This window comes from Heterodontus francisci, chromosome 48 (genome assembly GCF_036365525.1).
Source record: "Heterodontus francisci isolate sHetFra1 chromosome 48, sHetFra1.hap1, whole genome shotgun sequence".
NCBI lineage: Eukaryota > Metazoa > Chordata > Chondrichthyes > Heterodontiformes > Heterodontidae > Heterodontus > Heterodontus francisci.
In genome coordinates this window covers 11,346,882-11,488,317 of record NC_090418.1, presented here as the reverse complement: position 1 = coordinate 11,488,317, position 141,436 = coordinate 11,346,882, and the positions used below count along the sequence as shown (strand labels likewise).

Here is a 141,436-nt window from a genome sequence, read left to right as displayed (position 1 = left end):
CCTGGCCAGCGATGCCCAAATCCCATGAATGAATAAAAAACATTGGTGCTCGATCTCCCTCTACTGGCGTTGAAGGGAAATGAACAACAGCACCCTGTCCTTTGACAGTGAGCAAAACAGCCTTTCGAGTATAGCACAAACCAGAAAACTGAGCTCCCGTTTATATATGTGACAGTGCTCTCGCCTGTGAGCCAGAAGGTTGTGAGTTCAAATCCCACCTGAAAATCTTAAACTGACACTTCCAGTGCAGTGCTGAGGGAGTGCGATGCTGTCGGAGGTGTGGAATTTTCAGATGTAACAACTCCTTGCATTTATATAGCACCTGACCATCCCGAGGTGCTTCACAGGAGTGTTATAAAGCAAAATAAGGAGATATTAGGGACAGGTGGCCAAAAGCTAGGTCAAAGATGTGGGTTTTGAGGAGAGAGAGAGAGAGAGGCAGAGAGGTTTAGGGAGGGAATTCCAGAGCTTGGGGCCCAGACAGCTGAAGGCACGGCCACCAATGGTGGAGTGATGGAAATCGGGGGATGGTCAAGAGGCGAGAATGAAGAGCGCAGAGATCTCGGAGAGTCGTAGGTTTGGAAAAGATTACAGAGGTAGGGAGGGGCGAGGGAGGGATTTGAGAACAAGGGTGAGAGATTTAAAACGGAGGTGTTGCTTGACCGAAAGCCAACGTAGGTCAGTGAGCACAGGGGGTGATGGGTGAACGGGACGTGGTGAGAGTAAGGAAACCAGGCGAGTTCTGTCCGGTGACCTGAGACAATACTTAGCTCTCAGTCAACAACTCTTCAAAAATAAATCCCCAAGAACTTGGAATTGGCCACGCAGCCCCTCGGGCCTGCTCCTCTGTTGTATAAGATCCCGGATAATCTTCTCCCTCAACCCTGCTTTCACGCCCCGTCCCCGTAAAACGGATGGTTTACCTCGCTATTTTTTTTTTTGTGGGATCTTGCTGTGCGCAGCCTGGCTGCTGGGGCTCCGCCTCCAATGGGGCCGCACATACAACGCCACGAGGGGAGGTGGTGGCGAAGTGGTGATGTCACTGGGCTAGCGGTCCAGAGCCCAGGCTGATTGTCTGGAGACCTGGGGACAGATCCCACCACGGGAGATGCTGAAATTTTAATTCAATAAATCCCCAATTCAAAAGCTAGTCTAATGATGACCATGAAACCATTGGTGATTGCTGTAAAAAAAAAACATTTGGTTCACCAATGTCCTTTAGGGAAGGAAATCCGTTGTCCCTAACATCTTCCTGATGAACAACACGTGACTGCTCTCTGTAAACTATTCATTCAGCGAGGCAGGGAATTACAGCAGGGTCATTCCTTTCGAAAACTGAGAGGCACGAAGGCACCTTGATAACTGCCAGGGCCAAGGTTAGCAAGGTCAGGGGTCAAGGATGGGGGAGCAGAGGAGGAAGCGAGGGGGAGGTGAAGGTTCAATTGCCACCAGATTCTCCAACGATAATCCAATTCTTCAGAGGGAAGGAAAATTCTGCTTAAACTTGACCTCTGACCCAGGGCCTAGCAAAGATAGTGGTCCACAGGATGGGTGCGGCCCAGCGGGGCCGGCCAGGGGGTGAGGGGTTGCTCTGGCTCTTGACCTCCCGTGGTCTTGTCCGGGTTTCGGTGGCCCTGGAGACGGAGCTTATTTTAGTTTAATTAGAGTTGATGTTTAAATATATTGACGGTTGCCACCTCAAATTTGAGAGGCAGTTGCCTCTCTTGTTGGTGGCACTGAGACAAACTGACATCACCCTTGATTGGTTGACTTAAAATAGGCCAAGACTGAACCAATTCCCCTCAGCCAATCAGCTTCCTTACCTCAACAGAACTCTGCAAATTGTATTAGGCGGTGGGTGAGTTTCTCCCATTTAGATCTGGATCCAATCTCACTCTGAACTTTTCTCCAATCTTTTTAGGGCCTTGGACACCAAGGGTTGTGAAACAAGCAAGGTGCAGCTTTAAAACATAACAACAACAACCTGTATTTATATAGCACCTTTAACAAAGTAGAATGACGCCAAGGTGCTTCACAGCAGCTTTCCCAAACAAAATGTGACACCGATCCTACTCCTGCTTCGTATTTCCTACGTTCCACATAAGGAGGTGTTGGAAACAGCTGACCGAAAGCTCGGTCAAAGAGGTCAGTTTTAAGGATCGTCTTAAAGGAGGAGAGGGAGAGGCGGAGAGGTTTCGGGAGGGAATTCCAGAGCTGAAGGCACGGCCGCCAATGGCGGAGCGATGGGAATCGGGGAATGCTCAAGGAGGCCGGAATTGGAGAAGCGCAGAGATCTCGGAGGGTTGTAGGGCTGGAGGAGGTGATAGGAATAGGGAAGGTACGCCAGACACCAACATCACCCTTGTCAGCAGGTTTGACCACAACGTTGGGGTTAGACCTGAGAGAACAGGATCATAGAGTCATGTAGTCACAGAGTGTAGCAAGTTCAGAGGAAGACAGGTTAGAGTGAGCGAGGGGAGAGGAGAAATTGAGACGGGCAATGTCACACGGACAGTTCTCAATGAAAAGATCAAGAGCAGGTAAGAGGCCAGAGGGAGGGTTCCAGGTGGTTGGACAATACTGGAGATGTGTAAAAGGGTTCAATGTGTGGGGTGGGGGCAAGATTCCTGGCCAAAGGACTAAGCACGGAGGTGAAAGTGATAGAAGAAGAGCTTAGCGTCATGCCGAGATCAGAATTCATTGAGGTGGGAATGTAAGGGGGATGAAGCGGAGACCTTTGCTAAGGAGAGATTGTTCTGGGTCAGAGAGGGTAAAGGTCAGAGTGCATCGTGAATAGACAGCAAGGGTTGAGATCGGAGGAAAGGATGGGGATCAGAGGGAAGTGAAAGGGAAGAAGGATCCAGAAAGGGGGTTGGTACTTATGAGTTGACATTTGCAATCCTCCACACCTGAAAAGAAAGAAAAAAAGGTTTTTGTAAAAGTGCCAGATGAGACAGAAGATAAAATAAAACTGCAAAACAGGACAACTCTGAGACCGAGTCAAAGATAGAGTCTGTTCTGAACCTATTAGATTTCTAACTTTTCCCAGTTCTGATGAATGGTCACAGACCTGAAACATTAACTCTGTTTCTCTCTCCACAGATACTGCCAGACCTGCTGAGTATTTCCAGCATTTTCTGTTTTGATATCCAGCACCTGCAGTATTTTGCTTTCCAATCAGGAAGATTGTGTGATGGAATTGATGTCATGAGGCTAGTTTATTGGTTTAGTTTAATCACACCTGGTCCAGTTTGTTTCAGCTGACTGCAGACTGTGTGTATAAAAGGAGAGCAGTGGGTTCTATCCTAGATCACAGTATAGTTGTTGGTATGATGGGGCAATTAGTGAAGTGGTTGCTTTCTTTGTTGGTTTTGGTTGGAGCTGTTTGTGGTTCTGATACTCGGCAGTTTAGAAACTGGAATTTCCCATGGAGCATTGTGAAGGCCACTCATGTCCCTCCAACTGGGCCTCCCTTTGGTTCCCATTTCCGTGTGTCTGAGGGCCGAAGTGTGTCTCCACTGCAGACTGTGACGGTGCAGTGTGGAGAGCAGAACCTGCTGGTCAGGGTCCAGATGGATTTATTTGGAACCAGGCACCTGATTAAAGCTGCTGACCTGACCCTGGGGACAGCAGGTTGTCGGCCGACCAGGATCTACTCTCAGAACCACACTGTCCTCTTTGACTATGGGCTCCATGAGTGTGGCAGCAGATTGCAGGTAATGTGAGTCCTTGACTCTTGCTCCAAGTTTCAGGTGTAAATTGTTCCCTACTCTTTGCAACAGTTTCTCTAATGTCATTGATATTTGAGATATGTCTCCCAGTTTATAAAACCTCAAACTACTTTTCAATAGTGAATTGTACTTTGCATTATCTCCTTGTCCAGTCTCTCCAACCTTGTGATCTCAACCCCATTGGACTTGAAACTTCTCAGTTTCTTCAAATTCTTTATACATCCTTGTCTTGTGGATTTTCAGCTTTCTTGCCACTCATTCAGATTGTCTAGCTTGACTGAAGATTAAATGTTCATTTTTATCTAGTCTAGTTTAGATTTGTGGGGGAGAGAAAGGAGTATAAATTGATTTACAGTTTGCTACAAGAAAACTCCACCTCTTAATTCACAGGGTGTGAAATTAAAACCAATCTGTTTATGCCAAACGCTAGCAGTTTATGGTTCACTTTTTTTAATGGTTAAAATGAAGCTGTAATTTCATTGAATCACTTGTTTCTATTGGTGCTCTCCTTACATTAAATGAGGTGACATGATTTCCAAATACGTAAACATCAGCAGAAGTGGATTTGGTCTCTGGACCCTACTTGGCTGTTGAATAATACCACGGATGATCATCAACTGCTTTCCCACCCACTCTGTCTCTTTTGGATTTTGGGCACAAAAGGAATATTCTGTCCTGAATGTAGTCAACAACTGGGCTAGAGAGGTCAGAAGATCCTCACTCCCCTGAGTGGAGAACTTTCTGCCCTCCAGCCTCTCCGCATCTACCCTGTGGAGCCCTGTAGGAATTATTTCAGTAAGATTGTCTTTCATTCTGAACTGAGCAGAATATCTTCCAATTCAGACTAACTCCTCTATCCTTTACCTGATGTCTTTCAGATGGCTGGAGATTTCCTGGTCTACACCACCCACCTGAACCACACCCCCCAGTATCATGGATCTGTCATTGTGAGAACGAATGGAGCTGTCATTCCCATTGAGTGTCATTATTTTAGGTAACAGTTGAGTGAATTTAATATGAATTTTTCAGTGTAATGCAAGTTGTCCTAAAATGTCTCTTCCTTCCAGGAAGGGGAATGTGAGCAGTAACCCCATCAAGCCCACCTGGATCCCATTCAGCTCCACCAAGTCTGGAGAAGGGCATCTGTCATTCTCACTGCGCCTAATGAATGGTATGTGATGGGTGGATGGGGAGTGATTTCCTGTACTCACCCACTGGGAGTTGTACCCACTGTCTCTAACCCTTGTCGTCTTGTACTTCAGATGACTGGCTTACAGAGCGCACCTCGACTGTCTACTACCTGGGTGACCTCATTCACATTGAGGCCTCTGTTTCAATGACCAACCACATGCCCCTGAAGCTCTACATTGACCACTGTGTAGCTACATTGAGCCCAGACAAGGATTCCACCCCGAGTTACAGCATCATTGACTACAATGGGTAAGGAGCTCTCTGCTTTCTCCAGCTGCTCCCATCTCAATGGCTTCACTTGATTCACTTCATGTCCCTTTTTGAATCTTTCTCCAGTTGCCTCCTGGACAGCAAAGCTGAGGACTCCTTTTCAACCTTCGTGTTGCCAAGAGACGAGCGTGAGCTGGACAAGCTCCGGTTTGACCTGGATGCTTTCCGCTTCTTTGGAGATGACCGTTCCTTGGTAAGAGGAAGCTGATCATTGGGCCCTCCATGTTTGGAGGGAGTCACTAAATAATTTGTGTTGAAATTTATCCCACAGATTTTCATTACTTGTCACCTGAAAGTTGCTCCAGTGGATTGGAGAGATTCCATGAACAAAGCTTGTACTTTCCAGAAGATGCAGAATGTGTAAGTTCCCTTTCCCTCCTTCAGGGGTGTGTTGTATGGGAATGTGATGGACAACCTGGTTGATCAACTGTTTCTTGTTTAGCTGGACCCCATTGGAGCAATCCAACAATGACATTTGTGCCTGTTGCCATGTGGGTAACTGTGGTGCCACAAGGGAGTTGCGATTTTCTTCCAGAGGAAGGAGGGATCTTGTACCTGAAGCTGGTAGGACATTGATTCTCTAGATGTGGGAGATCTCCCTTTACCCCCTCTAACTGGCATGTTTGATATTGCAGAGAGTGAAGCTGGATTGAAGTGGGAGGGTGAGGCCTCACTTGGACCCCTGGTCATTCTGGATACTGAGGTGACTGACTTGGCAATGGAGTCCCTGAATGAGGTTGAGCGAAGGCTGCAGGAGAGATCTCCAGGTGGTGAGTTGGCTGACTGCTAGTTTCCATTTTCCCCTCAGTGTTTCCTTCACTAACCATTGGTTTCTCATTGCTTTGTAGGTGTGGAGTCTGAGGTGGTTCTGATTGTGGCCCTGACTGTGACAGCTGTCTGTCTGATCTCTGCTTCATTGATCGCCTTGTTCCTGTACAGGAAACACAAGCAAACTCTGATCAACTAGTTATCAAATGATCAATAAAAGTGATTACTTGTATCTTGTGTGGTAGTTCATTGACCACTGGAGCATGTTAGTTGAATCGGTTTCCCCCCCCCCCTCCCCCTATCTAACAACTAGGGTGAACTTCCATAAGTGCAGAACTAGACCTCCTGAACCACTACTGACAGAGGCTGGTTTAGTTAAGTAGGTAGAACAAGAAATGGTGCCCCTTCTCTATTTTGAACTGGTTGCTCCTCAATTGCTAACTGCATTTCAGTCACAGGCTCCTTTTTTTATTCTCCACCCTGTTCAGAACAGGTCTGAACCTCCTCATGGAACTGCTCCTCGATTTTGGCCAGTTGGGATTTACTCTGGCTGCTTCCTTCTGTCCCATGGCAATGCTCAGCCCCTAGAGAGGGCACATTCTAATTGAGGTTTACTGCAGCCAGTGGGTACCAAGGTGCAGCTGATTTTTGGTTTTATTTGTGCACATTTTTGAGCCGTTAAATTGATAGATTAATCCTGTAACCAGCCAGTTAACTAAGGCCTGTCTATTGTGGGAATAGCAAATATCTGTTCTAGCAGGGGATCTGGAAGCAAGCTTGGCTTAAGCATATGGGACTAAACTCAATGGAGGTCACCAGTAAGTTTGGTCTGAATGACTGCTTCCTGGAAGGGCATAGTCAACCAACAAGAGTTGGGTGGGCGGTGAGTACATCATCTGACTGGCATAATCCAGTTCTCCAGAATCTGATCAGGTGCCTGAGCTTATCTGAATTGGATAGACAACTCCTCCTTTGCCCAAGTTTGCAGGTGACATCACTTTTTCAGATGGAAGAAGGAAGTTGCAAAGGGACATTGAGGGAGTGGGCAAAACTATAGCAGATATTCAATGCAGGAAGTGACAAACTTTGGATCCAGGCAAGGAAAATAATATCTAGTAAAAGAACAAAGATTTGAGTCAGAACAATCCAAGATAGTGGAATGTTAGCTCCTCACTGAGGGATGTGATGCTTCAGTTTTGAAGAATATTGGTTGTGCACATCTGGATGAGTTTTGGGTAACAAACCTCCTGGATACATTTACTCTGATGAGGTTATGATATGGATTGACTATACTGGGGTTAGAAGTAAAATTGAAAATCCTCAATTAAAAAAATTTGAGGGGTAATCTGAGCAAGGTGCTTAACATGAGAAAAATTTGGTAGAGTAGGTAAGGGGAAATGATTTCCTGTAGTATGGAATTGAGAACAAAAAAACCTGAACTTAAATTGAACAGTACAGCACAGAAACAGGCCATTCGGCCCTCCAAATCTACGCCAATCTTGATGGCTGTCCAAACTAAAATCCTCTGCACTTCCAGGGACCGTATCCCTCTATTCCCATCCTATTCATGGATTTGTCAAGATGCCTTTTAAACGTCTCTCTATGGCACCTGCTTCCACCAACTCCCCCGGCAGCAAGTTCCAGGCACTCACTACCCTCTGTGTAAAGAACTTGCCTCGCACATCCCCTCTAAACTTTGCCCCTCGCACCTTAAACCTATGTCCCCTAGTAACTGACTCTTCCACCCTGGGGGGAAAAATATTCTGACTATCCACTCTGTCCATGCTGCTCATAACTTTGTAAACCTCTATCATGTCGCCCCCTCCACCTCCGTCATTCCAGTGAAAACAATCCGGGTTTATCCAACCTCTCCTCCCAGCTAATGCCCTCCAGACCAGGCAACATCCTGGTAAACCTCTTCTGTACCCTCTCCAAAGCCTCCACATCCTTCTGCCAGTGTGGCGACCAGAATTATACACAATATTCCAAGTGTGGCCTAACTAAGGTTCTGTACAGCTGCAACATGACTTGCCAATTTTTATACTCTAAGCCCCGACCGATGAAGGCAAGCATGCCGTATGCCTTCTTGACTACCTTATCTATCTGCGTTGCCACTTTCAGCGACCTGTGGACCTGTACGCCCAGATCTCTCTGCTTGTCAATATTCCTAAGGGTTCTGCTATTTACTGTATACATCCCATCTGTTCGATCTTCCAAAATGCATTACCTCACATTTGTCCGGATTAAATTCCATCTGCCATTTCTCTGCCCAAGACGCCAACCGATCTATATCCTGCTGCATCCTCTGACAATCCTCATCACTATCCGCAACTCCACTAACCTTTGTGTCGTCCGCAAACTTAGTAATCAGACCGGCTACATTTTCCTCCAAATCATTATAAAAACTACAAACAGCAAAGGTCCCAGCACTGATCCCTGTGGAACACCACTGGTCACTGCCCTCCATTCAGAAAAGCACCCATCCACTGCTACCCTCTGTCTTCTATGACCGAGCCAGTTCTGTATCCATCTTGCCAGCTCACCTCTGATCCCGTGTGACACAGGACATTGAGAGAAATCAGGGACACTTGATCACACCATGTAGGACAAGTCTCAATCTCTCTCTCTCCCTCCTTCTCATGCCTTTTCATCGAGTAACATTAACAAATATCTAACAAATGGTGTTCAGGTGCAGATCATTGATTGTCCATCTGAATATGCAAATTGGAGGGGCCGAATGGCCAACTCTGCTACCCAGGTTACTCCCTGGTGCTGTGTGGCCATTGAGTCCCAAAAGGCTTCAGTTAAACTTTCCAGTTGGGAGACCATTGTCCAAAAACTAATGGGGTTAAAATTGGGTGGATTTGAGGGACATTCTCTCACTATGGTCTGAAGATTCTTTATACCGGGAAGAAATAAATGTTTTCTAGTCAGTTGTATTATCAGTCTAGTTTAGCCTCATCGTGGCCAGGGAACAGGACTGTGTCCCCCTGTTCTAGATTCCACAGCCAGGTGAAACCACCTCAGTGTCTACTGTTAGACCCCTTCAGAATCTTGTATGTTTCAATGAGATCGCCTCACATTCTGTAAACGCCAGAGAGTTGGGAGGTGGAGTAAACGGGGAGGAAGAGGGTTAATGGGACATGTAAGCCACAGTTGCAGGGGAGGGCCTTTCTGAAGGCAGTGAAGGAGGTGACAGAAGCAGAGGTGCTGAGGGAGGCAAGTTCCAGAGCAGTGGCCTCCAATGCTGCACTGGACAAGAAGACCAGCTGTGCTGTGGGCGAGGAGGTTGTGTGAGTGGGGAAACGAGTATGGGGCAGGGGGCATGCTCAATGAAAGGTGATGATGACCAGCTCCTCTGGTTTTAGTGATGTTGGTTGAGGGATAAATATTGGCCACCAGGGAGAATTCCCCGCTGATCTAATTCCAAGAGTGGCCGTGGGATCTTTTACGTCCACCTGAGAGAGCAGACAGGGTCCTCAATTTAATGCCTCATCTGAAAGATGGCACCTCCGACAGTGCAGCACCCCCTCAGTACTGGCGCTGGAGTGTCAGCCTGGGTTATGGGTTTGAGACTCTGGAGTGGGGCCTCGAACCCATGATGTTCTGTCTCAGTGGTGAGAGTACTACCCGATGAGCCATGCTTGACACTCGAGGGGGAAAGGACGATTGGCCCAGAAGAGCTGGAACTGCCCCTCACAGTTCGCCTCTTTCTTGTTTTGACCCTTCACTCATTCTGAGGAAGTTCAGTTTTCCAGCACAGTATTTCTACTGAATGAAAAGGGACTGAGAGACTCGCTAATGTGCATACGGTTTCAGATTGAGTTAGATACAGCAAGACCGGGACCCGGACAACATCCAGGCTTGAGCTGATAAGTGGCAAGTAACATTCGCACCAGGCAATGACCATCTCCAACGAGAGAGAATCTAACCATCTCCCCTAGATGTTCAGTGACATTATCATCGCTGAATTCCCCCACTATCAACATCCTGGGGGTCATCATTGACCAGAAACTTAACTGGACCATCTGTATAAACACCATGGCTACAAGAGCAGGTCAGAGGCTGAGAATCCTGCGGTGAGTAACTCACCTCCTAACTCACCTCCTGACTCCCCAAAGCCTGTCCACCATCTACGAGGCACAAGTCAGGAGTGTGATGGAATACTCTCCACTTGCCTGGATGGGTGCAGCTCCAACAACACTCAAGAAGCTCGACACCATCCAGGACAAAGCAGCCCACTTGATTGGCACCCCATCTACAAACATTCACTCCCTCCACCACCGACGCACAGTGGCAGCAGTGTGTACCATCTACAAGATGCACTGCAGCAACGCACCAAGGCTCCTTCGACAGCACCTTCCAAACCCGCGACCTCTACCAACTAGAAGGACAAGGACAGCAGATGCATGGGAACACCACTACCTGCAAGTTCCCCTCCAAGTCACACACCATCCTGACTTGGAACTATATCGCTGTTCCTTCACTGTCGCTGGGTCAAAATCCAGGAACTCCCTCCCTAACAGCACTGTGGGTGGACCTACCCCACATGGACTGCAGCGGTTCAAGAAGGCAGCTCACCACCACCTTCTCAAGGGCAGTTAGGGATGGGCAACAAATCCCGGCCTGGCCAGCGATGCCCAAATCCCATGAATGAATAAAAAACATTGGTGCTCGATCTCCCTCTACTGGCGTTGAAGGGAAATGAACAACAGCACCCTGTCCTTTGACAGTGAGCAAAACAGCCTTTCTAGTATAGCACAAACCAGAAAACTGAGCTCCCGTTTATATATGTGACAGTGCTCTCGCCTGTGAGCCAGAAGGTTGTGAGTTCAAATCCCACCTGAAAATCTTGAACTGACACTTCCAGTGCAGTGCTGAGGGAGTGCGATGCTGTCGGAGGTGTGGAATTTTCAGATGTAACAACTCCTTGCATTTATATAGCACCTGACCATCCCGAGGTGCTTCACAGGAGTGTTATAAAGCAAAATAAGGAGATATTAGGGACAGGTGGCCAAAAGCTAGGTCAAAGATGTGGGTTTTGAGGAGAGAGAGAGAGAGAGAGAGGCGGAGAGGTTTAGGGAGGGAATTCCAGAGCTTGGGGCCCAGACAGCTGAAGGCACGGCCACCAATGGTGGAGTGATGGAAATCGGGGGATGGTCAAGAGGCGAGAATGAAGAGCGCCGAGATCTCGGGGAGTCGTAGGTTTGGAAAAGATTACAGAGGTAGGGAGGGGCGAGGGAGGGATTTGAGAACAAGGGTGAGAGATTTAAAACGGAGGTGTTGCTTGACCGAAAGCCAACGTAGGTCAGTGAGCACAGGGGGTGATGGGTGAACGGGACGTGGTGAGAGTAAGGAAACCAGGCGAGTTCTGTCCGGTGACCTGAGACAATACTTAGCTCTCAGTCAACAATAAATCCCCAAGAACTTGGAATGGGCCTGCTCCTCTGTTGTATAAAATCACGGATAATCTTCTCCCTCAACCCTGCTTTCACGCCCCGTCCCCGTAAAACGGATGGTTTAAATCGCCATTTTTTTTTTGTGGGATCTTGCTGTGCGCAGCCTGGCTGCTGGGGCTCCGCCTCCAATGGGGCCGCACATACAACGCCACGAGGGGAGGTGGTGGCGAAGTGGTGATGTCACTGGGCTAGTGATCCAGAGCCCAGGCTAATTGTCTGGAGACCTGGGGACAGATCCCACCACGGGAGATGGTGAAATTTTAATTCAATAAATCCCCAATTCAAAAGCTAGTCTAATGATGACCATGAAACCATTGGTGATTGCTGTAAAAAAAAACATTTGGTTCACCAATGTCCTTCAGGGAAGGAAATCCGTTGTCCCTAACATCTTCCTGATGAACAACACGTGACTGCTCTCTGTAAACTATTCATTCAGCGAGGCAGGGAATTACAGCAGGGTCATTCCTTTCGAAAACTGAGAGGCACGAAGGCACCTTGATAACTGCCAGGGCCAAGGTTAGCAAGGTCAGGGGTCAAGGATGGGGGAGCAGAGGAGGAAGCGAGGGGGAGGTGAAGGTTCAATTGCCACCAGATTCTCCAACGATAATCCAATTCTTCAGAGGGAAGGAAAATTCTGCTTAAACTTGACCTCTGACCCAGGGCCTAGCGAAGATAGTGGTCCACAGGATGGGTGCGGCCCAGCGGGGCCGGCCAGGGGGTGAGGGGTTGCTCTGGCTCTTGACCTCCCGTGGTCTTGTCCGGGTTTCGGTGGCCCTGGAGACGGAGCTTATTTTAGTTTAATTAGAGTTGATGTTTAAATATATTGACGGTTGCCACCTCAAATTTGAGAGGCAGCTGCCTCTCTTGTTGGTGGCACTGAGACAAACTGACATCACCCTTGATTGGTTTACTTAAAATAGGCCAAGACTGAACCAATTCCCCTCAGCCAATCAGCTTCCTTACCTCAACAGAAACTCTGCAAATTGTATTAGGCGGTGGGTGAGTTTCTCCCATTTAGATCTGGATCCAATCTCACTCTGAACTTTTCTCCAATCTTTTTAGGGCCTTGGACACCAAGGGTTGTGAAACAAGCAAGGTGCAGCTTTAAACCATAACAACAACAACTTGTATTTATATAGCACCTTTAACAAAGTAGAATGACGCCAAGGTGCTTCACAGCAGCTTTCCCAAACAAAATGTGACACCGATCCTACTCCTGCTTCGTATTTCCTACGTTCCACATAAGGAGGTATTGGAAACAGCTGACCGAAAGCTCGGTCAAAGAGGTCAGTTTTAAGGATCGTCTTAAAGGAGGAGAGGGAGAGGCGGAGAGGTTTAGGGAGGGAATTCCAGAGCTGAAGGCACGGCCGCCAATGGCGGAGCGATGGGAATCGGGGAATGCTCAAGGAGGCCGGAATTGGAGAAGCGCAGACATCTCGGAGGGTTGTAGGGCTGGAGGAGGTGATAGGAATAGGGAAGGGGCGAGGCCACTTCCCTGCACTATCCCCATATCCCTTGATATCTTTAATATCTAGAAATCTATCGAACTCAGTCTTGAATATACTCAATGATTGAGCTTCCACAGCTCTCTGGGGTAGAGAATTCCACAGATTCACCAGCCTCTGAGTGAAGAAATTCCTCCTCATCTCAGTCCTAAATGGCCTGGTCCTTATTCTGAGACTGTGTCCCCTGGTTCTAGGATCCCCCAGCCAGGGGAAACATCCTTCCGATATCAACCTTGTCGAGCCCTGTCAGAATTTTGGAACTTTCAATGAGATCACCTTTCGTTCTTCGAAACGCGAGAGAATACAGGCCCAGTCTCCACAATCTCTCCTCATTGGACAATCCCACCATCCCAGGGATCAGTCTGGTGAACCTCCGTTGCACTCCCTCTTCTTTGTTCTTCTTCTTCTTCTTTGGGCCTCCTTATCTCGAGGGACAATGGATACGCGCCTGGAGGTGGTCAGTGGTTTGTGAAGCAGCGCCTGGAGTGGCTATAAAGGCCAATTCTGGAGTGACAGGCTCTTCCACAGGTGCTGCAGAGAAATTTGTTTGTTGGGGCTGTTGCACAGTTGGCTCTCCCCTTGCGCCTCTGTCTTTTTTCCTGCCAACTACTAAGTCTCTTCGACAAGTCTCATTGGACAATCCCACCATCCCAGGGATCAGTCTGGTGAACCTCCGTTGCACTCCCTCTATGGCAAGTATATCCTTCCTTAGGCAAGGAGACCAAAACTGTACACAATAGTCCAGGTGCAGTCTCACCAAGGCTCGATACAATTGCAGCAAGACCTCTTTACTCCTGGACTCAAATCCTCTTGCAATAAAGGCCAACATCCCATTTGCCTTCCTAATTGCTTACTGTACCTGCATGTTAGCTTTCAGTGACTTGTGAACAAGGACACCCAGGTCCCCTTGTACATCAACACTTCCCAAACTCTCACTATTTAAGAAATATTCTGCATTTCTGTTTTGCTTACCAAAATGGATAACTTCACATTTTTCCACATTATATTCCATCTGCCTTGTTCTTGCCCACTCACTTAGTCTGTCTAAATCCCCCTGAAGCCTCTTTGCATCCTTCTCACAACTCACAGTCCCACCTAGTTCTGTGTCAGCAGCAAACTTGGAAAGGTTACATTTGGTCCCCACTTCCAAATCATTGATAGAGATTCTGAATAGCTGGGGCCCAAGCACTGATCCTTGTGGTACCCGACTAGTCACAGCCTGCCAACCTGAGAATGACCCATTTATTCCTACTCTCTGTTTTCTGTACGTTAACCAATTCTCAATCCATGCCAGTATATTACCCCCAATCCCATGTGTTCTAATTTTGCTTACTAATCTCCTGTGTGGGACCTTTTCAAAAGCCTTCTGAAAATCTAAACATACCAAATCCACTGGTTCCCCCTTATCTATTCTGTCAGTTACATCCTCAAAAAACTCCAACAGCTTTTTCAAACATGATTTTCCTTTCATAAGTCTGCCCAATCCGATTATTATTTTCTAAGTTTCTAAGAATTCCTTCCCTAAACCTCTCCGCCTCTCTCTCTCTCCTCCTTTAAGACGCTCCTTAAAACCGACCTCTTTGACCCGAGCTTTTGGTCGACTGTCCCTAATATCTCCTTATGTGGCTTGGCGTCAGATTTTGTTCGGTAATGCTCCTGCAAAGCACCTTGGGATGTTTTACTACATTAAAGGCGCTATATAAATGCAATGTTGTTGTTTATCATAGCAATGAATAAAATATAAGGCTGCATTTCTTTGAAGTTGTAAAGTGTGATTAAATTTAGGGAGCATAGTTTCAAAATTAGAGCCAGACCTTTCAGGAGTGAAATTAGGAAACACTTCGACACACAAAGGGTGGGAGAAGTTTGGAACTCTCTTCCACAAAAGACAATCGACGCTGAATCAATTGTTAATTGTAACTCTGAGATTGATAGATTTTTAGGGATGTGGGGGAAAGGTGGGTATATGGGGTTAGTTCACAGATCAGACATGATCTCATCGAATGGCAGAACAGGCTCGAGGGGCCAAATGGCCTCCTCCTATTTCTGTGTTACTTCCAGTTGAATAGAATGTAGGTTCTTTAAGAAGACGTGCAGTTTTCTTTCCTCGCAATGGGCAGAATTTTACTGTCCCCCAGGAGGCGGGGCTGGGTGGCGGGGGGAGGGGCCAGTAAAATAGCGGAGAGATGCACCGGGGCAGCTCCACAACACAGCCCCGCCACTGGGGCACTCTCCCAGCGACGGACTGCAAAACGATTGGCTGCCCGCCATTATTAAAGGCCACTTTACAAGACTGCCGGCATTTTGCCCTTGACAGGGCAACACCCAGCCCTGTGGGAGGCCACCAGCATAATATCCAATGGGTGGCACAGTGGCGCATTGGTTAGCACCGCAGCCTCACAGCTCCAGCTCCAGCAATTCCCAAAGGGAATTGAGGGAAGGTGGGGATGTGGTAGGGAATATGGGATTAATATAGGATTAGTATAAATGGGTGGTTGTTGGCCAGCACAGACTCTGTGGGCCGAAGGGCCTGTTTCAGTGCTGTATCTCAAAATAAAAAAGTCTGGCAAAACTAGGACCCAGAGCAACACCTTTTATTTGGAGGAAGTGAGTGGAGTTGAAGGAGGAGTCGTTCAATGTGAGAACATGTTCAGCCAGGCGGAGGAGGGTGGAGGTTGTGAATGGGGTCTGGTTGGGCCTCTGTTCAAGGAAGAAGCAGCGAGCCCTCAGACCGTCCTGGTGGGGGATGGAGGTGCAGAGAGATTGGACGTCCATAGTGAAGAGGAAGCAGTCAGGGCCAGGAAACTGGAAATTGTCGAAATGATGTAGGCCATCCAAAGAATCATGGATGTAGGTGGGAAAAGAGTGGACCATGGGAGAAAAGATAGAGTCAAGATAGGAAGGAAAAACTTCAGTAGGGCAGGAACAGGCTGAAATGATGGGTCTACCAGGGCAATATTTTTGTATGGATTTTGGGAAGGAGGTAGAAGCGGGCTGTCCGGGGTTGCGGGACTGTGAGTTTGGAAGCTGTAGAGGGAAGATCTCTGGAGGAGATGACAGACCTGGAGACAATAGCTTGATGTTCGGTGGTGGGGTCATGGTCCAGGAGGAGGTTGGAGGAAGTGTCTGAGAGTTTGTGCTCAGCCTCTGCAAGGAAGAGGTTGGTACGCCAGACACCAACATGACCCTTGTCAGCAGGTTTGACCACAACGTTGGGGTTAGACCTGAGAGAACAGGATCATAGAGTCATGTAGTCACAGAGTGTAGCAAGTTCAGAGGAAGACAGGTTAGAGTGAGCGAGGGGAGAGGAGAAATTGAGCCGGGCAATGTCACACGGACAGTTCTCAATGAAAAGATCAAGAGCAGGAAAGAGGCCAGAGGGAGGGTTCCAGGTGGTTGGACAATACTGGAGATGTGTAAAAGGGTTCAATGTGTGGGGTGGGGGCAAGATTCCTGGCCAGAGGACTAAGCACGGAGGTGAAAGTGATAGAAGAAGAGCTTAGTGTCATGCCGAGATCAGAATTCATTGAGGTGGGAATGTAAGGGGGATGAAGCGGAGACCTTTGCTAAGGAGAGACTGTTCAGGGTCAGAGAGGGTAAAGGTCAGAGTGCATCGTGAATAGACAGCAAGGGGTGAGATCGGAGGAAAGGATGGGGATCAGAGGGAAGTGAAAGGGAAGAAGGATCCAGAAAGGGGGTTGGTACTTGAGTTGACATTTGCAATCCTCCACACCTGAAAAGAAAGAAAAAAAGGTTTTTGTAAAAGTGCCAGATGAGACAGAAGATAAAATAAAACTGCAAAACAGGACAACTCTGAGACCGAGTCAAAGATAGAGTCTGTTCTGAACCTATTAGATTTCTAACTTTTCCCAGTTCTGATGAATGGTCACAGACCTGAAACATTAACTCTGTTTCTCTCTCCACAGATACTGCCAGACCTGCTGAGTATTTCCAGCATTTTCTGTTTTGATATCCAGCACCTGCAGTATTTTGCTTTCCAATCAGGAAGATTGTGTGATGGAATTGATGTCATGAGGCTAGTTTATTGGTTTAGTTTAATCACACCTGGTCCAGTTTGTTTCAGCTGACTGCAGACTGTGTGTATAAAAGGAGAGCAGTGGGTTCTATCCTAGATTACAGTGTAGTTGTTGGTATGATGGGGCAATTAGTGAAGTGTTTGCTTTCTTTGTTGGTTTTGGTTGGAGCTGTTTGTGGTTCTGATACTCGGCAGTTTAGAAACTGGAATTTCCCATGGAGCATTGTGAAGGCCACTCATGTCCCTCCAACTGGGCCTCCCTTTGGTTCCCATTTCCGTGTGTCTGAGGGTCGAAGTGTGTCTCCACTGCAGACTGTGACGGTGCAGTGTGGAGAGCAGAACCTGCTGGTCAGGGTCCAGATGGATTTATTTGGAACCAGGCACCTGATTAAAGCTGCTGACCTGACCCTGGGGACAGCAGGTTGTCGGCCGACCAGGATCTACTCTCAGAACCACACTGTCCTCTTTGACTATGGGCTCCATGAGTGTGGCAGTCGATTGCAGGTAATGTGAGTCATTGACTCTTGCTCCAAGTTTCAAGTGTAAATTGTTCCCTACTCTTTGCAACAGTTTCTCTAACGTCATTGATATTTGAGATATCTGTCTCCAGTTTATAAAACCTCAAACTACTTTTCAATAGTGAATTGTACTTTGCATTATCTCCTTGTCCAGTCTCTCCAACCTTGTGATCTCAACCCCATTGGACTTGAAACTTCTCATAGTTTCTTCAAATTCTTTATACATCCTTGTCTTGTGGATTTTCAGCTTTCTTGCCACTCATTCAGATTGTCTAGCTTGACTGAAGATTAAATGTTCATTTTTATCTAGTTTAGATTTGTGGGGGAGAGAAAGGAGTATAAATTGATTTACAGTTTGCTACAAGAAAACTCCACCTCTTAATGCACAGGGTGTGAAATTAAAAACAATCTGTTTATGCCAAACACTAGCAGTTTATGGTTCACTTTTTTTTTTTAATGGTTAAAATGAAGCTGTAATTTCATTGAATCACTTGTTTCTATTGGTGCTCTCCTTACATTAACTGAGGTGACATGATTTCCAAATACATAAACATCAGCAGAAGTGGATTTGGTCTCTGGAGCCTACTTGGCTGTTGAATAATACCACGGATGATCATCAACTGCTTTCCCACCCACTCTGTCTCTTTTGGGTTTTGGGCACAAAAGGAATATTCTGTCCTGAATGTAGTCAACAACTGGGCTAGAGAAGTCAGAAGATCCTCACTCCCCTGAGTGGAGAACTTTCTGCCCTCCATCCGAAATAGCTGATTGCTAGGTTTAGACACTCCAGAACGGCCTCTCCGCATCTACCTTGTAGGAATTATTTCAGTAAGATTGTCTTTCATTCTGAACTGAGCAGAATATCTTCCAATTCAGACTAACTCCTCTATCCTTTACCTGATGTCTTTCAGATGGCTGGAGATTTCCTGGTCTACACTACCCACCTGAACCACACACCCCAGTATCATGGATCTGTCATTGTGAGAACGAATGGAGCTGTCATTCCCATTGAGTGTCATTATTTTAGGTAACAGTTGAGTGAATTTAATATGAATTTTTCAGTGTAATGCAAGTTGTCCTAAAATGTGCCTTCCTTCCAGGAAGGGGAATGTGAGCAGTAACCCCATCAAGCCCACCTGGATCCCATTCAGCTCCACCAAGTCTGGAGAAGGGCATCTGTCATTCTCTCTGCGCCTAATGAATGGTATGTGATGGGTGGATGGGAAGTGATTTCCTGTACTCACCCACTGGGAGTTGTACCCACTGTCTCCAACCCTTGTCCTCTTGTACTTCAGATGACTGGCTTACAGAGCGCACCTCGACTGTCTACTACCTGGGTGACCTCATTCACATTGAGGCCTCTGTTTCAATGACCAACCACATGCCCCTGAAGCTCTACATTGACCACTGTGTAGCTACATTGAGCCCAGACAAGGATTCCACCCCGAGATACAGCATCATTGACTACAATGGGTAAGGAGCTCTCTGCTTTCTCCAGCTGCTCCCATCTCAATGGCTTCACTTGATTCACTTCATGTCCCTTTTTGAATCTTTCTCCAGTTGCCTCCTGGACAGCAAAGCTGAGGACTCCTTTTCAACCTTCGTGTTGCCAAGAGACGAGCGTGAGCTGGACAAGCTCCGGTTTGACCTGGATGCTTTCCGCTTCTTTGGAGATGACCGTTCCTTGGTAAGAGGAAGCTGATCGTTGGGCCCTCCATGTTTGGAGGGAGTCACTAAATAATTTGTGTTGAAATTTATCCCACAGATTTTCATTACTTGTCACCTGAAAGTTGCTCCAGTGGATCGGAGAGATTCTATGAACAAAGCTTGTACTTTCCAGAAGATGCAGAATGTGTAAGTTCCCTTTCTCTCCCTTAGTGTTGTAGGGAAAGGTGATGGACAACCTGGTTGATCAACTGTTTCTTGTTTAGCTGGACCCCATTGGAGGAATCCAACAATGACATTTGTGCCTGTTGCCATGTGGGTAACTGTGGTGCCACAAGGGAGTTCCGATTTCCTTCCAGAGGAAGGAGGGATCTTGTACCTGAAGCTGGTAGGACGTTGATTCTCTAGATGTGGGAGATCTCCCTTTACCCCCTCTAACTGGCATGTTTGATATTGCAGAGAGTGAAGCTGGATTGAAGTGGGAGGGTGAGGCCTCACTTGGACCCCTGGTCATTCTGGATACTGAGGTGACTGACCTGGCAATGGAGTCCCTGAATGAGGTTGAGCGAAGGCTGCAGGAGAGGTCTCCAGGTGGTGAGTTGGCTGACTGCTAGTTTCCATTTTCCCTTCAGTGTTTCCTTCACTAACCATTGGTTTCTCATTGCTTTGTAGGTGTGGAGTCTGAGGTGGTCCTGATTGTGGCCCTGACTGTGACAGCTGTCTGTCTGATCTCTGCTTCATTGATCGCCTTGTTCCTGTACAGGAAACACAAGCAAACTCTGTTCAACTAGTTATCAAATGATCAATAAAAGTGATTACTTGTATCTTGTGTGGTAGTTCATTGATCACTGGAGCATGTTAGTTGAATCGGTTCCCCCCCTATCTAACAACTAGGGTTAACTTCCATAAGTGCAGAACTAGACCTCCTGAACCACTACTGACAGAGGCTGGTTTAGTTAAGTAGGTAGAACAAGAAATGGTGCCCCTTCTCTATTTTGAACTGGTTGCTCCTCAATTGCTAACTGCATTTCAGTCACAGGCTCCTTTTTTATTCTCCACCCTGTTCAGAACAGGTCTGAACCTCCTCATGGAACTGCTCCTTGATTTTGGCCAGTTGGGATTTACTCTGGCTGCTTCCTTCTGTCCCATGGCAATGCTCAGCCCCTAGAGAGGGCACATTCTAGTTGAGGTTTACTGCAGCCAGTGGGCACCAAGGTGCAGCTGATTTTTGGTTTTATTTGTGCACATTTTTGAGCTGTTAAATTGATAGATTAATCCTGTAACCAGCCAGTTAACTAAGGCCTGTCTATTGTGGGAATAGCAAATATCTGTTCAAGCAGGGGATCTGGAAGCAAGCTTGGTTTAAGCATATGGGACTAAACTCAATGGAGGTCACCAGTAAGAGTTTTGTCTGAATGACTGCTTCCTGGAAGGGCATAGTCAACCAACAAGAGTTGGGTGGGAAGTGAGTACATCATCTGACTGGCATGATCCAGTTCTCCAGAATCTGATCAGGTGCCTGAGCTTATCTGAATTGGACAGACAACTCCTCCTTTGCCCAAGTTTGCAGGTGACATCACTGTTTCAGATGGAAGAAGGAAGTTGCAAAGGGACATTGAGGGAGTGGGTATAACTATAGCAGATGTTCAATGCAGGAAGTGACAAACTTTGGATCCAGGCAAGGAAAATAATATCTAGTAAAAGAACAAAGGTTTGAGTCAGAACAATCCAAAATAGTGGAATGTTACATTCTCACAGGGAGGGATGTGATGCTTCAGTTTTAAAGAATATTGGTTGTGCACATCTGGATGAGTTTTGGGTAACAAACCTCCTGGATACATTTACTCTGAGGTGGTTATGATATGGAATGACCATACTGGGGTTAGAAGTAAAGTTGAAAATCCTCAATTAAAAAATTTGAGGGGTAATCTGAGCAAGGTGCTTAACATGAGAAAAATTTGGTAGAGTAGGTAAGGGGAAATGATTCCCTGTAGTGTGGAATTGAGAACAAAAAAACCTGAACTTAAATTGAACAGTACAGTACAGAAACAGGCCATTCGGCCCTCCAAATCTACGCCAATCTTGATGGCTGTCTAAACTAAAATCCTCCACTTCCAGGGACCGTATCCCTCTATTCCCATCCTATTCATGGATTTGTCAAGATGCCTTTTAAACGTCTCTCTATGGCACCTGCTTCCACCACCTCCCCCGGCAGCAAGTTCCAGGCACTCACTACCCTCTGTGTGAAGAACTTGCCTCGCACATCCCCTCTAAACTTTGCCCCTCGCACCTTAAACCTATGTCCCCTAGTAACTGACTCTTCCACCCTGGGGGGAAAAAGCTTCTGACTATCCACTCTGTCCATGCCGCTCATAACTTTGTAAACCTCTATCATGTCGCCCCTCCACCTCCGTCGTTCCAGTGAAAACAATCCGGGTTTATCCAACCTCTCCTCCCAGCTAATGCCCTCCAGACCAGGCAACATCCTGGTAAACCTCTTCTGTACCCTCTCCAAAGCCTCCACATCCTTCTGGTAGTGTGGCGACCAGAATTGTACGCAATATTCCAAGTGTGACTTAACTAAGGATCTGTACAGCTGCAACATGACTTGCCAATTTTTATACTCTGTGCCCCGATCGATGAAGGCAAGCATGCCGTATGCCTTCTTGACTATCTTATCCATCTGCGTTGCCACTTTCGGTGACCTGTGGACCTGTACGTCCAGATCTCTCTGCCTGTCAATACTCCTAAGGGTTCTGCTATTTACTGTATACTTCCCATCTGTGTTAGATCTTCCAAAATGCATTACCTCACATTTGTCCGGATTAAATTCCATCCGCCATTTCTCCGCGCAAGTCTCCAACCGATCTATATCCTGCTGTATCCTCTGACAATCCTCATCACTATCCGCAACTCCACTAACCTTTGTGTCGTCCGCAAACCTACGAATCAGACCGGCTACATTTTCCTCCAAATCATTATAAAAACTACAAACAGCAAAGGTCCCAACACTGATCCCTGCGGAACACCACTAGTCACAGCCCTCCATTCAGAAAAGCACCCATCCACTGCTACCCTCTGTCTTCTATGACCGAGCCAGTTCTGTATCCATCTTGCCAGCTCACCTCTGATCCCGTGTGACACAGGACATTGAGAGAAATCAGGGACACTTGATCACACCATGTAGGACAAGTCTCAATCTCTCTCTCTCCCTCCTTCTCATGCCTTTTCATCGAGTAACATTAACAAATATCTAACAAATGGTGTTCAGGTGCAGATCATTGATTGTCCATCTGAATATGCAAATTGGAGGGGCCGAATGGCCAACTCTGCTACCCAGGTTACTCCCTGGTGCTGTGTGGCCATTGAGTCCCAAAAGGCTTCAGTTAAACTTTCCAGTTGGGAGACCATTGTCCAAAAACTAATGGGGTTAAAATTGGGTGGATTTGAGGGACATTCACTATGGTCTGAAGATTCTTTATACCGGGAAGAAATAAATGTTTTCTAGTCAGTTGTATTATCAGTCTAGTTTAGCCTCATCGTGGCCAGGGAACAGGACTGTGTCCCCCTGTTCTAGATTCCACAGCCAGGTGAAACCACCTCAGTGTCTACTGTTAGACCCCTTCAGAATCTTGTATGTTTCAATGAGATCGCCTCACATTCTGTAAACGCCAGAGAGTTGGGAGGTGAAGTAAACGGGGAGGAAGAGGGTTAATGGGACATGTAAGCCACAGTTGCAGGGGAGGGCCTTTCTGAAGGCAGTGAAGGAGGTGACAGAAGCAGAGGTGCTGAGGGAGGCAAGTTCCAGAGCAGTGGCCTCCAATGCTGCACTGGACAAGAAGACCAGCTGTGCTGTGGGCGAGGAGGTTGTGTGAGTGGGGAAACGAGTATGGGGCAGGGGGCATGCTCAATGAAAGGTGATGATGACCAGCTCCTCTGGTTTTAGTGATGTTGGTTGAGGGATAAATATTGGCCCCCAGGACACCAGGGAGAATTCCCCGCTGATCTAATTCCAAGAGTGGCCGTGGGATCTTTTACGTCCACCTGAGAGAGCAGACAGGGTCCTCAATTTAATGCCTCATCTGAAAGATGGCACCTCCGACAGTGCAGCACCCCCTCAGTACTGGCGCTGGAGTGTCAGCCTGGGTTATGGGTTTGAGACTCTGGAGTGGGGCCTCAAACCCATGATGTTCTGGCTCAGTGGTGAGAGTACTACCCGATGAGCCATGCTTGACACTCGAGGGGGAAAGGACGATCGGCCCAGAAGAGCTGGAACTGCCCCTCACAGTTCGCCTCTTTCTTGTTTTGACCCTTCACTCATTCTGAGGAAGTTCAGTTTTCCAGCACAGTATTTCTACTGAATGAAAAGGGACTGAGAGACTCGCTAATGTGCATACGGTTTCAGATTGAGTTAGATACAGCAAGACCGGGACCCGGACAACATCCAGGCTTGAGCTGATAAGTGGCAAGTAACATTCGCACCAGGCAATGACCATCTCCAACGAGAGAGAATCTAACCATCTCCCCTGGATGTTCAGTGACATTATCATCGCTGAATTCCCCCACTATCAACATCCTGGGGGTCATCATTGACCAGAAACTTAACTGGACCATCTGTATAAACACCATGGCTACAAGAGCAGGTCAGAGGCTGAGAATCCTGCGGTGAGTAACTCACCTCCTAACTCACCTCCTGACTCCCCAAAGCCTGTCCACCATCTACGAGGCACAAGTCAGGAGTGTGATGGAATACTCTCCACTTGCCTGGATGGGTGCAGCTCCAACAACACTCAAGAAGCTCGACACCATCCAGGACAAAGCAGCCCACTTGATTGGCACCCCATCTACAAACATTCACTCCCTCCACCACCGACGCACAGTGGCAGCAGTGTGTACCATCTACAAGATGCACTGCAGCAACGCACCAAGGCTCCTTCGACAGCACCTTCCAAACCCGCGACCTCTACCAACTAGAAGGACAAGGACAGCAGATGCATGGGAACACCACTACCTGCAAGTTCCCCTCCAAGTCACACACCATCCTGACTTGGAACTATATCGCTGTTCCTTCACTGTCGCTGGGTCAAAATCCAGGAACTCCCTCCCTAACAGCACTGTGGGTGGACCTAACCCACATGGACTGCAGCGGTTCAAGAAGGCAGCTCACCACCACCTTCTCAAGGGCAGTTAGGGATGGGCAACAAATCCCAGCCTGGCCAGCGATGCCCAAATCCCATGAATGAATAAAAAACATTGGTGCTCGATCTCCCTCTACTGGCGTTGAAGGGAAATGAACAACAGCACCCTGTCCTTTGACAGTGAGCAAAACAGCCTTTCTAGTATAGCACAAACCAGAAAACTGAGCTCCCGTTTATATATGTGACAGTGCTCTCGCCTGTGAGCCAGAAGGTTGTGAGTTCAAATCCCACCTGAAAATCTTGAACTGACACTTCCAGTGCAGTGCTGAGGGAGTGCGATGCTGTCGGAGGTGTGGAATTTTCAGATGTAACAACTCCTTGCATTTATATAGCACCTGACCATCCCGAGGTGCTTCACAGGAGTGTTATAAAGCAAAATAAGGAGATATTAGGGACAGGTGGCCAAAAGCTAGGTCAAAGATGTGGGTTTTGAGGAGAGAGAGAGAGAGAGGCAGAGAGGTTTAGGGAGGGAATTCCAGAGCTTGGGGCCCAGACAGCTGAAGGCACGGCCACCAATGGTGGAGTGATGGAAATCGGGGGATGGTCAAGAGGCGAGAATGAAGAGCGCAGAGATCTCGGAGAGTCGTAGGTTTGGAAAAGATTACAGAGGTAGGGAGGGGCGAGGGAGGGATTTGAGAACAAGGGTGAGAGATTTAAAACGGAGGTGTTGCTTGACCGAAAGCCAACGTAGGTCAGTGAGCACAGGGGGTGATGGGTGAACGGGACGTGGTGAGAGTAAGGAAACCAGGCGAGTTCTGTCCGGTGACCTGAGACAATACTTAGCTCTCAGTCAACAACTCTTCAAAAATAAATCCCCAAGAACTTGGAATTGGCCACGCAGCCCCTCGGGCCTGCTCCTCTGTTGTATAAGATCCCGGATAATCTTCTCCCTCAACCCTGCTTTCACGCCCCGTCCCCGTAAAACGGATGGTTTACCTCGCTATTTTTTTTTTTTGTGGGATCTTGCTGTGCGCAGCCTGGCTGCTGGGGCTCCGCCTCCAATGGGGCCGCACATACAACGCCACGAGGGGAGGTGGTGGCGAAGTGGTGATGTCACTGGGCTAGCGGTCCAGAGCCCAGGCTGATTGTCTGGAGACCTGGGGACAGATCCCACCACGGGAGATGCTGAAATTTTAATTCAATAAATCCCCAATTCAAAAGCTAGTCTAATGATGACCATGAAACCATTGGTGATTGCTGTAAAAAAAAAACATTTGGTTCACCAATGTCCTTTAGGGAAGGAAATCCGTTGTCCCTAACATCTTCCTGATGAACAACACGTGACTGCTCTCTGTAAACTATTCATTCAGCGAGGCAGGGAATTACAGCAGGGTCATTCCTTTCGAAAACTGAGAGGCACGAAGGCACCTTGATAACTGCCAGGGCCAAGGTTAGCAAGGTCAGGGGTCAAGGATGGGGGAGCAGAGGAGGAAGCGAGGGGGAGGTGAAGGTTCAATTGCCACCAGATTCTCCAACGATAATCCAATTCTTCAGAGGGAAGGAAAATTCTGCTTAAACTTGACCTCTGACCCAGGGCCTAGCGAAGATAGTGGTCCACAGGATGGGTGCGGCCCAGCGGGGCCGGCCAGGGGGTGAGGGGTTGCTCTGGCTCTTGACCTCCCGTGGTCTTGTCCGGGTTTCGGTGGCCCTGGAGACGGAGCTTATTTTAGTTTAGTTAGAGTTGATGTTTAAATATATTGACGGTTGCCACCTCAAATTTGAGAGGCAGTTGCCTCTCTTGTTGGTGGCACTGAGACAAACTGACATCACCATTGATTGGTTGACTTAAAATAGGCCAAGACTGAACCAATTCCCCTCAGCCAATCAGCTTCCTTACCTCAACAGAACTCTGCAAATTGTATTAGGCGGTGGGTGAGTTTCTCCCATTTAGATCTGGATCCAATCTCACTCTGAACTTTTCTCCAATCTTTTTAGGGCCTTGGACACCAAGGGTTGTGAAACAAGCAAGGTGCAGCTTTAAAACATAACAACAACAACTTGTATTTATATAGCACCTTTAACAAAGTAGAATGACGCCAAGGTGCTTCACAGCAGCTTTCCCAAACAAAATGTGACACCGATCCTACTCCTGCTTCGTATTTCCTACGTTCCACATAAGGAGGTATTGGAAACAGCTGACCGAAAGCTCGGTCAAAGAGGTCAGTTTTAAGGATCGTCTTAAAGGAGGAGAGGGAGAGGCGGAGAGGTTTAGGGAGGGAATTCCAGAGCTGAAGGCACGGCCGCCAATGGCGGAGCGATGGGAATCGGGGAATGCTCAAGGAGGCCGGAATTGGAGAAGCGCAGAGATCTCGGAGGGTTGTAGGGCTGGAGGAGGTGATAGGAATAGGGAAGGTACGCCAGACACCAACATCACCCTTGTCAGCAGGTTTGACCACAACGTTGGGGTTAGACCTGAGAGAACAGGATCATAGAGTCATGTAGTCACAGAGTGTAGCAAGTTCAGAGGAAGACAGGTTAGAGTGAGTGAGGGGAGAGGAGAAATTGAGACGGGCAATGTCACATGTACAGTTCTCAATGAAAAGATCAAGAGCAGGAAAGAGGCCAGAGGGAGGGTTCCAGGTGGATGGACAATACTGGAGATGTGTAAAAGGGTTCAATGTGTGGGGTGGGGGCAAGATTCCTGGCCAGAGGACTAAGCACGGAGGTGAAAGTGATAGAAGAAGAGCTTAGCGTCATGCCGAGATCAGAATTAATTGAGGTGGGAATGTAAGGGGGATGAAGCAGAGACCTTTGCTAAGGAGAGATTGTTCAGGGTCAGAGAGGGTAAAGGTCAGAGTGCATCGTGAATAGACAGCAAGGGGTGAGATCGGAGGAAAGGATGGGGATCAGAGGGAAGTGAAAGGGAAGAAGGATCCAGAAAGGGTGTTGGTACTTATGAGTTGACATTTGCAATCCTCCACACCTGAAAAGAAAGAAAAAAAGGTTTTTGTTAAAGTGCCAGATGAGACAGAAGATAAAATAAAACTGCAAAACAGGACAACTCTGAGACCGAGTCAAAGATAGAGTCTGTTCTGAACCTATTAGATTTCTAACTTTTCCCAGTTCTGATGAATGGTCACAGACCTGAAACATTAACTCTGTTTCTCTCTCCACAGATACTGCCAGACCTGCTGAGTATTTCCAGCATTTTCTGTTTTGATATCCAGCACCTGCAGTATTTTGCTTTCCAATCAGGAAGATTGTGTGATGGAATTGATGTCATGAGGCTAGTTTATTGGTTTAGTTTAATCACACCTGGTCCAGTTTGTTTCAGCTGACTGCAGACTGTGTGTATAAAAGGAGAGCAGTGGGTTCTATCCTAGATCACAGTATAGTTGTTGGTATGATGGGGCAATTAGTGAAGTGTTTGCTTTCTTTGTTGGTTTTGGTTGGAGCTGTTTGTGGTTCTGATACTCAGCAGTTTAGAAACTGGAATTTCCCATGGAGCATTGTGAAGGCCACTCATGTCCCTCCAACTGGGCCTCCCTTTGGTTCCCATTTCCGTGTGTCTGAGGGTCGAAGTGTGTCTCCACTGCAGACTGTGATGGTGCAGTGTGGAGAGCAGAACCTGCTGGTCAGGGTCCAGATGGATTTATTTGGAACCAGGCACCTGATTAAAGCTGCTGACCTGACCCTGGGGACAGCAGGTTGTCGGCCGACCAGGATCTACTCTCAGAACCACACTGTCCTCTTTGACTATGGGCTCCATGAGTGTGGCAGCAGATTGCAGGTAATGTGAGTCATTGACTCTTGCTCCAAGTTTCAGGTGTAAATTGTTCCCTACTCTTTGCAACAGTTTCTCTAATGTCATTGATATTTGAGATCTGTCTCCCAGTTTATAAAACCTCAAACTACTTTTCAATAGTGAATTGTACTTTGCATTATCTCCTTGTCCAGTCTCTCCAACCTTGTGATCTCAACCCCATTGGACTTGAAACTTCTCATAGTTTCTTCAAATTCTTTATACATCCTTGTCTTGTGGATTTTCAGCTTTCTTGCCACTCATTCAGATTGTCTAGCTTGACTGAAGATTAAACGTTCATTTTTTATCTAGTCTAGTTTAGATTTGTGGGGGAGAGAAAGGAGTATAAATTGATTTACAGTTTGCTACAAGAAAACTCCACCTCTTAATTCACAGGGTGTGAAATTAAAACCAATCTGTTTATGCCAAACGCTAGCAGTTTATGGTTCACTTTTTTTAATGGTTAAAATGAAGCTGTAATTTCATTGAATCACTTGTTTCTATTGGTGCTCTCCTTACATTAACTGAGGTGACATGATTTCCAAATACATAAACATCAGCAGAAGTGGATTTGGTCTCTGGAGCCTACTTGGCTGTTGAATAATACCACGGATGATCATCAACTGCTTTCCCACCCACTCTGTCTCTTTTGGGTTTTGGGCACAAAAGGAATATTCTGTCCTGAATGTAGTCAACAACTGGGCTAGAGAAGTCAGAAGATCCTCACTCCCCTGAGTGGAGAACTTTCTGCCCTCCATCCGAAATAGCTGATTGCTAGGTTTAGACACTCCAGCCAGGAGTAACAGCCTCTCCGCATCTACCCTGTGGAGCCCTGTAGGAATTATTTCAGTAAGATTGTCTTTCATTCTGAACTGAGCAGAATATCTTCCAATTCAGACTAACTCCTCTATCCTTTACCTGATGTCTTTCAGATGGCTGGAGATTTCCTGGTCTACACTACCCACCTGAACCACACACCCCAGTATCATGGATCTGTCATTGTGAGAACAAATGGAGCTGTCATTCCCATTGAGTGTCATTATTTTAGGTAACAGTTGAGTGAATTTAATATGAACTTTTCAGTGTAATGCAAGTTGCCCTAAAATGTGCCTTCCTTCCAGGAAGGGGAATGTGAGCAGTAACCCCATCAAGCCCACCTGGATCCCATTCAGCTCCACCAAGTCTGGAGAAGGGCATCTGTCATTCTCTCTGCGCCTAATGAATGGTATGTGATGGGTGGATGGGGAGTGATTTCCTGTACTCACCCACTGGGAGTTGTACCCACTGTCTCTAACCCTTGTCCTCTTGTACTTCAGATGACTGGCTTACAGAGCGCACCTCGACTGTCTACTACCTGGGTGACCTCATTCACATTGAGGCCTCTGTTTCAATGACCAACCACATGCCCCTGAAGCTCTACATTGACCACTGTGTAGCTACATTGAGCCCAGACAAGGATTCCACCCCGAGTTACAGCATCATTGACTACAATGGGTAAGGAGCTCTCTGCTTTCTCCAGCTGCTCCCATCTCAATGGCTTCACTTGATTCACTTCATGTCCCTTTTTGAATCTTTCTCCAGTTGCCTCCTGGACAGCAAAGCTGAGGACTCCTTTTCAACCTTCGTGTTGCCAAGAGACGAGCGTGAGCTGGACAAGCTCCGGTTTGACCTGGATGCTTTCCGCTTCTTTGGAGATGAACGTTCCTTGGTAAGAGGAAGCTTATCATTGGGCTCTCCATATTTGGATGGAGTCACTAAATAATAACTTGTGTTGAAATGTGTTGTGTAGATTTTCATCACCTGTCACCTGAAAGTTGCTCCAGTGGATCGGAGAGATTCCATGAACAAAGCTTGTACTTTCCAAAAGACTCAGAATGTGTAAGTTCCCTTTCCCCCCTCCAGGGGTGTGTTGTATGGGAATGTGATGGACAACCTGGTTGATCAACTGTTTCTCTTGTTTAGCTGGACCCCATTGGAGCAATCCAACCATGACATTTGTGCCTGTTGCCATGTGGGTAACTGTGGTGCCACAAGGGAGTTCCGATTTCCTTCCAGAGGAAGGAGGGATCTTGTACCTGAAGCTGGTAGGACATTGATCCTCTAGATATGGGAGATCTCCCTTTACCCCCACTAACTGGCATGTTTGATATTGTAGAGAGTGAAGCTGGATTCAAGTGGGAGGGTGAGGCCTCACTTGGACCCCTGGTCATTCTGGATACTGAGGTGACTGACCTGGCAACTGAGTCCCTGAATGAGGTTGAGCGAAGGCTGCAGGAGAGGTCTCCAGGTGGTGAGTTGGCTGACTGCTAGTTTCCATTTTCCCCTCAAGTTTCCTTCACTAACCATTGGTTTCTCATTGCTTTGTAGGTGTGGCGTCTGAGGTGGTCCTGATTGTGGCCCTGACTGTGACAACTGTCTGTCTGATCTCTGCTTCATTGATCGCCTTGTTCCTGTACAGGAAACACAAGCAAACTCTGATCAACTAGTTATCAAATGATCAATAAAAGTGATTACTTGTATCTTGTGTGGTAGTTCATTGGCCACTGGAGCTTGTTAGTTAAATAGGTCCCCTTAACAACTAGGGTCAACTTCCAGAAGTGTAGAACTAGACCTCCTGAATCACTACTGACAGAGGCTGGTTTAGTTAACTCGGTAGAACAAGAGTTGGTGAATATTTATTTGAAGAGGCTGCTCCTCAATTGCTAACTGCATTTCAGTCACAGGCTCCTTTGTGGCCACACTGTACAGAACAGGTCTGAACCTCCTCCTGGAACTGCTGCTCGTTGGGGTTTACTTTGGCTGCTTTCCTCTGTCCCATGGCAATGTTCACCCCTAGAGGGGGCAGATTCTTGGTTCTTCAAGGTTTACTGCTGCCAATATGATTTTTGATTGCAGGCACTTTCAAGTTAAATTGATTTTTTTGATCAATTCTTACTAACCAGCCAGTTAACTAAGGCCTGTCTATTGTGGCAATAGCAAATATCTGTTCAAGCAGGGGATCTGGAAGCAAGCTTGGTTTAAGCATATGGGACTAAACTCAATGGAGGTCACCAGTAAGAGTTTTGTCTGAATGACTGCTTCCTGGAAGGGCATAGTCAACCACCATGAGTTGGGTGGGAAGTGAGTACATCATCTGACTGGCATGATCCAGTTCTCCGGAATCTGATCAGGTGCCTGAGCTTATCTGAATTGGATAGACAACTCCTCCTTTGCCCAAGTTTGCAGGTGACATCACTATCAGATGGAAGAAGGAAGTTGGAAAGGGGCATTGAGGAAGTGGGCAAAACTATAGCAGATATTCAATGCAGGAAGTGACAGACTTTGGATCCAGGCAAGGAAACTATTATATGGCAAAGGAACAAAGATTTAAATCAACTATAGCAATCCAAGATCATGGGATGTTGGCTCCTCCCTCTCGGGGAGGGATGTGGTCCTTCAGTTTTGAAGAATATTGGTCTGTCACATCTGGATTTGAATTTTGGGTATCGAAGCTCCAGGATGAATTTTTTTTCTGAGATTATTGTGTGGATTGACCATACTAGGGTTTGAAGCAAAGTTGAACTTCCGCAACAGAAGATTGTGGGGTAATCTGATCAAGTTGCTTAATATTAGGAGGAGTTGGTAGGGTAGGTATGGGGAAATGATCTCCTCTAGTGTTGAATTGAGAACAAGGAGACCAGAACTTAAATTGGGTCAGGCCATTGTGAGAAATCAGGAACACTTAATCACACCACATAGAACAAATCGCAATCTCTCTCTCTTGCCCCTCCTGCCTTGTAACTGCCCTAGGGGATTAAATATATGGTGTCAATTGAAACTGAGTACTATTCACGAACATCTAAGCGATGGTATTAAGGTGCAGATCATTGAGTATGCAGATTGGAGGGGCTGAATGGCCTATTCTCGTTCCCACATTACTCCATGGTACTGAGTGGTCATTGATCATTAAGTCCCACAATGTTTGTAAAACTTTCCAGTTAGGAGCAAATTGCCCAAAAACTAATGGGGTTTAAAAATTGGGTGGACGTGAGGGACGTTCTCTCACTGTGGTCTGAAAACTTTGTACATGGAAGAAATAAATGTTTTTTAGTAGATGATGTAGTTGGTCTGATACAGCCTCAGGTGCCAGAGAGTGGGCTGGCATCATTAGGGAACAGAGTTTGTGGTGAGGACTGTCAATAGCATTGATTCTTCCGGTGTTTAACTGGAGGCACTTTCTACTCATACTGCCCTACATGACTGATCAGGAGTCTGATAATTGAGATAGTGGAGGGGTTGAGAGAGATGCAGAGCTGATACCATATGTGTGGAAACTGGCTGATGTTTGGGTGATATTGCTGAGGGGAGCATGCAGTTAAGGAATAGGAAGTGGGTAAGGACCGACCCCTGGGGCACACGAGAGGTAATGGTTCTGCACTGGGAAGAGAAGCTATTGCAGGTGATTCTCTGGCTAGGATTGGTTTGATAAGAATAGAAGCAGGTGAGTTTAATCCTAACTAGCTGCACAATGAGGGAGAGGCATTGGAGAAGAACGGTGTGGTCCCTCGCATCCAAGACTGCAGATGGCTCAAAAACCCTTGACCCCCTCTGTTCTTGTAATCTACCCCTCCTTCACAACTTAATATGTTAGTCAAGCTGAACATTGTTCCTCAGTGCCTCTGAAGCTGAGGAGACATCTGACTGCTAAACCTCTCTACATAATGTCATCACTCAAACCACGCTGTAATTTACATCCCGATTCCTGTTCTATTTATCTCCAAGGTACTCATTCAGTGTCAGAACAGTCCTGGCTGCCACTCTCTGCTGTCTAAGTGCTGCAATTCCTTCATCTCAGGCCTCAACCTCTTCTCCTAATTTCTGAGTTCCCGGCATTGGACACTAACACTAACGCCTCATTGTTGATGTGGGACATGCTCCTCTAAGGACTGCTGTTTCTATCTCCAACCTCCTGTCATTGCTTCCAGCCCTATCTGATGAGTCCCACCATTTATTAAGAAATGAGCAGACCATTCCCTGATTTTCTCCCCCCCCCCCCCAATTAACTGGAGATCCCTTTCGGTCACAAGCCCCAAGAGAACACCCACCCTTGAACTGATAGATGCTAAACACACCAATTTCGACTTGAGGAACTCTGCAATTATCATGTGATATTGAAACAATACAGCTTGGGTCTTTAACGAGAAAACACGCTACAAACTCCAGTGAGTATACAAAGGTCTTTAGGAGCTCATATTCAAAATGAGGACTCCGTTTTCCCACTCCACAATCCAGTATGCGTTCAAGAGCGAGTGGGTCACTCAGAACTCGTACTAATTCGACCTTCGATCTGTACATTCCATGCACACTCCCGCTAAGCCAAAGTACATCAAAGATGCATAAAAGTTGCATCAGAATAACAACGTGGAGACAGCAAGATGCTCTCAGGAACAGCCCCTTCGGCCCATCATGTCCGTGCCGGCCATCAAGCCTATCTACTCTAATCCCATTTTCCAGCACTTGGCCCGTAGCCTTGTATGCTATGGCGTTTCAAGTGCTCATCTAAATACTTCTTAAATGTTGTGAGGGTTCCTGCCTCTACCACCTCTTCAGGCAGTGTGTTCCAGGTGTTCATGTTTCCTCCAAACTCATCCCGTGCATCAGACCCACTTCCTGCTCTCTTGACCATCCCCTCCTATTTCTCATCTACCTGCCGCCTCTCGGCGACAGCATTCGAAGACACAATCTCCAGTTCCACTTGTACACCGACACTCACCTCTACCTCGCCTGTCTCTGTCTCTCCCAACTCTCTGCGTTGCCACTCTGCTTGTCTGACATCCAGGACTGGACGGGCAGAAACCTCCTCCGCTTATATAGACCGGAAAGAGTGAAGGCAGCGTTTTTTGGCCTCACCTCAAAATCTATTCCCGAGGCACTGATTCTACTCACCTTCCTGGCCACTGTCTGGGTCAGATAGGACACTGAGCTCAGCCCGAGACCCTTCCATCCAACCTACCACCAGGTCCTCCCACTTCCATCTCTGTAATAGCGCCTGTCTCCTCCCCTACCTCTCTCTCCTCCTTCAAACCTGTCTCTTTGACCAAGCCTTTGCTCACCTGTCTTAAAGTCTCTCTCTTTGGTTCTGTATCAATTTTGGTCTGATTACAATATGTAAAGCACCTCGGGACATGTTACAAGTAGACCAATGCTCTCCGAATCAGACATTAAAGTAAGCTGCTGCTATTGTTTCTGAGATTATTTTAGGTTCCAGTTCACAAGCTATCCAACATTGACAAGGCATTCATTAATCACCAAAATGGGAACTTACACCTTATGGCACTGAATATATTCACCATACATCGAAACGTGGATCACCAATACCCAACATTTTGAAAGAGGTTTAAACCTGCAGACACAGGGTTAATGAACAAATCTGCAGAAATATAATTCATACCTCTTGTTACAGTCCAAGGATTGGGAGTGTCTGGCGTGTATAAATGTGAATGTTGTGTGTGTTTTTGTGTATTTCTGGCTGTGTGTGTAATCGTGGGAATGTGTGTGCTTGGGGCAAATATGGGTTGTGTATGTGATTGTGTGTGGGACAAAGCATGTGGAAGGGTGTGTTAGGGAGACACAGTGCATGTGTTAATGTATCTGATGTGCAGATGTGAAGTGTATCTGTGTGGCTGTGTACATGAGTGTATGTGCGTATCAGCGTGTATGTGAGCGAGTGTGTGATTGCGTGCTGTTAATATTCGTATTAAGGCAGACCAATCAACCATTAAAATCGCTGTGGGATGATATTGGAGCAGGAAAAGAGCCTTTCAATTTTAACTCTCCTCCAATCTCCCCGTGAATACGTTTCTGTTTTCATTGACTCAATCTCACCTCACTTTTTAAAGAAAAATGAGAAATCAAGGACTGGAAACAAAGGATATCGGGGAAAGGGTTAGCGATGAAATGTGAGATGAATATTAAATATATGAAATTTAATGCAGAGAAATGTGAAGTGATACGTTTTGGTAGGGAAAGCGAGGAGAGGTAATACAAAATAAAGGGTACAATTCTAAAGGGGCTTCAGGAACAGAGGGACACAAGAGCAGAAGAACTAGGAGCAGGAGTAGACCATATGGTCCATCGAGCCTGCTCTGCCATTCAATACGATCATGGCTGATCTTGGGCTTCAATTTCCTGCCCTTTCCCCATAATCCCTTGATTCACTGAGAAACCAAAATCTATCTATCTCAGCCTGAAATGTATTCAACGATGGAGCATCTACAACCTTCTGGGGTAGAGAATTCCAAAGATTCACAACCCTTTGAGTGCAGTAATTTCTCCTCATCTCAGTCCTGAATGACTGGCCCCTTATCCTGAGACTGTGTCCCCGCGTTCTAGATTCCCCGACCAGCAGAAACAATCTCTCAACTTCTACCCTATCAAGCCCTTTCAGAATCTTGTAAGTCTCAATTAGATCACCTCTCATTCTTCTAAACTCCAGAGAATATCGGCCCAATTTACTCAGCCTCTCATCATAGGACAACCCCCTTATCCCAGGGACCAAACTAGTAAATCTTTGTTGCACTGCCTTCAGTGCAAGTATATCCTTTCTCAAATGTGGAGACCAAAACTGCACACAGTATTCCAGGTGTGGTCTCACCACAGCCCTGTACAATTTTAGTAAGACTTCTTTATTCCTGTACTCCAATCCCCTTGCAATAAAGGCCAACATGCCATTTGCCTTCCTAATAACCTGCTGCACCTGCATGTTAACTTTGTGCATTCCTTGTGTTACGACCGACCGCTCCTGTCAAAGCCCCCAATCAAAATATATGATTCTGATTGTGGTGGGAGAAACACACTGATAATTCAATCCCGTCGCTCCACAGATTGTCTAACATATCATTTAAAACGCTCCAAATTAAAGAACTAAATTGTACCATCTATTGACCCCCAAATGAGGCTAACAAAACCAGCTGTCTTTAAATCAACAAATTAACTCTTTAATTAGAAGAACTAAATTCTTAAACATTATGAAGATATAAACAACATTTAAAATACAAAAAATTAGAGTCCTTGCAAATTTACAGTCCAATGTTGCTTGAAGTCCTCACAGAATGTTGCTTTCCTTCTCCAGCGAATTACAACAATTAACGACTTGCAAACACTTTCAACAGAATCAATCTGATGTTAGAGTTTTTAAGGAATAAAAGACTGTCACAGTCTAACTTCCCTTTCTTCAATTTAAATTACCAGAGATCCCTGTTTTGGCTTGACTTTTTTAAAGAATTTTTCAGAGATAATAATTAAACAGACTAAAATCCTATTCCTTCTGTTTCAATGGTTGAGAGCTCTTCTTCAGCTGTGTCCTCTGTCTGTGTGTTCTTTTAGAACAAACTGTCTTCAACTAAAAGCCAGTTCAAAATTGAATTGTAACAAATGTATCGCATGAGACTCACTCCCAGCGGCTGTATCTATGGTAACGAGAATGCACCCTTTGAATCCCAGTCTCCAAATGGCTGTTTCTAAGGCAACGAAAATGCACCTTCCTATAGCTCCTGAGGCTTGCTGGTTCTTAAAGCAATACTGATCCTTGGCAAGCCTTAAAGGCAAACTGCATATTTCCAAAAAAAAAACTACAGGACCATGACGCTTGTACGAGTACCCCCAAGTCTCTCTGAACATCAACATTTACCAGTTTCACAACTTTGAAAAAATATTTTGCTTTTCTATTTTTATGACCGAAGTGAACAACTTCACACTTCCCTACATTGTAGTCCATTCGCCATCTTGTTGCCCACTCACTTAACCTGTCTATATCTCTTTGTAGCCTCTCTACGTCCTCCCCGCAGCTTACCTTTCCACCGAGCTTTGTATCATCAGCAAACTTAGATACATTACTCTTTGTCTCTTCACCCAGCACTCATCCTTGCGGCACCCCACTATTCACTGCCTGCCAACTTGAAAATGCCCCATTTAAGCTCACCCTCTGCTTCCTGTCTGTTAGCCAATCCTCTATCCACGCTAATATATTACCCCCAACACCATGAACCCTTATCTCGCCTATTAATCTTTTATGTGGCCCCTTTATCTGCCCTACTAGTTACATCCTCAAAAAACACTAACTAATTCGTCAAACCGGATCTCCCTTTAGTAAAACCATGCTGACTTGTTCTAATCATACTATGTTTTCCCAAGTGCAATGTTCAGACTCCTTAATAATAGTTTCCAGCATCTTCCCAACGACTGATGTTCAGTTAACTGGCCTGTAGTTCCCTGTTTTCTCTCTACCTCTTTTCTTGAAAAGCGCCGTAACATTTCCCAACTTCCAATCTGACGGGACCATTCCTGAATCTAAGGAATTCTGGAAAATCATAGCCAGTGCATCCACTATCTCTGCAGCTATCTTTTCTAGAACCCTAGGATGTAGGCCATCTGGTCCTGGGGACTTGTCAGATTTTAGTCCCTCAAGTTTCTCCAATACTAGACCTGGGGGCTATGTGTACACATATCATTCAATGGGCAGGGCAGGTTGAGAGAGTGGTCAATAAGGCACATGGGATCCTGGGTTTTCTAAATAGAGGCATTGAGTAAAAAAACAAGGAAGTTATGATGAACCTGAATAAAAACACTGCTTTGGCCTCAACTGGAGTATTGTGTCCAATTGTGGATACCACACTTTCGGAAGGATGTGAAGGCTTTCAAGAGGATGCAGAAAAGATTGACAAGAATGGTTCCAGGGATGAGGAACTTCAGTTACGTGGATAGATTGGAGAAGCTGGGGCTGGTCTCCTTAGAGAAGAGAGGGTTGAGAGGAGATTTGATAGAGGTGTTCAAAATCATGAGGGGTCTGGACAGAGGAGATAGGGAGAAACTGTTCCCATTGGCAGAGGGGTCAAGAACCAGGGGTCACAGAGTTAAGGTGAATGAATCAAAGGCAACATGAGGAATTAATTTATCTACACACAGCCAGTGGTTACGATCTGGAATTCAGGAGCTGAGAGGGTGATGGAGGAAACATCAGCAGGGCTACGAGGAAAGGGAGGGGAGAGTGGGACTGGCTAAATTGAGCCTGCACGGACATGATGGGCTGAATGGCCTCCTTCTGTGCTGTTATCATTCGATGATTCTATATTATTCACCAGTGGAATGTTTAATAGTAAAAATATTCAGAGAATCTCTCACTATCTCCTTCTTGTAAAATATGCATTTCTGACAAACCTTTTCTGTCTGAAACTATTTTCCAGTATAACAGAATTTGTTTATTACTGGGGTTTGTTAAAATATTCCAGGTGAAATCTAAATGTTAATCAATGCAAATCTATGTGAGAGTTTAGCTGCATGTTAATCGCACCTGTTTGCCTCGTGGATGAAATCCCTTGAAAATGTCTTGCCCTGTGACACCGCTCTGGTTTTTCACCTCCGGGTACCTCGCTCTGACACACTGGAGAATGTGTTTGTAAATCAACCGGACAATTCCTTTGCCCCTTTCTGAAGGATGAACATTTAATGCTTCCATTGCAGCTGTCTGTCCATCATCCACGATGTGAGCAGAAACCAGAGCGACCTGGAAATAGAGAGGAAGACAGGGAGGAATTCCCACTGGTGTCCATGTATCAGAAGCACAAGTGTATAAAGCAGAGCGACTGACCTGTTCTTTCTGCCTGGTGCTAAGGGTTTACATTGGTGTTTCGTCGAAAACAATCCCAAATGTTCTGACTTTACTTCAGATTTCCAGCTGTTGCAGATGTTTCAAAGAAAAGCAAATCCAGAGTGGGGAAAGGACATTCATAGAATCCAACAGCACAGAAGGAGGCCATTCTACCCATCGTGCTTGTGCCGGCTCTCCAATTAGTCCCACTCCAGCCTCCCAGAGCAGACATCCAGTGGTGAGATGAGAGTGACTGCTCTAGACATCAATGCAGCATTTGACCGAGTGTGGCATCAAGCAGCCTGAGTCAAATTGAAGTCAGTGGGAATCGGGGAAAACTCTCCGCTCTCCTGCCTGGTGCTTCTTGTCTGCCTGGCAGTCAACCATTCCCTCTCTGCCTGCACGCTCTTAAGCTGTGGGCTGACCATCGACTAAAATACGCTATCCACATAGGTCTTGGCATCGCGGATGCAACGGAGTGACACCAGCTGCTGCTCCAGTTCTGAAAGCTCGAGCTCGAGCTCCTCCAGCTGATGGCACTCTCTGTACATGTGTTTGCCCAAGACACGTGAAGAATCCTGGAGTTCCCACATGGCACTGGATGTGCATTCAACGAGACTGAGGTGCCCTGCCATGTCTCTATTTATTAGACTACTAATTAAACTCACTGGAAATAAATTTAAAGACTTGTCCCTGATTTGATCTGAAATAGAAACACTCACCAGCTACTCACCAATCAGCTCCTTCCCTTGTGCTGACTTCAGTTTAATTGTTGTTTCCTCTCTCCATGATGCGTGTGCCTCCCTCACCTCCAGGCTCTTCAATTCTTCAACTAATTGAAGAGTTGCTCAAAATATTAAACACACAAGTGTAGTATGTGTAAGTATATCACTAATTAACCAATATACTTGCTGGTAAACCCTTGGGTTCTGCTGCTCCTTCCACTATGTTGAGTTAGATATGAGGACAATTTTTCAATTTGTCCCTGCCTCTGTTTTCTCTGATTTGAGGCACTGTTGTGGGTTAGATACAGAGTAAAGCTCCCTCTACACTGTCCCCATCAAACACTCCCAGGACAGGGACAGCACCGGGTTAGATACAGAGTAAAGCTCCCTCTACACTGTCCGCATCAAACACTCCCAGGACAGGGACAGCACGGGGTTAGATACAGAGTAAAGCTCCCTCCACACTGTCCCCATCAAACACTCCCAGGACAGGTACAGCACGGGGTTAGATACAGAGTAAAGCTCCCTCTACACTGTCCCCATCAAACACTCCCAGGACAGGTACAGCACGGTGTTAGATACAGAGTAAAGCTCCCTCTACACTGTCCCCATCAAACACTCCCAGGACAGGGACAGCACCGGGTTAGATACAGAGTAAAGCTCCCTCTACACTGTCCGCATCAAACACTCCCAGGACAGGGACAGCACGGGGTTAGATACAGAGTAAAGCTCCCTCTACACTGTCCCCATCAAACACTCCCAGGACAGGTGCAGCACGGTGTTAGATACAGAATAAAGTTCCCTCTACACTGTCCCCATCAAACACTCCCAGGACAGGTACAGCACGGGGTTAGATACAGAGTAAAACTCCCTCTACACTGTCCCCATCAAACACTCCCAGGACAGGTACAGCACGGGGTTAGATACAGAGTAAAGCTCCCTCTACACTGTCCCCATCAAACACTCCCAGGACAGGGACAGCACGGGGTTAGATATAGAGTAAAGCTCCCTCTACACTGTCCCCATCAAACACTTCCAGGACAGGTACAGCATGGGGTTAGATACAGAGTAAAGCTCCCTCTACACTGTCCGCATCAAACACTCCCAGGACAGGGACAGCATGGGGTGAGATACAGAGTCAAGCTCCCTCTACACTGTCCCCATCAAACACTCCCAGGACAGGGACAGCATGGGGTGAGATACAGAGTAAAGCTCCCTCTACACTGTCCCCATCAAACACTCCCAGGACAGGGACAGCATGGGGTGAGATACAGAGTAAAGCTCCCTCTACACTGTCCCCATCAAACACTCCCAGGACAGGGACAGCACGGGGTGAGATACATAGAAACTCTTCCTCTGCACTGCACAAACAAGGTTTCCAAATCCCAACCTCACATGATCTCTTGGTATTTCTCCTCCCACCTCAGAACTCAGGCTCCATCAGCTCCTGCCACTTTCTTCATCCCACCATTGGCGGCCATGTCTTCTGCCTTTAAAGCCCAACCCTCCTGAATTCCCTCCTAAATTTCTGTCTCTCCACCTCTCGCCCCTCCTTTAAGTCCCAACTGAGAATCCAGATCATTGCCGAAACTTCTGGTCAACCCTTACGAATACCTCCTTCTTTGGCTCAGTGTCCATTTATCTCTGACCCACCTCTGGGTAGCACCTTGGGATGTTTCTCTGTGTTCAAGGTGGGTTCTAATTACAAGTTGTTGTTGTAACAGCATGCCAGTCTTCAGTTCTCATCGCACCATTGATCAGTCTGCACGCCCGGCTCCCTGGATCAGTGTGGGCAGTGCCCACCAGTCATCTTCATGGATCAATCAACAAAGCCTCGTTAAACTATTTTATTCATGGTGCCTTTCAAAATGAGCAATGGTGGAGCTGATTTCTGTCCGGTGACACTGGGCCAACTCATAGCCAATCCCATTGGTCCAAATAAAATAGGCCCTCCTGGCAATAAATCCATGAGTTCTGTCATTGGGTGGAAATTGTGGAGATTGGGGCTGGTTAATTGGCTCAATGTTGCTGCTTCTGGGATCATTGGTGTCAGGTGACTGCAGGTTGTGTGTATAAAAGGAGCTGGTTGGTGGGTGAAGGGATGGTTGAGTTGTTTGGTATCATGGGGGATTTTGTAATGAGGGGTTTGTTCCCAGTGCTGGTGTTAGTTGGAGTTGTCTGTTGCTCTGATACTTGGCAACAGTTTCGAGACCAGAGGTTTCCATGGACAATAGTAAAAGCCACCCCTGTGCCTCAGAGAGTCCCTCCAACTGGGTCTCCCTTTGGTTCCCATTTCCATGTGTCTGAGGGTCGAAGTGTGTTTCCACTGCAGACTGTGACGGTGCAGTGTGGAGAGCAGAACCTGCTGGTCAGGGTCCAGATGGATTTATTTGGAAGCAGGCACCTGATTAAAGCTGCTGACCTGACCCTGGGGACAGCAGGTTGTCGGCCGACCAGGATCTACTCTCAGAACCACACTGTCCTCTTTGACTATGGGCTCCATGAGTGTGGCAGCAGATTGCAGGTAATGTGAGTCCTTGACTCTTGATTCTATTTCACTGTATTGCTTTCTTTCCCATTCTGAGCTCGTTAACATTGTGTGAAACCCCACCTCCCAGGAGAAACAGCCTCTCTGCATCTACCTTGTGGAGCCCTGTTGGAATTATTTCAGTAAGATTGCCTTTCATTCTCAACTGAGCAGAACATCTTCCATTTCAGACTAACTCCTCTATCTTTTCACTGATTTCTTTCAGATGGCTGGAGATTTCCTGGTCTACACCACCCACCTGAACCACACCCCCCAGTATCATGGATCTGTCATTGTGAGAACAAATGGAGCTGTCATTCCCATTGAGTGTCATTATTTTAGGTAACAGTTGAGTGAATTTAATATGAATTTTTCAGTGTAATGCAAATTGTCCTAAAATGTCTCTTCCTTCCAGGAAGGGGAATGTGAGCAGTAACCCCATCAAGCCCACCTGGATCCCATTCAGCTCCACCAAGTCTGGAGAAGGGCATCTGTCATTCTCTCTGCGCCTAATGAATGGTATGTGATGGGTGGATGGGGAGTGATTTCCTGTACTCACCCACTGGGAGTTGTACCCACTGTCTCCAACCCTTGTCCTCTTGTACTTCAGATGACTGGCTTACAGAGCGCACCTCGACTGTCTACTACCTGGGTGACCTCATTCACATTGAGGCCTCTGTTTCAATGACCAACCACATGCCCCTGAAGCTCTACATTGACCGCTGTGTAGCTACATTGAGCCCAGACAAGGATTCCACCCCGAGATACAGCATCATTGACTACAATGGGTAAGGAGCTCTCTGCTTTCTCCAGCTGCTCCCATCTCAATGGCTTCACTTGATTCCCTTCATGTCCCTTTTTGAATCTTTCTCCAGTTGCCTCCTGGACAGCAAAGCTGAGGACTCCTTTTCAACTTTCGTGTTGCCAAGAGACGAGCGTGAGCTGGACAAGCTCCGGTTTGATCTGGATGCTTTCCGCTTCTTTGGAGATGACCGTTCCTTGGTAAGAGGAAGCTGATCATTGGGGTCTCCATGTTGGGAGGGAGTCACTAATGACGTGATAAATTTATCCCTCAGATTTTCATCACCTGTCACCTGAAAGTTGCTCCAGTGGATCGGAGAGATTCCATGAACAAAGCTTGTACTTTCCAGAAGATGCAGAATGTGTAAGTTCCCTTTCTCTCCCTTAGTGTTGTAGGGAAAGGTGATGGACAACCTGGTTGATCAACTGTTTCTCTTGTTTAGCTGGACCCCATTGGAGGAATCCAACAATGACATTTGTGCCTGTTGCCATGTGGGTAACTGTGGTGTGACAAGGGAGTTCCGATTTCCTTCCAGAGGAAGGAGGGATCTTGTACCTGAAGCTGGTAGGACATTGATCCTCTAGATGTGGGAGATCTCCCTTTACCCCCTCTAACTGGCATGTTTGATATTGTAGAGAGTGAAGCTGGATTGAAGTGGGAGGGTGAGGCCTCACTTGGACCCCTGGTCATTCTGGATACTGAGGTGACTGACCTGGCAACGGAGTCCCTGAATGAGGTTGAGCAAAGGCTGCAGGAGAGGTCTCCAGGTGGTGAGTTGGCTGACTGCTAGTTTCCATTTTCCCTTCAGTGTTTCCTTCACTAACCATTGGTATCTCATTGCTTTGTAGGTGTGGAGTCTGAGGTGGTTCTGATTGTGGCCCTGACTGTGACAGCTGTCTGTCTGATCTCTGCTTCATTGATAGCCTTGTTCCTGTACAGGAAACACAAGCTAATGTACTTCAATTAGTTATCAAATGATCAATAAATGTGTGGAAAGCGTAATCTGTATTGGTGGTTCTTGCATTTGGTCACTGATGCAGGCCATGTAAGTTCTGAATGCTGGTTGCTTTCCATATATTTGTTAATGTGGGTTGAGTCCCAGTGCTATCATGCCTGGTGAGTTTTTAGCTTTCACAAGCCATTGGGGAATCCATACACTTTCATTAGCTTGTTGATGTAACTTGGAAGAGTTTGCCTAGAACTAATTGAGGGACAGACTGCAGTCCAATTAAGATAAATGAGGGTTCGGTACTCCTGTAGCGTGAGGTTGAAAGACCTGCATGTTGTATCCCTGATCCTATTTGGCATGGGGGGGGGGGCAAAGTGAATCCCACTAAATTGCACAAACCTACTGAAACTAAGGATTGGGTAGAATTGTCACTCCAGGAGGTGGCCGTTTAAATGTCCTCCAGTTTTGACTGGACATTCAAATATTGGACTGTTCATCTACAGGCCTTGTCAGCTGAAGCATTCCTTTAAGAGCCCCTTGAAAGACATCTTCAATGTCCTGTATCAGCTTGACGCATGTTTTCATATCCTACTCCAGAAACATCAACACTGAACCCAAACTGGCACTCCTAGTGCTGCATTATCACGGGTACTGGGGTCTCCTGTGCCCTCAGATGAACTCCGCATACCCCCATTACTGTTGCCCATTTACATGCGCCTCTAACTTCCTGTTTTATACCATACCCAACATTACCACTACTGTTCTGTGGCCTACAAACAATTCCCACCAATGTTTGCTGTGCTGCTCCTTGCTGTTTCTTAACTCCACCCAAACTGATTCTCTATTTTTTTTCTGTTGATCTAAGATCCCTTCTCATTAATGGATTTATCTTGTCTCAAGTGTGCTACCCACCTCTTTATACCAATAATGAATATTCCATTCCCACTGTAGCCATGTGTCTGAAATGGCAACTAACTCATATCCATTTACCCCTTTGTGCCTTCAAAGGGGCGGCACAGTGGTTAGCACCGCAGCCTCACAGCTCCAGGGACCCGGGTTCAATTCTGGGTACTGCCTGTGTGGAGTTTGCAAGTTCTCCCTGTGTCTGCGTGGGTTTCCTCCGGGTTCTCCGGTTTCCTCCCGCATGCCAAAGATTTGCAGGTTGATGGGTTAATTGGCCATTATAAATTGCCCCTAGTGTAGGTAGGTGGTAGGGAAATATATAGGGACAGGTGGGGATGTGATAGGAATATGGGATTAGTGTAGGATTAGTATAAATGGGTGGTTGATGGTCGGCACAGACTCGGTGGGCCGAAGGGCCTGTTTCAGTACTGTATCTCTAAACTAAATCTACCATGTCTGCATTCTGATCTTTGCTTGCCTCTTTCGCTTACTATTCTACTTCCTATTACTGGTTTTGCTTCTCAATTATCTGAGCTCCCTCTCTGGTTCCCAACCGCCCTGCTGATCTAGTTTAAACCCTCCCCGACATCACTTGTAAACTTGTGTGGGGCTGCATTTTGAGAGCATTCTACCTCGTCCATGTACTGGGTCCCACTTATGATCAGTTGCCATACCGGCGCTCCAACAGCAGGTGGTGGTAGAGTCTACACTGAGCTCACTGCTGTCCCCTAGTGGCCTGGACACAAGGTGAAACTTGGCTTGTGTGGAGAGTTGGCAACCTGAGTGGGGTTTGTGAATGACTGTACGTGCACAAAAGGTAGATGTGGTTGTAATCAACTATCCAGAGCTGTTGGGTAAACCAACCCATGTTTTATTTCCACAGCCAGCACCCCTTTACAAACAGCTGCCATCTAAGGCCAGTTGATGTATTTTGGTGGATTGTACTTGGGTTTCCAAGTCTGCAAGAAGTCAAAGACTCATAAAATAACACTTGTGCCATCCAAGTGTCAGGCAATGACCATCTCCCTGGCATAGCTATCAATCAGTGTATGCTGGCTCTCTGAGCTATCCAATTAGCCCCCACTTCTCCACCACCCGCCCCCCCCACCACAGCCCTGCATGAGTTTTCATTTAAGTATTTATCAATTCAACTTTCAGTTGTTGGTACTGATTCCAGCACTCTTTCAGGCAGTGAGTGTCCCTCCGCACCATGAAACAATTTCACACCAAGCCACGGAAGGTGATATTGGGGCAGTTGACAAAAGCTTGATCAGAGATTGTCATGAAGAAGTGGATAGAGCCTCACTAGGGGTGGGGGGGGGCCCCATCAATGGAGTGATTTTTAAAATTGGGGTGCAGAGATCTGAGGGGTATGGGGCTGGAGGAGACTAAGCTGAGGAGGGAGGTGGATGAGGCCACAGAGGGATTTGGAAACACAAGTCCCAATTACTGACCCCGTTACCAATGGCAATGGGAAAAGACCACACTGCCCATCTTCAAACTGAGATCAGTGTTGCAAGTTTATCTTCCCATTCCCTGCTTTCACAGTAACACTCATGCACCAACTCTTCTGACCAGTGTTGACTTGTCCAGGATTTTTTTGTTTATTTTTCACATTCTGTCTTAACGTGTTCCCTGAGAGGTCACTGGTTTTTTTTTTCTTCTTTGCAAGGAGTCAGTTCACCCTGTGTCGACGAGACCAATGTGCATCTAACTCTTTAAAACAAGAGTTCACTTGTGTACAGTCTGTAACGTGGCCTGGCATCCTGAGGTGGTGAGAGATGAACTGACATACTTGAGTAACAGTGTGCTGTTCCCACGTGATCAATCCAACTTCTCCCATTTCACCAGCGCACCCCAATCCTAGTGGTTCAATTATTCAGTAACCTCTGCCATTGTCACAAGGTTTCTGCATGAAAACTGATGCAGACAACACCAGCAGTATTGGCAACACTTTTCCAGTGTGGTTCCTTCAGTCTAGCTTTCCCTGTGCGACAAAGCATTAAATGTGCATCTGCACCAAATTCTCAGCCTGTTTTCAGAACTTCCGACTTCCAAATTTAAAATGGAAACCTGCTTTTTCACCGCATGCTCCTTCTCCAGGGACACCTGGGCCCGAACGTAACCGCGGAAGAGAGGCAGGCAATCGGGGAGGACGGACCCCCAGACGGCCTGCAACCTGGACCTGTGAATTGCCACCTTGGCCAGGCCCAGGAGCAGACCGACGAGGAGATCCTCCTCCCGGCCCAAGCCCCTCCGCACCGGGTGCCCAAAGATCAGGAGCGTGGGACTGAAGTGCAGCCAGAATTTGAGGAGCAGCCCCTTCAGATACTCAAATAGGGGCTGCAACCTCGCACACTCCGTATAAACGTGGAACACTGACTCGTCCAGGCCGCAGAAAGTACAGGCGGCCTGGGAGTCCGTGAACCTACTTAAAAGTCTATTGCACGGGACTGCTCTATGCAGCACCCTCCACCCCAGGTCCCCGATGTAAAGGGGGAAGACTCCTGCGTAGAGAGACCTCCATCGGGGTTTCCCCTCGCCGCCAGATGGCAACGCGGACCGCCAGGGCGTGTCCGGCCGGCTGACGAGGGCGAGGAAGTGGAGAGTGTGCAGTAACAACCCATACAGGAAACCCCTCCGCGCCGATTGGAATAGCACGAAGGGCATTTCCGAGAGGCGGCTCTGTGCGGGACCGGCTCCCGAGGAGGGTTTCGGGGCCTGGGTCCGATGAGCAGTTCCGGCCGAGCGGGGGTCAGCTCGGCCGGGATTGCTCCGCACTCCCGAGCCCCCTCGCCACCCGCAGTGAGGGGCGTCCCGGGGGTTTCGTCTACTCCTCCGCCCGCCGGACCGTCCCCGGAGTCAGCTGCCTGGACAGCCGAGGCGCAGTCCTCCGCCGGCGGGGGAGCGCCCTGACTGGAGGCGACCATGTTCCAGACTCTGAATAGATCCCGGTAAACGACAGGCAACTCCCTCAGAGGCGCGGCTAACGGATTCCACCGGGAGCTGCGTGTCGTCTTGAAGGCAGTGACACTGGCGGAAAAAATACGTCGCCAGCGCACACCATCTGGGAGGACGCTCGACGTACAGGTATCTCTGCAGGGTCCGAAGGTGGAGAGTCGCAGCCTGGGTGCGGACGCACACCAGCGACTGACCGTCCTCCTCAATCGGGAGACTCAGGACCGCGGCAGAGACCCAGTGTTTCCTCTTGCCCCAGAAGAAATGGACTAGTTTCTTCTGGATCTTGGTGGCAAATACAGGGGGCGGGGCCAAAGTGACCAACCAGTACCACAACATGGAGGCCACCAGTTGGTTTATGACCAGCGCTCGGCCCCTGTAGGAAAGCATTCGGAGCAGTCCTGTCCAGCGCCCCAGCCGAGCGGTGACTTTCGCCTCCAACTCCTGCCAGTTTGCCGGCCAGGCTTCCTCAGCGGGGCTAAGGTGGACTCGCAGATAGAGGAGGTGCGTGGTGCTCCATGCAAAAGGTGTCATCTCCTCAGGCAGGGAGTCCACCTGCCACTGACCAACCAGGAGTCCGGAACATTTCTCCCAATTGATCCTCGCGGAGGACGCGGCAGAAAAGGTCTGCTGGCAGTCGCGCATCCTCCGCAAGTCAACGGGATCTGTGATTGCGAGGAGCATGTCGTCTGCGTAAGCCGAGAGGACGACCCGCATGGCCGGCTCGCGCAGAGCCAATCCCGTCAACCTCCTGCGAAGCAGGCACAGGAAGGGCTCCACGCAGATGGTATACAATTGGCCGGACATGGGGCACCCCTGACGCACTCCTCTCCCAAATCGAAGGGGCGCCATCAAGGACCCGTTAACTTTGACTAGACACTCTGCGGCGGCGTATAAAAGTCGGACCTGGGCCACAAAATGCGGACAGAGTCCAAAAGCGCGCAGAGTCCCGAAAAGGTAATAGTGATCCACCCTGTCGAACGCCTTCTCCTGATGGAGGGAGAGAAAGGCGACCGACTGACCAGTCCTCTGGGAAAGATGGATCAGGTCCCGGACCAGGTGGATGTTGTCCTGGATGGACCGGCCCGGGACCGTGTAGGACTGGTCGGGGTGGATCATGTGGGCCAGCACGGAGCCCAGGCGGGTAGACATAGCCCGGGCAAAGATCTTATAATCCGTGCTGAGGAGGGAGACCGGACGCCAGTTTTTAAGCAGGCGGAGATCGCCCCTCTTCGGCAGCAGGACGATGACCGCCCTGCGCCACGAGAGGGACATCTCCCCGGTCGCCAGGCTTTCCCCCAGGACCCGCGCGTAATCGTCCCCCAGGACGTCCCAGAACGCCCTGAGGAACTCCACGGTCAACCCATCCAGCCCTGGGGATTTGCGCCTCGAGAGCTGGTGGAGGGCGCCAGTCAGCTCCGCCAACGTGAGCGGAGCCTCCAATCCTTCGGCGTCCTCCGGGCTGACCTGCGGCAGGTCCTCCCACAAAGCGCTGCGCGCATCCTCGCTGGACGGATCCGGAGAGAACAATGCACTGTAATAAGTCCGGACCAGGAGGCCCATTCCCTCCGGATCCGTGATGGAGGATCCGTCGTCGGCCAGCAGCTCGATGAGCTGCTTACGGACCCCCCGCCATTTTTCCAGCGAGTAGAAGAAGGGAGAGGCGCGGTCCAAATCTTCCAGGATCTGGATCCGCGACCTCACGTACGCGCCTCGGGACCCTATGAGCTGCAGGTCCCTCAGCGCGCCCTTCTTCTCTTTGTACGCCTGCCACAGAGCCGGGTCCACGACGGCATGACCGAGGCGGGACTCCAAGTCGAGCACCTCCCTCTCAAGGCGCCCGATCTCGGCTTCCCGCCTCTTGGTCGACCCCCTCGCGTACTCCTGACAGAAGACGCGGATGTGAGTCTTGCCCACATCCCACCATAGCCTCAAGGAGGGGAAGCCCCCCTGCTTCCTTCTCCAGTCGGCCCAGAATCGACAGAACGAGTCCCGAAATCGCACGTCCTCCAGCAGCCAGTACGCGGACCCCGCCCGCGTGCGGAGCGGAGTAAACTCCGCCCACACCAGGCGGTGGTCCGAGCACGGCACCAGCCGCATGGAGGCCGCCGAAACGCGGGAGACGTACGCCTGCGAAATGTAGAGGCGGTCGATTCGCGACCCCCCTCCTCCAGACCTCCACGTGAAGGCGCTGGAGTCTGGATGGAGATTCCGCCAGACGTCCACCAAGTTAAGGGAGCTGATCAGTCCCCTCAACTTCTCCTCCGACGCTTGGCCGCGCTGGGGACCGGAGCGATCCCCCACCTTGAGGGTGCAGTTAAAATCCCCCCCCGAGGATGATGCACTCGCCGCTATCGATGGAGCTCAAGAGAGCGGACACTTCTTCAAAGAAGCGCGCTTGCAACGCGCCGGGCCTAGGCGCGTACACATTCACAAAGTGGAGCGGCACGCTACCCAGGCGAACGGCGAGGTGGAGCAAGCGGCCCGGCACTAGCTCCTTGACCCCCAAGATCTCCGGCTGAAAAGTCGGGGCCAACAAGATAGCCACCCCACTAGAAATAGGGGTGAGGTGACTCATGTAGACCCCACCCTGCCACTCCAGGAGCCAGGTGGCTTCGTCTCCCGGAACGGTGTGGGTTTCCTGCAGAAAGCTCACCGCGTATCTCCCTTCCCTAAGGACAGAGAGATTGTGAAATCTGCGGTGAGCCCCTCTGCTGCCGTTGATGTTGAGGCTGGCTATGGTTATCTTCATGTCAAAGGTAATTAAAAACCCGTCACAAACACCTCACTGAGGAGGGAGTGGAAGTGCACCTGGCCCTCCACTCCCCCAGCAACCCATTGAGGGACACATTAAAACGGCGCCTCTCAACCAGTTTCACGTCCGCGCGCTTGCCCGCTATCTTAAGGGCAGCACGGACGGACTGTATGATCAGCGCCAGATTCGACCAACGGTCGAGGGCCAGCTGAACTTTATTGCGGCAACCTCTGCAAGCCGCGAGGAAATCCCGGAGTTCCGCTGTGGGGATGAGAAGAGATTCGGTGGAAGGCACGAGGGACTCCACCACCTCACTGGCGATGGAATCAAGATCATCCTCCGTGCCCCGCACTGAATCCCCATCCTCCTCTGGGTCGTCACCGCCAGCGGCCGACACATCTACCACACACTGGGGCGGACGTCCCGGCCGCGCCAGCTGGTCCCGCCTCTGTCACGATCCCACCCCCAGGATCGATGGCGGAGGAGTCCTCTCTGGGTTCTATTGTGAAACTGGAGCCTGTTGGCACCAGCGGTTCAGGAGCCCCCTCCACCTCCGTCCCCAGGCCAATGAGTGGTCCAGGGGAGACAGAAGTTCCGGACTCCGGGAAACCAGCCGGAACCAAGACTGGAGGCGGCGAGAGGAGGCCATCTCCCGCTCCGCCAGCACCCACAGGCCCAGCAGATGGGGCAGAATTCTCAGTTATAACTGGGTCGGGTGTCTCCTGGTTGGTGGTGGACTCCGGCTGGGAGGCCCGACCCTCTGGGGCCTCGCCCTCCCCTTCATTCAGGGCACCCGACCCAGTAGCAGTGGCGGAATGGGCGGCTTCCCCAGGCACCCCCACCACAAGCAGGGCCCCACTTACTCCTTCAGGAGGGGCCTCAAGTACCGGGGCCTTCCCCTCCCCTCCATCCTGAGGAATAGGGAGCTCCTGCGCGGACTTTGCAGCCTTGGTGGTGGCAGTAGGGGGAACCTGAGGACCAGAAACAGGAGGCAGCTCCCCTCCAAAAGATGGGCCCTGCACCTCAGGGCCCTGTGTTATTTCTGTGGAGGGGTGCCTTCTCCTCTTTTTCGCACTTGGGCGCGGAGACTCAGACCTCCATGTCATCAGAGGCCTCCACCTCCGCACCCTTTTTTTCCTTTTTTGTCACCCTGGGCCTGAGCCCAGCCCTGGGACAGGTGGATTCCATGGGAATGGGCTTTGGGCTGAGCTCAGGCTCGGGTTGAGTCAAAGTGTCCAGGGGACGCGCCTCATGATGTTTCTTTTTTCCCCGCGTCTTCCTTCCGCTCGGACGGACGCTCCCCTCCCCGCCGGAGGCTGTGAAAACCACAGCCTCCGGAACCGACTGAGCGGTGTCTATTGGATGTGTTGGGGGAGTGGGAGGAGGTGCTGTGGAACCACTCTGGGCCGCCGAGGTGGAGCTGGCGGCCGGGAGGTTGGGGCAGTTCCTACGAACATGCCCCACCCCCTTGCAGACGTGGCACCGCGCCCCATCCGAGGTCCAGAAGACGCAGTAGGCCGTCCCCTGGAACTCCACATTAAATTGGCCCTCCGTGTCCTCCTCCCGCGCCAGCTGCATAAATAACTGGCGGCGGAAGGAGTAGACATGTTGGAGGCTGTGCTCCCGAAGACCAAGCCGGACTGGGGTGATCCCTGACCTCACCTCCCCCAGATGGTGCAGGTGGGGGAGGAGGAGCTCACTGGGAATGAAGGGTGGGACGTTGGACAACATTATCCGATGCGCAGTGGCCCCCAGAGGGTCCACTGGCAGGAAGGTCCCCCCCCACAGTGAGCCCTTTACTCAGGGCCAGGGACACCGCCCGCTCGGTCTTCAAAAAGAACACAGCCTTCCCATACATCTTTGAGGCCGCAACAATGGCTGAGGGGCCGACAACCACGGCCATTGCCTTAATGCAGGCCTCAATAGACATGTTGGGGTGGGGATAGCTCTTCACCCCATGGCTGCATGTCAATAATTTAAAGGGTGACGGGGCCACGTGGGCAGCCACAGAAGCTGCAGCTGCGTAGGTAGTAGAGGGCCCCGCCACCGGTGATGAAGGGCTTGCCATGGGTCTAAGCTAAACCCACCCCAAATTGTGGACTTGCACACTAAATAACAGCGACTCACAGAAAAATTTGAAAAGACAAACAAACAAACAACAGGTTAGTGGAGAGGCTGAGGTAAGAGAGGAGAGGCAAAGGCAGGCTGGAAGGGATGACTTGCTTTCTGGAGGTGGTGCTCACAGTACACTTAAAACAAACAGTCTTTGAAGTTGGTCTTCCGGTCTTCTGGTTGGGGGAGTCGTCTTCACCTGGGTCAGCTGAAGCTGCCCAGGCACTATCTATCCCCTTCCGTCTGTTTAGCTGGGCAGCTTCAGCTGACCCAGGCTTGGCAATTGGGGTGGGGAGGGAGCTTCCCTGTGTGCTTGTGCAGCAGCACAGACTCTTGTTGAATTGGCAACCCCACCCCTTGTTCCTGCCACTTGTTCCTCCCCCAACAGTCCAAAGTAAATTACTGGTGTTCAGCACCCACCTCTAGACAAAGCCTTGTTTCCAAAAGTAGAATGTCTCTCTCTTCTCTTTAATGGCGATTGTTGTTGGAGCTTTCCTCCCGCTTGGTTGGAACGGCTCTCCCTTGCTCAGTCTCGCTCCTCTCTCCACCTCTGCAACCTCCAACTGCTACCAGCACTCTCAGCTGAGGCTCGTTGCTGCAATCAGCAGTCAAACCCTGTACTGTACCTGCCCTGGGAGTGTTTGATGTGGACAGTGTAGAGGGAGCTTTACTCTGTATCTCACCCCTGTACTGTACATGTCCTGGGAGTGTTTGATGGGGACAGTGTAGAGGGAGCTTTCCTCTGTATCTCACCCCTGTGCTGTCCCTGTCCTGGGAGTGTTTGATGGGGACAGTGTAGAGGGAGCTTTACTCTGTATCTAACCCTTTTTTTTTTAAGAATGGCAGTGTCACGTGCAGTGCCTTCCTTGGATGTGTCTGAAGTCTTGGAGCTTGACTTTCCTACGTCATCTTACAAATGGTCTTGGAGGTTTAATCTAGCAGGGGAGTAGCTATGTCATATACCCTAGACCGGCACAGTGGTCCTCCTCTAGGGGGTCATCCTCTGCGACCGAGTGCTGAGCTTCAGGTGGGACGTACATGGAGCTGAGCGAAGGGGGACGCCCGCCTCGCCAGCCAAATCAACCCCAGCGATCAATGGGGTGACAGATGTCACGTTGTGCATGGCCAAGGGGTACTTGATGCCCAAACTAAGATCAGTGTTGAGCACACTCTCTGCTCGGGCATAAACTCCCTTACCTCAGCTACAAGAACAACACCATTTCCATGCCAGTCCCCTACCAGCTTGTGGTCTCGGAGTGGGGTTACTAATCAGCTAGCCATGCCCAGTAGCAGCTGGCATCTTGTCTGCCCAGGCCTAGTTCATGTACCCAAGTTCGAGCCAGCGGGCAGGAAACCTCCATCCTATCTGCCGAGCTGGGTCTGGATTTTAACCGAAGAGGTTGAACGTTAGGACGTCCGGAAATGCTGAACGGCTGTAATATGGGAAATGTGATAACCAATGGCTGGAGGCAAGCACCCACAAGCAGTAGCGTGCGAACGATTGTTTGAGGGATTAACATTGGACAGGACAGCAGGGAGACAATCCCCTGCTCTTCGGAATAGTGGCCGTGGGATCTTTGACATCCACCTGCGGGAGCTGCTGGGGTCCTCCGGGTAACGGCTCATCTGAAAGACGGCACCTCTGAAAGGGCAGCACTCCCTCGGTGTACCCCCACCCCCGGCAGCCAGTATCTTCTTTTCCAACCTCTGTTTAAGATTGTGACAAAGCCAGGAGAGAGACGCCGTCTTTCCATCATTCATTTTTATTGAAGCATCCATCACACAAGTGGTTTATACAATGGATTTGTATCGAAGAACTCCCACCAAGGTCGCGCAGAGCAGAACCCCAAACAAAAGCGTGAAGCCGAGGACCTTGGCTACTTTACACTGTCTATTATCTGAAATGAACAAGAACCGGTTATTTGGGCTGAGGATCGAGACTGGTTATGTCTAATCAGTTGTGTTGGATAAAACTTGGAGAAAATCTAGCTCCCCAACCAATTCTGAGAGAAATAGTCCGACCCGCACAGGAATGTTCCGTAAAGTCACCAACAGCTGCATTCATCATTTATTTTTATCCTTTCACGGGGATGTGGGCATCACTGACAAGGCCAGCATGTGTTGCCCATCCCTAATTGCCCTTGAACTGAGTGGCTTGCTAGGCCATTTCAGAGGGCAGTTTAAGAGTTGACCACATTTTGCTGTGTGTCTGGAGTCACATGTCGGCCAGACCCGGGTCAGGATGGCAGATTTCCCTCCCCCCTAAAGGACCTTTTTGGGTTTTAATGCCAATCGATACTTTCCTGGCCCCATTACTGAGATTAACTTTCAATTCTGTTTTTTTTTTTTTATTCATTGAATTTGAATTCCGCCCAGCTGCCGTGGTGGGATTTGAACCCGTGTCCCCAGGAGCATCAGCCTGGGCCCTCTGGATTACTAGTCCAGGGACATTACCACTGCGCCACCGCCTCCCCTAAATCTACTGTGGCTGGCAGGTGCCGTTGAAAAGAATTGACTGTAACGTCACTCCAAATAACAAGAGTGCAGTTCTCGTCAAGAAAGACACTGGGAGGCCCTTTCCCACCCTGGCAGAACAGGCTCAAGGGGCCGAATGGTCAACTCCTGCTCCTATTTCTTAAGGGGAGAAAAAGGACCACTTGCATTTCTACCCTACCTCTCGTGACCCCAGTATTTCCCCAAAGTACTCTACATCCACAATGATGTATTTTAGCAGGGTAGTCATTGTTCTAATGTCTGAAAAGTGGCAGCCAATTTGTGCACAGCAAGCTCCCACAAACAGCAATGGTGATAACCAGATAACCTGCTTTAGTGATATTGGTTGAGGGATAGAATATTGGCCCTAGGACACCAGGGGAGAACTCCTTCTCCCACCCCCCCAAACCCCCTGCCCTTCTGCAAATAGTGGCTGTAGGATCTTTTTACATCCACCTGTCATGGCAGACGGGGTCTCGGTTTAACCGAGAGATGGGACCTCTGACAGTGCAGCATTCCCCCAGTACTGCACTGGCACTGTCGGCCTGGATTTTTGCGCTCAGGTTTCTGGGGTGGGACTTGAAATCAAACCTTTTGACTTAGAGGTGAGAATGGGCCATATTTGATACGACAAGCCGGCCTGTTTAGAATATTGTACTCCAGTTTTACTGCCCTACTTCAAGAAGGACATCATTAACACAACAAATTGCATTAGTATAGCACCTTTAATGTAATAAAACATCCCAAGGTGCTTCACAGGAGCGATTATCAAACAAAAATTTGACCCTGAGCCACATAAGGCAGTATTAGGGACAGGTGACCGACAGCTTGGTCAGGGAGGGCGGGTTTAAGGAGGAGGGAGAGAGAGAAAGGCAGAGAGGGTTTCGGGAGGGAATTCCAGAGCTCGGGGCCCCCAGGCAGCTGAAGGTACAGCCGCCAATGGTGGAGCGATGGGAATCCGGGGGGGGGGGGGGGGGATGGGCAAGAGGCCGGAAGTGGAGGAGCAGCAGAAATCTCGGAGGGTTATATGGGCTGGAGAGAGTTTCAGAGAGAGGGAGGGGGGAAGCCATGGAGGGATTTGAAAACAAGGATGAGAATTTTTAAACGGAGGGGTTGCTGCAGTGGGAGTCAGTGTAGGTCAGCGAGCACAGCAGGTGATGGATGGTTAAGACTACAATGGGGAGAGGGTGCGGAAGTGATTCACCGCAGTCCCCACCATGTGTAGCGGGCACGTTCATGAGAAAGTCATTTTCCTGATAAACGCAATGGTCAGAACAACACGGTCATGCTCTTAACGGCACGTGATAAGAATGTTGGCTGCTGGACTGAGACAAGTCATTTTCTTGTCAAAAGGGGTGTGAAGGAAATTTCCTTATTGCCATTTTGGAGTGGCGTCGTAAGCAAATTCATTTTGACTCCGTGCCAGCGTGGCAACAGTGACTCTCCTTAATGTTGATGACAACAGAGTGGCAATGCTACCCTTAAGAATGGATGCACAACATCCTCACCAAGATGGGTAGACAATAGCTGTAACCTGCTCCTGCTTTGCCTGCAATTTCTTCTGAAATACCAATGGCTTTTGGGGTGGGAATATGGTCTAAGGTGCGTTTTAAACCAACTAAAATCCGCCACAAAAAAACATCACTGCATCCTCTCAAAAAAAAAAGGTCCACCAGTTGCCTGAAAATTCCGCTACATTTAACTCCTCCAGCCTGCTCCGCCGCCACTCAATGAGATCACGGCTGACCTGTGACCTAACTCCATATTCCCGCCTTTTTCCCATATCCCTTAATACCTTTTATCTATCAATCTCAGGTTTAAGATTGACAATTGATGCAGCATCTTTGTGAAAGAGAGTTTTCAAACTTCTACCACCCTTTGTGTGTAGAAGTGTTTCCTAATTTCACTCCTGAAAGGTCTGGCTCGAATTTTTAGGCTGTGCCCTCTCGCCCTAGACTTCCCCCAATCAGTGGAGATAGTTTCTCTCTATCTAACCTATCTGTTCCCCCGTCATACCTTGGAAACTTTGATCAAATCACCCAACCAACAGCCCGGGGGTTACCATTGACCAGAAACTGAACTGGACCAGCCATATAAATACCATGGCGACAAGAGCAGGTCAGAGGCTGGGAATTCTGCAGTGAGTAACTCACCTCCCGACTCCCCAAAGCCTGTCCACCATCCACAAGGCACAAGTCAGGAGTGTGATGGAATACACTCCACTTGCCTGGATGGGGGCAGCTCCAACAACACTCAGGAAGCTCGACACCATCCAGGACAAAGCAGCCCGCTTGATCGTCACCCCATCCACAAACATTCACTCCCTCCACCACCGACGCACAGTGGCAGCAGTGTGTACCATCTACAAGACGCACTGCAGCAACTCACCAAGGCTCCTTAGACAGCACCTTCCAAACCCTTGACCTCTACCAACTAGAAGGACAAGGGCAGCAAACACATGGGAACGTCACCACCTGCAAGTTCCACTCCAAGTCACACACCATTCTGACTTGGAACTATATCGCCGTTCCTTCACTGTCGCTGGGTCAAAATCCTGGACCTCCCTTCCTAACAGCACTGTGGGTTTATCTACCCCACATGGACTGCAGCGGTTCAAGAAGGCAGCTCACCACCACCTTCTCAAGGGCAATTAGGGACGGGCAATAAATGCTGGCCTGGCCAGCGACGCCCACATCTCATGAAAGAATAAAAAAGAATTACAGGGAATACAACCCTAGTTTGTGTAATCTCGTCTCGTAATTTAACCCTTGGAGTCCTGGTATCATTCTTGTAAATCTACACTGCACTCCCTCCAAAGCCAATCGAATCCTTTTAACGTTTTAAACACCTCGATCGGATCATCCCTCTTTGCCTGCGGAGTGACTTTTTTTCAGCACATTTGGGAATGGAGTTAATGGGGATATCTTCATCCCGGGATTGTGAGGAGAAGGAGGATGGAGATAGAGAAAGGGGTGAGATTGGAGGAATGTTAGTCTGGAATCTCCAAAAATATTTCCAGCCTACAGCTGGTGACTCCCTCACCGGGGTCTACAGACCCAATAAGGTCTGACTTAGAGATTCCTGCAGCTCCCGGAGAGGACTCAGGAGAGCCCCCCCTCCCCCGCAACAGGACAGGACCACAGAACCACCACCATCAAATCAATGAAGGTGAAAGTCAATTCGCTGCTACCTGTATCCCCATCTCCCTGCTACACACAGACACCCACCCTCACAAAGCACATCATCTTCCAAGACTGCCCAGTGGTCCAACACGAGGCAGAGGCCTACATTTCCCCTGCCATCAACTGGACGTCCAAAAGACGAGACCCTACGGGGAATTAGCTCGGCATTCTACGTGGTCAAGCCACCATGTTCAACCAGAGGTGGCCAGGAAATCGTGAAGGAAACTTCCCATACTTACTTGGTCTGGGTTTATATGAGACTCCAGTCCCAAGTCAACATGGCTGACTCTCAACTGCCCTCTGAGATTAATCCAAATAGCAAAAAGGATGCATCAGTACAAAAAAGAAGGCTCACCATCACCTTATCAGGGTCACGAGAGATGGGCAGTAAATGCCAGCCTTGCCAGTGAGACCCACAATGGCCCATCCAGCACCTCCCGATGGGTGTTTCTGTGCGGGTGCTTGGCCAGCTAAGATTTTGAAGGTCGAGTTGTTCAACACCAATGGGTTCCCTTTGAGCCAGCCAACAAATTCCCACTACTCCCCAATCTGTTATCCCCGCCAAGAGGTTGAGGGATGGATAGGATGGTTCCCCTCAAGTCTCCGAGATACCTGACATGACTCCCATCTCAGGGTTGTCCCAGGTTTGGGAGGAGGGGGGAGAAACGTCCCGCTCTCGGGCTTAAGGGTGCGATGTCAAAGGGATGGTGGGGCCAACAGGTACACAAGAGAGTGTTACAGTGAGTGGCGTGGGATATATCAGAGTGTTACAGTGAGGGGTGTGGGGTATATCAGAGTGTTTACAGTGAGGGGTGTGGGGTATATCAGAGTGTGACAGTGAGGGGTGTGGGGTATATCAGAGTGTTACAGTGAGGGGTGTGGGGTATATCAGAGTGTTACAGTGAGGGGTGTGGGGTATATCAGAGTGTGACAGTGAGGGGTGTGGGGTATATCAGAGTGTTACAGTGAGGGGTGTGGGGTATATCAGAGTGTTACAGTGAGGGGTGTGGGGTATATCAGAGTGTTTACAGTGAGGGGTGTGGGGTATATCAGAGTGTTTACAGTGAGGGGTGTGGGATATATCAGAGTGTTACAGTGAGGGGTGTGGGGTATATCAGAGTGTTTACAGTGAGGGGTGTGGGATATATCAGAGAGTGTTACAGTGAGGGGTGTGGGGTATATCAGAGTGTTACAGTGAGGGGTGTGGGGTATATCAGAGTGTGTTACAGTGAGGGGTGTGGGGTATATCAGAGTGTGTTACAGTGAGGGGTGTGGGGTATATCAAAGTGTCAGAGTGAGGGGTGTGGGGTATATCAGAGTGTTACAGTGAGGGGCGTGGGGTATATCAGAGTGTTACAGTGAGGGGTGTGGGGTATATCAGAGTGTGTTACAGTGAGGGGTGTGGGGTATATCAGAGTGTGTTACAGTGAGGGGTGTGGGGTATATCAGAGTGTGTTACAGTGAGGGGTGTGGGGTATATCAGAGTGTGTTACAGTGAGGAGTGTGGGGTATAATCAGAGTGTTACAGTGAGGGGTGTGGGGTATATCAGAGTGTGACAGTGAGGGGTGTGGAGTATATCAGAGTGTTAGAGTGAGGGGTGTGGGATATAACAGAGTGTTACAGTGAGGGGTGTGGGGCATATCAGTGTGTTACATTGAGGGGTGTGGGGTATAACAGAGTGTTACAGTGAGGGGTGTGAGGTGTATCAGAGTGTAACAGTGAGGGTTGTGGGGTATTTCAGAGTGTTACAGTGTGCGTTGTGGGGTATATCAGAGTGTTACAGTGAGGGGTGTGGGGTATATCAGAGTGTTACATTGAGGGGTGTGGGGTATATCAGAGTGTTACAGTGAGGGGTGTGGGGAATATCAGTGTGTTACAGTGAGGGGTGTGGGGTATATCAGTGTGTTACAGTGAGGGGTGTGGGGTATATCAGAGCGTGTTACAGTGAGGGGTGTGGGGTATATCAGAGTGTTACAGTGAGGGTTGTGGGGTATATCAGAGTGCAACAGCGAGGGGTGTGGGGTATATCAGAGTGTTACAGTGAGGGGTATGGAGTATATCAGAGTGTTACAGTGAGGGGTGTGGGGTATATCAGAGAGTGTTACAGTGAGGGATGTGGGGTATATCAGAGAGTGTTACAGTGAAGGGTGTGGGGTATATCAGAGAGTGTTACAGCGAGGGGTGTGGGGTATATCAGAGTGTTACAGTGAGGGGTATGGAGTATATCAGAGAGTGTTACAGTGAGGGGTGTGGGTTATATCACAGAACATAGAACATAGAACATTACAGCGCAGTACAGGCCCTTCAGCCCTCGATGTTGCGCCGACCTGTGAAACCATCTGACCTACACTATTCCATTTTCATCCATATGTCTATCCAATGACCACTTAAATGCCCTTAAAGTTGGCGAGTCTACTACTGTTGCAGGCAGGGCGTTCCACGCCCCTACTACTCTCTGAGTAAAGAAACTACCTCTGACATCTGTCCTATATCTATCACCCCTCAACTTAAAGCTATGTCCCCTCGTGTTTGCCATCACCATCGGGGGAAATAGACTCTCACTATCCACCCTATCTAACCCTCTGATTATCTTATATGTCTCTATTAAGTCACCTCTCCTCCTCCTTCTCTCCAACGAAAACAACCTCAAGTCCCTCAGCCTTTCCTCGTAAGACCTTCCCTCCATACCAGGCAACATCCTAGTAAATCTCCTCTGCACCTTTTCCAAAGCTTCCACATCCTTCCTATAATGCGGTGACCAGAACTGCACGCAATACTCCAGGTGCGGTCTCACCAGAGTTTTGTACAGCTGCAGCATGACCTCGTGGCTCCGAAACTCGATCCCCCTACTAATAAAAGCTAACACACCATATGCCTTCTTGACAACCCTATTAACCTGGGTGGCAACTTTCAGGGATTTATGTACTTGAACACCAAGATCTCTCTGCTCATCTACACTACCAAGAATCTTCCCATTAGCCCAGTACTCTGCATTCCTGTTACTCCTTCCAAAGTGAATCACCTCGCACTTTTCCGCATTAAACTCCATTTGCCATCTCTCAGCCTAGCTCTGCAGCCTATCTATGTCCCTCTGTACCCTACAACATCCTTCGGCACTATCCACAACTCCACCGACCTTCGTGTCATCCGCAAATTTACTAACCCACCCTTCTACACCCTCATCCAGGTCATTTATAAAAATGACAAACAGCAGTGGCCCCAAAACAGATCCTTGCGGTACACCACTAGAAACTATACTCCAGGATGAACATTTACCATCAACCACCACCCTCTGTCTTCTTTCAGTGAGCCAATTTCTGATCCAAAGCACTAATTCACCTTCAATCCCATACTTCCGTATTTTCTGCAATAGCCTACCATGGGGAACTTTATCAAACGCCTTACTGAAATCCATATACACCACATCCACTGCTTTACCCTCATCCACCTGTTTGGTCACCTTGTCAAAAAACTCAATAAGGTTTGTGAGGCACGACCTACCCGTCACAAAACCGTGCTGACTATCGCTAATGAACTTATTCTTTTCAAGATGATTATAAATCCTATCTCTTATAACCTTTTCCAACATTTTACCCACAACCGAAGTAAGGCTCACAGGTCTATAATTACCAGGGCTGTCTCTACTCCCCTTCTTGAACAAGGGGACAACATTTGCTATCCTCCAGTCTTCCGGCACTATTCCTGTCGACAATGACGACATAAAAATCAAGGACAAAGGCTCTGCAATCTCCTCCCTGGCTTCCCAGAGAATCCTAGGATAAATCCCATCTGGCCCAGGGGACTTATCTATTTTCACACTTTCCAAAATTGATAACACCTCCTCCTTGTGAACCTCAATCCCATCTAGCCTAGTAGTCTGAATCTCAGTATTCTCCTCGACAACATTTTCTTTCTCCACTGTAAATACTGACGAGAAATATTCATTTAACACTTCCCCTACCTCCTCCGATTCCACACACAACTTCCCACTACTATCCTTGATTGGCCCTAACCTATTTCTAGTCATTCTTTTATTCCTGATATACCTATAGAAAGCCTTAGGGTTTTCTTTGATCCTATCCGCCAATGACTTCTCGTGTCCTCTCCTTGCTCTTCTTAGCTCTCCCTTTAGATCCTTCCTGGCTAGCTTGTAACTCTCAAGCGCCCTAACTGAGCCTTCACGTCTCATCCTAACATAAGCCTTCTTCTTCCTCTTGACAAGCTCTTCAACTTCTTTAGTAAACCACGGCTCCCTCGCTCGACAACTTCCTCCCTGCCTCACAGGTACATACTTATCAAGGACACGCAGTAGCTGCTCCTTGAATAAGCTCCACATTTCGATTGTTCCCATCCCCTGCAGTTTCCTTCCCCATCCAACGCATCCTAAATCTTGCCTAATCGCATCATAATTTCCTTTCCCCCAGCTATAATTCTTGCCCTGCGGTATATACCTGTCCCTGCCCATCGCTAAGGTAAACCTAACCGAATTGTGATCACTATCACCAAAGTGCTCACCAACTTCTAAATCTAACACCTGGCCAGGTTCATTACCCAGTACCAAATCCAATGTGGCATCGCCCCTGGTTGGCCTGTCTATATACTGTGTCAGAAAACCCTCCTGCACACACTGGACAAAAACAGTCCCATCTAAAGTACTCGAACTATAGTATTTCCAGTCAATACTTGGAAAGTTAAAGTCCCCCATAACCACTACCCTGTTACTCTCGCTCCTGTCAAGAATCATCTTTGCTATCCTTTCCTCTACATCTCTGGAACTATTTGGAGGTCTATAGAAAACTCCCAACAGGGTGACCTCTCCTCTCCTGTTTCTAACCTCGGCCCAGACTACCTCAGTAGACGAGTCCTCAAATGTCCTTTCTGCCGCTGTAATACTCTCCTTGATTAACAATGCCACAGCCCCCCCTCTTTTACCATCTTCTCTGTTCTTAGTGAAACATCTAAATCCCGGAACCCGCAACATCCATTCCTGTCCCTGCTCTACCCATTTCTCTGAAATGGCCACAACATCGAGATCCCAGGTACCAACCCATGCTGCAAGCTCACCCACCTTATTCCGGATGCTCCTGGCATTGAAGTAGACACACTTTAAACCAGGTTCTTGGTTACAGTGAGGGGTGTGCGTTATATCAGAGTGTTACAGTGAGGGGTGTGGGTTATATCAGAGAGTGTTACAGTGAGGGGTGTGGGTTATATCAGAGAGTGTTACAGTGAGGGGTGTGGGTTATATCAGAGAGTGTTACAGTGAGGGGTGTGGGTTATATCAGAGAGTGTTACAGTGAGGGGTGTGGGTTATATCAGAGAGTGTTACAGTGAGGGGTGTGGGGTATATCAGAGAGTGTTACAGTGAGGGGTGTGGGGTATATCAGAGAGTGTTACAGTGAGGGGTGTGGGGTATATCAGAGAGTGTTACAGTGAGGGGTGTGGGTTATATCAGAGAGTGTTACAGTGAGGGGTGTGGGTTATATCAGAGAGTGTTACAGTGAGGGGTGTGGGGTATATCAGAGAGTGTTACAGTGAGGGGTGTGGGGTATATCAGAGAGTGTTACAGTGAGAGGTGTAGGGTATATCAGAGTGTTACAGTGAGGGGTGTGGGGTAAATCAGACAGTGTTACAGTGAGGGGTGTGGGTTATATCAGAGAGTGTTACAGTGAGGGGTGTGGGTTATATCAGAGAGTGTTACAGTGAGGGGTGTGGGGTATATCAGAGAGTGTTACAGTGAGGGGTGTAGGGTATATCAGAGTGTGACAGTGAGGGGTGTGGGGTATATCAGAGAGTGTTTACAGTGAGGGGTGTGGGGTATATCAGAGTGTTACAGTGAGGGGTGTGGGGTATATCAGAGTGTTACAGTGAGGGGTGTGGGGTATATCAGAGTGTTACAGTGAGGGGTGTGGGATATATCATAGAGTGTTACAGTGAGGGGTGTGGGTTATATCAGAGAGTGTTACAGTGAGGGGTGTGGGTTATATCAGAGAGTCTTACAGTGAGGGGTGTGGGATATATCAGAGAGTGTTACAGTGAGGGGTGTGGGGTATATCAGAGAGTGTTACAGTGAGGGGTGTGAGGTATATCAGAGAGTGTTACAGTGAGTGGTGTGGGGTATATCAGAGAGTGTTACAGTGAGGGGTGTGAGGTATATCAGAGAGTGTTACAATGAGGGGTGTGGGGTATATCAGAGTGTTACAGTGAGGGGTGTGGGGTATATCAGACAGTTCCAGTGAGGGGTGTGGGGTATATCAGAGTGTTACAGTGAGTGGTGTGGGGTATATCAGAGAGTGTTACAGTGAGGGGTGTGGGGTATATCAGAGAGTGTTACAGTGAGGGGTGTGGGGTATATCAGAGAGTGTTACAGTGAGGGGTGTGGGGTATATCAGAGAGTGTTACAGTGAGGGGTGTGGGGTATATCAGAGAGTGTTACAGTGAGGGGTGTGGGGTATATCAGAGAGTGTTACAGTGAGTGGTGTGGGGTATATCAGAGAGTGTTACAGTGAGGGGTGTGGGGTATATCAGAGAGTGTTACAGTGAGGAGTGTGGGGTATATCAGAGTGTTACAGTGAGGGGTGTGGGGTATATCAGACAGTTCCAGTGAGGGGTGTGGGGTATATCAGACAGTTACAGTGAGGGGTGTGGGTTATATCAGAGAGTGTTACAGTGAGGGGTGTGGGGTATATCAGAGTGTTACAGTGAGGGGTGTGGGGTATATCAGAGTGTTTACAGTGAGGGGTGTGGGGTGTTTCAGTGAGGGGTGTGGGGTATATCAGAGTGTTACAGTGAGGGGTGTGGGGTATATCAGAGTGTTACAGTGAGGGGTGTGGGGTATACCAGAGTGTTACAGTGAGGGGTGTGGGGTATATCAGAGTGTTACAGTGAGGGGTGTGGGGTATATCAGAGAGTGTTACAGTGAGGGGGGTGGGGTATATCAGAGAGTGTTACAGTGAGGGGTGTGGAGTATATCAGAGTGTTCCAGTGAGGGGTGTGGGGTATATCAGAGAGTGTTACAGTGAGGGGTGTGGGGTATATCAGAGTGTTCCAGTGAGGGGTGTGGGGTATATCAGAGAGTGTTACAGTGAGGGGTGTGGGGTATATCAGAGAGTGTTACCGTTAGAGTTATAACCCCTGACTAACCCATCAAGGGGATGAGAACTGTTCCCATGAATCCATGTCCACTTGCACTGATATCATTCACCCTCTCTGCGACAATGGACCACAAACTGTTATTTTTCAGTGATGCCTCCCCAGAAACTTCAAAGTTATCCTCGATGTTTGAGGGCTCTTTGTTTATCTAAAGGGTGTTTTGTTTTACATTTCGTTTGCTCGGTGTCTGAAAGGAGAGTGTTTGATTTGTCCATCTTATTCTCGGTTGTCCTTTTCAAGTCAATCAACGATGGTGACTTGCCCTCCCTGGGCATGTACCAGTTGAGGTAGATCAGCTTTGACCCAAGCCTTGCACCACCCCAAGTTTTGCAACGACTCTGTTCTGGGGTTATGCCAGGTTTGCATTCAACCCCTGCCAGCACGCATGTTTGGGGCATGCTCGGAGAAGTGCACACTTGGATTCAAACTCGGCGGCAACCCAGTCCGAGGGCACTGTTTGTTGAAAAACGTAGAGCAAGCCAGCATCTGCAGCCACTCAAAGGAGCTTTAAAACTGTCCAAATTGACATTTTGGTGACATTAGCCTTGTTTTATTATTTATTTTTTGGGGGCGGGGGGGGGGGAATGAATACTTATTTCTTCCTCCCTTGCAGTGGACCTGTCCACCACGCACCCCACCCTCAAACCCCTCCTCCTCCACGCTTCAAGACCCTTCCTCGACATAGATTGCCCCTTTTTTTTTTGAAGCATTGCCATGTCTCGTCTCAGGGAGTTGATGGAGTAATGGAAAGAATTGACGAGGGTCACGGGTAGTGAGGCGGATGCTGTGTATATGGACTTTCTAAAGCCATCTGATGTCGTACCACATGATAGATTTGTGGGATTAAAGGGGCAGTGGCAGCATGGATACAAAATTGGCGAAAGGACAGAAAGCAGAGAGTAATAGTGAACACTGTTGTTCAGACTGGAAGGAAGCATACAGTGAGGTTCCCCAGCGGTTGGTATTAGGACCACTGCTCTTTCTGGTGTCTACTAAAGACCCAAGCTTGGGTATGCAAGGCAGAGTTTCAAACTCGGAAATACAGTAAATAGTGAGGAGGATAGTAACAGATTTCAGGAGGGTCGATACAGCCTGGTGAAACGGACAGACACAGGGCAGATGCAGTTTAAGGCAGAGAAGTGTGCAGTGATACAGTTTGATAGGCAGAATGAGGAGAGGCAATATCAAATAAAGGGTACTATTCTAAAGTAGGTGCAAGAATAGCGAGACCTGGGAGTGCATGTACGCAAATCTTTGAAGGTGGCAGGACAAATTGAGAGGTCTATGGGATCCTTAGCTTTATAAATTAAGGACTGAAGTCCAAAAGCACAGAGATTGTGTTAAACATTTCTAAAACATTGGTTAGGCCTCAACTGGAGTATTGTGTCCAATTCCGGGCTCCGCACTTTCGGAAGGATGTCAAGTCCTTGGAGAGGGGTGCGGAGGAGATTTATTGGAATGATACCAGGGATGAGAGACTTCAGTTAAGGTGGAGAGACTGGAGAAGCTGGGATTGTTCTCCTTGGAGCAGAGAAGGTTGGGAGGAGATTTAATGGAGGTAGTCAAAAATAATTCGGAGTTTAATTAGGAGGGAGTAGACAGGGAGTTCCCACTGGCAGGAGGGTCAGTAACCAGAGGACATGGATTTAAGGTAATGGGCAAAAGAACCTGAGGGGGAGGTGAGAGTTTTTCCTCACAGAGTGAGTTGCTATGGTCTGGAATGCACTGCCCGAAAGGGTGGTGCCCATTACGCTGTATCTCGCTATACTGCAGAAGAAACTGGCACAGGATCAGCAAACTCCAGCAGTGGGCATTGCCCCCCCACCCCCCCCACCCCCGTACATCCCCTTCCCCACTGCCCTGAACGAGCAGGGCAGAATGTGATCTCAGTCTTTCTACTTTAATGTCTTTTAGCTGCAATGAAGAACAAACAGCCCATTCCTCGATTCAGGATTGCCACTGACTCTGAACTAGGAACACAGGAACACAGGACTTAGGAGCAGGAATCGGCCATTCACCCCTTCAAGCTTGCACCGCCATTTGGTAAGATCTTGGCTGATCTGGTTGTGGTCCCATCTCCACCTTCCTGTCTGCGTCCCATAACCCTTGACTCCCTTGTCTATCAAAAATCTATCCAACTCAGCCTTGAGTAAATTCACTGACCCCGCCTCCGCTGCTTTCTGGGGTAAAGAATACCCCAGACTAATGACCCTCTGAGAGAAAGAATTTCTCCTCATCTCTGTTTCCAAAGGGGGACCTTTTATTCTTAAACTGTTTCCGCTAGTTCCAGCTTCCCCCATGAGAGGAAACATCCTGAGCAAGGGGCTTACTCAGGGGAGGAAGGGCCGGTCCCTTCGGCAGCTTAGCTTGAGGTACTGAAGGGAATCCATTGCAAATCGTCCCTCGCGCTCCAGGGAAAAGGGAGGTTCTTCTCAAATATAGTCCCTCAAATGCCCACACTGCTCACGTGAATCCCAGACTCTCCTTGAGATGCTGGGAGACCAGTTTGGGGCAACTAGTTCTCCTTCAGCTCTAGGAATGACAACAAAAGGGCAATGCACTTACGGAGCTCCTTTCAGGCCCTCGTGAAAACCCAAAGCACTTCACTACCAATGGGTGGCTTTTAAATCGCGGGCACTGTTGTTCGGTTGGTAAATGCGGTGGCCAACTTTGTGCACAGCAAGATCCCACAGTCAGCGACGAGATGAATGAGCACACATTCAGGTTTTTTGTTGGTGCTTGTTGACTGAGGGATCAATATTGGCTCCTATCTTGATGAGCAAGCCGTAAGGGGATACCTGTAGAGGAGGTAAAGCAACTCATTTGGGATCTGTTAGTCGCAGCAGGAGTGGGCCATTCAAGCCTGCTCCGCCATTCAACCAGATCGTCAAACCGAGGCTCCCTCTGTCCCCCTCGGGCGGGAGTAAAAGATCCCACGGCCACTATTTCGAAAGAAGAGCAGCGGAGTTCTCCCTGGTGGCTGTGGGATCTTTTACGTCCACCTGAGAGAGCAGTCAGGACCTTAGCTCAATGCCTCATTCCAAAGGTAGCACCTCCGACAGTGCAGCACTCCCTCAGTGCTGCCCCGGGAGTGTCGGCCTGGATTCTGTCTCTGGAGTGGGACTTAACCGGATAATGTTCCGACTCAGAGCTGAGAGTGTTCCCCACTGAGCCACTTTATTTATAATCGAGGCAAGGAGTGGGCTCACCCTAATCATGGGGGTATATTTGTAAAAGCATTATCTTTTACTGCTTAACCATAGTCACAATCAGACAGTAGAAATGGAGAAGACAGTACACGGAGGTAGGTAGTAGACGTCTCCCCAATGCACCCTCTGCTCTGCCTCTCACTGCGACAACTTGTAGCAAGGCGTGTATTTACACACTGATTTATAGGCCTGGTTAATAATGAGCCGATATTAGGCCTGAACACGAAGTTCAAACGACAGGAAGGATATTGAGGCTTTAGAGAGGGTGTTCGGGGGCGCCAATTGATTAGGATGCTGCTTGGAATGAGTGAATAGAAAAGGAAGAAAGATTTCCAAAGTTTGGATCTTTCTTCACTCAAATAGCGCAGATTATGATCTGTCACAATAGAAAGTGTTGTGAAATTGCGAAAAGTCCAGACAAGATAGAAGGCCGGTTCAGCGCCACCGTCTGGGATTGCGGCTGCCGCCTTCTTCAAGCAGCCCCTCAAGTACCTGCAACGTCCTCTGGGTAAAAGAGGAAGGTCCCGTGGCGACCTGCCACAAAAGGCCCGTCCTACCAGCCACTGGTCCAAACCAAAAGCAAAGTGGTGGTCAGCCCTTGAGAGAGCCTCGCAGATCGAGCAGAAATATCCTCCCTCGGCTGGCTTGGTCTCCACGTGCCCTGTGATGCCGAGAGGCCTGGTCACCGTCCTCAGGGCCTCGTGGTTGCTGTTGGTGATGGAACAAATCTCCACCCTGCCCCCAACCCAGCTTTTTCCTCTCTGTAGCTACTACCGGGAAACGTGTGTTGACCAAAGACAACAGGCAGGTCGGGGCAAATTAATTAAGATTCCAAATACAACTGGTTGCTATGGGGAGGCTAGAGATCTTGTCTGTTAGCTCTTTCGGTAAGGGAATTGGCTCCAGCTTATTATAGGGATCGGGAAGGCCTAATCCAGAGAACATGTTGGCCCTATTATAGCAATAATGGCGTCCTGAGTGTGTCAGGCCTGTTTGTATAAGTTGCGGCCTATTAACAAGGTTGCAGGCCAGAACCCTTGATTCACTTGTTCCAGTTTATTAAAACTCTACTGATAGAACACAAGTCACTATACCAAAACAAAAACTCACAGCAGCTACAGAATCCAAAAATAAGTGTAAAACATTTATAAATGGCAGTCTTTCATCAACCAGTCAAACAATTTATGGGACACAACTTGTTATCAAGGCACTACATAAGGCAGGTTTTCAACAACGTCAAATACTCCGGGAAACAAGTTACATTGCGTAGGTGCTAGCAAATGCAATTGTTGGGTAGCAATCCTTGGGAGCCTAGCAATTGCTGCCTCCCCTTCTCTGAGCTGGGATCTTGGAAGTACTCTGCGAAAGAGAGAAAGCAAATCAGATCGGTGAGGAAGTGGAACCGGCAACACAAACCATTTTCTTTTAGTCCCAGCTCGCTTGAGATATTCAGTCTTCGATCAAGGCCGGGAACGCCAAGCCAGGTGGGACAAGTGACTTAGCAGATCAGGAGGGAGGCTGATTCCAACGGAATTCAAGGATGTGGCGCAAAGGTGAACCCTATCTCGACAAGGCAGTATTGGCAAGGAGGTGACAATAACAGGGCACTGAGCAGGTGGATTGTTGCAGCCAGTCACAAGGCTGGGATCACAGAATCTTACACAGAAGGAGGCCATTCAGCCCGTCATGCTTGTGCTGGATTATTGAAAACCCTATCCAATTTAGCCCCCAAACCTCAACTTACCCTCTCTCCCCTGCACCCCCCCCGTGCTCCCCACCCCCTCCCCCCACCACCAACCATAACCCCACAAATTCGTCCTTCTTCCGGTACTTGTCCAACTGCCTTTGGAACGTTCCTGTAATTCCGCGGGTGGCCTTCAACTCGCTTGTCAAAGAAGGACGTGCAATTTATACAGCGCCACCTGCCATCTCTCAGAGACAGGAGGCTCGACCTAACTTTCCGAAGCGTGGTCATGTGTGGCAGCCATTTTGTGCACAGTGAGATCCCAAAAGCCACGAACGAGAGGCTTGGCCAGTTCATCTGCTTTTGGTGGTAATGATTGAGTGTGGGGTGGGGGGGAATGTTGGGCAAGAAGAACACAACAAGGCGGGAGCTGGGCTTAGCTGCTTAACGCCTCAGTTTAATATGAACCTGTCAGCCAATTTAACGCTATTTATTGTAAAGATGGTAAAACACCACATAAAAGAATCTTATTCAGGCACATTAAGCAAAGCACTGCCAGAGGAAATTGAATCCCAAAATGTTGTATTGTACCAACTTATTCCCCACTTTCCCCCAAACCTTTCTGCCCCTTCTCTCCCTAAGACTACAGGGGCCGAGTTCAAAAAGTCACTAACCCGGCGTGGAAACTTGCCTGCCGAGGGCCGGCAGTCGCGGGCCCATCTTGCTCGGGTGCAATGGCCGGTCAGCTCTTTGGCACCGCCAAGGCCGGAAGTGAACCCGGAAGTGAGGCCAACACTCAGTGGGCCATTCAGCCAATGGAGTGCATCGAAGCTGGCCCTGATCCTGGGGAATTCCCTCTTCCTCCCTGACCTTTACCCCCAAGACTGAGCCAATTCGTGGGATTTCATCCAATTTTTAATACGGGGGAAAATGTTTTAAAATGCAGGTAATTTGCAAGAAGAATAACAAGTGACTATTATGCGTCAACAGTTCTTCACATGAGCCAGGAGTCCATGAGTATTCATCCCTCAACTCCAGTGCCAGCTCCACCCAGAACTAGTAGGCCTACCTGTTGGGCTGAATGAAGCCATTCCCCTCTTCCATGCACCCCCAAACCATCAGTTCTACAGACAGCACTGAACTCCCTCAACACACCCTTCCCCCACACCCCTCTCCGATTCTCCCCCTCGCCAAACTCCTTGAGGTTTCCCCCCCCACTTCCTCCCAGATGCAGGTTCCCCTGGGGTGGGGATGACAGGCTACGGCCAGTCTGAGGTGAAGGGCCACGTTGTTGAGGCAGGTCTAGCTCCCGCCACCAGCAGCGTGCCCACAGAAGCTTAGCAACGCACCATGGCGACGTGAGTCTGGCTGAATTTTGGTCTTATCTAACTGTGGGGCATTGGAGCCAATTTGTCGCAGTCCGGTTGATCTTCCAACTCAACACAGGCAGGGAGTTGAATGCTCAGACCTTCTTAGTCTGGATGACATCAGGATTTGTCACGTGGTTTACCGATTTATATTCATATAATTATTTGCGGCATTGGCAGATAGTCATAAACAAAATGGCCGCTGACGTGGGAGCGAGAGGCTTCAGAAACCCGGTCCTCAGAGCCACCTAGTGCCCAGGGCCTGCAACTGCACTGTGACAGTTGACATGGCACCATGGAAAGGGAAATGTTGACATAGCTATTTACAACAGAGAGAGACTAGCGTGACCAGAAATGGTGGCAACAGGAAGTAAGGTGCATGAACAGGAAGTACAGGCCCTGTGCAAGGTTGGGATGGCTGTAGAGGTGATTGGCTGAACTTGGCGCACCAGTCCACTGGTCATTGCCCCTCAGAAGTTGAATCAGGTTGGTTTGGTGTTGAAATGAGTTGTCTTTCCAGGTGTCTCTGTTCAGTTTCTTCGGACACAAGTGTGAACGATCACTTCCCAGGTCTGATACCTGCCATCTCCCAGAAAAATCAGCTTCATAGAAAGTATGAAACGTACACAAGTGTGCGGCTACTTTTTTAAATCTGAAAATCTCTGAAGGACACCAAGTTTGAATGAGGATAAGGCAGACGAGGAGGCACGTCGTGGATGAGGGGTGAGGTGACTCCCTGCCTGGAGGAAGGGGGTTGAGGAGTTCTGGGAATGATTGAGTCTGAGTAGGAGTCGATGCTGTGAGTCTCACCGTCAATGAACGGAGGAAGAAGAACACGCAAGGGGCCATATTCAGAGCTTAGCAGCAGCAAGAGAGAAATGCTCAGGGAAGGTGGCATCAAGAAAGGAGAGAACAGAAATGGTGCGAGGTGGGAGAGGGATCATCTATCAGGTGACAAGCTTTTCCTCGTATCTTTCAAGTTTTCAAATCTCTCCATGGTCTCATCCCCTCCCTACCTTGGAACCAACTCCGGCCCTACAACCCTCCGAGATCTCTGCTGCTCCTCCAATTCCGACCTCTTGAGCATCCCCCCCCACCGATTCCCATCGCTCCACCATTGGCGGCCGTGCCTTCGGCTGCCCGGGGCCCCGAGCTCTGGAATTCCCTCCCTAAACCCTCTCCGCTTCTCTCTCTCCTCCTTTAAGACGTTCCTTAAAACCGGCCTCTTTGACCGAGCTTATGGTCACCTGTCCCGAAGATCTCCTTATGTGGCTCGGTGTCAAATTCTGTTTGATTACGCTCCCATGAAGCACCTCGGGATGTTTTACTACGTTAAAGGCGCTATAGAGATGCAGTGTTGTTTTTCTTCAGAGGTTGGTGGGGGGGGGGGTGGAGTGGCTCGCAAAGTCTCCCGAGATATTGCAGGGTGGGGGTGGGTGTCATTCAAGTCTTGAATGGATTTAGGTTTTATACAGTTAAGCAAGTGTCAATTCCAGTTGACATGAAAGGGTCCCACAGTGACACTTGGGAGCCTACCCCGCCCCCCAACCCCCACACCCCAACCCCCACACCTCCCGCCCCCCCCAACCCCCACACCCCCCGCACCCCAACCCCCACACCTCCCGCCCCCCCCAACCCCCACACCCTCCGCACCCCCCCCCCACCCCCTCTGGTGCCCCGAGGCCAATCCTGCTCCTATGTTTCGATAACCATCTCTCAATTGTGGTCATCATAAACAGGTTAATCGCATTGCTGCTTGTGGGATCTTGCTGTGTGCAAACTGGCTGCAGCGCGTCAAACGGTGGGTGCGAAACGCTTTGGGATGCCCTGGGGATGTGAAAGGTGCTAAACCAATGCAAGTTCTTTCCTTGATCGAATTATACAAACGGATGCAAACTGGTGCCAAGTCAGAGGACAGAATCGTAGAATGGTCACAGCACAGAATGAGGCCATTCATCCCATCGTGCCCATGCCGGCTCTCTGCAAGAGCAATTAGGCTAGCGCCACTCCCCCCACCCTTTCCCCATAACCCTGCAAATTTATTTTCCTCAGGTGCTAATCCAATTACTGTTTTGAAAGCCTCCATTGAACCTGCCTCCACCACACTCTCAGGCAGTGCATTCCAGATCCTAAACACTCACTGAACCTGCCTCCACCACACTCTCAGACAGTGCATTCCAGATCCTAAACACTCACTGAACCTGCCTCCACCACACTCTCAGACAGTGCATTCCAGATCCTAAACACTCACTGAACCTGCCTCCACCACACTCTCAGACAGTGCATTCCAGATCCTAAACACTCACTGAACCTGCCTCCACCGCACTCTCAGACAGTGCATTCCAGATCCTAAACTCTCACTGAACCTGCCTCCACCACACTCTCAGACAGTGCATTCCAGATCCTAAACTCTCATTGAACCTGCCTCCACCACACTCTCAGACAGTGCATTCCAGATCCTAAACACACACTGAACCTGCCTCCACCACACTCTCAGACAGTGCATTCCAGATCCTAAACACACACTGAACCTGCCTCCACCACACTCTCAGACAGTGCATTCCAGATCCGAAACACTCACTGAACCTGCCTCCACCACACTCTCAGACAGTGCATTCCAGATCCTAAACACTCACTGAACCAGCCTCAACCACACTCTCAGACAGTGCATTCCAGATCCTAAACTCTCATTGAACCTGCCTCCACCACACTCTCAGACAGTGCATTCCAGATCCTAAACACACACTGAACCTGCCTCCACCACACTCTCAGACAGTGCATTCCAGATCCTAAACACTCACTGAACCAGCCTCAACCACACTCTCAGACAGTGCATTCCAGATCCGAAACACTCACTGAACCAGCCTCAACCACACTCTCAGACAGTGCATTCCAGATCCTAAACTCTCATTGAACCTGCCTCCACCACACTCTCAGACAGTGCATTCCAGATCCTAAACTCTCATTGAACCTGCCTCCACCACACTCTCAGACAGTGCATTCCAGATCCTAAACACACACTGAACCTGCCTCCACCACACTCTCAGACAGTGCATTCCAGATCCTAAACACACACTGAACCTGCCTCCACCACACTCTCAGACAGTGCATTCCAGATCCGAAACACTCACTGAACCAGCCTCAACCACACTCTCAGACAGTGCATTCCAGATCCTAAACACTCACTGAACCAGCCTCAACCACACTCTCAGACAGTGCATTCCAGATCCGAAACACTCACTGAACCAGCCTCAACCACACTCTCAGACAGTGCATTCCAGATCCTAAACACTCACTGAACCTGCCTCCACCACACTCTCAGACAGTGCATTCCAGATCCTAAACTCTCATTGAACCTGCCTCCACCACACTCTCAGACAGTGCATTCCAGATCCTAAACACACACTGAACCTGCCTCCACCACACTCTCAGACAGTGCATTCCAGATCCTAAACACTCACTGAACCTGCCTCCACCACACTCTCAGACAGTGCATTCCAGATCCGAAACACTCACTGAACCTGCCTCCACCATACTCTCAGACAGTGCATTCCAGATCCTAAACACTCACTGAACCTGCCTCCACCACACTCAGACAGTGCATTCCAGATCCGAAACACTCACTGAACCTGCCTCCACCACACTCAGACAGTGCATTCCAGATCCTAAACACTCACTGAACCTGCCTCCACCATACTCTCAGACAGTGCATTCCAGATCCTAAACACTCACTGAACCTGCCTCCACCATACTCTCAGACAGTGCATTCCAGATCCTAAACACTCACTGAACCTGCCTCCACCATACTCTCAGACAGTGCATTCCAGATCTAATCACTCACTGAACCTGCTTCCACCACACACTCAGACAGTGCATTCCAGATCCTAAACACTCACTGAACCTGCCTCCACCACACTCTCAGACAGTGCATTCCAGATCCTAAACACTCACTGAACCTGCCTCCACCACACTCAGACAGTGCATTCCAGATCCGAAACACTCACTGAACCTGCCTCCACCACACTCTCAGACAGTGCATTCCAGATCCTAAACACTCACTGAACCTGCCTCCACCATACTCTCAGACAGTGCATTCCCGATCCTAAACACTCACTGAACCTGCCTCCACCACACACTCAGACAGTGCATTCCAGATCCGAAACACTCACTGAACCTGCCTCCACCACACTCTCAGGCAGTGCATTCCAGATCCTAAACACTCACTGAACCTGCCTCCACCACACTCTCAGGCAGTGCATTCCAGATCCTAAACACCCACTGAACCTGCCTCCACCACACTCTCAGACAGTGCATTCCAGATCCTAAACACCCACTGAACCTGCCTCCACCACACTCTCAGACAGTGCATTCCAGATCCGAAACACTCACTGAACCTGCCTCCGCCACACTCTCAGACAGTGCATTCCAGATCCTAAACACTCACTGAACCTGCCTCCACCACACTCTCAGACAGTGCATTCCAGATCCTAAACACTCACTGAACCTGCCTTCACCACACTGTCAGACAGTGCATTCCAGATCCTAAACACTCACTGAACCTGCCTCCACCACACTCTCAGACAGTGCATTCCAGATCCTAAACACTCACTGAACCTGCCTTCACCACACTGTCAGACAGTGCATTCCAGATCCTAAACACTCACTGAACCTGCCTCCACCACACTCTCAGACAGTGCATTCCAGATCCTAAACACTCACTGAACCTGCCTCCACCACACTCTCAGACAGTGCATTCCAGATCCTAAACACTCACTGAACCTGCCTCCACCACACTCTCAGACAGCGCATTCCAGATCCTAATCACTCACTGAACCTGCCTCCACCACACTCTCAGACAGTGCATTCCAGATCCTAAACGCACACTGAACCTGCCTCCACCACACTCTCAGACAGTGCATTCCAGATCCTAAACACTCACTGAACCTGCCTCCACCACACTCTCAGACAGCGCATTCCAGATCCTAATCACTCACTGAACCTGCCTCCACCACATTCTCAGACAGTGCATTCCAGATCCTAAACGCACACTGAACCTGCCTCCACCACACTCTCAGACAGTGCATTCCAGATCCTAAACACACACTGAACCTGCCTCCACCACACTCTCAGACAGTGCATTCCAGATCCTAAACACTCACTGAACCTGCCTCGACCACACTCTCAGGCAGTGCATTCCAGATCCTAAACACTCACTGAACCTGCCTCCACCACACTCTCAGACAGTGCATTCCAGATCCTAAACGCACACTGAACCTGCCTCCACCACACTCTCAGACAGTGCATTCCAGATCCTAAACGCACACTGAACCTGCCTCCACCACACTCTCAGACAGTGCATTCCAGATCCTAAACGCACACTGAACCTGCCTCCACCACACTCTCAGACAGTGCATTCCAGATCCTAAACACTCACTGAACCTGCCTCCACCACACTCTCAGACAGTGCATTCCAGATCCTAAACGCACACTGAACCTGCCTCCACCACACTCTCAGACAGTGCATTCCAGATCCTAAACATTCACTGAACCTGCCTCCACCACACTGTCAGACAGTGCATTCCAGATCCTAAACACTCACTGAACCTGCCTCCACCACACTCTCAGACAGTGCATTCCAGATCCTAAACATTCACTGAACCTGCCTCCACCACACTGTCAGACAGTGCATTCCAGATCCTAAACACACACTGAACCTGCCTCCACCGCACCCTCAGACAGTGCATTCCAGATCCTAAACACTCACTGAACCTGCCTCCACCACACTCTCAGACAGTGCATTCCAGATCCTAAACATTCACTGAACCTGCCTCCACCACACTGTCAGACAGTGCATTCCAGATCCTAAACACACACTGAACCTGCCTCCACCGCACCCTCAGACAGTGCATTCCAGATCCCATCCACTCGCTGCGTGAAAAAAAAATGTTGCCGCTGCTGCTTTTGCCAACCGCCTTAAACAGGTGTCCTCTGGTTCTCAAACCTTCCGCCAATGCAAACATTAATCCACTCTCGTCCAAGTGACTGATAATTGTGTCCTGGATTTTCATTTCTGAAAGCAAAATTAAAGTGACTGGTTGTAGTTGCTGGGTTTATCCTTACACCCTTTTTTGAACAAAGGAGTAACATTTTCAATACTCCAGTCCTCTGGCTCCACGCCCGTATCTAAAGAGGATTGGCGGGTTATGGTCAGTGCCTCTGCAATTTCCACCCTTACTTCCCTCTTTATCCTTGGATGCATCTGATTTGATGCTGGTGACTTATCAGCTTTAAGTACAGCCAGCCTTTCTAATATTATTGATCAATTTTTAGCCCATTCAGTGTCTCTACGACCTCCGCTTTCACTATGACTTTGGTAGCATCTTCTTCCTTCGTAAAGACAGATGCAAAGTACTCATTTAATACCTCAGCCATGTCCCCTGCCTCCATGCAGACAGTCATAGAGTCATTTATGGCATAGAAGGCCATTATGATCCCCTGTTTGTTCCCTAATCAGCCCCACCCCTCCTCTTACTATCTTTCACTATTTATATGCCTATAGAAGACTTTTTGATTCCTCTTTATGTTAGCTGCCAGTCTCTTCTCATACTCTCTCTTTGCCTCTCTTATATCCTTTTTCACTGCCCCTCTGAACTTTCAAATTCAGCCTGGCTCTGACTTGTACGTTCAACTTGGCATCTGTCATACACCCCCCTTTTACTGCTTCACCCTACTCTCTATCTCTTTCAGTTGCCCTACCTTTCCCCCTCATGAGCTTGTAGCTCGACTGCACCCGAGCCATCTCCTCTTTCAAGGCAGCCCATCGTTGCATTGCAGTTTTGCCTGCCAATCTTTCATTCCAATTACAATTCCCACCTTCATATTTTTGTGCCCCCCGACTGACACTGAAGTGAATAAGTGAACTGCTGCCAGCCCGAAAGAAAAACTCAAAGTGTTGTTGCGGAAGCATTTTGACTTGTGTGCTGACTACAAGTGGGGATCACGTTGGTCAGCTTGCGTGAGGATGTGTTGTGGGGGAACGGTGGTGGGGAAAATAATTGCAGTTCCCTTCAGTACCCTGAGGAACGACTGTTGGCAAAGGGGCTTTGCGTGAAGGGTGGGGGAAGGAGTCGTTCATTCAAAACGCCCGCTTCAACCGTACCCAAATGCAAACTGTTATCGAGGGGAGCACTTTGGCGTCATTACGCACGGCGGCAATAGATGTTGGCGGTGTGCTCTGAGGGAACTGTGATTGCTGAAAGGTTGTTACCATTTTCAACCAAGCTTCCTGTTTCCCTCCATCGACAACATCCTTATCCTATCTCACAGTAGATGCAATTGGCCATCAGACGCTATGACTGATGGGAAATGGCTCAAGTGGGCTTGGGCCCATGTCACTGACCCCACCCTTCCCCCACTCCCACCGCCTCCCCTCCATCCCCCAATCATGCATCCACAGTGTTTTGGCTTCTATTGGCATACAAAGAACCCTTTTAATTCCCCCTTCTCACTTCTCTTACTTTAACTACCCTGTAAGAGCAGCTTGGTTTTCCTCTCTCCTCTCTCTCACTGGGCTCTTTCCTCTGCTCACGGTAGACAACAGCATTTGCCAATCTTCCAGATCAGGATGTCCTGCCAGCTCCTAGAATCTTCAGACACCTGGGTACCTGAGGCTGTGGCAGTGACAGAGACAGCATCAGATTCAGGCTGTGACATTCCCTCGGCCTCCTTTCAACAGGTCGTCAACCTCCCGTGAGACCAACTGACACGGTAGCTTGGGGTTCAGGCCTCCCCACTTCCCCCCAACCCCATCCCCACGCTAAACTGGTCCCTATGGCGACCAGACCCCAAAAATAAATACTCTGCGGCTGACTCCCCTCCCCCCTTAATCCTGGAGAGTTCATGACAATTGCAGCCCTCCTGCTAGGCCGGGGATCAGTCAGTTCGCCTCAGACCTGGGGGCGGAGTGGGGGGGTGGGGGCGGGGTGGGGAGTGTGGTGAAGCCTTGGGCCTGGGCCCGCAGGAGAAGTGGATCCGCAGTGGGGGAAGGGCTGTAATGCGGACAGGGTGATGCCTTCCGCTGGCGAACAGCTTGCTGACAGACAGACAGACGCTCGGGCCTGCGAAATGGCCGTTCAGGCACTGGAGTGGCTTGCCGAGTCCACGGCACTGCACAACAGCAACCCCACCCACCCCCTCCCCCCCTCACCGAACCCCACCCCGTGACAGGCAAGTGCCTTCCACAGATGGGCAACAACCCAGTCAAATTGCCTGCCTGAAGGGGCATTGGGAGCAGATTCAAGAGCAACTTCTGGAAGCGACACGTGCAGGGCTGTCAGGGAGAAAGAGTGGGGGCTAACTGGATGGCTCGTTCAAGGGGCTGGCACAGGACAGAATGGGATGAATGGCCCCCTTCGCGGCTGGATGGCTCTAGGACCCGCGCAGACCCACCATCGCGTGGGAACAATGGACAGCGGGGGTGGGGTTGGGGGTTCCCACAGGAGTGCGGCCTAGCTGGAGTTGGTGCCATCTAGCCCCCTTGGTTCCATGATCCACAATACCCTTATCCCCTGGAATATAGGGGTGATTTGATTGATTTTTTTTCCTACAGTTTTGAAAGGAATTGATAAGGGAGACAGAGAGAAACATTTTCTGCTGGTGGGGGGAGTCTAGCACAAGGCGGAACACAATCTTAAAATCAGAGCCAGTCAGGAGAGAATTTAGGAATGACTTCTTCGCACAAAGGGCAGTAGATGTGTGTAACTCTCTCCCATAAGAGAGATTGGGCGGGCGGCACAGTTGGCGCAGTGGTTAGCACCGCAGCCTCACAGCTCCAGCGACCCGGGTTCGATTCTGGGTACTGCCTGTGCGGAGTTTGCAAGTTCTCCCTGTGTCTGTGTGGGTTTCCTCCGGGTGCTCCGGTTTCCTCTACACAGCCAAAGACTTGCAGGTTGATAGGTAAATTGGCCGTTGTAAATTGCCTCTAGTGTAGGTAGGTGGTCGGAGAATTGAGGGAAGGTGGGGATGATGTAGGGAATATGGGATTAATGTAGGATTAGTGTTAATGGTAGGCACAGGCTCGAAGGGCCTGTTTCAGTGCTGTATCTCTCTATAAAAAGCAGTAATTCATCATATTAAACCTGTTCTTTTTTGTTAGACAAGGGTATTAAGAGATTTGGAGCCTGACTGGGGAACTCTAGAACTGGGATCACAGTCTCAGGATACGAGGTTGCCCATTTAGGACTGAGATGAGGAGGCATCTCTTCATTCAGAGGGTGGTAAATCTGTGAAATCCTCTACCCCAGAGGGCTGTGGAGGCTCAGTCATGAGTACGTTCAAGCCAGAGATCGATTAATTTCTAGATATTAAAGATATCAAGGGATAGGGGGATAGTGCAGGAAAATGATGTTGAGGGAGATCAGCCATGATCTGGTTGAATGGCGGAACAGGCTTGAGGGGCTGAATGGCCTCCTCTTGCTCCGATGTTGCTACATTCCTCGCCTTTGGACTCTTCCAGAAGAGGGGGCACCGGATCTCCCGATCGAAGCCGAAGAGTCCCGGAAAACGTGCACTGCTCCCGTATTCCCAGTCCTGCCAGCGCCTACCTGATCCATCGGGAAGGAGCTAGTATGGTCTATCTGGGAAATGTCCCCTGATCACTCTGAAGGGACTGAGTGCAGCCACAACCCCAACTTGCAATTCTGCAGTGCCCTTTAACATGTGTATTAAAAAAAACCCCCAGTAAGGCAATTCAGAAATAGCTGTGAGGAAGAGAAGCCCAGGAAGTGACGGAGCGACTGAACGTTTGGTCAAAGGGGATGGACTTTGAGAAAGTGCTTAAAGGTAGATGGAGAAGTGGGATCCAGATGCATGGGAGGGTGCCCTGAAGAGAGGTTAAAATAACTAAAGGATCTGGGGCTGCACTCGCTGATTAACTCTGTCCTTCCGCCCAGGAACACACGCCCCCAGAGAAACCTCAGACAAGGAGCAAAATCACTCGGCCTCGTTTTTTTGTCAAGCATTCTACCGTGGAGTAGGAGGAGGAAGATGAGGAGCAGAATGTGGAGGAGGAGGAAGATGAGGAGCAGAATGTGGAGGAGGAGGAAAATAAGGAGGAGGAGGAAGATGAGGAGCACAATGTGGAGGAGGAGGAAGATGAGGAGGAGGAGAATGTAGAGTGGAGAGGAGCAGGAGGATGAGAAAATGGAGGAAGACGAGGAAGAGGATGAGAAGAAGGAGGTAATGAAGAGGCAGAAGGGAATGAGAAGGAGGAGAGGGGAAAAGATGAGGAGGAGGACAAGGAGAAGATGAGTGCGAGGATGAGAAGGGGACATGGAGGAGGAGGGAAATGAGGATGAGGAAAAACACGAGGAGCAGGGGATGAGCATGTGGAGGGGCAATGTTTGGAGGGGATGAGGGTGTGGAGGGAAACCATGAGGAGGAGGGGGGAGAAGGGAATAAGGAGGAGGAGGAGGGGAGGAGGATGAAAAGGAAGAGCACCAGAGGATGAAGTTGAGGAGAGCAGAGATGAAGAGGAGGAATACAACCTGAATCAATAAATCACCAACAGGTGAATAGTGTAGACACACAAACACACGAGGGAGAAAGGAATAGAAGGATATGCTGATCGAGTGAGATGAAGAGGGGGTGGGAGGAGGCTCATGTGGAGCGTAAACACCAGCATGGAGCAGATGGGCCGAATGGCCTGTTTCTGCGCCGTAAATACTGCTTAATTCTACGTCATCTAAAATTTGTCAAAGAACTTCACAAAGGGTGGCAAGCAGGCGCCCAGCTAGGGCGGGAGACGAGTGAAGGGAGGCTGCAGATGTGGAGAAGCTTTTGAAGGGAGGGGGCAGCATGCCAAGCAAGAGGGGGAGTCAGGGATGGCCTTGCCTATTGTCCAGCCAAGTTGGCCGAATGCTCCTTTGTGAAGAGAGAACGGGCACGCAAAGGGAACTCTGAGATGGGACAGCTTGGCGAGCCCCTGGCATGCAAAGCTGGAAGAGGTGGCAGAAGGAAGGGAGGGCCAGACTACTAAATGACTTATAGCTGAGGACAAGCGATTTGGCACTGGGCCAAGGGAAGCCAATGTGGTTTGCTGGGGGTAAAAGGTGATAGGGGAGCAGAATAGCCTGTAGCTCCGCCATACTATCAGGTAGATGGACAAGAGCTTGAGCAGCTCTGCAGCTCACCTTTCTTCCTTCCATCCCTCTCTCCAGCATTCACCCAATGGCATGGGTTAACCTGTGCCAACCAGCTCTGTGATGGCGCACAGAGTAGCCTGGCACAGGGGAAGGAGGGTTAGACTGACTTGACCCCAACAAAATGACAAATAACATGCAGCAATTGCCGCAATCACCAGCCCCCTCACACCCTGACAACCCCTGCTACGCCGAAGCCCCCCCCCCCAAGCCGTGAGGCTCATGCTGATTAAGGAAGTGGGACTTTCAAGAAGTGGCTCCGCACAGCGCAGAATCAAACTAGCCTGTCCAGTCTGCGGGAATGTGGGTTCAACACTGTCCATGTACCTCAATGTCCTGGACAGTTTGTGCGATCAGCACATAATGTGCTCAAACAGGTTTCCAACGAACAGGGTTGCTCTGTGAAGCAGGGTGAGGGCAAAGATGAAGGAATGAAGGACTGTAGGCGAAGATGGTTCATCCACGGCCTGGACGATGTTGATCTGGTCACAGTGTTTGCAGCAATAAAATGATTAGAAGAGTTCAAGTGGACCATATAACCACGGTAACAGAATGATTAGGAGAGACCGAGATGGGTTGCGTGCATCTTCCTGGCTCCATGTTGTTATTCTTGATGTCACTTTGTGTGTCTTTAGTGTATTGTGGTTTAGTGGTAGTAGGAATGATGTGTAGAGATCAAAAGTAGAAATGGCATTAGAGTTTTGAGTAAACTATTATATGTTGTACTCATATTGGATTGTGTAGCATGAGCTCGTGGAAAATCTGATTCTGTTGTTTTTTTAGTTTTAGTTTTTAGTTTTAGAGATACAGCACTGAAACAGGCCCTTCGGCCCACCGAGTCTGTGCCGACCATCAACCACCCGTTTACACTATTCCTATACTAATTCCATATTCCTACCACATCCCCACCTGTCCCTATATTATCCCTACCACCTACCTATACTAGGGGCAATTTCTAATGGCCAATTAACCTATCAACCTGCAAGTCTTTGGCATGTGGGAGGAAACCGGAGCACCCGGAGGAAACCCACGCAGACACAGGGAGAACTTGCAAACTCCACACAGGCAGTACCCGGAATTGAACCCGGGTCGCTGGAGCTGTGAGGCTGCGGTGCTAACCACTGCGCCACTGTCCATATACTCTGAAACATTTAAATTAATTCGATCAAGAAAGCAGTCCCAGCCCAGTCCATCCTAACAGAATCTTTCTCTTAGTTTACCCCCCTACTCCTACCTCTACTAAAACGTTGGGTGTGTTTCCATGGATACCAGTTGTCCGCCCTCTCCCAGTACCTTGTGCACCTCTTCACATGGGAGCCAGACGGGGAAATTCAGTAGGGTTATTTGACTCCAAACGGGTCGGGGGTGGGGATCATCACTAAACCTCGCCTGACGTCCGCACACGAGCACTTTCTGGTCGTGATCGGGAGAGGGGGGGGGCCTGTCTAGTTATTGGTCTTCCTGGTTCAGGGGTCCTTGCCTAAAGGGAGCAGGGGAGGGTGTATCCAGTCTTGAGCTCGGCACGGTTCAGGATGGACGGAGAAGCAGGGGAGTGCATAGGATGGCGCAATTGGCAAGGAGAGAGGGAAAGGTTCGAATGAGGAGGAAAGTGACTGAGATGGCTTAGAGGGAAGAGAGGCAATGAGTATCAGACAAGTCTTCTACACAGTGGGTATAAAAAGAGGTGCAGTGAGCAGTTTGAAATGCAGATGTCATGATGGACCATTGACCAAACTTAACACTGAGTTCATGAATTGTAGCGAGGTTTGGCGATTGTGTTTATGCAATGCTTCAAAGTGGTAAAACACCCCAAGGTGCTTCACAGAAGGTGCCATCAGACAAAAAGACGGAGGCTGAGTCGGAGAGAGAAATCAGGAGGCGTGACTAAAAGAGAAGGTAGGTTTTCAGCAGCGGAAGAGGCGAGATGGGGAGCCGGGGAGGTCGAGGGAGGGGGAATTACAAAACGTTAAGGGCCCAGGCAGCTGAAGGCACCGAAGCCGATGATCTGGTCAGTTATCGCGCTGCCGTTTTGTGGGAGCTTGCTGTGCGCAAATTGGCTGCCGCCTTTCCTACAGCGACACTGCTTCAAAAGGAAACTGCTTCTCGGGCTGCAAGCACTCTGGGATGTTTGGGACACGCGACACAAACGCAGCCTCTAGCTTTCCGCCTCGGAAACGGGCAATCAAACCTCTCGGAAAAAGCCTGAGCAGGCAATGGGGAGGCAGGAGGTCGACTGGAGGTCAAGGTCGGCAAGTGGAACCACGAATGTCAACTGACAAAGAGGTCCAACGTGGAACCATTGTTGTTTGCCGCCAACAAAGGAGATACGACATTCCCATGACTTTGAAAAATTGAATGAAAGGGAGTCTTTCTTGGGTCATCGAAGAGCTTTCAAGACTCAGTCCAGCTAGTAAGATGAAAACAGAGATGTTGAGCACTGAAGGGAATGGATGAAAGCAGAGGAGCCTCATTGGCGAGAGAGAAGACTGAGTTGGTTGAAGAGTAGAGGAGGCTCACTGAGTGAATGAACAGAGTAAGAGAGTGGGCCAAAAGCTGCACTTTCCAAAACAGATCTGAGCGTAGCTTTACTCTGTATCTAACCCCGTGCTGCCCCTGTCCTGGGAGTGTTTGATGGGGACAGTGTAGAGGGAGCTTTACTCTGTATCTAACCCCCTTACTGTACCTGCCCTGACACTGTCTGATACTGATCCAGTCCCAAGTATTTATAATCCTCATCGGGATCAGCGAGAGAAAGAGATCATACCAAAAGCGTACATTGGAAATAAGTAACCCTACTTTATTCTAGTGGGATGAATTTTCAAGTTCAGCAATCCAAGCTTGCCTTATCACTGGCTTTAATCTGTATTGTTTCTGAAATAAAGCTGGATGGTGTCCATGTAATGCTCTGATCTCAATCTCTGGCTTGGTAAATCAGTGGTCAAATTATACTCATTAACCAGAGAGTTCGAGCCCCATCAGGACAAACCGGAACTCAATAAAACCTGGTCATTTGTGGGCTTGACAATAGGCAGGGTTTCAGGGTGTGGGTTGGGTGGGCGAAAAATGACCCTGTGAAAACTGTCAGAAAAACTCAACTAGTTCACTAACATCCTTCAGGGAAGCGGAACCTACCATCCTTACACAGTCTCAGCTCACATGCGACTGTGGTCCCACGTGATGTGATTGACTCTCACTGCCCGATCCTGTCCCCCATCTAGCGTTTTCAGCTGAGATCATTGGATCTTGAAATGCAAGGGCAGGAAGCTCAACTGCACCCGAGGCAAACGATAGGCCAGTCTTCGCTAAGATTAGCTAACGCTCGGGATAAGAGCGCGTAAAGGACTGGGTGGCAGACACCATCTGGGGCACATGTACCCAACATCCTGGTTTACCCTAGCTCCAGAAAGATGTACAGACATTGGTGTGGACTGGCAAGCTAGAATGGTCAATGACACGCGGACACTGCCCAGTGGCACTGAGGGTGGCTCCTGCCATGTCCAGGCATTGTTGTCAAGTATGAGACACAGTAATTGGCATTCCACAGACAACACCATGGGTTTAAATGCCAGCTTCAGCCATCACACGTGGCCCTGGACACCACGATCTTCCCAACGGATGGTAACATACCAACACACAGTGAACAGTTATTTAACCCTCATTGAATAAGACTAATAAGCAAAATTAATTGGAGAGTCCTCGCATTCAATGGATCAACAGAGAAAGACCAAATCTGGGGGGTTTTCATTTCTCCCACCACTCAGGGGGATTGACACACTGACTGGTGTCTCTCACGATGATATGTGTACACTGACTGGTGTCTCTCAGTCCCTCTCTCTCAGGGTGATATCTGTACACTGACTGGTGTCTCTCAGTCTCTCTCTCTCAGGGTGATATCTGTATACTGATTGCTGTCTCTCAGTCCCTCTCTCTCAGGGAGATATCTGTACACTGACTGGTGTCTCTCAGTCTCTCTCTCTCAGGGTGATATCTGTACACTGACTGGTGTCTCTCAGTCTCTCTCTCTCAGGGTGATATCTGTACACTGACTGGTGTCTCTCAGTCCCTCTCTCTCAGGGTGATATCTGTACACTGACTGGTGTCTCTCAGTCTCTCTCTCTCAGGGTGATATCTGTACACTGACTGGTGTCTCTCAGTCTCTCTCTCTCAGGGTGATAACTGTACACTGACTGGTGTCTCTCAGTCCCTCTCTCTCAGGGTGATATCTGTACACTGACTGGTGTCTCTCAGTCTCTCTCTCTCAGGGTGATATCTGTACACTGACTGCAGTTCTCAGTTCCTCTCTCAGTGAGTTGTCGCGACTGATTCAGAAGCAAATTACTGCGGACGCTGGAAATCTGAAATAAAAACGGAAAATGTTGTACATTCAGCAGGTCTGGCAGCACCTGTGGAGAGAGAAACAGAGTTAACATTTTGGATCAATGACCTTTCATCAGAACTGAAAGATCAATCGACTTGAAACGTTAACTGTTTCTCTCTCCACAAATGCTGTCAGACATGCTGAGTATTTCCAGCATTTTCTGTTTTTATATCTGCAGTGATTTCTCATCTCCCAATCCGTGTCCTTTAAGGAAATCTCTCGACAGTGGTAGGAGTGTTTCATTGAGACGTGCAAGCCGTAATGCATCACCACTTTTGTACTCTGTCATGCAGACCCTCACCTGCTAAGAATGAGCCATATTAATTTTGCCAGATGAACATTGATTTTAAACTGTTGCTGGAGCAAGGAAATGACTTATTAAGCAGATCAGCTGTGGCTAGAAAATTCATTTACATACTAACAGACAGTGCTTGTGAAGACAAAGGACCGTTCCCTGACACATTCAACCCACAATGGATTTTGATCACCAGACATTGAAGGTGAGGAAGCTCACTTTCCAGGATGACTGCTAAGATGGCTGAATCCACAAACAGATGTGGTCAAACCAGGAAGTCACCTGGCGAACCTGCTTGGCCACCTGGGTTTTGTTTTTAATGGTACAGACAGCGTTTCAACTGAGAAAGACTGCTTGCTCCTGGACTGAGAAGACCCCTCCTGTCTGCTCCCATCTCTTTCTCACAAGCCTCTGGACCCGCTGAGGACACATGAACCTCAAGAGAGAAAAGTCTCTTAAACAAGGTTTAAGAAGAATACTGGGCCCCAATGAAAAGCAAGAACTACCTACAACCAAGGATTCTACAGTGTGCTTGAAAAACCGTAAGCAAAATCATCTTCAAATATTGCCTCAAACTTTTCCACTTTATTTCTTCTGCTCTTTTCTGTCTCTATCTGCATGTGTGTATTTCATATGCATGCTCGGTGGGCGCATCCATAGGCTTTAACTGAATTAGAGTTTAAGTTTAATAAAGTTCAACCATTCTTCTTTAAACCTAAGAAAACCTGTTTGGCTGGTTTCTTTGCCTTACAATTGGAAAGCAGTGAACAAAGATTCACTAAGGCAGGAGCTAAAAAAATGGTGTGTTTAAAAGCAAAACACTGTTAGGGTAAGACCAGGTGAAGACTGAGAGGGAACCCTAGACCCCTTTCTCACTGTGTCGTAACAACTGCTGTCTTTCTTACAGACAGTCCACCGAAAGTAACTGCGACATTAAACTGGGGCAAAGGTACTCACAATCAGAATCGTCGTGGTCATCAAGTTCCTCGCGAGCGATCAGTTCTCGCGCCCGTTTTATATTCAGCCCTTCATCGTAAATCTGCTTCCGTCTGAACTCAAACTGACGTACCTTTTCTTTGGACAAGAGAGGAAAAATGGGACATGAATTCCTGAGGGAATAGAACAGGGCAAACACACGACTAAAATATATGCATCACTCAGGAGGTCTTTTAAATCTATTTTCTATTTTCATTTTTACACTGCGTGATTATTAAATGTCTGAACAGAAGGCTACTTTCCATCTCAGGCTGCCATCAAACACTCCCAGGACAGGTACAGCACAGGGTTAGATAAAAAAAAAACAGGGGTTAGATACAGAGTAAAGCTCCCTCTACACTGTCCCCATCAAACACTCCCAGGACAGGTACAGCATGGGGGTTAGATACAGAGTAAAGTTCGCTCTACACTGTCCCCATCAAACACTCCCAGGCCAGGGACAGCACAGGGGATTGGCTCCTCTGCGATTGGGAATACTGAGTGCTGAGTGCCTCAACGAGGTGCAGCTGACAGAAGCTGCCTGGCTAATCGAGACATAAGGATCAAACTCGAGCCTGGGCAACTTTCGGCTGACCCAGGTGAAGACCCCTCCCACAACCAGAAGACCGGAAGACCAGAAGTGTTTACAGTGCTCTGAGTACCACCCTTTAAGGGGAAAAAAGCAAAGTCATCGCTTGCAGCCTGTCTTTCCCATTTCCTGTGTACCCTCAGCCTCTCCCCAAACCTCCTAGTTGGTCTCTTTGTTTGTTTGCTTGCTTACCTGCAAATTGGGGGTGGGTTTGGCTCTTGAGCCAGGGCAAACCCATCATCACCGGTGGCAGGGCCTTCTCATACCTATGCGGCTGTAGCCTCTGTGGCCACCCGTGTGACCCCATCACCTTTTAAGTTAATTACTTCAAGCCATGGGGTAAAGAGCTATCCCCACCCCAATATGTCTATAGAGGCCTGCGTAAAGGCAATGGCTGAGGTTGTCGGCCCCTCGGCCACTGTGGCAGCCTCAAAAATGTACGGGAAGGCTGTGTTCTTCCTGAAGACCGAGCGGGGCGTGTCCCTGGCCCTGAGTAAAGGGCTCACTGTGGGTGGGACTTTCCTGCCGGTGGACCCTCTAGGGGCCACTGCGCATCGGATAATGTTATCAAACATCCCGCCCTTTATTCCCAGTGAGCTCCTCCTTCCCCACCTGCACCACATGGGGGAGGTGAGGTCGGGGATCACCCCGGTCCGGCTTGGTCTTCGGGAGCACAGCCTCCAACATGTCTACTCCTTCCGCTGCCAGGTATTTATGCAGCTGGCGCGGGAGGAGGACTCGGATGGCCAATTTAATTTGGAGTTCCAGGGGACGGCCTACCGCGTCTTTTGGACCTCGGACGGGGCGCGGTGCCACGTCTGCAAGGGGATGGGGCATGTTCGTAAGAACTGCCCCAACCTCCCGGCCGCCAGCTCCACCTCGGCGGCCCCGGGTCCTCCCACTCCCCCCACACATCCAACAGACACCGCTCAGTCGGTTCCAGAGGCTGTGGTTTTCACAGCCTCCAGCGGGGAGGGGAGTGCCCGTCCGAGTGGAAGGAAGACGCGGAGGCAAAAGAAACATCAAGAGGCGCGTCCCCTGGACACATTGAAACAACCCGAGCCTGAGCTCAGCCCAAAGCCCAATCTCATGGAATCCACCTGTCCCAGGGCTGGGCTCAGGCCCAGGATGACCAAAAAAAAGGAGGGTGCGGAGGCGGAGGCCTCTGATGACATGGAGGTCTCTGAGCCTCTGCGCCCTAGTGCGAAAAAGAGGAGAAGGCACCCCTCCACAGAGGTAACGAGGGGCCCTGAGGCGCAGGGCCCATCTGTTGGAGGGGAGCTGTCTCCTGTTTCGGGTCCCCAGGTTTCCCCTACCGCCACCACCAAGGCTACAAAGTCCAGGCAGGAGCACCCTATTCCTCAGGATGGAGGGGAGGGGAAGGCCCCGGTAGTTGAAGCCCCTCCTGAAGGACTAAGTAGGGCCCTGATTGTGGTGGGGGAGCCTGGGGACGCCGCCCATTCTGCCACTGCTACTGGGTCGGGTGCCCTGAGTGAAGGGGAGGGTGAGGCCCCAGAGGGTCGGCCCTCCCAGCCGGAGTCCACCACCAACTTGGAGACACCTGACCCGGTTATAACCGAGAATGCTGCCCCATCTGCTGGGCCTGTGGGTGCTGGCGGAGCGGGAGATGGCCTCCTCTCGCCGCCTCCGGTCTCGGCACCGGCCCGGTTTCCGGAGTCGGGAACTTCTGTCTCCCCTGGACCACTTGTTGGCCTGGGGACGGAGGTGGAGGGGGGTCCTGAACTGCTGGCGCCCACAGGCTCCAGTTTCACAGTAGAACCCAGAGAGGACTCCTCTGCCATCGATCCTGGGGGTGGGATCGAGACGGAGGCAGGACCAGCTGGCGCGGCCGGGACGTCCGCCCCACAGTGTGTGGTGGATGTGTCGGCCGCTGGCGGTGACGACCCGGAGGAGGATGGGGATTCGGTGTGGGGCACGGAGGATGACCTTGATTCCATCGCCAGTGAGGTGGTGGAATCCCTCGTGCCTCCCACCGAATCTCCTCTCATCCCCACGGCGGAGCTCCGGGATTTCCTCGCAGTTTGCAGGGGTTGCCGCAATAAAGTTCAGCTGGCCCTCAGCCATTGGTCGAATCTGGCGCTGATCATCCAGTCCGTCCGTGCCGCCCTTAAGAAAGCGGGCAAGCGCGCGGGCGTGAAACTGGTTGAGAGGCGCCGTTTTAATGTGTTCCTCAATGGGTTGCTGGAGGAGTGGAAGGCCAGGTGCACTTCCACTCCCTCCTCACAGTGAGGTGTTTGTGACGGGTTTCAAGTACCTTTGACATGAAGATAACCATAGCCAGCCTCAACATCAACGGCAGCAGGGGGGCTCACCGCAGATTTCACAATCTCTCAGTCCTTAGGGAAGGGAGATACGCGGTGAGCTTTCTGCAGGAAACCCACACCGTTCCGGGAGACGAAGCCACCTGGCTCCTGGAGTGGCAGGGTGGGGTCTACATGAGTCACCTCACCCCTATTTCTAGTGGGGTGGCTATCTTGTTGGCCCCGACTTTTCAGCCGGAGATCTTGGGGGTCAAGGAGCTAGTGCCGGGCCGCTTGCTCCACCTCGCCGTTCGCCTGGGTAGCGTGCCGCTCCACTTTGTGAACGTGTATGCGCCCAGGCCCGGCGCGTTGCAAGTGCGCTTCTTTGAAGAAGTGTCCGCTCTCTTGAGCTCCATCGATAGCGGCGAGTGCATCATCCTCGGGGGGGATTTTAACTGCACCCTCGAGGTGGGGGATCGCTCCGGTCCCCAGCGCGGCCAAGCGTCGGTGGAGAAGTTGAGGGGACTGATCAGCTCCCTTAACTTGGTGGACGTCTGGCAGAATTCCATCCCGACTCCAGCGCCTTCACGTGGAGGTCTGGAGGAGGGGGGTCGCGAATCGACCGCCTCTACATTTCGCAGGCGTACGTCTCCCGCGTCTCGGCGGCCTCCACGCGGCTGGTGCCGTGCTCGGACCACCGCTTGGTGTGGGCGGAGTTAGCTCTGCTCCGCACGCGGGCGGGGTCCGCGTACTGGCACTTAAACAACCGGCTGCTGGAGGACGAGCGATTTCGGGACTCGTTCTGTCGATTCTGGGCCGACTGGATAAGGAAGCAGGGGGGCTTCCCCTCCTTGAGGCTATGGTGGGATGTGGCCAAGACTCACATCCACGTCTTCTGTCAGGAGTACACGATGGGGTCGACCAAGAGGCGGGAAGCCGAGATCGGGCGCCTTGAGAGGGAGGTGCTCGACTTGGAGTCCCGCCTCGGTCATGCCGTCGCGGACCCGGCCCTGTGGCAGGCGTACAAAGAGAAGAAGGGCGCGCTGAGGGACCTGCAGCTCATAGGGTCCCGAGGCGCGTACGTGAGGTCGCGGATCCAGATCCTGGAAGATTTGGACCGCGCCTTACCCTTCTTCTACTCGCTGGAAAAATGGCTGGGGGTCCGTAAGCAGCTCGTCGAGCTGCTGGCCGACGACGGATCCTCCATCACGGATCCGGAGGGAATGGGCCTCCTGGTCCATACTTATTACAGTGCGTTGTTCTCTCCGGATCCGTCCAGCGAGGATGCGCGCAGAGTTTTGTGGGAGGACCTGCCGCAGGTCAGCCCGGAGGGCGCCGAAGGATTGGAGGCTCCGCTCACGTTGGCGGAGCTGACTGGCGCCCTCCACCAGCTCTCGAGGGGCAAATCCCCAGGGCTGGCTGGGTTGACCGTGGAGTTCCTCAGGGCGTTCTGGGACGTCCTGGGGGACGATTACGCGCGGGTCCTGGGGGAAAGCCTGGTGACCGGGGAGATGCCCCTCTCGTGGCGCAGGGCGGTCATCGTCCTGCTGCCGAAGAGGGGCGAGCTCCGCCTGCTTAAAAACTGGCGTCCGGTCTCCCTCCTCAGCACGGATTATAAGATCTTTGCCTGGGCTATGTCTACCCGCCTGGGCTCCGTGCTGGCCCACATGATCCACCCCGACCAGTCCTACACGGTCCCGGGCCGGTCCATCCAGGACAACATCCACCTGGTCCGGGACCTGATCCATCTTTCCCAGAGGACTGGTCAGTCAGTCGCCTTTCTCTCCCTCGATCAGGAGAAGGCGTTCGACAGGGTGGATCACGATTACCTTTTTGGGACTCTGCGCACAAAATGCGGCCCGAGTCCGACTTTTATACGCCGCCGCAGAGTGTCTAGTCAAAGCTAACGGGTCCTTGACGGCGCCCCTTCGCTTTGGGAGAGGAGTGCGTCAGGGGTGCCCCATGTCCGGCCAATTGTATACCATCTGCGTGGAGCCCTTCCTGTGCCTGCTTCGCAGGAGGTTGACGGGATTGGCTCTGCGCGAGCCGGCCATGCGGGTCGTCCTCTCGGCTTACGCCGACGACGTGCTCCTCGCAATCACAGATCCCGTTGACTTGCGGAGGATGCGCGACTGCCAACAGACCTTTTCTGCCGCGTCCTCCGCGAGGATCAATTGGGAGAAATGTTCCGGACTCCTGGTTGGTCAGTGGCGGGTGGACTCCTGCCAGAGGAGATGACACCTTTTGCGTGGAGCACCACGCACCTCCTCTATCTGGGAGTCCACCTTAGCCCCGCTGAGGAAGCCTGGCCGGCAAACTGGCAGGAGTTGGAGGCGAAAGTTACCGCTCGGCTGGGGCGCTGGACAGGACTGCTCCGAGTGCTTTCCTACAGGGGCCGAGCGTTGGTCATAAACCAACTGGTGGCCTCCATGCTGTGGTACCGGTTGGTCACTTTGGCCCCGCCCCCTGTATTTGCCACCAAGATCCAGAAGAAACTCGTCGATTTCTTCTGGGGCAAGAGGAAACACTGGGTCTCTGCCGCGGTCCTGAGTCTCCCGATTGAGGAGGGCGGTCAGTCGCTGGTGTGCGTCCGCACCCAGGCTGCGACTCTCCGCCTTCGGACCCTGCAGAGATTCCTGTATGTTGAGCGTCCTCCCAGATGGTGTGCGTATTTTTTCCGCCAGTGTCACTGCCTTCAAGACGACACGCAGCTCCCGGTGGAGTCCGTTAGCCGCGCCTCTCTGAGGGAGTTGCCTGTCTTTTACCGGGATCTATTCCGAGTCTGGAACATGGTCGCCTTCAGTCAGGGCGCTCCCCCGCCGGCGGAGGAGAGCGCCTCGGCTGTCCGGGCGGCCGACTCCGGGGACGGTCCGGCGGGCGGAGGAGTAGCCGAAACCCCCGGAAAGCCCCTCACTGCGGGTGGCGAGGGGGCTCGGGAGTGCGGAGCGATCCCGGCGGAGCTGACCCCCGCTCGGCCGGAACTGCTCATCGGACCCAGGCCCCGAAACCCTCCTCGGGAGCCGGTCCCGCACAACCCGAGCCTCCTCTCGGAAATGCCCTTCGTGCCATTCCAATCGGCGCGGAGGGGTTTCCTGTACGGGCTGCTCCTGCACACTCTTCACTTCCTCGCCCTCATCAGCCGGCCGGACACGCCCTGGCAGTCCGCGTTGCCATCTGGCGGCGAGGGGAAACCCCGATGGAGGTCTCTCTACGCGGGAGTCTTCCCCCTTTACATCGGGGACCTGGGGTGGAGGGTGCTGCACAGAGCAGTCCCGTGCAATAGACTTTTAAGTAGGTTCACGGACTCCCAGGCCACCTGTACTTTCTGCGGCCTGGACGAGTCCGTGTTCCATGTATATACGGAGTGTGCGAGGTTGCAGCCCCTCTTTGAGTATCTGAAGGGGCTGCTCCTCAAATTCTGGCTGCACTTCAGTCCTACGCTCCTGATCTTTGGGCACCCGGTGCGGAGGGGCTTGGGCCGGGAGGAGGATCTCCTCGTCGGTATGCTCCTGGGCCTGGCCAAGGTGGCAATTCACAGGTCCAGGTTGCGGGCCGTCGGAGGGTCCGTCCTCCCCGATTGCCTGCCCCTCTTCCGCGGTTACGTTCGCGCCCGGGTGTCCCTGGAAAAGGAGCATGCGGTGTCCGCCGGTACGCTTGAGGCCTTCCGCGACCGGTGGGCACCGCAGGGACTGGAGTGCATCGTCGACGCCGAAAATGGCATTTTAATTTGAGTTTTTGTTGATTTATCTGGTTTTAAATAAAGTTATTTTTAAAAAAAAATGTAAATATGTATATAAAGGGGGCCTGAGGAATAAAGGCCTCCTCAACATGAAAATATAAAAGGGGCCTGGGGTATAAAGGTCACCTTAAAAAAAAACGGGGTTAGATACAGAGTAAAGCTCCCTCTACACTGTCCCCATCAAACACTCCCAGGACAGATACAACAAATGTTAGACTCCCATGGGCTAGCTTAAAGGCCGGCTACCCGACCCAAAACCGACGACAGGGGTCGGGCCGGGTCGGACCGGGTCGGACACGCTCTCTCAGAGGTAAGTGGCTCCAATGTTAATGTGATTGTTTGACTAGAAAGTTATTTTAAGTTTATACAGATCAGCAACAAAGTGAAAAATGGAAGGTAAGTTAATTGATGGTCGGGTCGGATGTGGGAAAAAATGGAAGGACTCGGGTTGGGTTTTTTTTTGCTCACCCAAACAGGCCTTTAAGCTAGTTATTCATGAGAGGGTCAATCGGGAGGGGAGGAGGGTAGCTCCATTGGAAGTGGGGATTTGATCTGGTGGGGGCGAGGGTGGTAACGATCGGCTGAGCTGCCCATCTCGACGGGGAGGGGCGCTGGTGTACCTATGGTGGTCTGGGGCACCATAATTGGGAGGAATCGAAGGCCTGATGAAGGTTCGCAGGTTAGGTCAGGGGTTGGATAGAGGGCTCATGCTGAGCGACAGTGGTCAGAACCTGGAGGTGGTGGGAGGATCGAGACCGGGCTGGGGGGTGGGGGGTGGGAGGAGGGGAGGTCTCGGCGGTGGATTCAAAGTCCTCGAGGAGAGGGAGGCGGGATGGGGGAGGAGGTAGGTGTGAAGACACTGACCTCCTGAATCCACCAAGGCCTCGCCTTGAGGAAGCTGCCGGATTACCCACGTCTCAGGAAACACGGTCGCCAGCAGTTCAAGTTTAAAACTGGCATGCCTCAAAACCATAATTAAACTTGTAATCACAGATCGGTCATCCGCCCACCTCGCGGCCTCCGTTAAAGTCGGAAATGGGCGGGTTTGGGTCGGGAAACCATTAGGATTATATTCGCTGGAGTTCAGGAGAGTGAGGGGGAATCTCACAGAAACCTATAAAATTCTAACAGGACTTGACAGGGTAGATGCAGGAAGGATGTTCCCGATGGTGGGGGAGTCCAGAACCAGGGGTCATAGTCTAAGGATACGGGGTAAACCTTTCAGGACTGAGATGAGGAGAAACTTCTTCACCCAGAGAGTGGTGAGCCTGTGGAATTCGCTACCACAGAAAGCAGTTGAGGCCAAAACATTGTATGTTTTCAAGAAGGAGTTAGATATAGCTCTTGAGGCAAAAGGGATCAAAGGCTATGGGGGGAAAGCGGGAACAGGTTACTGAGTTGGATGATCAGCCGTGATCATAATGAATGGCGGAGCAGGCTCGAAGGGCCGAATGGCCTACTCCTGCTCCTATTTTCTATGTTGTCAGCCTTTAACCACCCCTTCCCACCACCCCCCCACCCCCTCAACCGAACCAGGCCCGCCCATTTCGTTAGGTCAAATTTCAGGCCAAAGTTTCAGCTTTGATCAGAAGTGGAAAATGTTGGAGCCGGTAACAGGTTTTAAGCAAATACGGAGGCGGGGGGAGGGGAGAGGAAAAGAACAAACAGGGAAGGTCTGAGTCAGCACGGAAGGCAGGAGAGCGTGGGGGGGGTGGGGGGTGGGTGGGAGAGGGGGGAGTCAAGAACAAGGGGGACAGAACCTGAAAATTCGAGCCAGGCCGTTCAGGGTTGATGTCAGGAAGCGCTTCTTCACACAAAAGGGGAGTGGGAATCTGGAACTTTCTCCCCCAGCCCAAAAAAGCTGTTGAGTTAAAAGTTCCAAAACTGAGATTGGCAGATTTTTTTTGTCGGGGTGTTCAGGGTTACGGAACCAAGGCGGGTAGATGGAGTTAAGATACAGATCAGCCTCGATCTGATTGAGTGCTGGAACAGGCTCGAGGGGCTGAATGGCCTCCTCCTGTATCTTCCGGTATGCCGTGACAGTGTAACTGATGTACGCACCCAAATCGACGAACGGAGGCTCATCCTCATCGGAATCCCTCATTTTGGTGTTTGATATGTGTACTTTCTCATGTCTTGTATTCAGAGTGTTCATCCTAAACCAGGAACAGACGATTACATCCAAGGAACATGACCCTCCCTCCATTCAAAGCACGCCTACCTTCTCGCAATCCGGCACTTGAGAAAAAAATAGACCCACGGGGCGGTTAACGCAAAGAGGGCAATCGTGTGGTTTGCATGTTCATTGGCTGCAGATCGGCCCCCGCCACTTTTTTTTGCAAGGCTCCCCACCTCCCCCCCCCCACCCCACCACCTCCCCCTCCTTCCCCCACCACCCGCTCTACCCCCAGGACCTTTGGGAATGATGGCAGGGTCTTCCCGTGGTGAGGCGCTGGAGTCCCATCCAGAAAACGGGGTTCCATCACAGAAGGTCAAGGGTCAAGTGGATTCCCGCTCGGAGAGCCTGGGCTTTGAGTCCCACCATCGTTCTCCCACATGTCATTGGCACTTTCTCTCTCTCGATCTACCGGGGTTCCAGGAACGTTCGATGACCCTATTTTGGTCATCGAAGGGGAGGCTGAGGGGAAGGGGAGGAGTTGCACAGTTTTGAGGTCCTGGGAGAGAAGGCTTTACAGCAGGACATGAATATTGGCGGCAGGGAGGGGTATGTGGCAACAGGATATGTTGAAGCTAAGCAGGAACTGGGGAGTAAAGGTCAGAGGGCATAGTGCGCGCCATGGCCAACACTGCCCATTCAAAACTGTTGACTCCAGCGCACATATCTGGCATTTTGAAGAATAAGAGGTGATCTGACTGAAATGTATAAAATTCTGAGGGGGTAGCTTGACAGGGTAGATGCTGAGAGGCTGATTTCCCCCCGGCTGGAGAGTCCAGAACGAGGGGTCGGGGGTCACAGTCTCAGGATAAGGGGTCGGCCATTTTGGACTGAGATGAGGAGAAATTTCTTCACTCAAGAAGGTTGTGAATCTTTCGAATTCTCCACACCAGAGGGAAGCGGATACTCAGTCGTTGAATATATTCAAGACTGTGATCAATAGGTTATTGAACACGAAAGGAATCAAGGCATATGGGGAAGCGAAGATGAGGGAGATCAGCCCAATGGCCTACTCCCGTTCCTGTATCTTATATCCTTATGTAACTTGGGGCAAGAGCGCACAGTGTCGTGCTCGGCGGCAACTCCTGTGGCGTCCCGCAAATGTTGGCGGTGAGGTGTTTGGCCCTGAAGGCCCCAGGTTCAAGGGTCATCCTGTGGAAAGTTGGGTGGGAGGAAAGCAGCCTCGACAATGAGGGAAATGGGACTGGAAACGGAAAGGATCAGCCAGGGTTCCTGCAGGTTCGAATTGAATTGCGGGTACAAATCGCTGGGGGAGGATTCCTTGCGCCCACCACAAATCCACACCTCACCTCACCCCCACCCTCCCAGCACCACCCCCCCTTCCCCACCCCCACCCCCGAGGCTCTGCGCTTGAACACACCGTCTCATGAATCTGTCCGCAAGGCAGGGAATGAAATCAGCAGATAAATGTCGATTTACTGCACCTTGATGCCAGTTCATCCATGGAGAAAACGGGACTGGAGCTGCTCCCCGCCTCATCATCAATATTGTATCTGGGAGGAGGAAGAGAATAAGAGGGTGGCTGGGTCACTCAGACGTCTAGACGGGACCCAGGCGGGAATCGATCACAGCATTTCACACTCTGTCAATGAAATTTCCCTGCGGATTTGCGTTCTCCTCCTCACTTTGCGGGACTTGCAGTAACGTAGCGCCTGTCACAGCCTCATGATGTCACTTCCCTTCGAAGTGTTGTAATGCAGGGCCACGGGGCAGACAATCTGCGCACAGCAAGATCCCACAAACAGCAATGTGATCATAACCAGATAATCTATTTTATTTTAGGGATGTTGGCCGAGGGATCAATATTGGCCCCCCCCCCCCCCGCTCGCCTTCCAAATAGTGGCGGTGGGATCTTTTACGTCCGCCTGAGAGGGAAGACGAGGCCCTCGGTTTAATGTCTCATTGGAAAGACAGCACCTCCGACAGTGCAGCACTCCCTCAGTGCTGGCACTGGGAGTGTCGGCCTGGATTTTATGCTCAGGTCTCTGGTGTGGGGCTCAACCCCATGACCTTTGATCTCAGGGCCATAGCAAAATGGGGGGAAAATTTCAGTCTTTGCCATCAGCTAACTTTCACCGGCTATTTCTCTTGGTGTTGACTGAAAGCTGCTTATCGGTTTTCCGGACATTTACCTGACAATTTATATATTGAAGATTTGTAAAGCTACTGAAAGTGCATGGGGAGACAGTGGTGTAGTGGTAATGACACTGAACGAGCAATTGAAATGGTTAATGCTGTGGGGATGTGGGCTCAAATCCCACCATAGCAGCTGGCTTTTTTGTAAAAACCCATCAGGTTCACTAATGTCCTTTTTCATGGAACCATATGTCCCAGATTCCTCCGTCACCATCCTTGGGTATGCCCCTATCCCACTGCCAGGACAGAGGTAGCAGAACAGTCAGATACAGTCAGGAGGGAGTTGCCCTGGGAATCCTCAACATTGACTCTGGACCCCATGAAGTCTCATGGCATCAGGTCCAACATGAGCAAGGTTACTGCCTACCGCTGTCCCAGCCCCCCCCCCCCGCCACTCCCTCTGCTTTGCCATGCTGAATACCACTTGGAAGAAGCACTGAGGGTGGCAAGGGTGCAGAATGTACTCTGAGTGGGGGACTTCAATGTCCACAACCAAGAGTGGCTCAGTAACTCCACTACTCGCTGAGTTCATGTGCCGCATGGAAAACATCCAGACTTGAGCTGATAAGTTGCAATTAACATTTGCGCCAGGCAATGACCATCTCCAATAAGAGAGAATCTAACCATCTCCCATTGACATTCAATGGCATTACCATCGCTGAATCCCCCCACTATCAACATCCTAGGGGTTACCATTGACCAGAAACTGAACTGGACCAGCCATATAAATACCGTGGCTACAAGAGCAGGTCAGAGGCTGCGAATTCTGTGGTGAGTAACTCACCTCCTGACTCTCCAAAGCCTGTCCACCATCTACAAGGCACAAGTCAGGAGTGTGATGGAATACGCTCCACTTGCCTGGATGGGTGCAGCTCCAACAACACTCAAGAAGCTCAACATCATCCAGCTTGATCGGCACCCCCTTCACTTCCTTCACCACTGACGCACAGTGGCAGCAGTGTGTACCATCTACAAGATACACTGCAGAAATGCACCAAGGCTCCTCAGACAGCACCTTCCAAACCCACGACCTCTACCACCTAGAAGGACAAGGGCAGCAGACACATGGGAACACCACCACCTGCAAGTTCCCCTCCAAGCCACACACCATCCTGACTTGGAACTATATCACTGTTCCTTCACTGTCGCTGGGTCAAAATCCTGGAACTCCCTCCCTAACAGCACTGTGGGTGTACCTACCCCACATGGACTGCAGCAGTTCAAGAAGGCAGCTCACCACCACCTTCTCAAGGGCAATTAGGGGTGGGCAATAAATGCTGGCCCAGCCAGCGACGCCCACATCCCACGAAAGAATGTAAATAAATGTCAGCTGTGGCTCAGTGGGGTCACACTCTCTCTTGTCAGTAGGTCACGGGTTCAAGTTCCACTTCAGAGACTTCACCTCATAATCCAGGCTGACACTCCCAGTGTAGTACTGAGGGAGAGCTACACTGTCAGAGGTGCTGTCTTTCAGATGAGACATTAAACTGAGGCCCTGTCTGCCCTCTCAGGTGGATGTAAAAGATCCCATGGCCCATTTTGAAGAAGAGCAGGGGAGTTCTCTCTAGTGTCCTGGACCAATATTTATAGAGTCATAGAGAGATACAGCACGGAAACAGGCCCTTCAGCCCACCGGGTCTGTGCTGACCAACAACCACCCATTTATACTAATCCTACATTAATCTCATATTCACTACCACATCCCCACCATTCTCCTACCACCTACCGACACTTGGGGCAATTTACAATGGCCAATTTACCTATCAACCTGCAAGTCTTTGGTTGTGGGAGGAAACCGGAGCACCCGGCGGAAAGCCACGCGGTCACAGGGAGAACTTGCAAACCCCGCACAGGCAGTACCCAGAATTGAACCCGGGTCGCTGGGAGCTGTGAGGCTGCGGTGCTAACCACTGCGCCACCCCATTTATCACTCAACTAAAATCACAAAAACAGATGATCTACTCATTATCACATCGCTGTTTGTGGGAGCTTGCTGTGCACAAATTGGCTGCCGCACTTCCTGCATTACAACAGTGACTACACTTCAAAAAGTACCTCATTGGTCAGGTAACGCCCTGAGGTTGTGAAAGGTCCGATATAAATACACGTTTCGATCTATGCGATCAGTAATTCAGGAAATAAAAATCCCCAGGTTTTTTTTTTAAAACTACCTCTTTTTTCTCGTGGTGTGACAGGTGCTTGTTTTCAATGCCATAGAGGGGGAGTTCACCAGACTGATGTGTGGGATGGAGGGACTGTCCCATGAAGAGAGATTGAGGAGACTGGGCCTGTATTCTCTCGAGTTTCCAGGGATGAGAGGCGATCTCAATGAAACATACAAAGTTCTTACAGGGCTCGACAGGGTAGATGCAGGAAGGACGTTTTCCCTGGCGTCGGGGGGGCAGCGGTCTGGAACCAGTCTCAAAATAAGAGGTCGGCCATTTAGAACTGAGGTAAGGAGGAATTGTTTTCACCTCGGAGGGTGGAAAATCTGTGGAATTCTCTACCCAAGAGGGCAGTGGAGGCTCAGTCGTTGAGTGAGTTCAAGACTGAGATCGATAGATTTCTAGATATGAAAGATATCAAGGGATATGGGGATAGCGCGGGAAGATGGCATTAAGGTCGATCGGCCCCGAGCTGGTTGAATGGTGCAGCAGGCTCGAGGGGCCGAATGGCCTACCCCTGCTCCTATTTCCGATATTCCCATTAGCTGTGTGAGAGCAGTGATGGTAATATGTCTTCTACTTGAGCTGCTGCATTCCATCTACTTCGAGCTTTGGGGTCTGCTCAGCCTCTGCACAAGCAGTAAAGAGTTGGCCAAGTTGGTCTAGGACTGGAGTCACATATAGGCCCAGACAGGGTGAAGGATATGAGGGAAGTGGTTTGTTTGTTTTTTTATGACAATCCAACAGCTTCATAATCACATCTAACTAATTCCAGTTTTTTTTCTATTTTCCAGATTTTTTCTTTGAAACTGCACATAAAGCTCTCAATCTGCCTTCGTGGGATTTGAACTCACATCCTTCTAGATTATGAACGCATAACCCACCGCACCGCCGCAGAAGAGAGGAGCAGCTACTGAGCTTTACTGGGACAGCTGACCAATAGCTTAGCCGCAGCCAGTGTCATGAGCTCCCTCTACCCTGTCCCCATCAAACACTCCCAGGACAGGTACAGTATCGGGGTTAGATACAGAGTAAAGCTCCCTCTACACTGTCCCATCAAACACTCCCAGGACAGGTACAGCACGGGGGTTAGATACAGAGTAAAGCTCCCTCTACACTGTCCCCCATCAAACACTCCCAGGACAGGTACAGCACGGGGTTAGATACAGAGTAAAGCTCCCTCTACACTGTCCCATCAAACACTCCCAGGACAGGTACAGCACGGGGGTTAGATGCAGAGTAAAGCTCCCTCTACACTGTCCCCATCAAACACTCCCAGGACAGGTACAGCACGGGGGTTAGATACAGAGTAAAGCTCCCTCTACACTGTCCACATCAAACACTCCCAGGACAGGTACAGCACTGGGATTGGCTGCCCACTGATTTGGGAGCCTGAGTGCATCAACGAGGTGCAGCTGACAGTGCTGGTGGCAGTTGGAGGTTGCAGAGGTGGAGAGAGGAGCTGCACTGAGCAAGGGAGAGCTTCTACAAACAAGCAGAGGAAAACTCCAACAACAATCACCTTTAAAAGAGAAGAAAGTGACATTCTTTTTTTTGTTGGAAACAAGGCTTTGTCTGGAGGTGGGTGCTGAACACCAGTAATTTACTTTGGACTGTTGGAGGAGGAACAAGTGGCTGGAACAACAAGGGGTGGGGCTGCCAATTCAACAGGAGTCTGTGCTGCTGCAAAAGCACACAGGGAAGCTCCCTCCCCACCCCAATTGCCAAGCCTGGGTCAGCTGAAGCTGCCCAGCTAAACAGACGGAAGGGGATAGATAGTGCCTGGGCGGCTTCAGCTGACCCAGGTGAAGACGACTCCCCCAACCAGAAGACCGGAAGACCAACTTCAAAGACTGTTTGTTTTAAGTGTACTGTGAGCACCACCTCCAGAAAGCAAATCATCCCTTCCAGCCTGCCTTTGCCTCCTCTATTACCTCAGCCTCTCCACTAATCTGTTGTTTGTTTGTTTGTCTTTTCAAATTTTTCTGTGAATCTGTTATTTAGTGTGCAAGTCCACAATTTGGGGTGGGTTTAGCTCTTGGACCCATGGCAAGCCCTTCATCACCGGTGGCGGGGCCCTCTACTACCTACGCAGCTGCAGCTTCTGTGGCTGCCCACGTGGCCCCGTCACCCTTTAAATTATTGACATGCAGCCATGGGGTGAAGAGCTATCCCCACCCCAACATGTCTATTGAGGCCTGCGTTAAGGCAATGGCCGTGGTTGTCGGCCCCTCGGCCATTGTTGCGGCCTCAAAGATGTATGGGAAGGCTGTGTTCTTTTTGAAGACCGAGCGGGCGGTGTCCCTGGCCCTGAGTAAAGGGCTCACTGTGGGGGGGACCTTCCTGCCAGTGGACCCTCTGGGGGCCACTGCGCATCGGATAATGTTGTCCAACGTCCCACCCTTCATTCCCAGTGAGCTCCTCCTCCCCCACCTGCACCATCTGGGGGAGGTGAGGTCGGGGATCACCCCAGTCCGGCTTGGTCTTTGGGAGCACAGCCTCCAACATGTCTACTCCTTCCGCCGCGGGAGGAGGACACGGAGGGCCAATTTAATGTGGAGTTCCAGGGGACGGCCTACCGCGTCTTTTGGACCTCGGACGGGGCGCGGTGCCACGTCTGCAAGGGGGTGGGGCATGTTCGGAAGAACTGCCCCAACCTCCCGGCCGCCAGCTCCACCTCGGCGGCCCAGAGTGGTTCCACAGCACCTCCTCCCACTCCCCCCGCACATCCAACAGACACCGCTCAGTCGGTTCCGGAGGCTGTGGTTTTCACAGCCTCTGGCGGGGAGGGGAGCGTCCGTCCGAGCGGAAGGAAGACGCGGGGAAAAAAGAAACATCGTGAGGCGCGTCCCCTGGACACTTTGACTCAACCCGAGCCTGAGCTCAGCCCAAAGCCCATTCCCATGGAATCCACCTGTCCCAGGGCTGGGCTCAGGCCCAGGGTGACTAAAAAAGGAAAAAAGGGTGCGGAGGCGGAGGCCTCTGATGACATGGAGGTCTCTGAGTCTCCGCGCCCAAGTGCGAAAAAGAGGAGAAGGCACCCCTCCACAGAAATAACACAGGGCCCTGAGGTGCAGGGCCCATCTGTTGGAGGGGAGCTGCCTCCTGTTTCTGGTCCTCAGGTGCCCCCTACCGCCACCACCAAGGCTGCAAAGTCCGGGCAGGTGCTCCCTATTCCTCAGGATGGAGGGGAGGGGATGGCCCCGGTACGTGAGGCCCCTCCTGAAGGAGTAAGTGGGGCCCTGCTTGTGGTGGGGGAGCCTGGGGAAACCGCCCATTCCGCCACTGCTACTGGGTCGGGTGTCCTGAATGAAGGGGAGGGCGAGGCCCCAGAGGGTCGGGCCTCCCAGCCGGAGTCCACCACCAACCAGGAGACACCCGACCCAGTTATAACTGAGAATGCTGCCCCATCTGCTGGGCCTGTGGGTGCTGGCGGAGCGGGAGATGGCCTCCTCACGCCGCCTCCAGTCTCGGCTCCGGCTGGTTTCCCGGAGTCCGGAACTTCTGTCTCCCCTGGACCACTCATTGCCCTGGGGACGGAGGTGGAGGGGGGTCCTGAGCCGCTGGTGCCTACAGGCTCCAGTTTCACAATAGAACCCAGAGAGGACTCCTCCGCCATCGATCCTGGGGGTGGGATCGTGACGGAGGCGGGACCAGCTGGCGCGGCCGGGACGTCCGCCCCACAGTGTGTGGTGGATGTGTTGGCCGCTGGCGGTGACGACCCGGAGGAGGATGGGGATTCGGTGCGGGGCACGGAGGATGATCTTGATTCCATCGCCAGTGAGGTGGTGGAGTCCCTCGTGCCTCCCACCGAATCTCCTCTCATCCCCACGGCGGAACTCCGGGATTTCCTCGCGGCTTGCAGAGGTTGCCGCAATAAAGTTCAGCTGGCCCTCGACCGTTGGTCGAATCTGGCGCTGATCATCCAGTCCGTCCGTGCCGCCCTTAAGATAGCGGGCAAGCGCGCGGACGTGAAACTGGTTGAGAGGCGCCGTTTTAATGTGTTCCTCAATGGGTTGCTGGGGGAGTGGAGGGCCAGGTGCACTTCCACTCCCTCCTCACAGTGAGGTATTGGTGACGGGTTTTAAGTACCTTTGACATGAAGATAACCATAGCCAGCCTCAACATCAACGGCAGCAGAGGGGCTCACCGCAGATTTCACAATCTCTCAGTCCTTAGGGAAGGGAGATACGCGGTGAGCTTTCTGCAGGAAACCCACACCGTTCCGGGAGACGAAGCCACCTGGCTCCTGGAGTGGCAGGGTGGGGTCTACATGAGTCACCTCACCCCTATTTCTAGTGGGGTGGCTATCTTGTTGGCCCCGACTTTTCAGCCGGAGATCTTGGGGGTCAAGGAGCTAGTGCCGGGCCGCTTGCTCCACCTCGCCGTTCGCCTGGGTAGCGTGCCGCTCCACTTTGTGAACGTGTACGCGCCCAGGCCCGGCGCTTTGCAAGCGCGCTTCTTTGAAGAAGTGTCCGCTCTCTTGAGCTCCATCGATAGCGGCGAGTGCATCATCCTCGGGGGGGATTTTAACTGCACCCTCGAGGTGGGGGATCGCTCCGGTCCCCAGCGCGGCCAAGCGTCGGTGGAGAAGTTGAGGGGACTGATCAGCTCCCTTAACTTGGTGGACGTCTGGCGGAATCTCCATCCCGACTCCAGCGCCTTCACGTGGAGGTCTGGAGGAGGGGGGTCGCGAATCGACCGCCTCTACATTTCGCAGGCGTACGTCTCCCGCGTCTCGGCGGCCTCCATGCGGCTGGTGCCGTGCTCGGACCACCGCCTGGTGTGGGCGGAGTTCACTCCGCTCCGCACGCGGGCGGGGTCCGCGTACTGGCACTTTAACAACCGGCTGCTGGAGGACGTGCGATTTCGGGACTCGTTCTGTCGATTCTGGGCCGACTGGAGAAGGAAGCAGGGGGGCTTCCCCTCCTTGAGGCTATGGTGGGATGTGGGCAAGACTCACATCCGCGTCTTCTGTCAGGAGTACGCGAAGGGGTCGACCAAAAGGCGGGAAGCCGAGATCGGGCGCCTTGAGAGGGAGGTGCTCGACTTGGAATCCCGCCTCGGTCATGCCGTCGCGGACCCGGCCCTGTGGCAGGCGTACAAAGAGAAGAAGGGCGCGCTGAGGAACCTGCAGCTCATAGGGTCCCGAGGCGCGTACGTGAGGTCGCGGATCCAGATCCTGCAAGATTTGGACCGCGCCTCACCCTTCTTCTACTCGCTGGAAAAATGGCGGGGGGTCCGTAAGCAGCTCGTTGAGCTGCTGGCCGACGACGGATCCTCCATCACGGATCCGGAGGGAATGGGCCTCCTGGTCCGGACGTATTACAGTGCGTTGTTCTCTCCGGATCCGTCCAGTGAGGATGCGCGCAGAGTTTTGTGGGAGGACCTGCCGCAGGTCAGCCCGGAGGGCGCCGAAGGATTGGAGGCTCCGCTCACGTTGGCGGAGCTGACTGGCGCCCTCCACCAGCTCTCGAGGGGCAAATCCCCAGGGCTGGATGGGTTGACCGTGGAGTTCCTCAGGGCGTTCTGGGATGTCCTGGGGGACGATTACGCGGGGGTCCTGGGGGAAAGCCTGGCGACCGGGGAGATGCCCCTCTCGTGGCGCAGGGCGGTCATCATCCTGCTGCCGAAGAGGGGCGATCTCCGCCTGCTTAAAAACTGGCGTCCGGTCTCCCTCCTCAGCACGGATTATAAGATCTTTGCCCGGGCTATGTCTACCCGCCTGGGCTCCGTGCTGGCCCACATGATCCACCCCGACCAGTCCTACACAGTCCCGGGCCGGTCCATCCAGGACAACATCCACCTGGTCCGGGACCTGATCCATCTTTCCCAGAGGACTGGTCAGTCGGTCGCCTTTCTCTCCCTCGATCAGGAGAAGGCGTTCGACAGGGTGGATCACGATTACCTTTTCGGGACTCTGCGCGCTTTCGGACTCGGGCCGCATTTCGTGGCCCGGGTCCGACTTTTATACGCCGCCGCAGAGTGTCTAGTCAAAGTTAACGGGTCCTTGACGGCGGCCCTTCGATTTGGGAGAGGAGTGCGTCAGGGGTGCCCCATGTCCGGCCAATTGTATACCATCTGCGTGGAGCCCTTCCTGTGCCTGCTTCGCAGGAGGTTGACGGGATTGGCTCTGCGCGAGCCGGCCATGCGGGTCGTCCTCTCGGCTTACGCCGACGACGTGCTCCTCGCAATCACAGATCCCGTTGACTTGCGGAGGATGCGCGACTGCCAGCAGACCTTTTCTGCCGCGTCCTCCGCGAGGATCAATTGGGAGAAATGTTCCGGACTCCTGGTTGGTCAGTGGCGGGTGGACTCCCTGCCGGAGGAGATGACACCTTTTGCGTGGAGCACCACGCACCTCCTCTATCTGGGAGTCCACCTTAGCCCCGCTGAGGAAGCCTGGCCGGCAAACTGGCAGGAGTTGGAGGCGAAAGTCACCGCTCGGCTGGGGCGCTGGACAGGACTGCTCCGAGTGCTTTCCTACAGGGGCCGAGCGTTGGTCATAAACCAACTGGTGGCCTCCATGCTGTGGTACCGGTTGGTCACTTTGGCCCCGCCCCCTGTATTTGCCACCAAGATCCAGAAGAAACTCGTCGATTTCTTCTGGGGCAAGAGGAAACACTGGGTCTCTGCCGCGGTCCTGAGTCTCCCGATCGAGGAGGGCGGTCAGTCGCTGGTGTGCGTCCGCACCCAGGCTGCGACTCTCCGCCTTCGGACCCTGCAGAGATACCTGTACGTCGAGCGTCCTCCCAGATGGTGTGCGCTGGCGACGTATTTTTTCCGCCAGTGTCACTGCCTTCGAGACGACACGCAGCTCCCGGTGGAGTCCGTTAGCCGCGCCTCTCTGAGGGAGTTGCCTGTCTTTTACCGGGATCTTTTCCGAGTCTGGAACATGGTCGCCTCCAGTCAGGGCGCTCCCCCGCCGGCGGAGGAGAGCGCCTCGGCTGTCCGGGCGGCCGACTCCGGGGACGGTCCGGCGGGCGGAGGAGTAGCCGAAACCCCCGGGGCGCCCCTCACTGCGGGTGGCGAGGGGGCTCGGGAGTGCGGAGCGATCCCGGCCGAGTTAACCCCCGCTCGGCCGGAACTGCTCATCGGACCCAGGCCCCGAAACCCTCCTCGGGAGCCGGTCCCGCACAACCCGAGCCGCCTCTCGGAAATGCCCTCCGTGCCATTCCAATCGGCGCGGAGGGGTTTCCTGTACGGGCTGTTCCTGCACACTCTCCACTTCCTCGCCCTCGTCAGCCGGCCGGACACGCCCTGGCGGTCCGCGTTGCCATCTGGCGGCGAGGGGAAACCCCGATGGAGGTCTCTCTACGCGGGAGTCTTCCCCCTTTACATCGGGGACCTGGGGTGGAGGGTGCTGCACAGAGCAGTCCCGTGCAATAGGCTTTTAAGTAGGTTCACGGACTCCCAGGCCACCTGTACTTTCTGCGGCCTGGACGAGTCCGTGTTCCACGTTTATACGGAGTGTGCGAGGTTGCAGCCCCTATTTGAGTATCTGAAGGGGCTGCTCCTCAAATTCTGGCTGCACTTCAGTCCCACGCTCCTGATCTTTGGGCACCCGGTGCGGAGGGGCTCGGGCCGGGAGGAGGATCTCCTCGTCGGTCTGCTCCTGGGCCTGGCCAAGGTGGCAATTCACAGGTCCAGGCTGCGGGCCGTCGGGGGGTCCGTCCTCCCCGATTGCCTGCCCCTCTTCCGCGGTTACGTTCGCGCCCGGGTGTCCCTGGAAAAGGAGCATGCGGTATCCGCCGGTACGCTTGAGGCCTTCCGCGACTGGTGGGCACCGCAGGGACTGGAGTGCATCGTCGACGCAGAGAATGGCATTTTAATTTGAGTTTTTTGTTTATTTATCTGGTTTTAAGAAAAAAAAAAAAAAACGGGGGTTAGATACAGAGTAAAGCTCCCTCTACACTGTCCCCATCAAACACTCTCAAGCCATATCGGATTTGACGCTGGATCCCAGAGTGAAAGGCCACATTGCATGCCCCTGCAACTACAATCCACAAACTCCCAGATCTCTAATTCTGATTGGTGGTTAAACAAGCAACATGAAAACTAGGCCCGGGCTGGTGCTTCCAGTCAATTTGAATTTTCTGCTCAACCCTTCACATCCTTGGGGCCATGTGGGGGATGGGCAATAAATGTGGCCTTGCCAGTGTCACCCACATCCTGATAACGTTCAGAAGATGCCAATGACTGACAGGGCAAACACGTCCTGCACAGTCGGGCCTGGAGATAAACGAATTGAAGGGTTGAACCTCAGGGAGGGGGTGACTTCAGACGAGACCTGGATGCCAGGAGAGTGTTGAGTTAGGTGAACTTGGCGAGGACGGCAGTAGGTGAGGGGGAGCAAGTGCGGGTGGGGAGGGCGGGGGCGTAACTGGCCTCAATGAAGCTGGATCAGGGACCAGAAAGTTAACCAGTGTTCCAGTTCCCAATTGCTATCTCGTGACCCCTGTTGGAGAGTCTCCAGGTGAGGTCTTGGGTAGCAGTGATATGGCAATGCCCCATGCCTACACTTGTGACTCCGCACTCACTGTCTGGACCCGGCCATAAAAGAACAGCCACTTGGGCAAGGTCACCCTATCACCACATCCTTCTATTTCTTTCTCCCTCATGTGTTTATCCAGCTTCCCCTTAAATGTATCGACACTATTCACCTCAACCACTCCCTGTGGGAGCGAGTTCCACATTCTCAGCACTCTCTGGGTAAAGAGGTTTCTCCTAAATTCCCCTTGGATTTATTATTTTTATTATTTTGGCGCCCTAGTTCTGGTCTCTCTCCCCCCGCCCCCGCCTCCCCCCCCCCAACGAATGGAAACACCTTCTCTGCGTCTACTTGATTGAAACCCTTTCATCAGTTTAAAACCTCGATCAGGTGACCCCTCAGCCTCCTCTTCCAAGAGAAAAGAGCCCCAGCCGATACCGTCTAATCGGCTAGCCGTTAGTTCCGGTGTCGTCCTTTGTGAATCTTTTCTGCACTTTCTCCACTCAGACTCTTTTGAAAGGTGGAGAGCAAAAACTGTGTACAGTAGTCCAAGTGTGGCCAGGCCAAGGTGCGACACTGGGTAGGCTGCATTACCTGTAGGGAGTTTTAGCCTCATTGATGGGCATATGCCCATAGTCCTTGCCCTGTGGTTTGTATGTGGCCATTATGTTCATCTCGTCCCAGGACTGTGATTTCTTTTGGCTGCAAGAGAAAAACAAGAGCGTCAGAGTATCTCTCTCTGGACGTAGCCTGCAACAACTGCCCCAGTAGTCTGACAAAATGGCATGTAGCGAGCTTGGAGCCAGTCAGGACGGGACCTCCCCAGCCTCACGGGGCACCTGAGGCTTTCAATCGGCCAACCTTCACCGATGCTAAAAAAGATCCTGCCTTGCTATAGCGCTTTTCGCATCCTCATAACATCCCAAACGCCACAGCCAGCGGAATCCTTTTGCGGCGCTATTGTCCTGTAGGCAAATTGGGGGGGGGGGGGGGCGTCCTTTTGCGCACAACAAGATCCCACAAACAGCAATGAGACAGTGGCCAGGTGCCGTTTCACTGATGTTGGTTGAAGGATAAATATTGGCCCAGAGCAGGGTGGTGGGTGGGGAGGGGAGTGGTGGGGAGGGGGAGGTGGTGGGTGGGGAGGGGAGTGGTGTGGCAGATCTGCTCTTCCAGCGGTGGCCGTGGGATCTTCTGCGCCCGCCCGAGAGGGCAGACGGAACCTCGGTTTGCCATCTACTCCGAAACTGAACTGGCATCCCATCTTAAATATAGTATCGTTATATCTAAAGTCTTATATTTACAATAGATTTGGATGTTTTACCGAGTAATACACAATGGGTTAAAAGTTTGCTCCCGTTTTCAGGAACTTCATGCCTCCTCACTTGCCCGAGTTCAGCCGAGTGCGAGCCACACAGCTGGCTGGCTGAAAGCTGTTGCACCTCGCCTTCAGCTCTTAAAGTTAGTCTGTCCCTCTTAAAGGGGAGCTGCTGCTGACTGACTGTAAGTGGAAAGCAAAAATAAAATGGTACAACGGGGGCAGAGAGCAGGTTCCCAGCTTCATGGATTTAGCGCTGGAGGTAATGGCACAGGATGTCAACGTGAGGAGAGGGGCTATGTTTCCCTGGGAGTCCCAGGAGGTCCTCAAGGAGCACCCTGAAAAGCGAATGGGAGCAGGGTCGTCAGTGAGGTCGACTCTTGGAGTCTGGACCCGAGGAGGGGGCTGCAAGAAGCTCAAAGACCTCGTGCCGGTGGTCAGTGAATGTATCTTCAAAGGCCAACATCTCACGCTGCTTCGTGCACCACAGCCCCATCACTCACCCATCAGCACTCCCTTCGCACCCAGGACTCATGCCTAACATTCAGATGCTCCACCTCACTCTCACCCCCTGCACTTCCAACGCTGCCAGCCACCTCTCGCAGTCTCGGCACGTGCCCCCCCCCCCACCCCCCAGCTATTCAGCTACGGCAGGAACACCACCCAAACACAGTGCAACGCGATTGCTGACAAAAGCAACCTCAGGAGGCAGGTCGGGAGAAACACCACGGCACCGATGAACAAGCACCGCCGGCTCGATGTGACTCTGGCAGCTACCAGCTGAGACACCGGCACTGCGCCAGCTTTGGAGAGTAGGGCAGAGTTGGGATCTGCACATGGTGAGGTGGGTTGCGGCCGGGCCCAGTGGGGTAAAGATAGCTCGTGTGCCAGCTCACCAGAGGGCGGGGGTCATTACGAGAACTTCGCTACGGTGGGGGGGGGGGGCTCAGATGAGACGTCAATGGGGTGGCATACAGGAGAACGTTAATGGGCACGCATGCTGTGATGCTGTGTGTGTTGCTCTTGACGGCTGATGGACGAGCTCGGCTGCAACGTGGCACAAGGCATCGCGTAGATCCAGGAGCCCATCCTTTCCACCGCGGAAGCGGTGGCCAACGCCATGGCAGCACTGCCAGACCCAGCCATCTAGGTTGGGTCTAGCCGTCTAGACCCACCCAATGTCTCAGTGCTGCCGTGGAAACCCACACTGAGGTCCTGATGTCCTTGCTTGCTGCCATTAGCCGGCTGACATCATGGCTGCCAACATCAGTTCTACTCCACCAGGACCCAACGTCCATTCTGAGGCGGTGCCGTCGGAGGCCGGGCCCTCAAGGCCCAGAGCTGCTCGCGGGCGTCCTACAAGGCCATCTGCCGTCTCCCCCAGTGAAAGTCAGCAGCCTCCCACCAGCCATGGGGTGGCACTGTGTTGGAGCACGAGGACAAAGCGAGGGCACCCACAAGAACAGGCGCTAAGGGAATGCACAAGGGGGTGGCCGGTTCATTAATGTTTGTTTAACTGGGTGAAGATGTCACGGAAAGGTCTTTGTTGGCGCCTTTTATTGCAGGATCTTGGCCAAGAGGGCGTTGTGATGGGGCGTCCCAGAAGGTTGCCCATCCCTAATTGCCCTTGAACTGAGTGACTTGCTAGGCAATTTCAGAGGGCAGTTAAGAGTCAACCACATTGCTGTGTGTCTGGAGTCACCTGTAGGCCAGACCAGGTAAAGATGGCAGATTTCCTTCCCTAAAGGACATTAGTGAACCAGATGGGGTTTTTACAACAATCGACAATGATCACCATGAGACTAACTTTTTTTTTTAAAATTCCAGATTTATTAACTGAATTCAAATTTCACCATCTGCCATTGTGGGATTCGAACCCATGTCCCCAAAACACTAGCCTAGGCCTCAGGATTACTAGTCCAGTGGCATTACCACTATGCCAGCACCTCCCCTTGCTAATTGGACAGCTCTTCCAAAGAGCTAGCACAGGCCTGATGGGCTGAATCCGAACGGAATGCATCCAAGGATGCTGAGGGAAGTAAGGGTGGAAATTGCAGAGGCACTGGCTGTAATCTTCCAATCCATCTTAGATACAGGGGTGGGGCCAGAGGACTGGAGAATTGCAAATGTTGCCTGCTTGTTCAAAAAAAAACATGGAGAGGGATAAACCTGGCATTAAAGGCCAATCAGTTTAACCTTGATGGTGTTGAAGCTTTTAGAAACAATAATCCAGGAGAAAATTAAGAGCTTGGACAAGCAAGGACTAATAATTTCAGCACGGATTTGTGAAGGGCAGGTCGTGTTTGACTAACTGGATTGAGTTTTCTGATGAGGTAACAGGGAGGGTAGATCAGGGCAGTGCAGTTGATGTTATGCATCTGGACTGTCAAGAGGTATTTGATTAAGTACCACGGAGGCTTCTTAGCAATAGGGAAACAAAACTGGTTAAAGAATAGAAAACTGGGCGTTTTGGTGAATGGTTGATTATCAGACTGGATGGAAGTATGCAATGGAGTTCCCCAAGATTCCTCAAGAGGACCACTGCTGCTTTTTATGGCTATTAATGACTGGGACTTAGGGTACAGGGCACAATTTGGAAATTTGCAGTTGACATGAAACTTGAAGACATAGTTAACAGTGGAGAAGATAGTAATAGACTTCAAGAGCACATTGAGAGGCTGCTGCAACGGGTGGAAACATGGAAGATCAAATTCAACGCAGAAGTGTGTGAGGTGATACATTTTGGTAGGAAGGATGCGGAAAGACAATACATGATTGGATGGGTGCAGCTCCAACAACACTCAAGAAGCTCAACACCATCCAGGACAAAGCAGCCCGCTTGATCGGCACCCCATCTACAAACATTCACTCCCTCCACCACCGACGCACAGTGGCAGCAGTGTGTACCATCTACAAGATGCACTGCAGCAATGCACCAAGGCTCCTTCGACAGCACCTTCTAAACCCACGACCTCTACCACCTAGAAGGACAAGGGCTACAGGCACATGAAAACACCACCACCTGCAAGTTCCCCTCCAAGTCACACACCATCTTGACTTGGAAAACCGTTCCTTCGCTGTCACTGGGTCAAATTACTGGAACTCCCTCCCTAACAGCACTGAGTATTCTGTCCAATTCTGCGTACTTTAGGAAGAATGGGAAGGCTTTGGAGAGGGTACAGAAGAATTTTACTGGAATGGTTCCAGGATGAGGGATTACAGTTACATGAATAGACTGGAGAAGCTGGGGTTGTTCTCCTTAGAGCAGAGAAGGCTAAGAGGAGATTCGATAGAGGCGTTCAAAATCATTAAGGGTTCAGATAGAGTAAATAAAGAGAAACTGTTTCCAATGGCTGCAGGGTTGGATAGCCAGAGGGAACAGATTTAAGGTGATCGGCAAAAGAACCAGAGGCAACTTGAGGAAACTTCTCTTTTTAACGCAGCGTGTTGTTGTGATCTGGAACGCGCTGCCTGAAAGGGCGGTGGAAGCAGATTCAGTAGTAACTTTCAAAAGGGCATTGGATAAATGCTCGAAGGAGAAAAAATTGCAGGTATATGGGGAAAGAGTGGGGGAAATAGGACTAACTGGATTGCTGTTTGAAAGAACCAGCACAGCTTGGATGGGCTGAATGGCCTACATCTGTGTTGTACTGTTTTATGAGTTATTTTATATTGCCTCTCCAAAGTCTTCATTCCAAAATGTACTACTTATTATACAATATATATACACTTTGGAGTGTTTGATCGGAACATTGCAGAGGGAGCTTTACTCTGCATCTAACCCCCCGTTTTTTTTTCTTCTTTTTGTGGCCTTAAAACCCCAGGCCCCTTTTACATATTTTATGTCGAGGGGGCCTTTATTCCTCAGGCCCCCTTTATATACACACTTACATTTTTAAGATAACTTTATTAAAAACAGAAATAAACAAAAACTCAAATTAAAATGCCATTCTCGGCGTCAACGATGCACGCCAGTCCCTGCGGTGCCCACCGGTCGCGGAAGGCCTCAAGCGTACCGGCGGACACCGCATGCTCCTTCTCCAGGGACACCCGGGCGCGAACGGCCCGCAACCTGGACCTGTGAATTGCCACCTTGGCCAGGCCCAGGAGCAGACCGACGAGGAGATCCTCCTCCCGGCCCAAGCCCCTCCGCACCGGGTGCCCAAAGATCAGGAGCATGGGACTGAAGTGCAGCCAGAATTTGAGGAGCAGCCCCTTCAGATACTCAAATAGGGGCTGCAACCTCGCACACTCCATATAAATGTGGAACACGGACTCGTCCAGGCTGCAGAAAGTACAGCTGGCCTGGGAGTCCGTGAACCTACTTAAAAGCCTATTGCACGGGACTGCTCTGTGCAGCACCCTCCACCCCAGGTCCCCGATGTAAAGGGGGAAGACTCCCGCGTAGAGAGACCTCCATCGGGGTTTCCCCTCGCCGCCAGATGGCAACGCGGACCGCCAGGGCGTGTCCGGCCGGCTGACGAGGGCGAGGAAGTGGAGAGTGTGCAGGAGCAGCCCGTACAGGAAACCCCTCCGCGCCGATTGGAATGGCACGGAGGGCATTTCCGAGAGGCGGCTCGGGTTGTGCGGGACCGGCTCCCGAGGAGGGTTTCGGGGCCTGGGTCCGATGAGCAGTTCCGGCCGAGCGGGGGTCAGCTCGGCTGGGATCGCTCCGCACTCCCGAGCCCCCTCGCCACCCGCAGTGAGGGGCGTCCCGGGGGTTTCGGCTACTCCTCCGCCCGCCGGACCGTCCCCGGAGTCGGCCACCCGGACTGCCGAGGCGCTCTCCTCCGCCGGCGGGAGAGCGCCCTGACTGGAGGCGACCATGTTCCAGACTCGGAAAAGATCCCGGTAAAAGACAGGCAACTCCCTCAGAGAGGCGCGGCTAACGGACTCCACCGGGAGCTGCGTGTCGTCTTGAAGGCAGTGACACTGGCGGAAAAAATACGTCGCCAGCGCACACCATCTGGGAGGACGCTCGACGTACAGGTATCTCTGCAGGGTCCGAAGGCGGAGTGTCGCAGCCTGCGTGCGGACGCACACCAGCGACTGACCGCCCTCCTCCATCGGGAGACTCAGGACCGCGGCAGAGACCCAGTGTTTCCTCTTGCCCCAGAAGAAATCGACGAATTTCTTCTGGATCTTGGTGGCAAATACAGGGGGCGGGGCCAAAGTGACCAACCGGTGCCACAGCATGGAGGCCACCAGTTGGTTTATGACCAACGCTCGGCCCCTGTAGGAAAGCACTCGGAGCAGTCCTGTCCAGCGCCCCAGCCGAGCGGTGACTTTCGCCTCCAACTCCTGCCAGTTTGCCGGCCAGGCTTCCTCAGCGGGGCTAAGGTGGACTCCCAGATAGAGGAGGTGCGTGGTGCTCCACGCAAAAGGTGTCATCTCCTCCGGCAGGGAGTCCACCCGCCACTGACCAACCAGGAGTCCGGAACATTTCTCCCAATTGATCCTCGCGGAGGACGCGGCAGAAAAGGTCTGCTGGCAGTCGCGCATCCTCCGCAAGTCAACGGGATCTGTGATTGCGAGGAGCACGTCGTCGGCGTAAGCCGAGAGGACGACCCGCATGGCCGGCTCGCGCAGAGCCAATCCCGTCAACCTCCTGCGAAGCAGGCACAGGAAGGGCTCCACGCAGATGGTATACAATTGGCCGGACATGGGGCACCCCTGACGCACTCCTCTCCCAAATCGAAGGGCCGCCGTCAAGGACCCGTTAACTTTGACTAGACACTCTGCGGCGGCGTATAAAAGTCGGACCCGGGCCACGAAATGCGGCCCGAGTCCGAAAGCGCACAGAGTCCCGAAAAGGTAATCGTGATCCACCCTGTCGAACGCCTTCTCCTGATCGAGGGAGAGAAAGGCGACCGACTGACCAGTCCTCTGGGAAAGATGGATCAGGTCCCGGACCAGGTGGATGTTGTCCTGGATGGACCGGCCCGGGACTGTGTAGGACTGGTCGGGGTGGATCATGTGGGCCAGCACGGAGCCCAGGCGGGTAGACATAGCCCGGGCAAAGATCTTATAATCCGTGCTGAGGAGGGAGACCGGACGCCAGTTTTTAAGCAGGCGGAGATCACCCCTCTTCGGCAGCAGGACGATGACCGCCCTGCGCCACGAGAGGGGCATCTCCCCGGTCGCCAGGCTTTCCCCCAGGACCCGCGCGTAATCGTCCCCCAGGACGTCCCAGAACGCCCTGAGGAACTCCACGGTCAACCCATCCAGCCCTGGGGATTTGCCCCTTGAGAGCTGGTGGAGTGCGCCAGTCAGCTCCGCCAACGTGAACGGAGCCTCCAATCCTTCGGCGCCCTCCAGGCTGACCTGCGGCAGGTCCTCCCACAAAACTCTGCGCGCATCCTCGCTGGACGGATCCGGAGAGAACAACGCACTGTAATACGTCCGGACCAGGAGGCCCATTCCCTCCGGATCCGTGATGGAGGATCCGTCGTCGGCCAGCAGCTCAACGAGCTGCTTACGGACCCCCCGCCATTTTTCCAGCGAGTAGAAGAAGGGTGAGGCGCGGTCCAAATCTTCCAGGATCTGGATCCGCGACCTCACGTACGCGCCTCGGGACCCTATGAGCTGCAGGTTCCTCAGCGCGCCCTTCTTCTCTTTGTACGCCTGCCACAGGGCCGGGTCCGCGACGGCATGACCGAGGCGGGATTCCAAGTCGAGCACCTCCCTCTCAAGGCGCCCGATCTCGGCTTCCCGCCTCTTGGTCGACCCCTTCGCGTACTCCTGACAGAAGACGCGGATGTGAGTCTTGCCCACATCCCACCATAGCCTCAAGGAGGGGAAGCCCCCTGCTTCCTTCTCCAGTCGGCCCAGAATCGACAGAACGAGTCCCGAAATCGCACGTCCTCCAGCAGCCGGTTGTTAAAGTGCCAGTACGCGGACCCCGCCCGCGTGCGGAGCGGAGTGAACTCCGCCCACACCAGGCGGTGGTCCGAGCACGGCACCAGCCGCATGGAGGCCACCGAAACGCGGGAGACGTACGCCTGTGAAATGTAGAGGCGGTCGATTCGCGACCCCCCTCCTCCAGACCTCCATGTGAAGGCGCTGGATTCGGGATGGAGATTCCGCCAGACGTCCACCAAGTTAAGGGAGCTGATCAGTCCCCTCAACTTCTCCGACGCTTGGCCGCGCTGGGGACCGGAGCGATCCCCCACCTCGAGGGTGCAGTTAAAATCCCCCCCGAGGATGATGCACTCGCCGCTATCGATGGAGCTCAAGAGAGCGGACACTTCTTCAAAGAAGCGCGCTTGCAAAGCGCCGGGCCTGGGCGCGTACACATTCACAAAGTGGAGCGGCACGCTACCCAGGCGAACGGCGAGGTGGAGCAAGCGGCCCGGCACTAGCTCCTTGACCCCCAAGATCTCCGGCTGAAAAGTCGGGGCCAACAAGATAGCCACCCCACTAGAAATAGGGGTGAGGTGACTCATGTAGACCCCACCCTGCCACTCCAGGAGCCAGGTGGCTTCGTCTCCCGGAACGGTGTGGGTTTCCTGCAGAAAGCTCACCGCGTATCTCCCTTCCCTAAGGACTGAGAGATTATGAAATCTGCGGTGAGCCCCTCTGCTGCCGTTGATGTTGAGGCTGGCTATGGTTATCTTCATGTCAAAGGTACTTAAAACCCGTCACCAACACCTCACTGTGAGGAGGGAGTGGAAGTGCACCTGGCCCTCCACTCCCCCAGCAACCCATTGAGGAACACATTAAAACGGCGCCTCTCAACCAGTTTCACGTCCGCGCGCTTGCCCGCTATCTTAAGGGCGGCACGGACGGACTGGATGATCAGCGCCAGATTCGACCAACGGTCGAGGGCCAGCTGAACTTTATTGCGGCAACCTCTGCAAGCCGCGAGGAAATCCCGGAGTTCCGCCGTGGGGATGAGAGGAGATTCGGTGGGAGGCACGAGGGACTCCACCACCTCACTGGCGATGGAATCAAGATCATCCTCCGTGCCCCGCACCGAATCCCCATCCTCCTCCGGGTCGTCACCGCCAGCGGCCGACACATCCACCACACACTGTGGGGCGGACGTCCCGGCCGCGCCAGCTGGTCCCGCCTCCGTCACGATCCCACCCCCAGGATCGATGGCGGAGGAGTCCTCTCTGGGTTCTATTGTGAAACTGGAGCCTGTAGGCACCAGCGGTTCAGGACCCCCCTCCATCTCCATCCCCAGGCCAATGAGTGGTCCAGGGGAGACAGAAGTTCCGGACTCCGGGAAACCAGCCGGAGCCGAGACTGGAGGCGGCGAGAGGAGGCCATCTCCCACTCCGCCAGCACCCACAGGCCCAGCAGATGGGGCAGCATTCTCAGTTATAACTGGGTCGGGTGTCTCCTGGTTGGTGGTGGACTCCGGCTGGGAGGCCCGACCCTCTGGGGCCTCGCCCTCCCCTTCATTCAGGGCACCCGACCCAGTAGCAGTGGCGGAATGGGCGGTTTCCCCAGGCTCCCCCACCACAAGCAGGGCCCCACTTACTCCTTTAGGAGGGGCCTCACGTACCGGGGCCATCCCCTCCCCTCCATCCTGAGGAATAGAGTGCTCCTGCCCGGACTTTGCAGCCTTGGTGGTGGCGGTAGGGGGAACCTGAGGACCAGAAACAGGAGGCAGCTCCCCTCCAACAGATGGGCCCTGCACCTCAGGGCCCTGTGTTATTTCTGTGGAGGGGTGTCTTCTCCTCTTTTTCGCACTTGGGCGCGGAGACTCAGAGACCTCCATGTCATCAGAGGCCTCCGCCTCCGCACCCTTTTTTCCCTTTTTAGTCACCCTGGGCCTGAGCCCAGCCCTGGGACAGGTGGATTCCATGGGAATGGGCTTTGGGCTGAGCTCAAGCTCGGGTTGAGTCAAAGTGTCCAGGGGACGCGCCTCACGATGTTTCTTTTTTCCCCGCGTCTTCCTTCCGCTCGGACGGACGCTCCCCTCCCCGCCAGAGGCTGTGAAAACCACAGCCTCCGGAACCGACTGAGCGGTGTCTGTTGGATCTGCGGAGGGAGTGGGAGGAGGTGCTGTGGAACCACTCTGGGCCGCCGAGGTGGAGCTGGCGGCCGGGAGGTTGGGGCAGTTCTTACGAACATGCCCCACCCCCTTGCAGACGTGGCACCGCGCCCCATCCGAGGTCCAGAAGACGCGGTAGGCCGTCCCCTGGAACTCCACATAAAATTGGCCCTCCGTGTCCTCCTCCCGCGCCAGCTGCATAAATAACTGGCGGCGGAAGGAGTAGACATGTTGGAGGCTGTGCTCCCGAAGACCAAGCCGGACTTGGGTGATCCCCGACCTCACCTCCCCCAGATGGTGCAGGTGGGGGAGGAGGAGCTCACTGGGAATGAAGGGTGGGACGTTGGACAACATTATCCGATGCGCAGTGGCCCCCAGAGGGTCCACTGGCAGGAAGGTCCCCCCCACAGTGAGCCCTTTACTCAGGGCCAGGGACACCGCCCGCTCGGTCTTCAAAAAGAACACAGCCTTCCCATACATCTTTGAGGCCGCAACAATGGCCGAGGGGCTGACAACCACGGCCATTGCCTTAACGCAGGCCTCAATAGACATGTTGGGGTGGGGACAGCTCTTCACCCCATGGCTGCATGTCAATAATTTAAAGGGTGACGGGGCCACGTGGGCAGCCACAGAAGCTGCAGCTGCGTAGGTAGTAGAGGGCCCCGCCACCAGTGATGAAGGGCTTGCCATGGGTCCAAGAGCTAAACCCACCCCAAATTGTGGACTTGCACACTAAATAACAGATTCACAGAAAAATTTGAAAAGACAAACAAACAAACAACAGGTTAGTGGAGAGGCTGAGGTAAGAGAGGAGAGGTAAAGACAGGCTGGAAGGGATGACTTGCTTTCTGGAGGTGGTGCTCACAGTACACTTAAAACAAACAGTCTTTGAACTTGGTCTTCCGGTCTTCTGGTTGCGGGGGGGAAGTCGTCTTCACCTGGGTCAGCTGAAGCTGCCCAGGCACTATCTATCCCCTTCCGTCTGTTTAGCTGGGCAGCTTCAGCTGACCCAGGCTTGGTAATTGGGGTGAGGAGGGAGCTTCCCTGTGTGCTTGTGCAGCAGCACAGACTCCTGTTGAATTGGCAGCCCCACCCCTTGTTGTTCCAGCCACTTGTTCCTCCCCCAACAGTCCAAAGTAAATTACTGGTGTTCAGCACCCACCTCCAGACAAAGCCTTGTTTCCACAAAATGTCCCTTTCTTCTCTTTAATGGAGACTGTTGTTGGAGTTTTCCTCTGCTTGTTGGTAGCTGCTCTCCTTTGCTCAGTGCAGCTCCTCTCTCCACCTCTGCAACCTCCAACTGCCACCAGCACTCTCAGCTGCACCTCGTTGAGGCTCTCAACACTCAGGCTCCCAAATCAGAGAGCAGCCAATCCCAGTGCTGTACCTGTCCTGGGAGTGTTTGATGGGGACAGTGTAGAGGGAGCTTTACTCTGTCTCTAACCCCGTTTTTTTTTTAGTGACCTTTATACCCCAGGCTCCTTTTATATATTTTATGTCGAGGGGGCCTTTATTCCTCAGGCCCCCTTTATATACACACTTATATTTTTAAAATAACTTTATTAAAAACAGAAATAAACAAAAACTCAAATTAAAATGCCATTCTCGGCGTCGACAATGCACTCCAGTCCCTGTGGTGCCCACCAGTCGCGGAAGGCCTCAAGCGTACCAGCGGACACCGCATGCTCCTTCTCCAGGGACACCCAGGCGCGAACGTAACCGTGGAAGAGAATCAGGCAATCGGGGAGGACGGAACCCCCAATGGCCCGCAACCTGGACCTGTGAATTGCCACCTTGGCCAGGCCCAGGAGCAGACCGACGAGGAGATCCTCCTCCCGGCCCAAGCCCCACCGCACCGGGTGCCCAAAGATCAGGAGCGTGGGACTGAAGTGCAGCCAGAATTTGAAGAGCAGCCCCTTCAGATACTCAAAGAGGGGCTGCAACCTCGCACACTCCGTATAAATGTGGAACACGGACTCGTCCAGGCCGCAGAAAGTATCTAACCCCGTGCTGTACCTGCCCTGGGAGTGTTTGATGGGGACAGTGTCGAGGGGGATTTACTTTGTCTATAACCATCACCCCCCCCCCCAACCCACCGCCAGGTCGAATAGCACTCCCTCTCCGTGCTCACAGAGACTCATCGGCATGGTGAGCTGTCTGAGAGAGACTGGCAAAAGGCATCAGCATAATTTCAAAGCAAGTGCTTTGTGTTACAATAAACTCTGCCCCCCCCCTCTGTGTTAATCACAGGGTCTCTGCTCAGGAAGTGTATTTGCCCACATGATGCTGTCCCCGGAGATATTAAACCTCACACTCAGAATAATGCAAAAACGACACAGGTTCTCTCCTGACACTCCTGTGATTGTTGCACTGAGCCAACTTTATATCAGTAATGGCCTGGAGATACCATGTTACTGCTGACTGAGGGAGCAATACAGTATAAAAGCATCTAATATAGGGACATCGACACCTGCCTACATCTATATTGTACTTTTACCATAGAGAAACATCCCAAAGGGCTTCACAGAGGCATAATCGAATCTAGCCACCAAGCCAAAGGAGTGATTAAGAGAGGTAAGAGACTTGGACAAAGAGGTGGATTTTAAGGCGGATCTTAAAGGAGGATAGAGATGAAGAGACAAAAAATTCATGCAGGGAAATACAGAATCCAATGGCAGGGAGTGCCACCAAGGAATTGGAACGCAACAATGAGAATTTTTAATTTGAGGTGGATTGGGAAACAGGAGCCCACCCAGTGCTGTCCCCCCCCCCCCTTGCGCTCTCACAGAAAGGGTGCCAGATTCTTGCCAGGCTGAAGCATCTGGAGTGTCTGGTGGCCCAAGGGCTCTTCGGCCAAACGGGCACTCTTCAGTGCAGTGAGTTTTGGCGGACTCCTCAACTGCAAGAGGCATCACGGCCAAACCTGTTCCTTCCCTCAGCGACAGTGCACTTTCCAGCAATCAAAGTCAGTGTTCATTGGATGAAAGAAAGCAAGACGTGTTTCTATAGCATGACTTGGACATCCCAGAGACCTTTACAGCCAATGGAGTACTTTTGCAGTGTGGTCACTGTTGCAATGTCAGAAACGCAGCAGCCAATTTCAGCACAGCACGATCCCACAAACAGCAATGGATAATGACTAGATAATCTGATTTTTTTTTAAATGTTGGTTGTGGGATAAACATTGGCCAGTGGCACTAGGGATCACTCCCCCCTGCTATTCTTCGAAGCGCCGTGGGGAATCTTTCACCTCCGCCTGAGAGGGCAGGCAAACCCTCAGTTTAACATCTCAACCGAAAGACGGGCACTTCCAACAATGCTGCACTCCCGTAGTTGTACACCGACCGAGGTGGGGGTCAGTCAGCCTAGATGTTTCTGCTCAAGTATCTAAGGCCAATGGCGCACAGTTCTAGTGTCAACTGTTGTGCCTATAGCTGACACCTGCTGAGAACAAGTGGGTATGAGACCTTTGGCTCTTTACCAACTGCGGTTGGTAGTAGTTCTATTGTACTGATGCCAATGAAGAGGGAGGCAGTATACTTTGCTCAACACTGACTCACCTGTCCTCATCTGAAATCCTTCTCTCTTTCCGAAGGTTGGAGCTGCTACTTTTCTTCAAGATGCTCTTCACTGGTTTGTCGGGGTCCATTGTTTGAGGGTTGGGTTGGGTTTTGGGGAGGGGGGTGGGGGTGGGGGGGGGGAAGAGGGGGGAGTGGGAGAGGGGCTTCTCTCTGATTTAAGGAGATGCAGGGGTGGAGGGTCAGGTGCCTCCCCTAGGTCTGAGAGCCTTCCATGGGCATCTCAAGTCCCATTCCCCTGCTCACTTTGTGGGCTTTAAGCCCCGCCCTGCTGAGGGATGGGGCGTGGCCACCACCGGCCGCACCCCCTTTCACTACGCCATACAATGGGCGGAGTTGCGTCGGTTGTGACGTCCTTCCGTCATCAGCTGGACCAACAATGGAAACATAAAGTTTAAAGGGACCAGCAGCTCAAAATAGGGTGGCTAACCCTGGCAGAAAGAGCAACTTCGGAATAGAACAAGTCCCCTAGTGAAAGGGCCACACTTAGCTCAAATACTTATTGCAACAAGCTGTATTTTTTTATATAAAGATTCCAATTAAAGGCAATGCTCCCTTCCAAAATCAAACTAAGGGCCATAATAGAAAATTTCAAGACTGATATTTACATCCTTTTGTTAACCAAAGGTGGTAAGGGCTATGGACCAAAAACAGGTAGATGAAGAATTAAGGTGCAATTCATGATCTAACAGAATTTAGAGAGCAAAGGGCCGAATGGCCTCCTCCTGTTCCAGCCTTATACCGAAGCCATTAGTTTGTCAGTTGCTTCTGCTTAAAAGAACCTAGGACTCTGCTCAAAACAGTAACTCCTGCCCCAAATGACAGCACAAAAAGAACACGCTGGACTGCTTCTGGGATCATTCTGTGCCCAGCTAGCACCACCTAAAAATGAACAAGAGTAGGAAGCACATTGGTGCAAACAGAAACTCAAAACTTATTTTGATTTATTCCCTTGTAAGTTGTTGTAGTGTAGGAAACAGTGGCGCAGTGGTTCGCACCGCAGCCTCACGGCTCCAGTGACCCCAGTTCGATTCTGGGTACTGCCTGTGTGGAGTTTGCAAGTTCTCCGTGACCCCGTGGGTTTCCTCCCACCGCCAAAGACTTGCAGGTGGTAGGTAAATTGCCCCTAGTGTAGGTAGGTGGTAGGGAATATGTGATTACTGTTTCTTCTTTTGGGCCTCCTTATCTCGAGAGACAATGGATACGCACCTGGAGGTGGTCAGTGGTTTGTGAAGCAGCGCCTGGAGTGGCTATAAAGGCCAATTCTGGAGTGACAGGCTCTTCCACAGGTGCTGCAGAGAAATTTGTTTGTTGGGGCTGTTGCACAGTTGGCTCTCCCCTTGCGCCTCTGTCTTTTTTCCTGCCAACTACTAAGTGTAATATGTGATTACTGTAGGGTTAGTATAAATGGGTGGTTGTTGGTCGGCACAGACTTAGAGATGCAGCACTGAAACAGGCCCTTCGGCTCACCGAGTCTGTGCTGACCATCAACCACCCATTTATACTAATCCCATATTCCTACATCCCCACCTGTCCCTATATTTCCCTACCACCTACCTATACTAGTGACAATTTATAATGGCCAATTTACCTATCAACCTGCAAGTCTTTTGGCTTGTGGGAGGAAACCGGAGCACCCGGAGAAAACCCACGCAGACACAGGGAGAACTTGCAAACTCCACACAGGCAGTACCCAGAATCGAAACCTGGGTGCCTGGAGCTGTGAGGCTGCAGTGCTAACCACTGCGCCGGGCCGAAGGGCCTGTTTCAGTGCTGTATCGCTAAATAAAATGCAAAATCCCACAAACAGTAACCATTTGCCTCAGCAACCTTGTTTGAGGGAAAAACAGCAAGTTACTGAAGTAATGGAGGCGGCTCACCTACAGCATCAATGCCAGCAGAGAACAGTTGGGCAAAAAGGACAAAGGCAGTTCATAATTGTTTAATTGCATGCCTGCCACCAAGCCCGAAAGAAGGTGGCATGAGGACCAAAAACTTCATTGAACATGTGCATTTTAAGGAGCGGCTGAAGGAAGTGGAGGCAATTCCAGAGTTGATCAGATTTGTAAGATTCCCGATCGGTGTAACATCACAACTGTTTTCAATGACATCACCTGGAAAGTTCAGTTCCCAGTGCTTCCCATAGAGGGGATGAGTTAAAAGAACACAAAAGGAGAGAGACTGCGTGAGTGGAGAAAGTGCACCAGCTGGAAACCCACTGTTCTGAAGAACAGTTCATAGTCAAAACACAGAACTCTTTGCGATCAGTGATTTTAATAAAACATGCCACTCAACAAATTGACAAAACATCATGCTGTGTGGGCACCAGGCTTCATCCGAGGGTCCAGCGAGGTTGAATTAGTTCGGGGCCTTTCCAGAAATCCTGCTGTAGGTCCACCCCATTCCTGGTCTGCTTCAAACCGGATGAGGCACCCCTCTGAGAGAGAAGACAACTTGCATTTATATAGTGCCGTTCACAACCTCAAGATGTTCCAAAGTGCTTTGCAGACGATGGAAGTACTTTTGCAGTGCCGTCACTGTTGTAATGTAGGAAATGCGGCATCCAATTTGCGCATAGCAAGATCCCACAAAAACAATGCGGCAACGACCAGACGTTCAGTTATTGTGCTGTTGATTTGAAGGGTAAATAATGGGTAGGAACCAGGGATTAACACCCCTGTTCTTCGAAATAGTGGCCATGGAATCTTTTACACACATCTTAAACAGAGGTCCTTGGCTGCTTCCTAACGTCTTGTTTGAAAGACAGCACCTCCAACAGAACTGCACTCCCTCAGTGCTGCGGCACTGGGGCGTCAACATGGATTTTGTGCACAGGTCTTGTGGGAGTTGAGAAACAATAACCTTTCACCTAGAGGTGAAAGTGCTACCAATTGAGCCACAGCTGACAACAGGAAAGCTCTCTCTAAACTGCACCGTCAAATACTCCCAGGACATGGGTTGGATGTAAATCAAGGTCTTAACAGCTGAACGGCCACCGTCTAACCCAGCGTCTGCACCAATAATGGTTTAAATTTGCAGCACTTCTGGCACAGCCGAGGTCAGGTCAATCTCACTGGGGGTTGTTACTCTACGGCAGCAGGCAACCGCAGAGTCAACACTCTACCTGTTTTAAAGAGACGACATCCAACAGCTGCTCAAACATTGTCGTCATTCCCCTGCCACCACCACCACCACCCCCCCCCCGCCACCCACATCGCAACAGTGAGCAGCTCACAACCTGTCCCAGTTATTTTCGGCACAGCAGAGGTCATGGGTCAGACCCTCGCTGCTTCCTAGACTGGGCTAGTGTGTTACTCTGAGCCTCCCTACGGCCATACACAAGTCACAGGACAAGAGCAGGTATGGTAAGCGGTGGCTCCAGGAGACAGTGAACACAGCAAGACAAGAACCATACCTACTGTACTGCAATGGTATCCAGATATGGTCACTTTCACATCACAATTACAGATTCCAACCTGCAATTCAAAGCAGAGAAAAAGCAAAGCTGAAAAGGTGCAAGAATTCAGGTAGGTCATGTACGAGGGTTAGATACAAAGACTCTCATTTATACTGGTTCATTCACGACCAGGAAAGGTACAGCACAGGGTTAGATACAGAGTAAAGCTCCCTCTACACTGCCCCGGAGTACCTTATTCTCAAATCAGAGCTGCATCTTATCATGCTGCCGTGCGACATTTAGTTGCTCACATGAGAACAGGAAAGGGCCAGAAATACTCATCAGGTCTGGCAGCATCTGTGTAGAGAGAAAGAGTTAACACTTCAGGTCTGTGACCTTTCACCAGAACTGGCACATTTTAGAAATTTAAGTCTTTGAGCAAGTAAAAATGGATTGCAAGGGTTTCTACAGATATTTAAAAAGGAAAAAAGTAAAGTGAGTGTTGGTCCTCAAGAGAGTGAGAATGGGGAGTTAATGGATAATAAGGAAATGGCAGGTGAAATGAACAAATATTTTGCTTCTGTCTTCACTATAGAGGATACAAAACTCATTTCAGTATTAGCTGTAAATCAGGATGTGGAAGGAAGAGAGCAACTTGGGGAAATTACAATCACCAGGGAAGTGGTGTTGAGCAAACTGATGGAGCTGCGGGCTGACAAGTCCCTGGGTCCTGATGGGCTTCATCCTAGGGTTGGACTGACTAGAGACGGGAGTTTAGAAGAGTGAGGGGAAACTCGAATGAAGTTTGGAAGATGCTGAATGGTCTTGACAAGGTGGATGTAGAAAGTGTTTCCTCTTGTGGGCGAGTCCTTAAACTAGGGGGCACTGTTTTTAAAATTAGGGGTCGTCCTATTAGAACAGAGACAAGGAGAAATTTTTGCTGAGGGTTGTGCGACTTTGGAACTCTCTGCCTCAGAAGGTGGTGGAGGCGGGGACATTGAACATTTTTAAGGCAGAGGTAGATAGATTCTTGTTAGGCAAGGGAATCAAAGGTTATCGGGGGGGTGGTAGACGGGAGTGTGGAATTCGAGAGAGAAAACAGCTCAGCCATGATCTTACTAATTGGTGGAGCAGGCTCGAAGGGCCGAATGGCCAACTTCTGCTCCAAATTCGTATGTTCGTAAGTGAAAGAGGGGAGGAGAACAAGAGGGAAGGTTTACAACAGGATGCGGGGAGTGGGGAAAGAGATTAAATGTCAGATGTCGTGGAACAAAATGCAAATGGAGTGCTAAATAGCGCTGGTAAAAGACAAAGCATGAGTGCAGAGACAGTGCTAACGGCAGGATAGTGAACACAATAGTGAATAAGTGAACAGTTCTGATGAAGGGTCACTGACCTGAAACGTTAACACTGCTTCTCTCTCCACAGATGCTGCCAGACCTGCTGAGGATTTCCAGCATTTATTTTTATACTGGTGAACAGCCTATTTTGTTCTTAGTTAATTTTTCACACCAGTTGTCCTGTAGCCTGAGTGAGACCCACCACTTCAGGATGTCTTGTGTCGCAGAATCATGGCTACCGAGAGCTCATTAAGTCTGCCCCCCCCCACCTTTAATCTCACACCCATACAATCGACAGACACCAGACTGTCTTCACCCCACCCTCAGCAGCGGCGACTGGATTTAAACCCGGGTCTTAGAGCTGAAGGCACGGACAAACGCGCTACAAAACCTCATCGGTTCATTTGCAACGGTTTCAAATCACAGCCGAGGTCAGAACCTCAAGGACAGAAAGTTACTGAGCCACCCACTGGGTTCACAGATGCCAGGCAGCTCAATACATTACCCGCTTAAAAACAGGTTAAAAGCCAACAGCTGGTCGAACATAATACTTCTGCCATTCCCCAGCCTAAATTCAGAATACAGTGGGCAGGGATAACCCTTCATACTGACTCCTAACCATAGCCAACACCCACAGGGGGCAGCTCACTCAACTTGTCCCAGTTAAGTTCGGCACAGCAGGGGTCACGGGTCAGACGCACGCTGCTTCCAAGTCTGGGCTAGTGTGTTACTCTGAGCCTCCCTACGGCCATACGCAGTCACGGGACAAGAGCAGGTACGGTGGCGGGGGCTAGAGGAGATATTCATCACTACAAGAGAATCATACCTGTGACAATGCAAAGGTGTCAGGATAAGTGGTCATTTCCATGTCTCAGTTACAGATTCCAACCTACAATTCAACTACAGAGAAAAAGCAGAGTTAAAAAGGTGCAAAGAATTCAGCTAAGTCAGGTACAAGGGTTAGATACAGAGTAAAGCTCCCTCTACACTGTCCCCAAACACTCCCAGGTCAGGGGTTAGATGCAGAGTAAAGACTATTTTGTAGTCTTTCTCCATCTAAATAATAATCTGCCTTTTTATTCTTCCTACCAAAGTGGATTACCTCACACTTTCCCACATTGAACACCATCTGCCGAATTTTTGGCCACTCACTTAACCTATCTACATCCCTTTGCAGATTCCTTGTATCCTCATCACAACATGCCTTCCCACCTATTTTTGTATGGGCAGCAAATTTGGATACACTACACTGTCCCTTGCTCTAAGTCACTAATGTAGACAGTAAATAGCTGAGGCCCTAGCAATGATCCTTGTGGCACCCCACTAGTTACAGCTTTCCAACCTGAAAAAGACCCACTGATCCCGATTCTCTGCCTTCTGTGTGTTATCCAGTCCTCAATCATGTTAACACATTACCCCCAGTACCCTGAGCTCCTATTTTGTGCAAGAACCTTTAATGCGGCACCTTATCAAATGCCTCCTGAAAATCCAAATACACAGCATCTACTGGTTCCCCTTTATCCACGCTGCTTGTTATATCCACAAAGAACTCGAACAAATTTATAGTTCTAAATTGGAGGCTAGGCTCACGTTGGCGGAGCTGACCAGCGTTCTCCACCAGCTCTCGAGGGGCAAATCCCCGGAGCTGACCGTGGAGTTCCTCAGGGCATTCTGGGATGTCCTGGGGGGCCATTATGCGTGGGTCCTGGGGAAAGCCAGGCGACTGGGGAGATGCCCCTCTCCTGGCACAGGGTGGCCCATCCAGGACAACATCCACCTGGTACGGGACCTGATCCATCTTTCCTAGAAGACTTTTCTGTCGGTCGCCTTTTCTGTCCTCGATATGGAGAAGGCGGTCGACAGGGTGCATCACAAATATCTTTTCGAGACTCTGACCATATTTTGCGGCCTGGGTCCGACTTTTATACACCGCCACAGAGTGGCTGGTTAAAGTTAACAGGTCCTTGACGGTGCCCTTTCGCTTTGGGAGTGGAGTGCGTCACGTCCAGCCAATTATAAACCAACTGCGTGGAGCCGTTCCTGTACCTGCTTTGCAGGAAGTTGATGGGTTTGGCTCTGTGCAGGCCGTCCTCTCGGCTTATGCCGATGACGTGCTCCTCACGGTCACAGATCCCCTTAACATGTGAGAGGATGGGCGAGTGCCAGCAGACATTTTCTGCCATGTCCTCCGCGAGGATCAATTGTGAGAAATGTTCCGAACTCCTGGTGGGTCAGTGGCGGGTGGACTCCCTGCGGAGGAGTTAACACCTTTTGTGTGGAGCACCACCTCTATCTGGGAGTCCACCGTGGCCCTGCAGAGGAAGCCTGGCCGGCAAACTGGCAGACTTGGAGGTGAAAGTCACCACTCGGCTGGGGCGCTGGACAGGACTGCTCAGAGTACTTTCCTACAGGGGCAAAGCGCTGGTCATAAACTGGTGGCCTCGATGCATTTGCCACCAAGATTCAGAAGAAACTCAATTTCTTCCGGGGCAAGAGGAAACACTGGGTCTCTGCTGCAATCCTGGGTCTCCCGATTGAAGAGGGCGGCCAGTGGCTGGTGTGCGTCTGCACCCAGGCTGCGACTCTCCGCCTTTGGACCCTGCATGGATACCTGTCCATTGAGTGTCCTCCCAGATGGTGTGCGCCGGCGGCGTATATTTTCTGCTAGGGGCGCTGCCTTCAAGACGACACGCAGCACCTGGCGGAGAACGTTAGCCTCTCTGAGGCAGTTGCCGTTCTTCTACCGGGTTCAATTCAGAGTCTGGAACATGATCTCCTCCACCGGAGAGCACCTTGGCTGTCTGGGTGGCAAGCTCTGGGGACGGACTGACGGGCGGAGGAATAGCCGAAGCCCCCGGGACGCCCCTCACTGCGGGTGACGAGGGGGCTCGGGAGTGTACAGCGCGCTCCTGGCTAAGCTGACCCCTGCTCAGCCAGGACAGCTCATCGGACCCAGTCCCCGAAACCCACCTCGGGAGCCAGTCCCGCACAACCTAAGCCGCCTCTCGCAAATGCCCTCTGTGCCATTCCAAACGGCGCGGAGGTGTTTCCTGTACTGGCTGCTCCTACACACTCTTCACTTCCTCGCCCTCGTCAGCCAGCGGGACATGCCCTGGCGGTCCGCGTTGCCATCTGGTGGCGAGGGGAAACCCCAATGGAGGTCTCGCTACGCGGGGGTCCTCCCTCTTTACATCAGGGTCTTGGGGTGGAGGGTGCTGCACAGGGCAGTCCTGTGCAATACTTTTAAGCAGGTTCATGGACCCCCAGGCCGCCTCTAACTTCTGTGGCCTGGACGAATCCATCTTCTATATTTATATGGAGTGTGAGAGGTTGCAGCCCCTCTGAGTATTTAAAGGGGCTGCTCATGTTTTGGTTGCACTTCAGCCCCACGTTCTTGATCTTTGGGCACCTGGTGCGGAGGGGCGTGGGCCGGGAGGATGATCTCATCGGCCTGCTCCCGGGCCTGGCCAAGGTGGCAATTCACAGGTCCAGGCTGCGGGCTGTCAGTCGGTCCGTCTGCCCTGATTGCCTTCCCCTATTCTGAGGTTTCACTTGCGCCCCGGTGTTCCTGGAGAAACAACATGCGGTGTGCGCGGGAAGCTTGAGGCCTTTTGCGACAAGTGGGCACTGCAGGGGTTGGTGTGCATCATCGATGCTGAGAATGGCATTTTAATTTGTGTTTTAGTTTTACTTATTCGATTTTAATAAAGTTATTTGATTAAATGTACATAAGGAGGGCATGAGAAATAAAGGCCCCCTCGACAAATAATATATAACAGGGGCCTAGGACATAAAAACTTTCAAAAAAGGAAAAAAAATTAGATACAGAGTAAAGCTCCCTCTACACTGTCCCATCAAAGACTCCCAGGACAGGTACAGCACGGGGTTAGATACAGAGTAAAGCTCCCTCTACACTGTCCCCATCAAAGACTCCCAGGACAGGTACAGCACGGGGTTAGATACAGAGTAAAGCTCCCTCTACAGTGTCCCCATCAAACACTCCCAGGACAGGGGTGAGATACAGAGTAAAGGCTCTGGATTTAACAGCCACTGTCTAATCCAGTGTCTGCACCAGGAACAGTTTCAATTCACACCAATTCTGGTACAGTCAAGGGTAAGGATCTCACTGGGGCTATTACTCTGAAGCACCAATGGTAAAACAGACATAAGAGGAGGGTCAACACTCTACCTGCGTTAAAGAAACAACAGCCGCTCAAACATTGCTGTCATTCCCCTGCCACCCTCCCCACGTTGCAACACTGGAGCACAAAGGGCAGTGTTAACCCTTCCTGCGGACTCCCAACCATAGCCAACACCCACAGGGGACAGCTCACAATTTGTCCCAGTTATTTACGGCACAGCAGGGGTCACAGGTCAGACGCACGCTGCTTCCTAGTCTGGGCTAGTGTGTTACTCTGAGCCTCCCTACGGCCATACACAGTCACGGGACAAGAGCAGGTACGGTGGCGGGGGGCTAAAGGACATATTTATCACTGCAAGCCACACATACCTGTAACAATGCAAAGGTGACAGGATAAGTGGTCATTTTCATGTCTCAGTTACAGGTTCCAACCTACAATTCAACCACAGAGAAAAAGCAGAGTTAAAAAGGTGCAAAGAATTCAGGTAAGTCAGGTACAAGGATTAGATACAAAAACTTGCATATATATATAGCACCATTCATGACCAGGACAGGTACAGCACAGGATTAGATACAGACTAAAGCTCCCTCTACACTGTCCCCATCAAACACTCCCAGGACAGGGGTGAGATACAGAGTAAAGGCTCTGGATTTAACAGCCACTGTCTAATCCAGTGTCTGCACCAGTAACAGTTTCAATTGGCAGCAATTCTGGTACAGTCAAGGGTAAGGATCTCACTGGGGCTATTACTCTGAAGCACCAATGGTAAAACTGACATAAGAGGGGGGTCAACACTATACCAATGTTAAAGAGAGAACAGCTGCTCAAACATTGCTGTCATTCCCCTGCCACCCTCCCCACGTTGCAACACTGGAGCACAAAGGGCAGTGTTAACCCTTCCTGTGGACTCCTAACCATAGCCAACACCCACAGGGGACAGCTCACAATTTGTCCCAGTTATTTACGGCACAGCAGGGGTCACGGGTCAGACGCACGCTGCTTCCTAGTCTGGGCTAGTGTGTTACTCTGAGCCTCCAAGGCCACACACAGTCACGGGACAAGAGCAGGCATGGTAAGCGGTGGCTCCGGGTGAACACAGCAAGACAAGGACCATACCTGCATCACAGCAATGATGTCGTGATAAGTGGTCACTTTCGCATCACAGTTACAGATTCCAACCTGCAATTCACAGCCAAAGAAAAAGCAGAGTTAAAAAGGTGCAAAGAATTCAGGTAGATCTGGGACAAGAGTTAGACACAAAGACTCTTAAGTTAACCACGCCATTCAACAGCAGGACAGGTAGAGCAGATTAGTTTAGTTTACAGATACAGCACTGAAACAGGCCCTTTGGCCCACCGAGTCTGTGCCGACCATCAACCACCCATTTATACTAATCCTACACTAATTCCATATTCCTACCACATCCCCACCTGTCCCTATATTTCCCTACCACCTACCTATACTAGGGGCAATTTATAATGGCCAATTTACCCATCAACCTGCAAGTCTTCGGCATGTGGGAGGAAACCGGAGCACCCGGAGGAAACCCACGCAGACACAGGGAGAACTTGCAAACTCCACACAGGCAGTACCCAGAATTGAACCCGGGTTGCTGGAGCTGTGCGGCTGCGGTGCTAACCACTGCGCCACTGTACAGAACAAAGCATCCCCTGCACTGCTGTATCGAACACTACCACCGCAGTAACACCACGGGGTAGATACAAAGAAAACTTCATGCAACACTGACGCAAACGCTCCCAGGGCAGATACAGCACAGGTTGGGTACAAAACAAAGCTCCCGTTACAATGTCCCATCAAACACTACCAGGGTGCAAACACCAGGGGTCAGGTACAGAGTAAAGTTCATTCACTGACCCAAACACTCCCAGAGCAGGTACAGCAAGGGGTTAGATGCAGAGTAAAGCCTCTGGATTTAAACCGATGTCTTACAGCTGAACACCCACAGTCTAACCCAATGACTGCTTCTGTAATGGGTTCAAACTACTGCACTGCTGGCCCAAGCTGGAGTCACAGGTCAGGGTTAAGCCACCCAGTAGATAACACACACGAAAAGGCTCAATACACTAGCTGCCATTCCCCAACCTAAATTCAGAATACAGTGGGCAGGGATAACCCTTCATACTGACTCCTAACCATAGCCAACACCCACAGGGGGCAGTTTACAACTTGTCCCAGTTAAGTTCGGCACAGCAGGAGTCACGGGTCAGACGCTCGCTGATTCCGAGTCTGGAGTGTTACTCTGAGCCTCCCTACGGCCATACACAGTCACGGGACAAGAGCAGGTACGGTGGCGGGGGGCTAGAGAAGATATTTATCACTGCAAGACAACCATACCTGTAACAATGCAAAGGTGTCACGATAAGTGGTCATTTTCACGTTTCAGTTACAGGTTCCAACCTGCAATTCAACCACAGAGAAAAAGCAGAGTTAAAAAGGTGCAAAGAATTCAGGTAGGTCTGGGATAAGGGTTAGACACAAAGACTCAAGTTAACCACGCCATTCAACAGCAGAGCAGTTAAGGAAAATCCCATGGCTTTTTATACATATATAAAGAGCAAGAGGGTAACCAGGGAAAGGGTTGGCCCACTCAAGGACAGAGATGGGAATCTATTTGTGGAGCCAGAGGAAATGGGTGAGGTGCTAAATGAGTACTTTGCATCAGTATTCACCAAAGAGAAGGACTTGGTGGATGATGAGCCTAGGGAAGGGAGTGCAGATAGTCTCAGTCATCTCATTATCAAAAAGGAGGTGGTGTTGGGTGTCTTGCAAAGCATTAAGGTAGATAAGTCCCCAGGACCTGATGGGATCTACCCTCAGAATACTGAGGGAGGCAAGGGAGGAAATTGCTGGGGCCTTTGACAGAAATCTTTGCATCCTCATTGGCTACAGACGAGGTCCCAGAGGACTGGAGAATAGCCAATGTTGTTCCTTTGTTTAAGAAGGGTGGCAAGGATAATCCAGGAAATTATAGGCCGGTGAGCCTTACGTCAGTGGTAGGGAAACTATTATTCGGGACAGGATTTACTGCCATTTGGAAACAAACAAACTTATTAGCGAGAGACAGCATGGTTTTGTGAAGGGGAGGTCGTGTCTCACTAATTTGATTATGTTTTTTGAGGAAGTGACGAAGATGATTGATGAAGGAAGGGCAGTGGATGTTATCTATATGGACTTCAGTAAAGCCTTTGACAAGGTCCCTCATGGCGGTTTGATACAAAAGGTGAAGTCACACGGGATCAGAGGTGAGCTGGCAAGATGGATACAGAACTGGCTCGGTCATTCGTAGAAGACAGAGGGTATCAGTGCATGGGTGGTTTTCTGAATGGAGGGATGTGACTAGTGGTGTTCCACAGGGATCAGTGCTGGGACCTTTGCTGTTTATAGTATATATAAATGATTTGGAGGGAAATGTAGCTGGTCTGATTAGTAAGTTTGCGGACGACACAAAGGTTGGTGGAGTTGCGGATAATGACGAGGATTGTCAGAGGATACAGCAGGATATAGATCGGTTGGAGACTTGGGCAGAGAAATGGCAGATGGAGTTTAATCCGGACAAATGTGAGGTAATGCATTTTGGAAGGTCTAATGCAGGTGGGAGGTATACGGCAAATGGCAGAACCCATAGGAGTTCCTTGGCAGGCAGAGAGATCTGGGCGTACAGGTCCACAGGTCACTGAAAGTGGCAACGCAGGTGGATAAGGCAGTCAAGAAGGCATATGGCATGCTTGCCTTCATCGGTCGGGGCTTAGAGTATAAAAATTGGCAAGTCATGTTGCAGCTGTACAGAACCTTAGTTAGGCCACACTTAGAATATTGCGTGCAATTCTGGTCGCCACACTACCAGAAGGACGTGGAGGCTTGGAGAGGGTACAGAGGAGGTTTACCAGGATGTTGCCTGGTCTGGAGGGCATTAGCTATGAGGAGAAGTTGGAAAAACTTGGATTGTTTTCACTGGAACGACCGAGTGGAGGGGCGACATGATAGAGGTTTACAAAGTTATGAGTGGCATGGACAGAGTGGATAGTCAGAAGCTTTTTCCCAGGGTGGAAGAGTCAGTTACTAGCGGACATAGGTTTAAGGTGCGAGGGACAAAGTTTAGAGGGGATGTGCGAGGCAAGTTTTTTTTACACAGAGGGTGGTGAGTGCCTGGAACTTGCTGCCAGGGGAGGTGGTGGAAGCAGATACGATAGCGACGTTTAAGGGACATCTTGACAAATACATGAGTAGGAAGGGAATAGGGGGATACGGGCCCCGGAAGTGCAGAAGGTGTTAGTTTAGGCAGGCATCAAGATCGGCGCAGGCTTGGAGGGCCGAATGGCCTGTTCCTGTGCTGTTCTTTGCTCAGCACAGATTAGGTACAGAACAAAGCATCCCCTGCACTGCTGTATCGAACACTACCACCGCAGTAACACCACGGGGTAGATACAAAGAAAACTTCATTCAACACTGACGCAAACGCTCCCAGGGCAGATACAGCACAGGTTGGGTACAAAACAAAGCTCCTGTTACAATGTCCCATCAAACACTACCAGGGTGCAAACACCAGGGGTCAGGTACAGAGTAAAGTTCATTCACTGACCCAAACACTCCCAGAGCAGGTACAGCAAGGGGTTAGATGAAGAGTAAAGCCTCTGGATTTAAACCGATGTCTTACAGCTGAACACCCACAGTCTAACCCAATGACTGCTTCTATAATGGGTTCAAACTACTGCACTGCTGGCCCAGCTGGAGTCACAGGTCAGGGTTAAGCCACCCAGTGGATAACACACACGAAAAGGCTCAATACACTAGCTGCCATTCCCCACCCTAAATTCAGAATACAGCGGGCAGGGATAACGCTTCATACTGACTCCTAACCATAGCCAACACCCACAGGGGGCAATTTACAACTTGTCCCAGTTAAGTTCGGCACAGCAGGGGTCACGGGTCAGACGCACGCTGCTTCCAAGTCTGGGCTAGTGCGTTACTCTGAGCCTCCCTACGGCCATACGCAGTCACGGGACAAGAGCAGGTACGGTGGCGGGGGGCTAGAGGAGATATTTATCACTACAGGACAACCATACCTGTAACATTGCAAAGGTGTCACGATAAGTGGTCATTGTCATGTCTCAGTTACAGGTTCCAACCTGCAATTCAACCACAGAGAAAAAGCAGAGTTAAAAAGGTGCAAAGAATTCAGGTAGGTCAGATACAAGGATTAGGTACAAAGACTTGCATTTATATAGCACCATTCATGACCAGGGCAGATACAGCACAGGGTTAAATACAGAGTAAAGCTTGCTCTAAACTGTTCCATCAAACACTCCCATGGCAGGGGTGAGATACAGAGTAAAGGCTCTGGATTTAACAGCCTCTGTCTAATCCAGTGTCTGCACCAGTAACAGTTTCAATTCACACCAATTCTGGTACAGTCAAGGGTAAGGATCTCACTGGGGCTATTACTCTGAAGCACCAATGGTAAAACTGACATAAGAGGGGGGTCAACACTATACCAATGTTAAAGAGAGAACAGCTGCTCAAACATTGCTGTCATTCCCCTTCCCCACGTTGCAACACTGGAGCACAAAGGGCAGTGTTAACCCTTCCTGCGGACTCCTAACCATAGCCAACACCCACAGGGGACAGCTCACGATTTGTCCCAGTTATTTACGGCACAGCAGGGGTCACAGGTCAGACGCACGCTGCTTCCTAGTCTGGGCTAGTGTGTTACTCTGAGCCTCCCCAAGGCCACACACAGTCACGGGACAAGAGCAGGCATGGTAAGCGGTGGCTCCGGGCGAACACAGCAAGACAAGAACGGTGTCAGGATAATGAAGTGAGTGGTTAGGATCTGGAATGCACTGCCTTAGAGTGTGGTGGAGGCAGATTCAATCAAAGCTTTCAAAACGGAATTAGATACTTATTTGAACAGAAAAAATCTGCAGGGCTTACGGGGGAAAAGGACAGAGAAGTGGGACTAGTTTAGTTGCCATTCGATTACTGGCATGACTGGTTACATTTTGTGTTGTTAGCATACTGCAATTCGAAAACAAGGCAGACAGGACACTTTGCTTTTTTGGCTGACTCTTAGAATACAAGAACTGTATAGAAAAAAGCACTAGTTCGGCTGCAGCTAGAATACCACACTCATTTCTGGATCACAGGAAGGATGTGACCGCACTAGAGAGGGGACGGAGGAGATTTACCAGGATGGGAGAAAATGAGGAAAGATAGGATAGGCTGGGGTTGTTTTCGTTGAAGCAGAGGCAGATCATAAGAACTAGGAGCAGGAGTAGGCCGTCCAGCCCCTCGAGCCTGCTCCGCCATTCAATAAGATCATGGCTGATCTTTTCGTGGACTCAGATCCACTTACCCGCGCTCTCACCGTATCCCTTAATTCCTTTATTGTTCAAAAAGATATCTACCTTAGCTTTAAAAACGTTTACTGAAGAAGCGTCAGCTACTTCACTGGGCAAGGAATTCCATAGATTAACAACCCTCTGGGTGAAGAAGTTCCTTCTTAATTCAGTCCTAAATCTGCTCCCTCTAATCTTGAGGCTATGCCCTCTTGTCCTAGCTTCACCTGCCAGTGGAAACATCCTCTCTACTTGTATCTTATCTATTCCCTTCATAATTTTATATGTTTCTATAAGATCCCCCCTCATTCTTCTGAATTCCAATGAATATAATCCCAATCTACTCAGTCTCTCCCCATAAACCAACCCCCTCAACTCCGGAATCAACCAAGTGAACCTCCTCTGCACCCTCTCCAGTGCCAGTACATCCTTTCTCAAGTAAGGAGACCAAAATTGCACAGTACTCCAGGTGCGGCCTCACCAGTACCTTATACAGCTGCAACATAACCTCTCTGCTTTTAAACTCAATCCCTTTAGCAATGAAGGACAAAATTCCATTTGCCTTCCTAATTACTTGCTGTACCTGCAGACCAACTTTCTGCTATTCATGCACAAGGACACCCAGGTCCCTCTGCATAGCAGCATGCTGCAACTTTTTAACCATTCAAGTAATAATCCTTGTTACTGTTACTCCTACCGAAATGAATGACTTCACATTTATTAACATTGCATTCCATCTGCCGGACCCTCATTGCATTAAAAAAAGACTTGGGATATGCACTTGTAAGTACCATAACTACAGGGTCATGCACCAACTGCTGGAAAGCGGGATTAGACTGAATAACTTTCGGCCAGCACAGACACGATGGGCTGAATGGCCTTCTTCTGGGCATAAATTTTTCTATACAATTCTAAAACCTCCTTCTAGAATTTCATCAATTGTTATAAACCTACTTATTACTTAACATTAAGATACTCCCAACTGGGGGGGAGAAAAGTTCCTGGTTTTTAATTTACCCAAGATAATGACTTTGAAGTGGATGAATAAAGGACTTTAGATTAAGATATAGAAAAATGCAACCAAAAGATTTGCAATGGATTAAAAAAAATGCCCATTTTAATCAGATGATCTAACCAGCTGCAATCTTAAAATGATAGCATGAATCATTTAAGCTTCAAACCTTTTTCATGGGTCAGCGGCCATCCCTCTACAGAAATGCGGTACTTTTGTTTTCTGGCAAGGGTCAGAGAGAAGGCACACTTCGGTTAGTGAGAAGTTATTAGACGTAAAACGCGCCTTTTTTTAAAAAAAAAGAATTAAATCTTGGCGGGGGCTTACCGATTGGAGTTGGGGCCGTCGCATCCAGCTGTCTGAGGCTCCAGGACGGTGGATGGCAAGAGATTCTGAATGGCGGACAGATGCCGCCACACATACGCACTCCAGCCATTGCGGCCCCGCCGAGAGAGAAGGAGCCGAAGAGGGGCAAGGCTCAAGGAGTGCGCGCGCAACTTCCGGAACCAGCCGAGCCCTCACCCGAAGAGCCATCGTCTGTCTCCGGCAACAGCCGAACCCTCCCACGAAGAACCCTCGGCAGTTTCCAGCAGCCCAACTCTCCCCGAAGCGCCTTCGGCTATCTCCGGCAACAGTCCAACCCTCCCCCCCCCCCCCCAAGATCCTTCGGCAATTTCCGACAACAGACGACACAACAGCCGCAAAGAAAGGCCTCACAGGCGCCATCTTTGTCACGTGGAGTTACCACAATTGATGTTTATTTTCAATTTCTCTCCTTTCAAACTTATTAAAGATACAATTTTTGAGTGAATGTGTTCTTTTGTGAGAGGATCTGTTGTTTTTGTTCCGCAGAAGAAAAAAATTCATTGTATTTAGTGCAAATTTTATAAGAACACAAGAAATTGGAGCAAAATAAAACACAAAGTGTTGGAAATACTCAACAGGTCTGGCAATATCTGTAGAGAGAGAAACATAGTTAACGATTCAGGTTGATGACCTTTCATCAGAACTTGGAAAATTTAGAAATATAAGGTTAAATGGGGTGGAACAAGAACAAAAGGGAAGGTCCCTTTATCTTCTGCCCTCATGACGTTGTGGCTTTTTTCGCCAATCACTTTAAATCTGTGTCTTCTAGTTCTGGACCCTTTCGCCATTGGAACAAATGTGAGCAGAAAGGCATGGCACTGGTACTTGAAACAAGGTTACCCTGGACAAAATGTTTACCTATAGCGATACTCAGAATTCGGACAGCCCCTAGAAAAGATGTGGGACTGTCCCCCTATGAAATGCTATTCGGATTACCCTATATGGGAACCAGGGGCGAGATGCCAACCTTAGA

General features: G+C 50.7%; 5 protein-coding genes and 1 long non-coding RNA gene across 7 annotated transcripts; 4 read left to right on the top strand and 2 right to left on the bottom strand.

The window, feature by feature from the left end:
• The first annotated feature begins 4,391 nt into the window (after positions 1 to 4,391).
• LOC137357468 (zona pellucida sperm-binding protein 3-like) lies at positions 4,392 to 6,159 on the top strand. Its single transcript, XM_068023812.1, has 9 exons — positions 4,392 to 4,526; positions 4,610 to 4,725; positions 4,799 to 4,902; positions 4,994 to 5,171; positions 5,259 to 5,385; positions 5,464 to 5,552; positions 5,635 to 5,752; positions 5,848 to 5,962; positions 6,041 to 6,159. Exons 2-9 carry the CDS (start codon positions 4,610 to 4,612, stop codon positions 6,157 to 6,159), a joined length of 966 nt encoding a protein of 321 aa, XP_067879913.1. The 5' UTR covers positions 4,392 to 4,526.
• Positions 6,160 to 11,133: 4,974 nt separating this feature from the next.
• Positions 11,134 to 19,934, top strand: LOC137357467 (zona pellucida sperm-binding protein 3-like). Its single transcript, XM_068023811.1, has 10 exons — positions 11,134 to 11,185; positions 17,130 to 17,464; positions 18,390 to 18,505; positions 18,579 to 18,682; positions 18,774 to 18,951; positions 19,039 to 19,165; positions 19,244 to 19,332; positions 19,410 to 19,518; positions 19,605 to 19,737; positions 19,816 to 19,934. Exons 1-10 carry the CDS (start codon positions 11,134 to 11,136, stop codon positions 19,932 to 19,934), a joined length of 1,362 nt encoding a protein of 453 aa, XP_067879912.1.
• Positions 19,935 to 24,898: 4,964 nt separating this feature from the next.
• Positions 24,899 to 30,569, top strand: LOC137357465 (zona pellucida sperm-binding protein 3-like). The gene is made up of 10 exons (XM_068023810.1): positions 24,899 to 24,950; positions 27,737 to 28,071; positions 29,016 to 29,131; positions 29,205 to 29,308; positions 29,400 to 29,577; positions 29,665 to 29,791; positions 29,873 to 29,961; positions 30,046 to 30,163; positions 30,259 to 30,373; positions 30,451 to 30,569. Exons 1-10 carry the CDS (start codon positions 24,899 to 24,901, stop codon positions 30,567 to 30,569), a joined length of 1,353 nt encoding a protein of 450 aa, XP_067879911.1.
• A 10,588-nt stretch (positions 30,570 to 41,157) lies between these two features.
• Positions 41,158 to 53,842, top strand: LOC137357464 (zona pellucida sperm-binding protein 3-like). The gene is made up of 16 exons (XM_068023809.1): positions 41,158 to 41,268; positions 41,765 to 41,956; positions 42,186 to 42,301; positions 42,375 to 42,478; positions 42,570 to 42,747; positions 42,835 to 42,961; positions 43,036 to 43,124; positions 43,204 to 43,312; positions 43,399 to 43,531; positions 43,610 to 43,715; positions 44,308 to 44,358; positions 44,576 to 44,677; positions 46,286 to 46,352; positions 46,717 to 46,800; positions 53,431 to 53,570; positions 53,752 to 53,842. Exons 1-16 carry the CDS (start codon positions 41,158 to 41,160, stop codon positions 53,840 to 53,842), a joined length of 1,800 nt encoding a protein of 599 aa, XP_067879910.1.
• A 387-nt stretch (positions 53,843 to 54,229) lies between these two features.
• On the bottom strand, positions 54,230 to 112,414 carry LOC137357463 (protein phosphatase inhibitor 2-like). The gene is made up of 7 exons (XM_068023808.1): positions 112,297 to 112,414; positions 111,340 to 111,451; positions 110,545 to 110,652; positions 98,583 to 98,651; positions 97,023 to 97,117; positions 88,355 to 88,471; positions 54,230 to 54,336 (listed from the first exon to the last, which is right to left on the bottom strand). Exons 1-7 carry the CDS (start codon positions 112,412 to 112,414, stop codon positions 54,230 to 54,232), a joined length of 726 nt encoding a protein of 241 aa, XP_067879909.1.
• Positions 112,415 to 126,107: 13,693 nt separating this feature from the next.
• Positions 126,108 to 140,565, bottom strand: LOC137357578 (uncharacterized). Of its 2 annotated transcripts, XR_010971189.1 has the most exons (9): positions 140,425 to 140,565; positions 140,267 to 140,319; positions 137,814 to 137,876; positions 135,085 to 135,147; positions 133,846 to 133,908; positions 133,098 to 133,160; positions 129,414 to 129,487; positions 127,266 to 127,326; positions 126,108 to 126,287 (listed from the first exon to the last, which is right to left on the bottom strand). It is a non-coding gene; the product is annotated as an uncharacterized lncRNA (long non-coding RNA). The 2 variants fall into 2 exon arrangements; XR_010971190.1 differs by lacking the exon at positions 140,267 to 140,319.
• Positions 140,566 to 141,436: the final 871 nt, after the last annotated feature.

Coding starts and splice junctions, on each gene's coding strand:
- LOC137357464 (XM_068023809.1), top strand. CDS start 41,158: ATGCCAGTCTTCAGTTCTCATCGCACCATTGATCAGTCTGCACGCCCG. Junction 42,302..42,374: donor ATTGAGTGTCATTATTTTAG/GTAACAGTTGAG, acceptor TCTTCCTTCCAG/GAAGGGGAATGTGAGCAGTA. Junction 42,962..43,035: donor TTGGAGATGACCGTTCCTTG/GTAAGAGGAAGC, acceptor TTTATCCCTCAG/ATTTTCATCACCTGTCACCT.
- LOC137357468 (XM_068023812.1), top strand. CDS start 4,610: ATGGCTGGAGATTTCCTGGTCTACACCACCCACCTGAACCACACCCCC. Junction 4,726..4,798: donor ATTGAGTGTCATTATTTTAG/GTAACAGTTGAG, acceptor TCTTCCTTCCAG/GAAGGGGAATGTGAGCAGTA. Junction 5,753..5,847: donor GGAGGGATCTTGTACCTGAA/GCTGGTAGGACA, acceptor GCTGGATTGAAG/TGGGAGGGTGAGGCCTCACT.
- LOC137357467 (XM_068023811.1), top strand. CDS start 11,134: ATGAAGAGCGCCGAGATCTCGGGGAGTCGTAGGTTTGGAAAAGATTAC. Junction 11,186..17,129: donor GTTTGGAAAAGATTACAGAG/GTAGGGAGGGGC, acceptor TTTTGGTTGGAG/CTGTTTGTGGTTCTGATACT. Junction 18,506..18,578: donor ATTGAGTGTCATTATTTTAG/GTAACAGTTGAG, acceptor CCTTCCTTCCAG/GAAGGGGAATGTGAGCAGTA.
- LOC137357463 (XM_068023808.1), bottom strand. CDS start 112,414: ATGGCTGGGTCTGGCAGTGCTGCCATGGCGTTGGCCACCGCTTCCGCG. Junction 110,653..111,339: donor TCGCACTCGGCTGAACTCGG/GCAAGTGAGGAG, acceptor TTTCTCTTGCAG/CCAAAAGAAATCACAGTCCT. Junction 98,652..110,544: donor GAGGCTAAAACTCCCTACAG/GTAATGCAGCCT, acceptor TCCTCCTCCCAG/ATACAATATTGATGATGAGG.
- LOC137357465 (XM_068023810.1), top strand. CDS start 24,899: ATGAAGAGCGCAGAGATCTCGGAGAGTCGTAGGTTTGGAAAAGATTAC. Junction 29,132..29,204: donor ATTGAGTGTCATTATTTTAG/GTAACAGTTGAG, acceptor CCTTCCTTCCAG/GAAGGGGAATGTGAGCAGTA. Junction 30,164..30,258: donor GGAGGGATCTTGTACCTGAA/GCTGGTAGGACA, acceptor GCTGGATTCAAG/TGGGAGGGTGAGGCCTCACT.